The following is a 127,823-nucleotide window of genomic DNA, read 5'->3' on the forward strand; positions in this document are numbered from 1 at the left end:
GAGCCATATACAATCATTCAAACCTCTGTACTCTGCCCTCTACCAAGTGATATCCAAATCTTCTTCATGGGGACAGGGCTGGCCTGCCTGCCCTGTCCAGGCCCCATGTCTGGAGCCAGAGGCAGTCTCCAGGCTGTGGAAGGAGTCCAAAGGGTAAGTCAGCCAGTTTGTGTCAGAGAAAGCAGTATCCAAACACATGACTGCAGTATGCAAATAGCCAGGAATTTGTAGTTGTGTGAAAACACAAGAGACCTATGAGCCATCTAATAAGAAGTGGGTGTCTTAGGTCTTGGAGTACCTTCGTTAGTCTTCAGAAGATAGCAGGTTAAGGGTGCTGGGGTGTGCAAACTCTGGCTGAGCAAATGCGGATGGGCAGGCAGTGACCTCAGCGTGGAGTGAAATCAATTTTTATTGCTGCAGGGCACCATTGTCTCCTGTGCGGGAGCCCACTTGTCTCTGTGGAATGTCAACGGACAGCCACTGGCCAGCATCACCACGGCCTGGGGCCCTGAAGGAGTCATAACCTGCTGCTACATGATGGAAGGGCCAGCATGGGACACAAACCATGTCATCATCACTGGAAGTCAAGATGGCATGGTTCGGGTAGGTGTGTCTTGGGCAGAATGAAGGCAGAATGAGTACAAGAAAGTGGTCTTTGTTCTCACTTCCTCCAAGAGCCCAAATTTATAGGCTGCATTTGAGACCAAATGGTATGCCAGACTAGGTCTTCATGGCAAGGGAGGGCAAAGGCAAGGCTCTCTCCAGGCAAAACGTAGATAGATAGATAGATAGATAGATGATAGATAGATAGATAGATAGATAGAAGATAGATAGAATTATGTATATAATTGTATACACACATATACTCATGAAATGAAATAAACATTTATCAGCACAAGGTGTGAAAGCTGAATGGTCAAATGCGTAAGAACATAGCCCAGTGCTGAAAAGAAATATTTGGGCGATCCATTCACATACTTGCCCATCCATCATCCACCTATCTGTTCACCCACTAATCCATCCAACTATACCTATTCATCCATTCATCTCTATACCTATTCATCCATTCATCCATCCTTTCATCTATCCATCCAATAATACATCTACCTACCTACCCAACTATTTATCTCTCTACCATTCCTTCCTTCCTTCCCTCCCTCCTCCTTCCGTCTCTCCATCCCTCCCTTCCTCCTTTCCTTCCTTCCTCCATTCCTTTCCTCCTATACAATGATCTATCCTTCCATATACCTATCAATTTACCCATGAATCCATCTATACATCCAAATATTTTTTATCTGTCCATCACCCTCACTCTGGCTCTGTACCAAACTCATCATACAAGCCACAGGGAACACAGAAATTAATAATAGGCCATTATCCTCCAGCTGATCATATCCTAGAAGAGAATACAAACGGAAAATACATGTATGCAATGCATGCTATGACCATGATAATCAAAGAGTGCCATGGACCCTCTGAGGAAAGCCATGGAGAGGGAAAGCATCAATAAACCAGGAAGAGAACGAAACAGAAACATTGAAGTGTGAGGATTAGCCTGGGAAGAACAAGGCAAGCTTTCTGAGACTGACAGGAGGGATGAAGGAATGAGTAAAGATAAGGAATAATTCAGAGGCTCACTTAAGAAACTGTCAACTGAATTCCACAGTTTAAAGGAAATGTTGACTGAAGGCCATAATGTATTCAAGAAAATGTCCATTGATTGCTTCAAATGTTTATGAAAGCTGGCTGAGTGCCATCATGGCTAAAACTTGGCCTTGCTTTGCATGGGTGTCCATGCCCCAAGGCTCAGAATAATCATGGAGATAATACTTGCTGAATAAATATGTGGTGAGGGTCCAAAGGGAGTATGGATTTATTTCTAACAGAGAGACATGAGAGGAGATGGCAGTATAGCTGAGTCCCAAGAATGAAGAAAAGTTACAGCATATGGAGAGGCCAAGCAGGCTGAGGGGTCACTGTGTGTGGGTGGGAGAGACAAGGCTGAGGAGGGTCCCTTGAGAAGCCCCATTTGTGGGCTAGGAGGGGTACATCGTCTCTGCAGAGAGCAGGGCATCCTGGGCTAGCCAGAACATGAGTAGGTCAGGGAGGCCTGGGCTTGGTGGGGTGACTCACACTGTGGGTCAGTCAGAGGAGCTCAGGCTGGCCAAGCAGCAGGTGCATTTTTTTTTTTGTGGGCCCCCACGTCATGAGTGAGAGACTTTCATGCACGCAGCACTCATTCATCCAACATAGCAATTGAGCTCCTGGAATGGCCCAGGGCTGGGTTAGGCCTGGTGTGGAGTTCAAAAAATCATTAAGAGTAGGCTGATCCTTGCCCTTTGTCAACATAACATCTGGATTCAGCAAGTGAGAAGCCATATGCAGTCAGCATGAGGACATTAATAGAAGGGCGTGCGACCAAGAGCCAGACACAGAGAATGGGAAGGCCTAGCTGCTAAGTGGTGAGGGAGGCCTCCAGGGATGGCGGCAGCAGGGTGAAAGGGCATTAGCTAAGTAAAATGACAATAAACTAGCTGCTGGGTCTCATCCCTGCAGATGAGAGGTTGAGGACGGAGGCACTATGGTCACAGGAGGGCAGAGTAAACCCACCTAAGCTTCAACGGTGCTCTACTGAAGCCTAAGTAATTTTTTGTCCCCAAGAATACATTAGTGTTGGAAGTGAAAGGGGACCATATTCCCATGCCTTCCCTCAGGGTCCGTTGGATGTGAGGGAATGGGATGGGCCCGAGGCCACAGACAGGATCATTTCCCCAGCCATTGGCCCTTTCTCTTTTCTGGACAGATTTGGAAGACTGAGGACATGAAGACATCTGTTCCCGGGCTGGTAGCACCAGAGGACCCCTCAGCTCAACCTCTGAGCCCAAGAGGTACCTGCCCTGCTAAGGGTGTGGGGCCTTCGCCTTGCAGTCTTCACTCCCCCCTCCCCTCCCATAGCTCCATTCAGTCCTACGGAGTCCAGGGAAGCCATGGAATCTCTCTGGATGTTGTCAAGTTGGGGGGACAGAGCACAGTTTACTGCAAGCTGCCGGCAGAACGTGAAGCAGCGTGGAGTAGTCCCGTTGCATCCTGGCCCCGTCATGCAGGGACCAGCAAGCTCTGGGATGCTCCCTGGACATGTGAACAGTCGTGGCGGTTTTCAGGGGCTTCTGAGCCTCAGAACCTTACAGAGCTTAGTTTGATGTTCTCCATCTGCCTGATGACTCCTCAATGCCAAACTTCCCAGCCCAGGGCCTGGGTCCAAATGCCTATTTGCCTGGACAGCCAGGCTGCAGAAAGAGAAAAGGAGGGGCCAGGAGGGGCCTTGCCATATGCCTGGAGAGAGGAAGTGGTTCCATAGCGCCCCGGCCTGCCCTGGTGATCCTGGCTCCGTCCACCCAACTCCCCATGGCAAGTTCCTCAGAGTGGGTCTGGAGGTCCTCTACATCCACAATTCCCAGGAGCCTTATTAAAAATGTAGATCTGGGTCCTGTTTTTACCTTAAGCCCCGGCAAAAGATTGGGGGTTGCTAGATTTCCATGTCTAACAGGTCCCCAGGTGAGTGTGGTGTGTACCAAGGTAAAAGAACGACTGTTCTGGAACCCTCTTTGGTTTGTGGCAGATGGGACTGACGTAAGAAAATCTGTTCTCTATTCTGCCATCATGGCCTCTGGTACCATCACCACCATGGCCACCACTGCTCAGCTTGCAGGGAGACGGCTGACCCTGAGCAGTCTCCATCGTGCATACTTGCCGTGTATTCTCTAATTTGTCACGACAACCCCGTGAGATAGATTTTACTATGCTACCCATATGAAGGATTAGGAAATTGAAGCACAGAGGCCTAGGAGCTTTCCCAGAGTTACGCAGAAGCGTAGGATTACCATCATTCTCACTTCTGTCCCCAGAGCGGACAAGAGCAACCTCAGACCAACTTCAGACTGCCAGGCGAATCTCAACCGCAGATACTGCCATGCATCATCAACAATAACACCACCCCTGATCACAGGCACAAAGATCACCAGCAAAGCCATCACCTCCTTCTCTTCCACCACAGCTGTCCCAATAGCCCCCAACCATCACCTCCTCCAGCGCAGCCGGCCTTCTTTCTCAGCTCCGTCTTCATCAAAGATTTTGGCCCAGAACCGAGACATTTTTCTTGGTGTCGCCCATGATGAAAGGAAACATGTTACCATGAAGTGTGACTTCTCCTGTCATCATGAGTTCTGGTTTACTCGTATCCCAAGACCCATGATCATTCACGGGACAGAATTTATTAGAGTGCTAAGGGCTGCCTTCTGAAAAGAGTAGCCATCTTCAGTTAGTTCCTTTCTAGAATATACTCCACACCTTCCTGATTCATTTAATCATCCATTTATTGTTCTTTCGTCACACAAACATGCACAGACATCTGATCAGCCCTTACTGGGTCCCAGGCTCTACACTGAGAATCCCTTCCTTCAAAATAACACCATCTGGGCACCCTTGTCAATAATGTGGGCAGACCCAAAGCAGTGACCTCAGAAGGATCTACAACCACATTCACTTCATTGTGCCTAGTACCTTGAGGGTCCTTTGGGACTCCAAGGAATCACCCCATCTCAGGGTAAAAAGAAAGATGTGTGGGGTTTGAACATTCTAAAAAAACTCACAACACTTCTTTGAAGAACAGGGGCCAGACTTTCTCCCCTATTTCTCCCACCCAGTTGGAAGAGAGCTAGCATACAATCCTATTCCCCAGCCTGATTATGAACAATTCTGTGGTACACCTGCACGAAAGCATGCCAGTTCAGTCCTTGGCTCCACTGCCCATTTCTGAAGCTATGGAGGTCCCATGAGGCAAAGGTTGATAAATGGATGTCTGAACAAGAATGCTGGATGGATGGAAAGACCGATGAATGAAGAGCACCTCAAAGACCTTCCACTGGTTCTGGAAGTACCAATGCATTCATGGGTTTCTGTTCAGGGTCAACAGTTGTGCTGAGATTGTACTCATTGGGAATGGGGTCCAAAGAAATGGGAAGTGACATGAAAAGCAAGAGGCAGGGCTCTAGACCTAGTTCTATGCCCAACAATTACTCTGTCCCTCGGTTCCCCTGCCCCTGACATGTCAGGATGTGCAGGAAGTACCTAACATGAAAAATAACAGACATAGACAAGAATCTGCTCAACAAAATGCAGGATGTTCTTATCATTTTTATAGGCTGGTAAGAGCCTTCTTCCTTCATATACCGGCCGATGACATTACAGAGCTCACAAGACTGTTTCAGGCTGGCAGCAGCCCCATCACGCCTGGGTCCACATCCTTCCCCTGCTTTTTGTCCCGACCGTCTGAGGTCACCACCACCAAATAGAAAACAAGTGCCAGGGTTGTGATTACAGTTTAAGGGAGGATTCAGGTGAAATGGCATGAGCACATGGATGTATTCGTGAAAATCAGGCTGGACCACAGTGTAGAAATAGAAAATCCATTTGCAGGCTTACAAACCTCAGCCTGTGGAGGTCTCGTTGTTCTCCGAATATTGCTCAAACCCGTTTTGCTGGAAGGTGACAGAATCAGGCATGGCACGTGGATGTTTGTACCTGTGTCCTGTTGGTGTGCATGTTGCTATATCCCTCAGATGTCATAAGGGGCAAGAAAAGAAAGCTTTGGAGATATTGAGGATGCCTCGTTTGTGTACAGACATAATCTAATTTCGGCCCGGAATTCATTTATTTGTCATTTGAAACAAGGACCAACCCAGTCAGAGCACAACGTATTTTAGGAATCACCTCGTAGACTTGGACTCGACCTGGAACACACAAAGGGCTCCGGGAAGGCTTGTAGTGTGGCCTTTTGTACACACACAAAATGTGCACGCATTTCCCGGTGCACAGGCCTCTCCGTGCACGTAGGAGGCCACCCTGGGACAGCTGGGACAGCTGTGTCGTTCCTGCCCTGACTCTGAGTGACTTCGTAGGGATGTACCCAGCTGATGTCTCTCCCTCTCGCCCTCCATGTTGAAGGAATTACTGTCTGCCCCCAAATGCAGTCATTAAAATGAGTGAAGTAACAATCATTGAGTTATATTTTTTGAAAAAACGTTCTCAGCATTTAATTATTGGTTGTGGCGTGAGAGAATTTAGATAAGTTGATAATGCCGACTTTATGTAATTTATTTTTACTAGGCAATTACGGGCTGCGTTACATCCTGGCAGCAAGGTATTGTGGGGCATCTTATTAAGCATAAAGCCAGTAAACACTGATGAACAATTTTGCTGAACTAGGCATGCAATTTAGAAAGCAATAATACACAAATCCAATTTGGTACACAATGGATACCGCAGCCCGTCAGCACATGTAACTATCACAGCCTGCAAATTAAATTGGGACGGCCCTTTTTGCAACGGCACAGGCCAAGATTAAATATATTTTCCCCTCAATTTAACAAGTTGCTGACCACAAATATAAATATGTGTGTATGTGTTTGTGGCTCTGCCCGTGGACATCCACGTGCATGCATGGGTTTCCTAATCGTTCTCTCGCACGATCCCCACAGGTCACAGGTGGGAGAAGAATCTTGCCCTCTGTCGAGAGCTGGATGTCAGCCTTGCTTTGACAGGGAAACCCAGCAAGACCAGCCCTGCGGTGACAGCCCTAGCCGTGTCCAGGTAACCAAGGCCTGGCTCCTTCGGGCCTCCAGCAGCTCAGGGCTCAGGTGGCCTGGCCCTGGAAAGTCGCCTCACTAATGTAGGCACCAGGGAGGGCCCACCTTGCACAAGAGGCAAATGAGGAGCCCACGTAGGGCCCTAGGAAATGTTTTTTAACACACCCATGTTCGTGCTCTCTCTCTCTTTCAAATACCCGTGGATTCATAAAGAAATGTAAAAGGATATAGCTTTGTAACTTCATGCTGGGGAGGCACTGTTTTCCTGAGGCCCGCTACCGATGCTAACATTTGGTGTGATGAGTATCGTACATTAAAAAAAAAAAAAAGCGCCTTTTGAGAGCTCTAAGCCAGTGTAGAATAGCCAAGTGTCAGCCACTACACTTGATAGACATTATTTGATTCTTCATAATTACCCAATGGAGGTAAGTGGTCCTTTCTGTCATCAACCCATTGCGCACACTGGGAAGTGGAGTCTCCGGAGGCCGCGGGCCTTGGAGAGGCCCTTCCCTTCCTCCCCCACTGCCCTGCAGTTGCTGGCTCAGAGTCTGTGGTGGTGGGAACCACACAGTGTTCCAGAAGCCAGGCTGAAATGAAGTGGGCCAGTGTAGGACATGGGAAAAGGGGGCCGGAGAGTCCGGAGCCCGAACTCTGCTGGAAAACTTGCCATTCGTTTGTAAGGGGGCCAGACTGTCTCTTCACAGGACAAAAGGCACACTTGGAGATGCTGGAGAGAAAAGTCAGGGCCTCACCCTGCTGCCAGGAGCCTGGGCATCTTGGGGAGTCCCCCCATACTCATGAGGGGTGCCACAACCCTCAGAGCTCAGAAGTTCCCCCTCTTCGGGGTCAAAGCATTCTCCAATTCTCCCAGCCCCCGCCCCTGCCTCAGGTGGAGGTCACGTGCAGGCCCCACGGGGTCCTGGACCGAACCCGCCATGTCACAACGTCCTGAGTGCCAGCTGGGATGAGTGGGACCCACAGGCTTGGCTCTAACACTCCTGTCTGTTCCTTCTCTTCCCAAGAAACCAGACCAAACTCCTGGTCGGCGATGAGAAGGGGAGAATATTCTGCTGGTCTGCAGAAGGGTAGGAAGAAAGACAGTGGAGGTCAGGTGGAGTGAGCGGCAGGTGCCCTGAGTGGCGGCAGCAGCACCAGCAAAGGGAGGCTGTCGCGGTGCCTGGGGCACAGAAGACTCTCCCCTGAGGAAGGGGCTGCTGGCCATCAGAGCTGCACACCCCGAGCCACTCCATGGCCCATGCGACTTTGGCCTTGGGTTGCCCAAGGACACACTCCATAAAAAGGAGAAGAGCACCTGGGAGCCTGGGAGCAGCGATCTGGAAACTGTGACTCACTCACAAGCTGCCCACGAACTCACAAGACTCACCTTTTCAAAGGGCTTATTACACTGAAAAAAAATTGGGTCACTTGCTGGAAGCTAATGGGAAATATTGGATTGTCTTTATTTTATTAAAACGACTGTTTTCAAAATGCAAGAGGGCTCGTGAGTGTAAGATCACCACCCTTTTCCACTCAGGTGTTCGCATCCCATACCTAGAAAGGCAGGAAGGTCTCAGGGAAGCACAGCCCACCCTCAGAGTGTTTCTCAGGCCCTCCTGCCTCCCTCTCTGGAATCTGGCTTTCCTGCAGGCTTGCCCGCCAGACAAGGTTCGTGGGGAGCGAGGGGCTATGCTCAGGAGGCCCGGCTAACGTGGCTGACAGGACGTGAACGTGAGTCCTCTGGCAAGCATAGGGAAGTCAGCCTGGGGGTGAGGGAGAGGCACGCTGCCGAGGTGTGCCTACCCTATCTCTGTGCCCCAGAGAAGACTTGGGCTTGGCAGGCTTTTCCCAGGGCCTGACCTTTCATGAGGGTCAAGGATCCCCGTCCACATGTTGATGTGGAGCTGGAGCTCCTCCTGGGAAAATTCGGGCTGCTACGTGACTTGTGCTCTCCATCCGAGAAGATGGCAGGTAGGGAGTCAGCTGAGCCCCTCTGAGGAATTCCAGTGCCTTCCAAGGCACCAGTCACTCTCAGTCCTGTTGTTGGGCACTGAAGGAATCACCCGATTCCAATGCCTTCTCTCCACCCCCAGACTTTCAGAGCTCCTTGAAAGGCAATTCACCTGCCTCTTCAGTGAAATCAAGTCCGGGCGGGTGCACGGGTTGCAAATCTCCTTAGCAACTCCCCTCCCTGAGATTTTTCCCTCCAGGGAACACAATCCTTTCCATATTTCTGCAAGCCCTGCAGAGGCCCTGATGAGTGTCCCCATTCAGCGTAGCTCAGGGCTGGGAATGGCAAGAAAATGGACTTGATGTCTTATGGCCTGGGTCGCCTGGCCTCCAGGGGCAGTGAGTCAATTTAAAGATAAATCTTCAGAACGGACAGGTGGTACGCAGCTATGTCAAAGACAGTGAGTGAGGGATGGTTAGCAAACAGTGAGCTATCTGTAAACTTTGAGGTCTTTGCAAAGGGCAAGACAGAGGACGAGGTGCTTCTCAGGTCCACTGCCCCCCTCCCTGGGTGAGAAGGGCCTGTGTCTGACCCCAGGGCCAAGGATCGCACCGCCTCCAGCACTGTCTGCATGCCTCGTAGCAGACGCCCCATTTGCAATCCCTTGTCAGTCTGGGGCTGCACGGAAGGGCCATAAATTGAAGATTGGAGAGCGCCCCTCCCCAGGAAAGCCAAGAAACAAGTCATAAATATCAAGGCTGGGTGTGCTGTCATGTTTCAAACACCATCCACAGCATTTACCTAAGGCTGAAAGGTCTGCTGGCCCAAAGGCTGTCTTGGGCGCATTCACTTGACAAATATTTCCTGGACGCTGCCTTTTGCTTGCCCACATCACTAGGAAAAGGGAGGGGTGGGGGTCAGGTCTTGTTGGAGTCTTGGGGATAAGATATCTGTGCAAACAAATGTGACTAGGGGTGGAAGGGCTAAAAGAGAGACATCCCATGCCTTAGGGAGGACCTAAGCGATATTGTGCCTGTAGTAGTCTGCTCAGGCTTCCAGAACAAAGTACCATAGGCTGGGGAGCTTAAACACAAAGATTTTTTGGTTCTGGAGCCTGGAAGTTCAAGATCAAGGTCAGCAAGGTTGGTTTCTCCTGAGGCCTCTCTCCGTGGCTTGTAGATGGCTCTGTCTCTCCCTGTGTCCTCACATGGATCTGTGTGTGTGTGTGTGTGTGCGCGCATGTGTGCGTGCACACTAATCTCTTCTCATAAAGATACCAGCCATGTTGGATTAGGGTCCATCCTAATGACCACATTTTACCTTACTTACCTCTCTAAAGATGTTATCTCCCCAAATTGTCACATTCGGAAGTACTGGGGAACAGGACTTCAGCATAGGGATTTTGGTGAGACACAGGTCAGCCCATAACACCGGCTGAAGTAGATGGCCCTGGAGCAAAACTTGGAAGGGCAGATAGGACTTAGCCTTGTCCAGCTGGAGAGCAGGATGTTGTAGGAAGAGGAGGCAGCCTTGGCGAAGGCACAGGGCATGCCAGGCTGGAGTTAGAAAGAAGGAGCAGGAAAAGATAGAGGTCTCAAGACAGGTAGTGAGGGGCTTCCTTAGCCTCTGGGGACAGAGACCCCCGCGTTCGGCTCACTTTCACTGGCTCAGCTGGAGACAGTAGCCGTGCCCAGCTCTTGCAAAGTTAAGCTCCTCCTCATGACAATTGTTTAATAACTGTCAGACCAGCCCCCACCCCCAGCCCCATCACTGCGATAACCCACACTCCCATCCTGGGACGGTCTCAGCTCCGTTCACCATTCCAAATAAATGCTACTTTCCCACCCATTCATCACAGTAATTCTTGCCCTGACCTTTTTCGGCTCTCCCTCTCTGCTGAGAGGCCAGGGAAGAGAACCCAGTGCAATGGACATGCCTCCAATTGCAGACAGGAAAGCAGGTTTTCCATTTCAGTCTTCAAAAGTGCAAGATCAGGGTGTGCATTTGAATCAACTCTCCGGGAGATAGCTTTACCCACTGTGGGTGCCAGCAAGGCTCGAGCCGTGCCCACGTCTCTATCTGGACGGGCCTGGGCCCACCTGGGACAGCCTTACATTAAAAAGCATTCATTGTTTATCAGAAGTTTAAATTTAACTGGATGTCTCGTATGTGTATTTGTTAAGTCCCAGTCCCCTGCTTCCTGGACGTTCTAGAGACAAGGAAGGATGGTAGCCTGCCCAAGGACCCGATGCCCCCATAAGTACTCAGTGCATGATGGGTGAATTGCTTCTGTGAATTGCTGGAAACTGATGGGGGGACTTCAAGGGGTTCTTTGTGCCACTGACCAAGTTTCCAGGACCCCGTGGGTCTCACTGGCCCTCGTTCTTCATGGGCACAGTCTCCTGCCTGACACCGACCCTTTGTTTTTGTTCCTTTATGCTCTGCGCTCCAAGGAGAGAAGCCCAGTCCCCGGAAGCCACTCAGGACAGCAACTGCTTCCCCCAGGCTCAGCCAGCAGCCAGGAGCCGAGTCCTGAGAACCCAGTCACGGGGCCTGCAGAGAACTCAGAGATTGGATTTGACCACATTAGCATGCAGCCGAGCAGGGCACATTTGGGGAGGAATAGACTCTTCATATGAAAATCCTGATGAAATTTGTTTAGCATAAAATCAAATCTCTCTAAGCCAAAATCAGTTTTGCTTTAGTAAGTTCTGGGTACGTATCACATGTGCAGATCCAGGGTATGTGTGTGCGTGCGTGTGTATGTGTAATTGCTTACACGAGTGTGTCGTTTCCATTTCACTCTTAAGGGCTGCTGCCCATAGCACCTTCATAGTCTTCTTAGTAAACAGGAGGATTTCCCAAACTGTCTCTTTCCCCCAAATCCCCAAAGGCGAGAACACTGTGTTGCCCCAGGCTGAGATCTCTGTCTCCCGACTGGTCGATACAGACACCCCTTGTCTAAGACCCACTATTGCCAGTTGTCAAAAATGATTATCTTAAATGCACCACCCTGCAAGGACTCCAGGTCACCTGTGCCCCAGTCCTGTGCAGGACACACTGGGCAGCCCTCTGTCTTCACTCAGGAAGTAGGCACTGACGAGTTCTCACTGACATCAGAGTGATGGCTGACGTTAACTATCCACCCAGGCAATTGTTCACTCGTTCATTCATTCATTCATTCATTCACTAGCATTGCCCAAGGGACCACTGAGTGTCTGTTCCAAGCCAGGCTGGGACCTGATGGAGAGAGGCTGAGTCTGGACACGGATGCCTGAAACCGAACCCCTAAGAGCCCGGAGACGTCAGTGGTCACACAGCCCCTCTAATTCTGCTATTTTACAGGTAGGGAAACCGGGACCCAAGAAAAGGAAAGGACTTAACTAAGGTCTTGTAGCAGGTCAGTGACAGAACCTGGTCAGGGCTCCAGACACGAGTACCCCCTCTGATGTACCACACGGCCTTGTGTTCCTTCAAGGGCTGGGTGCACATGGGCAAATAGAAGCCTAAACAGCCTGCCTCCAGGCCCTGGAACCTTGGCGCCCTACCTTCTCTCCAGTGCCTGGGTTTCCAAGAATAGCTGCCCTACCCCACCTCGTGACAAAACACAGGATGAAGAGTGTGAGTAAATGCTTTGGGAAGAATAAAAAAAAAAAAAAAATGGTTTGGACATTTTGTATCAGAAGAGACCAGCTTGAATACCCCCTGCAATGAGGAACTCACTGCCTCAAACAGCAGCTCTCTGGGACCTCGAAGTTCATCCTTCCCACTCGGAGCACAAGTCACCGGAGGCCCCTGCACTGGGTAGCCCGCCCCTGGGAGCAGAGGCTGTGAGATGGCACTTTCTGACCCCACGCCACTCTCGGGCTCGGTGTCCCTCCGCCCCAGTTGTCCTTCCTTTCTGTTGTTCTGTAAGATCGGACTGACAATTACAGATTAAATGAGGTACTGATTAAGACTGAGATTAAATGAGGTAATGTGTGCAAAGCTCTTACCGCAGAGCGGGAGCTTAGGAAATGCTTATTATTGTGGTTAGGATTGTTAATGTGGTTTCTCACACCGGGCCTGATAGGAGGAAAATGGCTTTCCTTTTCTTCTCTCTCCTCTCTGGGGCATTATCCCTTCATTCCTACGCTTCCAGAATTTTTCTCATTCCTGTTCGTGATTTCTCTACACCACCTGTATCAACTACAATTACTTTCATGCTGTCTTTAACTGCACTCGTTTTGTGAACTTGAACCTTATTTAAGCATTAATGTCTGTGAAATCACAGGTGTGATGTACAGTCTCTATTTTTTTCTAATTACATAACAAATAAACGCAAAAAAAGAACTCTTGTCCATGTACCTCCTACAACCACCTCCCGGTCCTGGGTCTCTTAGATACAACGTCGAAAGTATAATCCATCAAAGAAAAAGTAGGTAGACCAGACTTTGTCCAATTCAAGATCTTCTGTTCTTTGAAGGATACTGTTAAACAAAATAAAAGACAAGCCACAGATTGAGAGAAAATACTGGCAAGCCACACATCTGACCCAGGACTTGTATCCAGAGTACATTTTAAAACTCCCAGAATTAGGGGCGCCTGGGTGGCTCAGTCGCTTGGGCAGCCGACTTCGGCTCAGGTCATGACCTCGCGGTCCGTGAGTTTGAGCCCCGCATCGGGCTCTGTGCTGACAGCTCAGAGCCTGGAGCCTGTTTCAGATTCTGTGTCTCCCTCTCTCTGACTCTCCCCCGTTCATGCTCTGTCTCTCTCTGTCTCAAAAATAAATAACCGTTAAAAAAAATTAAAAAAAAAATAAAAATAAAACTCCCAGAATTCAATAAAAAGGAAATAAACAACCCAGTAAAAAAAAAAAAAATGCAAAAGATTTGAACAGACACTTCAAAGAAGACACCTGGCAAGCAAGTATGCCCATGAAAAGATGTCAATGTCATTGTCATTAGGCATATGCAAATTACAACCAGATGCCAGACCACAACGTTGTAAACATGGCTAAGGCTAAAAAGACTGACCAAACCAAGTATTGGGAAGGATGCCACTCCCACATGGCGGGGGCGGGGATATAAAATGGCACAACCACTTTGGACAACAGTTAGGCAGTTTCTAGAAACATAAACCCTTTCTTCCCTTACGGCATGAAAGCAGCTAGAGACAATTCATAAACCCATAAAAGAATGAGTGTACCTGTTCTTACACGATTTTATTTATGGATGCTAAAATTTGAAGTGTATGTAATTTTCACACCATGAAGTATTATGACTATGTTGACTTTTTTTTCAAACATCGAAAAATGTAAAGCGGCACCTGGGTGGCTCAGCTGGCTGAGCGTCCCGACTTCCTGATTTCAACTTGGGTCGTGATCTCGTGGTTCATGAGATCAAGCCCTAAGCCAGGCTCTGTGCTGACAGCGCGGAGCCTGTTTGGGATTCCCTCTCTCTCTCTCTCTCTCTCTCTCCCCGTCTCTGCCCCTCCCCTGCTCATGCTGTCTCCCTCTCTAAAAATAAACTTAAAAAAAAAGTAAAAATCACTCTTGGCCTGCAGGCTATATTCAAACAGGGCTGCAGTTTGCCCATCTTGCTCTTGGGCTAAGTACCCACGGCCGTTTCCATGATGAACGTGAAGAGGCTTTAGGGAGAAGGCTGCAAAGACCGAAGGCAGCAAAACCAGCCCCAGGTTGGGACACCTTCTCCCCATTGCTGTGTGAAACACAGTGTGATTGGCGTCAGGGAGCCTGAGGGGCACGAGCTACCCAGGTGGCCTGTGGAGCACAGGTGAGAGAAGGGGAGGAAGGTGGGGAGCCCTCCAGGGGCTGGAGGTGATACCCACAGGGCAGCTGGAGCTGGGGAAGCCGGGGAGTCAGCTCCTGAAGGCACCTGACACCCCCCAGGTGACTTCTTGAAATAACTGAGCCGTCTTCCATTCCCCTTGGATGACTGGCATTGTGCGGCAGAGAGCTCGGCCCATGGAGGAGGGACATTCCCACTCCTCACCTGAACCACATGCTGGACAAGCCGGGGGGCTGAGGGGTCCCAGGGCGAAGAGTGAGCACACCCCTCCTCGCCGGTGTTAGCGGCTTGGGCTCTTCAGAAGCCCGCAGTGACCAGGGGATGGGCCGGTTGTGCTCCTGGCCTCTCATGGCTCAGAGTAGTGAATTGTAATTACCCCCAGCCACCTTGGGGAGGGTGCGCCCGTCTTCACAGTCTCCCTATTAGTGATCTCTGGGGCCTTGGGACCCTGGCAGGGGCACAAGCCAGTGGTTTGAGGAAGCAAGTAGAGCCTGCAGGTGTCTCCTGTTTGGGCGGTTCAGAGCTAATCATTGTTTTGAGTCTGAAAGCCTTGGGGAAGTTTGGGGAGCGCATCCAGTTTGTAGCGCCCCCAGCTGCTTCCTACTGCTTTGGTTTTGCAAAGCCGTATCAGGCATTCGCATTAGCGGACTGGCCCCAGGACCCAGTTCAATTTGCAGCCACTGGACTAGCAACTTGGGGTAGACTCAGAGCCGGGGAAATGCACTGACGCCCCCGTGTCACTGCACCCAGGGGCAAAAGAACACACCGCCTAGTGGCCCATGAACCCAGACCCCTCAGAGTCAGTAAGTGGCTTGCAAGAATTTCTCAGCAATGCGCTGGGGTGATGCCTCCTCGGGGCACCTCCTCATTTATTCATAATTACTTATCCAGCACCGACTCTTCTCAGCCCCATGATGCAATGGCGAACCAGACAGATAAGGTCCCTGCCCCGGGGAGTTTAGAGTCCAGTCGTGGAGACAGACGAGGACAAAGAAAAGATCACAGCTAGTGGGGAGCTGGGACATCAGGGAACGCTCAAGGTAGAGCAGCCAAGACCCACCCTTCAGAGAGTTGGTTGCTGAAGAGCAAAAGGCCCCGGACACATGTTGTCTCATGTTATCTCGTGTCTCACAGTGAAGGAAACTGAGGCTCGGAGAGACTGAGTGCCCAGCCCCAACGCCCGACCCTGCATTGCAACGAAGAGACACAGGAGGTCCTTGTCAGACAGCACTGAGCCTCTCTGGGCCTCCTCCAGTGTCCTTTCCTTGGCTCTAAGACGTGGCCCGACTTGTCCCTCCCCTGATGTTCCTTCCAGGGCACATCGTGGCTCGCTCTCTCTCACCTGTGCTCCACAGGCCACCTGGGCAGCACGTGGCTGGGAGGGGTGGGCGCTTCCGTGCTGTCTGCCTCCATCTGGATCGCACCATCACCAATAGAGGAGCCGGTGACTGCGTCCTCTCGGAGCACTAGTGCCTAGCCCAGGGCTTGCTGCAGGGGATGGGGACACACTGCTGCGAAAGGGACCCAGGGCAGGCACCTTGAGGCTGGCTCAGGAGTGTCCTGGCTCTGGGTGAGGCGGCACCCTCTGGGTGGTAGAGGGAAGCATATGAATTTGGGCGTCCTCTTCCTGTAATGACCCCAGGGAAGGCTCTTTTTCCCACCTGGGTCGCAGGAGAAGAGGTTTCCGGGGAGGACAGAGCCTGAACCGAAGCACCAGCTAGCCCACACCTGGACATTCCCGTGGCCCGCCATCCCCCTGATGCTTCCATCCCAGCCCATCACTCTGGACTGAAATTTCACCTTTCTTGGCCAACCCACTAAGCACCTGTGAGGTCCTGGGGATCAGCGATGCACGTCCTGTGTGTTTACATCTGTCTGTACTGCCTAGAGGGGCTGGTCCCACGTGGGTACTCTGGGAAGGCATGATGAATGAGCGAATAGATGAATGAGTGAATGATGAGCCGAAAGGAGCCCTCGAAAGTTCTACATATATGTTTTCCCGGTGTCTTGCCAGGCCCTAATAAACCATCACCGCAGAGAGCGGCCCTGGGGCTGCGGGGCAGTGGCTGAGCTCCGGCAGGAGGACCACCTGCCTGCTTGTGCCACGGCCACCTCGGCCTGGGGACCGGCAGACACTTGGCTGGGGACTAAAACACTGAGGACTGGAGCTGGAAAACAGAGGCAAAAAGGGGCGTGAGCGACAAAGAGAAAGAGCCGGCAATACCATGGGAACAGGGTCTCCCCTTGGAACAGGGCCTAGGCAGGGGGCAGGACGCCTGGTAATCGGCTAACCACAGCCGGACCTTCCCAAGATGGGCAGCCTCAGTGCGGCTGCCACAGGTGGGAACAACCCACCCTGGCTAAGATGTGGCTTTGAAGTTGGAACGACTGTGGCTAATATCCCAGCTCCGTCCACGCTCAGCTGAAGAACTCGAGGAACCTTATACAACCTCTCCGAGCCTCGTTTCCAAAATCTGTGAAATGTCAAGGATCATACCCAGTCCTGTTGGAGGATTAACATGCCTACTGGGCAGTTCATGCATTCCCGTAACCGGGGTCCTGTCGCCGCTGCTACGTGGCGAAGCTGGCCTTTCGGAGCCTGCCTGTCAACCAGCCCAGGGCCGTGGGCTGCCCATCCCCTCCGTGGACCTTCTGTTCTCCTGGCCTGCCACCCGCTCACGCATTCATCGAACACTGAACCCTCGCCACCAAGTGATCACTGTGTGTCCAGTGCCAGTCGAGGCCCTGGTGATGCAGCAATGACTGATAAACAAAACCCAAGCCCGCAAGGCCCTTGCACTCTACTCCGGGAGATAAACAACAGATGCATAAGGAAAACACCTAGTAAGTAAGGTGCTCCTCCAAGGAGAGAGAAAGAAACAGGTGGGAAAGGAGCAGGGAAGAGGGAGGAGAAACGTGACAGGGCACCCAGGGACCGCTGCCCCAGCAAGGTGACATCTGAGAGCTGACGCAAGCAAGGGAGTGAGCCAAGTAGGGGTCGGGGCAGAACATTCCAGCACAGGGATGAACAAGTGCAAGTATCTGCTTCTCTGAGAAACAACAGGGAAGAGACTTTGATTTGGGGCAGAGTGATGGAGAGAAGCAGGGACAGGGGCAGAGTGGAAGTGAGGAGAGGGTCACAGACAGCCCGTCACCCAGGAAGGTCAGGGGTCTTTGGGCTACAGACCTGGAGAAGGAAGGGTGGCTTCCAAAAAGTGGCAGCGAAGGTATCAGTCTGGCCAAGTCTGGCCAGGTGAACCTGGCCTCATCGTAGGAAGGCCCCTCCCGGCTTTGCTTGAAGAGGGAGAGCGCTCACCCCCAGCAGCTCTGATTGGCCGTGACTTCCCGGTCCCGTGGCCCTGGCATCTCACATCCACGGGAGCTGTCTCCGGAGACCGGGCACAATGCCGTGGGCCTTAACCAAACCGGGAAGCCCACATCAACCTCCTGTCCCCGCTTGGCTGAGGCCAGGCTACTAGTCCCCGGCCCCCAGCAGGGACCCGCTCAACGTCTGCTCCCAGAACAGCGCATCCTGTGCCGGGGAGGAATCCGACTACCAGACTCCAGGCAGAGCCCAGGGCCATGCGTGGGGATCGCTGTGAAAAATAACACAGATGGTGAGCATCGCCATTTCCTGTACAACACATAATTAGGTTAGATAAGAAACTAGCTGTGTCTAAGTGCTATAAATGTCTATATTAAGCTATTTTGAAAGTGCCGAGCACTTTGACATTTCAGAGTTCAGAGTAATTGAGGTATTGAAATAAAATTGCTTCTGTTATTTAAAAGGTCATTATCGTCTTCAGCTAGATATATGAGGACTATTTTCCACTCTAGTGAGCCGTTCTCCCTGGCACAATTAGCGTCGCTTGAGCAGAGGCCTGCTGGGGGACTCCCAGCCGCAGCCCCCGCCAGAGCCCGCGGCAGCCGTTAGGACACACGGAGCAGGAGGAAAGCAGAGGAAAGCCTCCATCACCGTGGACGCCACCTACCGTGCGCCGGGGGTGGGGTGGGGGGGCTGCACGCCTCCTTCTTGCTGGGCGGTTTTGTCCCATCCTTACACGATCTCGAAGGACTTGGTTGCTGTCAGAGCGCTGCGGACGAGATGCTGAGGCCATCTGCGGTAACAGACCAGGGTGCAGCTGGGGGCCCGAAGGGCGGTGAGCACGGGCCACTCTTTCCTGAGCACTCGGCGTGCTTGTGGGAGTCCGCCAGCCCTTTACTGTCCTGGCTTCTTTGAGCCTTGGAACTCTCCCTGGAGGAGACGTCTCCATTTCAAAGATGAGAAAACTGATCCCCAGAGAGGTTGAGAACCTGGAAACAGCAAGAAGGTGGCCGGAAATGCTGTAAGACTCAAGAACGTGAAGATTGTCACTTAGGGCCTCACTCCACTGCCTGTCGCGCAGACAGCTCAGGCCTCTCTCCACCCCTCCCCCCGAAACCTCCAGCGGTGGGCCTGGTTCCTTGAGGGCTCCTCTTGAAGAGCAGGAACAAGAGTGGCCTCAGCTGGACTACTCAGCAGGACAAGCTCAGACCAGCAGTTTCTGGGAGGGAGGCTCTACTGACTCAGGGTGCTGGCTTACAGGAGAGCTAGGTACCAGCCCGCAGGAGGCCTGATGGGTACTGGTCACCCTCACAAGGCCTCATCAGTCACATGGTGCTCCTGAGAGGACCCAAATCCGGTACAGATCTCAAACTACCCTCTGCAAGCATGACTACCCGAACGTTCCACCATAAAAACCAAACATCGCAGCTTCTCTCCAATTCTCATTTGAGCCACTCACCACCCCCACCCCTGATTGTTAAGTGCAATAAGTGGCATGTTCTTAACTACAGATTAGATACCTAATTTAGTGCTAAATTATATTCTCGGTTATCGTTGATTTAATATATCACAATTTCTAAATGTCCCTCAAAGGGACTCTTGACTTCCAAAGCCCTCTTCATCTCAACCAGTGTGCAACCCACTGCTGCAGGGAGGGTATAAGTGATATAAAGTCAGCCCGGGGCATGTCTGTTGGGTGGTCCGTGAGTGTGGGGCACTGGGCTGGGCGATGGCAAAAAGCTTCAGAAAATGCATGCTCTCTGAAAGCGGGGACTCAAACAGATATTCATACACCCACATTCACAGCAACGCCCATCACAGTGGCCAAAGAGTGGAAACAACTCAAGGGCCATGGACGGACGAGCGGATAGGCAAAACCAGGTATAAACATGCAACGCAACATCGTACAGCCTTATAAAGGCAGGAGGTTCTGACACGTGCCACCATATGGATGCCCTTTGAGGACATTCTGATAAGTGAAGTAAGCCAGTCACAAGAAAGACGAATACTGAAGGATTCCGCTTATGTGAGGTACCTAGAATGGTCGAATAGAGACAGTAGAATGGTGATGGCCAGGGACTCAGGAGAGAGGGGGTACTGGGGAGTTATTGTTCAATGGGAGTAGCTTCACTTTGGGAAGGTGAAAAAGTTCTGGAGGTGGATGGTGGAGTTCCCCAGCAATGCAAGTGCACTAATGCCATTGGACTGTGTACTTGAAAACAGTTAAGATGGGGGCGCCTGGGTGGCTCAGTCAGTTGAGCGTCCGACTTCAGCTCAGGTCACGATCTCAAGGTTCGTGAGTTCAAGCCCCGCGTCAGGCTCTGGGCTGATGGTTCAGAGCCTGGAGCCTGCTTCCGATTCTGTGTCTCCCTCTCTGTCTGCCCCTCCCCCATTCGTGCTCTGTCTCTCTCTGTCTCAAAAATAAATAAACATTTAAAAAAATTTAAAAAAAAAAACAGTTAAGATGTAAGGGCGCCTGGGTGGCTCAATCAGTTAAGCATCTGACTTTGGCTCAGGTCATGATCTCATGGTCTGTGAGTTCAAGCCCCGCGTCGGGCTCTGTGTTGACAGCTGAGAGCCTGAAGCCTGCTTCGGATTCTATGTCTCCCTCTCTCTCTGCCCCTCCTCTGCTCGTGCTCTGTCTCTGTCTCTCTCTCTCTCTCAAAAAAAATAACCGTTTAAAAAATGTAAAAAAAAAAAAAAACTAAAACAAAAACAGTTAAGATGTGTCTTTTGGGGAGGATGGGTTCAATGGGTGACGGGCATTAAGGAGGCCCTTGTTGGGATGAGCACTAGGCGTCACATGTAACGGATGAATCACTGGATTCTACTCCTGAAGCCAAGACTACAGTGTATGTTAATTAACATGAATTTAAATAAAAACGACAACAACAAAAAGGGTTAAGATGGTCGATTTAATGTTATGTACATTTTACTACAATAAAACGAATAAAAGTAAAAAGTAAAGAAACGCATCCTGATGGGGCCATTGATAGGATGATGACACACTGTGGCCTTCAGGAAAGCTCAAGTGACAGGAGGCGGAGTCATCCATTGTACGTTGGTCTTCCTTGGGCGCATCGGTGGGTAAAAGTTCTATTTGTCTCTGCTGCACGATGTCAGTGTGTGAGCTGTAAGGTCACACTGAGTTTCTCAGAGGAGAAGCGAGCCCCCTGCACTGCGCAAGCAGCAGGGTGGACGGTGGCGAGTGTCGCTGGGGTATGAGTGTGAGCCCAGCCAAAGCACAGGGGGGTAGCGGCTGAGCCCCCTGCTTTTGTTAAGGAGTGGGGAAGGGCTCGAGTGGCTGGAAATGAGATCAACCCTGGCCCTTCCTCAGAGAGAGTACTAGAAGAATAGGTGTTGAATGGCGGGGGGAAACTCATCACATCCAGAACACTCTTTGTAAAGTGTAAGCAACTTACAAAGCAAAGCTTCTCTCATTACTTTGTTTCAGAGTCGGAATGCCACCTGGGGAAATAAAATACTGCCCAAGCCTCTACAAGTTAGCCTATAACGTCTGGATACCGAAGCCAGTTATCCTCCTAGGGAGTCAAGGACTTTCCCCCAGACCCAAGCCCTCAGCTCCGGTCTGACTGGGGTGGCTCCAGATGGTTCTCAGGCTGTGGGGCCAGCCCCGAGCCAACCTCCTGGTCCGTCACGGTCCAGTGCTTCCCTGGGCAAAGGCACCACCTCCTTCTTGTCCCACAGAAGAGAAACCGCTGTCCCCTCCCGCGGTGGTAGACATGCCAGGATTCCCGTCAAGCCCCCCACCTCCCCAGGCCCGACCACCGCCAGAATGTTGTCAGCCACCGTGGCCTCGTTACCCCCCAGACAAGCATGTTATTTCAGGCTGGTCTTTGATGGAAACTGGCAGAGGGGGCTGCCAGCAGGATAAATATAGCAGTGTCTTTTTGCTGAGTTGTGGAAACTCTGGATAATGTGGTTTGGGGCACAGGATTTGGATGCCTTAGGGAGGAATGAGATCTGTAGGAAAAAAGAATTCCCTCCGTGCGGGGTTGTGGTTTTTAGTTTTCAAAACACCTTCACTGTCCTTTTCCACCCTTTGTCCCCTTTCTAGGTATTGAGAAGCAGGTGGGTACTCGGCTCTGTGACAGTGTCCCTTAGGGACAGTGTGGTGACAAAGCGGACAGGGGCCTGCCCTCAGTGGGACTCACTGTGCCCTGGGGAGAAAAAGCCATCATTTCATTGCTCTGGTCCTCGACAGAGAGCAGTCGGAGGAAGAAGATGTGCTAGGGAAGCATAGCTAGGAGCAGGAGGCGAGTGCCGGTGCCCCGTGGAAGGTCCTGGGAGCAAGGAAGGAGGTGATTCTGCACCCAGGTCTGGCGCCCCGCATGTTCTTGTGGGTCAAAGAAATACCAGCAGATGTTTTCCTCTGCAGTCAAGTGAGAACCGGCTGATGGAACAGCCAGCCCTGGGGGCTAGAACTCTCTGCACTCGTTCCCCTCCGGGGCCTGTGGGGCGGCTCTTCCCTGGGCTGCAGCCCAGCTGGGAGCCCGCACCCCCTCCCAGAGGCTGACTTGTTCCTTACTGGAAGGTAACTCTTTTTTTTCTTAATGTTTATTTATCTTTGAGAGAGACAGAGTACGAGTGGGGGAGAGGCAGAGAGCGAGAGGGAGACACAGAATCTGAACTAGGTTCCAGGCTCTGAGCTGTCAGCACAGAGCTGATACAGGGCTCAAACCCACGAACCATGAGATGATGAACTGAGCTGAAGTTGGATGCTTAAGTGAGTGAGCCACTCAGGCGCCCCTGGAAGGTAACTCTTTATTTTTTTTAAACATTTAAAAAAAATTTTTTTTTTAATTTATTTTTGAGAGAGAGACACAGAGCATGGGAGAGGCAGGGAGAGAGGGAGACACACATTCTGAAGCAGGCTCCAGGCTCTGAGCTGCCAGCACAGAGCCCGACATGAGGCTTGAACCCTTGACCCGCGAAATCATGACCTCAGCCGAAGCTGGACACTGAACCGACTGAGCCACCCAGGCACCCCTGGAAGGTAACTCTTTAAACGTTATTGGCCCTGGCTCTCCTGAGTGGCTCAGTGGGTTAAGTGTCTGGCTTAGGCTCGTGTCATGATCTCACAGTTCGTGAGTTGGGTTCATGAATTTGAGCCCCGCATCAGCTCTCTGCTGTCAGTGCAGAACCCCCTTCGCGTCCTCTATCCGCCCTCTCTGTCTGCCCCGCCCCCTCTTGCTCTCACTCTCTCTCAAAACTAAATAAACATTAAATAAATAAATGTTATTGGCCCCCTTTTTTCACGTGAGGACTCTGAAGGCTGGAGAGCTCAAATAGCTTCTCAAAGACACGTGGCAATGCAAAGGCAGACCCAGGATTTGGATCAGATCTTCTAACTAAATCCTGTGCTCATGCTACTGAGTGAGAAAAGCCAGGACACCAGCAAAAGTAAACGAAGTGTGTGTGAAGAGAATGCCAGACACAGAACTCTTGTTTGTAGGCTCTGGTCTGGGATCTGGCCCCTGGGCCAGAGAGAATGGCTGCATGTATGCGCTTGGTTCGTAGCCTGCTTATGGTGCATCCCAAATAACCACTTTCCTTGCAAGGGGAACAAAGGGCATAAGGAGAGCGGGAAAGGGAGTGAACACGATAAGAAGAGCCAGAGCAGGATTTGGTCAAGGCTGGAGTAGGAAGAGCACACCTGGGAATGTAGGGGAGAGGCAGAAGGATCAGCCAGTGAAGACAGGTGGGGGCAAAGGAGGTCTGCAAGTTCTCAGTGGTGACCACCAGGAGGCGCTGCCGACCCAGAGCAGTTGAGCTGCTGTCCAGTGTGGGTCAAAGAGGACAGGGAAGTGGGAGGAGCAGCCCTGCCAGGGGAGCTGGGGGAGGCCAAGGAAACTGTGCCCCCACGGTGTCCCTGTCCGTGAACTCCGGAAGTCACAAACCCTGAATGCATCCCTCATGATTGCCTTCCTCCCACTCATGACCAAGCTGGCCATAAACAGGAGTTTGTGAAATTAGCAAAGGTCTCCTCTTTACTCATGTATCTGGAATAAGCAGGTGGACAGTTACGTGCATAAATTCCAGATCTGTCGAAATAAGAGAACAAACCAAAGCCAAAAGTAACCAGGCCACCAAGCTCCCTCCCTTGGAGATGGGAGTGGGCAGAATTCCAGACTTCAAGGGATTTTAAGGTCTTTCCTCTGCAGTATTCTCTTTTCGCTTTTTCTGCCATCCCTCGGGCATACTAAATTATCTTTCTATGGCAGCTTCCCTCCTAATTTCTTCATGGCCTCAGTTTCCTCATGATTACATAAGCTGATCCCCACTGCTGTTTGTGAGGAAAAGCGGAGTGCCCGCATCCCTCTCAGCTCGCCCACTGTGGGCAATCCCGTGTGAAAGGCCCGTGGTCCATCTCACTTCCTGGAAGCCCTGGGTCCTTTCTACTGTAGTCCGCCAGGTGAGGCCCACGAGGAGCCCGATGCCCCCTGCTCTCTGGGCATGCACCTCCCCATCAGAAGCTCCCCACGCAGGGGGATATCTACAACCAAGGGAGCCTCCTGCGCCCTGCCTCCTGGCAGACACATGCCCCTCCACTAGGGCTCTGTTCAGATGGACCCTTTCCTCCTTCCGGTTTCCAGGGGCACTTTGGGATTATTTCCTTCTTGGTTCCTGTGCCAGACCACAATAGAAAGAGCACCAAATTAACACAGAGCAACCTTGACTTTCTTTTTTAAATGTTTATTTTGAGAGTGAGAGAGAGAGAGAGAGCAAGACAGCACAAGTGGGGGAGGAGCAGACAGAGAGAGGCAGAGAGAGCTGCATACTCTCAGTGTGGAGCCTGATGCGGGGCCTGAACTCATGAACCATGAAATCGGGACCCAAGCCAAAATCAAGAGTCGGATGCTTAACTGACGGAGCCACCCAGGCACCCCAAGCAACCTTGACTTTTAATCCAGCTCTGCAACTTACGATGCAGCCTTGGGCAAGCTGCTTAGATGCTCTGAACCTCATTTCTCCCAGCCATAATATGGTTGTAAGGCCACCTCCTTTCAGGACTGCTGTGAAGCCCATAGCACCAGAAAACCATGCCCAGTGCACAGGAAGTACCTTGCCAACAGTAACCACCACAAGCATAACTTGCCCATTGGCTGTGCTTCTTCGTACATGCCCCTGCACTGAATACTTGCCACTCAGTACACATCTGTGGAACTGAGCGTTGACCTCTGGAATTTCCCTGGGGGTGCTAAGTTTGCCATATTTGATGATTCCACCCCACTGCAACACTGACCTTGCTCATTTCGGCTGGAAGCCATTGGCTATCACCTTCCAGTGGGTGCTGCCCATCTGGGCCTCCTTGACAAGGCTGAGACGTTACTGACCTCTGGGGGCGGGGCAGGGCAGGAATGCACACAGGGTGGGGCAAGAGGAGTTATGGAAAGAAGAGGAGCCCTGTATTTTGATCCTGACGGAGCCACCACTGTGCTATCAAAGCCAGCAGCTGTGTCTGTGACTCTCAGGGAGCACGGTGACCCAGCCTGGGCTTCCTGGTCTTGGGGATCTTGCCTTAGATGCTGTGGAAGCTGAGGCTGCGCGGCTGCCCCTGGGGCTTTGGTCAGTGCCCGGAGGCATGGTCTCCGCTCCCCACGCTCTGAGACCCTCCCCCAGCCAGAGGGGTGCAGGCCCTCCCCCAGCCAGAGCTGCCCCCTCTTGCAACCCTGACACCCCACTTAGGCTGAGCAGATGGTGCAAAGGCAGGGGGCAGGCAGCAGTAAGAAACCAGCAAGGTAGGCGGGGCTGGGTCCCAAGGAGCCTCGACTATTCTAGGAGGCGGAGCTTCATCCTGAGTGTGGTTGGGAGCAGGATTCTAGGCAGGGGGTGACTCAGCCAGTCCACCCTCTAGAAGCATCCCTCAGGCAGCATTTTGGAGAATGGGTTAGAGGGCAGGAAGGTCAGGTGTGAATGTGGTGGCCCAGGAGGGAGATGTCCGGAGCTGATGGAAGGCAGGAGCCCCATGGATGGGGAGGAGGGGTAGGAGCTGGCAACGTGAGGAGATACTATGATGCCGGCTCTGTCCTCTTGAGCAAGCTAGCTGAGGTCTCTGAACCTCTGCTTCCTCGTCTGCAGATTGGGGTGGAATAGTATTGGTTTAATGAGATAATACAGAAAACGTGCCCAGTATGGTGCCTGGCCCTGGTCAGTAAAAGTCGGCAACAATCCTGCTGCTGTTGCTGCTGCTAATGGCCTCCATCTCCAATGACAGCACGTTTCCAGTCTTAGTTATAAGGTGAACGTTCTTAAGCAGCACGGCTAGGTGTTGAGGGGGGTGGGATGCTCGTGGTGTGGTCAGCAGTGGACATTGGCTTCCAAGAGACATGGGTGCTGCCCTGCGGGGGAAAGGACCAGTGGGTAGGCATGGGGCTTAGGAGAAGGGTCCAACTGGAGCTCTGGAGGCCGCAGGCTGCAGCTGGAGAGTGGTCAGAGACATCGGTGTGGATGCAAAGAAAAAAGCTAAGGACCGAACCTTGTAAGGAGCCATCATGGAAGGGCTGAGTGGAGGAAAGGCCACTATGTAGATTATGCAAGACCCAAAGAGGTGCAGCTGGACGAGCGGTGTCATAGACATCAGGGAAGCAGTTTCAAAAAGCGCAAGGACACCTGTGGCAAATGGTGCAGAGAAAAATAAGATATTCTCTGCAATAGAACACATGCTCAGCAATGATCCCAGAAGGCCTTGAGCAGAGCCGAGTCCGGGGGAGGGGGAGGGAGGCCATGCAGTGAGTGGCGACTCCGGGAGGTGGAGGAAGAAGCAAGAAAAGAGGGCTTGAGGGGTGGCCGGCACAGGTTGAGAAATGCGTGTCACTTCAGAAACTGAAAGAGAAGCTAAAAAGTCCAAACAGAGAGGGAAGGCCTAGTGAAGGGGCTCCCGGAGAACCAGAAAGTGGAATCCAGAAGAGGTGGAAGAAGGAGCAGGAAAAACACAGTTTAAAGAATGCCGACTGACTGGGAGCAGTGCAGTCACAGGGCACTCAGACCTGGGGTCCCTGAGAAGCTGGGGACTGGCGGTGGGAATGGCAGGCTGCCTGGGGCCAGAGCTCGGTGGTGGAGTTGGGGGGTTTGGGCTGGGGTTTTGCCGGGGGTGGTCACCAGGCTTGGAGACAAAAGCTTGGTTCCAACCTGGCTTGGCCACGAAATATCAGGTCCCTTCCCAGTCCTTACTTCCCAGTCCTACCCCCCAGCTGTAAAGTGACAGATATCATCATGGCACTCCTAGGGGACCTTGCTGCTAGGACCCTGGCATAGAGTCTCTAAAGGTCCCAACTTGGGGTGCCCGGGTGGCTCAGTTGGTTAAGCCTCTGACTCTTGATTTTGGCCCAGGTCACGATCCCAGGGTCATGGGATTGAGCCCCACATCAGGCTCCCTGCTCAGCGTGGAGCCTGCTTGAGATTCTCTCACTCTGCCCTCTCTCTCCTCTGCTCACTCTCTCTCCTAAAAAAAAAAAAAAAATCCTATCTTACATGGAGCATGGGCTCCTTCAGAAAAACTGAAGAGGGCATCAGGCCCTCACACAAGCAACATAAGACTTCAGCGTAAAAATTCCTGGCTGTTCCTCGATTTCCTACGATCCCCCCACAGACCTAGGAGTCTGAGGTCCTAACCGTACTCGTAAATAGGGAGCAATCCCATCCAACTGCCAGCTAGGAGGCTGTGATAAAGGAAAACCGAGTGCTGGAACTGTCGGCAGCAGCGCGGCCCCCACCCAGACCAGCTCCTAATGAGTTTTTCTCTGTTTGCTGATGGAGAACACTTGTAATAAAGTTTAATGTGGAAGAACAAGGTGCGTTTAACCAAAGCTGTAAACATCTCTAATCCTCTTTAAAACTACAGGGTCCAGTACATTAACGCTCGACAATCAGACGCTAAATTGGCATGAAGCTAATCGAGCTGGGTTTATTAGAAAGTAGACACCAAGCCGTCTTCTATCAGTGACAACAGAAGGAGCGGAAAACCGCAGTGGCCACCCCCACACCCCACGCTATGCATTAAGAGTCTTCCCCAAATCGCTACCCCACGGAAAGACGCTGATGGTTTGGGGGAAAATACGCTCAGCGAGCACATGTGGCTCCAGACCAAAGCCGGGTAGCCTTGCGCACTTGGGGAATTGTTTTCCTGAGCAAAACAAACCATTTTTAAAAATGTGAAGGGTACGAATAATTCGGAACGAACGAAGGCTCAACCTCTATTCTGTCTGACCTCTGCAGAATGCACACTGCTGAGCCCTTCCTCCTTCGAGAAACTCCCAGACATGGCTTTGTCCAGCCTCTGCCATTCCTCTAGTTGGTTGCTCTTCCCTGGCCTCCTTCAGGCTCCTCACCTGCTTCTGGAGCTGCCAGCAGAGAGCTCCCCACCGCTTGGGCCTCAGGCCAGGCGTCTTCCCTCTGCATGGGGCCACCTCTCCCTGGGGATTTTGCCCACTCTCAGGGCCTCAGCTGTGACCTATACTCTGAGGATAGCCCCCAACCCTCCAGGGGTTCCAGATCCACATTCCCCGACAGTTTTGCTGAGTTCCTTCCTGCCATGATTCCGTGCCATGCCTGGCCTAGGTCAAAATTCACCACCAAATCTGAGAGTGTCTACTGAGCAATGGATTCTTGCTTGTTTTGACTTCATGTAAGTATACAATCAATTGTCCCTTATGAAAACTGCTTATATAGGGGCGCCTGGGTGGCTCAGTCAGTTAAGCCTCTGACTTCGGCTCAGGTCATGATCTCATGGTTCACGAGTTCGAGCTCCGCATTGGGCTCCCTGCTGTCAGCTCAGAGCCTAGAGCCTGCCTTGGATTCTGTGTCTCCCTCTCTCTCTGCCCCTCCCCCGCTCACGCTCAGTCTCTCTCTTTCTCTCTCAAAACTAAACAAAAACATTAAATTTTTTTTTAAAAACTGCATATATATAGTTGTTTCAATAGATGCCTGATAGTAAAAACAAGATGAAAAACTTTTCCTAATTTCTATTGGGATGAAATAGATGAGATACTTAGGAAAACTTTTCCTAATTTCTATTGGGATGATTCCCCTTACTCATTTTTAGAAATAAATGTTAAGGCATGGTTAGTGGTTTATTTGATAGGGAATAATTCACCCATTTTTTTTAAGGTTTACTATGACAATAACATCAAGATTTATCACTGCAAATAAGCACCAGGGACAGATCACCCATTGCTTCTAGTTGTGAGCAGAACTTGGATGTTTGGCTTCTGGACATAATGGTGGGATGAGCTCTGCTTGGATGTTGACAGTAGCTTCCAGGATTCCTTTGGGAAGGGTTTCAGTAGGAGGTGATGGTCTTTTATACTCGAGGTCCAGCTGGTCCCCCAGCCATACAGTGTCGTGTGGGTTTGTGCAGCTATGAGCAGAATTCTGGAGCCAAAGTCTGAATTGAATCTAGAGCAACGACTTGTTACCCTAACTTGCAGCTGCCAGCTCTTCTTAGCAGAATGTATTTCTTTCCACACGTCATGGCCCTCAGCTTTCACTAAATGTAAGGAGATGGGCTTGATGGGATTGAGTTCAGTTCACTTCTACAGTAGCCTAGGGGCCCCCTACCCTCTTGCCTCTCCCCACAATCTCCTCTTCACACACTTCACACTCCAACCCCCTCTGGCATCCTCGGGCCCCACTAGCCCATATGGTTCCTTGTGCAAATGAAGCAATCACCCTCCTTCCTCAAAACACCATAGAACCATGTTCTGTTGGAACATTGCCATGATAAAATAGGATACGCTGCCTATGATAATTATGATATGAACTGTATGCCAACCATATAGTCTCCTCTCCTAAAGGATCCCCTGGAAAGTTCCAGACAATTCTTTCAAGTGGTATTTCTTCCCCCAAAACTGCGTGGTTTATTCACTATCTTTGAAATCTGGCAGGCGGGAAGGGAATGAGATGCAGGTGTAGACCAGAGAGATCGACTTCCCCTTTGTAAAGTCAGGCTATTTCTGCTTCTAGAAAATCTACCTGCTCCCAATTTGGACCCTTTCCAATAAACCACAAGAGGTACTCATAAGCTATCATGGGTCTTTGGGAGTGTTACCGTAGAGCTAAGTTCACGGACACATTTATTTTTTGAAGCTATTGTAACGAGAGCCTTACACTGTAAAGAAACTTTCATTTCGAAAATACATACTGACTGTCACATGAATGTTAACATAGTGTTGTGTGAAGCAATTTTATAGTATCCAGAATCTTGTGGTATTCATCATCCCATTATAAGAATTCTATGAGAGGTTAAGTCATCTTACTATAAACGTGAGTCTGAGATAATTAGGGAGCAAGAAACTTGACCAAGTTCGCACAGCTATACAGAAGGGCACAACTCACACTCAAGGTTGTGTTTAAAATATATAATTTACCATATATACATGATCCGTTACAAAGCCAAACAATGTCTGCAGTGCGCAGTGAATAACCGCCCAGAGCACACCCACCCAAGAAGTGTGACAGGATGGCTCTCTTCTAGAACGTTTCCATCTCCAGTGAGTTTCTGGGTGTTGTACCAGTCCTGCAGAGAAACTTCCACACAGATGTGTCCCCTGCCTGACCCCAACCCAAACATATTAGAAATCACCCATGAAGTTGAGTTGGACAAGGCACGTTCCAAGAGTAGGGTCTTTAAAACACATTTTCCCAACTCGGCTTGCATTTCTTACTCTCCTCCACTAGGGGAACCAGGCACAAAACTTTGCCCACATACGAGTGGACGTTCAGTTAGAGCTGGTAACCTCGACACAGTTCCGAGGGGCCCGCTTCCTCCAGTGTGTCAATGGATGGCTAAGTCCCTCTCTTGCTCCTTTGGAGAAGAGTAGGACTTCTGGGAGGATGTAAGTTTCTATACCAATATAGGTGCACCCTGATGAGGGTTATGGAAGCCCTTTAAAATAGGGTGTGCTACTTGCCCTGTGGCCTTGGGCGATCACAGCTGGGAGATGGGCACTGGGCACTGTGTGGGCTGACTGTTAGCCCCACAATCTGCCTCTCCGCCCTTAAGTCACCAGGGTCAGTGCATCTGTTTAAAACAAGAGATGCTACCTTGAGTGTTTGCAATAAGCAGTCTGCTCTGCTCTAGGTGCCTTAGGAACGTTCTGTGACCTTCTAGAACATATCTGCCATCTCACACACTTTGGCCTATAATGGTATTTCTTCTAGCTATATGCTATGAGCTTGATATCACAAATACAGGAAGAACAGATTAAAATAGATTTTTAAAAGATTAAAACCCAAAGAAAGAAGAAGAAAACACGAAGGGGTTTGGCTCAGCAGAACAATCTCCTTGGGTACTCTCAGAATCAGAGTCCACACTTCTCAGGGCTCAGACTCAGAAAATCTTGTCCTGGGAGGTTTGTCCAAGGTCTGTGGCCCCTAATCTTTTGTGGAGAGGAGCCTCGTACCTCGTGTCTCACACCTCTCCTCGAAGGCACCTGGAGCGCTGTTGGGAAGGGTCTCTCTGCCACGCAGAAGGCACGAGTGAAGATACAAAAATAAGGACTTTGTTTCCAAAGTGTCATAAATAACCGGGATGGCAGGTATTAAATAGGACCACGGAAGAGGGCACAGCATTACAACTTGTTCTCTTCAAAGAGGATCTGGGCGTAGACGGTGCTGGTGGGGAGGCCTTTGGCGGCCCGGTGGGGTTTGACCAGCTCCAGCTCGGCGTAGGTCAGGTTCTCCTCAGCAATCTTTGGCTGGAAGACAAAACACAAAACAATTCCAGCTGACCACAGGCGTTCCGCATCATATATTCATTCATCAGGGGTGCATTTTCATCGCATTCTGGGGACCCAAAGGGAAACAAATGGACAAAAATTTTCCAAGGACATAGAAAGATTAAATAACATAACAATATAGATCTCATTGCCTTATAAAGAACACTATGCCCTATAAAGAGCCACTACGATTATTCTTTTAATATATTTTTTAAGTTTATTTATTTATTTTGAGAGAAGAGAGAGAGAGAGAGAGCATGAGAGGGGCAGAGAGAGAGGGACCGAGAGACGGTCCTAAGTAGGCATCACTCTGGCAGCTTAGAGCCCAACACAGGCCTCCAACTCATGAACTGTGAGATCACGAGCTGGGCTGAAACCAAGAGTTTCATTCTCCACTGACGGAGCCACCAGGCGCCCCTCACTATGATTTATTCTTGAGTCAACATAGAACACTAACAAAAAGCGATTAAACATTAGGTCACAAAGTAAACTTTAATTCTGAGAAGTAAAAATAATGTAGCTAACAGTTTCTGATCAAAAGGAAAAAAATAAAGATAGCGACAGAAACCCAAAATTCTAGAAATTAATAACAAAATTAGAATGGGCATTTTTCTCGAATGGCTCAACCTGTATAAAACTAAAGTTTCGGAATATCTTGATAACAATGAAAAAAGAAAATATTACTTACCAGAGCCCAAAGAATGAAGTACTCACAGATAAATCATAGTCTTAAATGTTTATGTTAATACTACGAATTAAATGGGTGGAGCATCCAATTGAAGAAGTTAGAAAAGAACAAAATAAATGGAAAAAAAAAAAAAAAAAAAAGAAAGACCAATACAATTAGAACCAGACTCTATGAATCAGAAAGCAGAAAAACAGGGGCACCTGGGTGGTTCAGTCAGTTAAGTTCTGACTCTTGATTTCAGCTCAGGTCATGATCCCAGGTTTGTGGGATTGAGCCCCACACTGGGCTCTGTGCTGGGTGTGGAGCCTGCTTAAGATCGTCTCTCTCCATCTCCCTCTGCCCCTCCTCCCCTCAAAGAAAGAAAAGAAAGCAAGCAGAAAAACAGCAGAATTATAAAAATACCCAAAAGCCTGTGCTTGGAAAACACCAATAAAATAAATAAACTGAAAAATAAATTAATAAAGATAAAAAGGTAAAAAGCACAAGTGAATAAAATAGGAAATGAGGAAGGGGATACAATGTAAATAAATTTTTGAATTAAAAAAAAAAACTACTTTGCTCAACTCATTGCCCAAAATTATGAAATGCAGGATAAAGTAGGTAATGTTTCAACAAATATAAATTATAAACTCCAGAAAATATGAATGTACTAATTATCATCAAAAAAAAAAAAACAAGAAAAGAAAGGAAAGAAAAGAAATAAGGAGGGAGGAAAAAAGGAAGGAAGAAAGGAAATATTGTCAAAGAGCTCTTTCTCAAAAACACCAGGCCCAGGCATTTTTATAGGAGACTTTCTAAAACAAATTCTTTTAAGGAAAAGATAATTCCAATGTAATTAAATTTATCCAGAGCATTAAAAGAGGAAGAAAATTTTCATGTATTTTATTAAAAAAAAATTTTTTTTTTTACATTAGAGAGAAAGAGATCAGGGGAGAGGGGCAAAAGGAGAGAGAAAGAGAGAGAGAGAGAGAATCTCAAGAAGTCTCCATTCTCAGTGTGGAGCCTGACCTGGGGCTTGATCCCACAACCCTGGGATCATGACCTGAGATGAAATCAAGAATTGGACGCTCAACTGGCTGAGTCACCCAGATGCCCCTTCATGTATTTGAAAAGAACCTCATTTATTAATGTAAATTTTAAATCAGATTGACTCAGAATGAAGAAGCAGATTAAAAGGTACATAACCATGTTCCAGGAATGCAAAGATGGTTCAATATTAGAAAAATCTACCAGTATAATCCACTATAGCAACAGATGCAAAAAACCAATATGACTATCTCTATAGATGATGAAAAAGCATTTAATAAAATTAAAAAGATTTTTTTTCTGAAAAACAACTTTTGAATAAAGGAGTCACCCATATATATTTTCTTGCCATGATTAAGGAACATTATTAAAATAAAGAATAATTGGTGGCTTATTATGGAGTGATGTCAGGATCACAGCACCATGAGCCATTCCTTTTTCTTTTCCTTTCCCCATCAATTTACAACTGATTGGACATCCACAACTGAAAAGAAAAGTGCCTCTGCACAGCATACCAAAAGATACCCGAGAGATCTGTCCATCTGGGCACTCAAAGGTGGGTGGACTGGACTGCAGAGAGGGTGGGGGGACAGCAGTGGCATTGGCGGTGATGACAGAGAAGGTGTGGGATGGTCCAGCAACCAGCCAGCACCACCTTACTGATACAGGAGCTAGAGGGTGAAGGCAGTGATGGGGTGGGGAGGGGGGTCTGCCTGGCCATGCGCATTATAGCTGGAGGAAGCAGTTGCTCTCTCTGACTGATGAGAGACCACAGTGACTGGGGGAGGGAAAGGAACGAAAGGAAAGTGTCTCCTGCTGTCTGTCCCGGAAGGCAAGAAGCCCATCCTTGCGTCAGGATCCCCCTACGTAGCAGTGGGTACACCCAAAGCCCAAAGCACTAAGTACACACCTTCCCTCCTCACTCCTGCTCTGCTCACCGCCCCCCCCCCACCAGCACCTTTGTTTTTTCTAAATGCATAGTGCTCCCAACCTTAGCAGCCAGTCAGCTTCCTTAACAGAAGGCAAAAACTTGTGCTATAGCGCCACCTTCTGGAAAACAAAAGGAAGGCTCCTAACTACCAACCTGTTGAACTGTTAGAATCAATGTTAACAAAACCTCACTTATATGAAAAAGGGTGTTCGCTACTTCAAATGCAGTGGCAGAGCCACTTCTCATCAACCGCCATGAAAAATCATAGTAATAGGTGAAAATCACAGTAATATTTAAAAAATCACAGTAACATGGTATCAGAAAAATAAAATGACAATTTTCCAGCAACCAAACCCAAAGACATGGAATACTGTAATCTAAATGGTAATTCAAAATACTTGTAAAGAAGTTCAAAAGCCAAAAGAAAACTCAGAAGGACAGTACAGTGATTTCAGCAATCAAACTAATAAACAGAAGGCGTGCTTTATCAAAGAGGCTGAAATTCCAAAGCAGAACCAAACAGAAATTCTGGAGCTGAAGGACTGAATAAATGAGAGGAAGGATGCATTAGAACATACTGGAAATAGAGCAGATCAAAAGGAAGAGAGAATTAGTAAGCTCAAGGACAGAAATATAGAAATGATTCAGGTGGAAGAGGAGAGAGAGCTGAAATTTTTAAATAGTGAAGGAATTCTATGTGAATGATCTGACTCCATTAGAAAAGCCAAAATAAAGGGCGCTTGGGTGGCTCACTCAGTTAAGCATCTGACTTCGGTTTGGGTCATGATCTCACGGTTTGTGAGTTCAAGCCCTGCATCGAGCTCTCTGCTATCAGCACAGAGCCCACTTCAGATCTTCTGTTCCCCTCTCTCTGTGCACCTCCCCCACTTGCTCTCGCTCTCTCTCAAAAATAAGCATTTTAAAAAATTAAAAAAAAAAAAAAGAAAAGCCAACATTATGGGTATCCCAGAAGGAGGAGGGAAGAGAAGGGAAGAGAGCCTATTTAAAGAAATAATAGCTGAGAGTTTTCCAGTCCTGGAGAAGGAACTCGGTATACAAGTCCACAAAGCTAATAGGACACCTTACTATCTCAATGCAAAAAGACCCTCTCCAAGTCACATTGGAGTAAAATTGTCAAAAGTCAACAATAAAGAATTTTAAAGGCAGCCAAGGGGGAAAAAATGATAGTAACCTAAAAAAGTACTCCTGTTAGGCTATCAGCAGATTTCTCAGCAGAAACTCTGCATCCCAGGAGAGAGAGGAATGACATATCATATGGGAAGATAAAAACTGTCAGCTAAGAATATCTGGCAAAGTTATCCTTCAAATATGAAGGAGAAATAAAGGCTTTCCCAGATAAACAAAAGCTGAGAGGGTTCACCACCAGTAGACCTGCCTTACAAGAAATGTTGAAAGGTGATCCTCAAGCTGAAATGAAAAAAATGAAAGTACACAAAACTCTGATTAAGGGGATAAACAGAATTAGAATATGGTAACTCTTCTTTAAAATAGTATAGGGGCGCCTGGGTGGCGCAGTAGGTTAAGCGTCCGACTTCAGCCAGGTCACGATCTCGCGGTCCGGGAGTTCGAGCCCCGCGTCGGGCTCTGGGCTGATGGCTCAGAGCCTGGAGCCTGTTTCCGATTCTGTGTCTCCCTCTCTCTCTGCCCCTCCCCCGTTCATGCTCTGTCTCTCTCTGTCCCAAAAATAAATAAACGTTGAAAAAAAAAATTAAAAAAAAATAGTATACTAAACTCTTAACTATAGCATAAAGTTTAAAGGAAAAGAGCATTAAAAATAATGGGAACAACTTGATAACAAAATCACAGTATAAAGAGAGATAATTTGTGACATCAAAAATATAGAAGAGGCAGAGGAAAAGGATGGAACTTTCATAGGCAAATGAAGATAAACTGCTACCAGCAGAAAAAGAACTATTTTATCTATGAAATGTTTTATGTAAACTACAAAGCATGTTTGGTAACTACAAAGCAAATATCTAGAAGATAGACACAAAACATCAAAAAAAGGGGAGGGGGGAGGCTGTGCCAATGTCCGTGCAAAACTACCTACTTACAAAGGTAGACAGAATCAGAAGGAAACAGAAACACGGGAAAGACAAAATAATCAGAAGGCAAAAGATAAAATATACGTATCAATAATCACCATAAATGTAAATGGATTAAACTCACCAATCAAAAGGCACAAAGTGGCTGGACAGATAAAAAAAATAAGACCCAACTATATGCTGCCTACAGGAGACTCATTTCAGCTCTAAAGGCACATATAGGCTCAAAGTGAAAGAATGGAAGATATTCCAAGCCGGCTGAAATAAAAAATTAAGTATAGCCATACTTATATCAGACAAAATAGACTTAAAGCTAAAAAGGGTATTCAGAGACAAAGGTCATTACATGATGATAAAGGGGTCAATCCATCAAGCAGATATAATGATTACAAATAAATACGTTCCCCAAATCTAAGCAATGAAATTAAGTATATATTAATTATATTAAGTAATCAATGTTACTTAAGCTTGTAAGTATATTATATATTGATTAATTAATAAAAGTAATTGAGTAATTAATAAAAGATCTTAAAGGAGAAATAGACAACAATACAATAATTGTAGGGGACTTCAATACCCCACTATCAGCAATGGATAGATCATTCAGATAGAAAAATCAACAAGGAAGAATTTAAATTGAAACACACTTTAGAATAAATGGACTTAACAGACATATACAGAACATTTCACCCAACAGCAGCAGAATACACAATTTCTCAAGTGCACATGGAACATTCTCTGGGATAGATCATATGTCAGGCCGCAAAACTAATCTTAGCAGATTTAAGAAGACTGAAATCATAACAGCTATCTTCTCTGACCACATGGTATGAAACTAGAAATCAACAAAAGGAAAGTGAGAAAATCTAAAAATATGTGGAAACTAAACAGCACACTTATAAACAACCATTGGATCAAAGAAAAAATCAAAAGGGAAATAAAAATTATCTCATGAAAATGAAAACATAACATATCAAACATTGTGGGATGTATCAAAATCAGTTCTGAGAGGAAAGTTTATAACAATAATAATATATTAAGAAATTAGAAAGATTTCAAACAACCTAATTTTACACCACAAGGAACTAAAAAAAGAAAACAAATGGAGCCCAAAGTTAACAGAAAGAAGGAAAAAGTAAGGATCAGAGTGCAAATAAATGAAATAGAAACCAGAAAAAATAATAGAAAGGATCAGTGAAACTAAGAGCTAGTTCTTTGAAAAGATAAAATTGACAAAGCTTTAGCTAGATTAATTAAAAAAATAGAGAAGTCTCAAAAAAATCAGAAATGAAGAAGACATTAGAATAGATACTACAAAAATACACAGAATTATAAGAGACTAGGATGAACAATTATATGCCAACAAATTACATAACTGAGAAGAAATGTGTACATTCTAGAAACACACAACCTAAGAAGACTGAATCAGGGGGAAATACAAAAGCTAAACAGATAGTAATCAGTAATTACTAATCAGTAATAATAATAATGAAAAAAAGCTCCCAACACAAAAAAACTTCAAGGCTAGCGCTACTGGAAAATTCTACCAAACATGTAAAGAATAATTAATACCAATCCTCTTCAAACTCTTCCAAAGTATCAGGCAGGAGGGAATACTTACAAACTCATTCTATGCAGTCATCATCACTTTGATAACAGAAACCATACAGGGCCACCACAAGAAAAGAAAACTCTAAACCAATATCCCTGATGACTACAGATGTAAAAATTCTCAAGACAATGTTAGAAAATCAAATTCAAGAACATATTAAAAGGATTATACACCATGACCAAGTGGGATTTATCCCTGGTACGCAAAGATGGTTCAACATACACAAATCAATAGATGTAATTCATCACATCAATAAAATGAAAGATAAAAATCACATGATCATCTCAATGATCAAAATACAATATCCTTTCATGATAAAAGCCATTAACAGACTAGATACAGAAGAAACATATTCAACATAATAAAGGCCATATATGACAAACCCACAGCTAACATTATACTTAATGAAGAGAAACTGAAAGCACTTTTCCTAAGATCAGGAACAAGTCAAGATGCCCACTCTCACCACTCATATTCAATATAATACTGGAAGTCCTAGCTAAAGCAATTAAGAGAGACAAAGCAATAAAAGGCATTCAAATGAGAAAGAAAGAAGTAAAACTGTCATTATTTACTGATGATATGATTCCTATATAGAGCAAATCCCAAAGAACTAGTAAAAAAAAAAAACTATTTCAGTAAAATGGCAAGATACAAAACCAGCATATAGAAATCAACTTTATTCCTTTACACTAATGATGAAGCATCCAAAAAAGAAATAAAGAAAATGAACCCATTCATGATAACATCAAAAAAAAAATACTTAGGAATAAATTTAACCAAGGAAGTGAAAGATCTATACAACAAAGACTACAATACTTTGCTGAAAGAAATGGAAGAAGACACAAGCAAACAGAAAGATATCCCATGTTCGTGGATTGGAAGAATATTGTTAAGATGGCCATACTATCTCAAGCCATCTACAGATTCTACTTAATCCCGATCAAAATACCAAAGGCGTTCTTCACAGAAATAAAAGAAACAATCCTAAAATTTGTGTGGAACCACAAACAAACAAACAAACAAACAAAAACAAACAAACAAACAAAAAAACAACAAATAGCTAAAGCAGTCCTGAGAAAAAGAACAAAGCCAGTGGTTTTGTGCTTCCAGATTTCAAACTATACTACAAAGCCATAGTAATAAAAAACAGTATGATACTGGTACAGATATAGATAGATACATCAGCCAATTGAAAAACTCCAGCATATATGGTCAATTTATTTTTGACAAGGAAGCCAATAACACATAACAGTGAAAGGATAGTCTCTTTAACAAATGGTGCTGAGAAAACTGTAGAAACACATGCAGAATAATGAAACTGGACCACTATCACATATCACTCACAAAAATTAACTAGAAATGAATCAAAGACTTAAACATAAAGGTCTGATACCATGAAAGTTCTAGAAGAAAATGTTTGGAAGAAGCTCATTGATACTGATCTTGGCAATCATTTTTTGGAAATATCTCCAAAAGCACAAACAACAAAGGAAAAAAATTAACAAATGGGACTACATCAAACTCAAAAGCCCCCACAGAGCAAAAGAAACAATTAACAAAATGAAAAGAACCTACAGAATGAGAGAACTTTTTGCAAACTATATAATGGATAAGGGGTTGAAATATCCAAGTAATATCCAAAGTGTACAAAGAATTCCATCAACTCAATAACAAGACAAAACAAAATCCAATTTAAAAATTGGAAAAAGAAGTAATTAGACATTTCTCCAAAGAAGACATCAAAAAGGTCAACAGACACATGAAAAGATGCTCAACATCACTCATCATCAGGGAAATGCAAATGAGATATCACCTCATATTTGTTAAAATGGCTATCATCAAGAAGACAAAGACCACGGGAGCTGGTGAGGATGTGTTAAAAAGGGAACCCTTAAACACCGTTGAGCAGAATGTAAATTGATCAAACCACTATGGAAAACAATGTGGAGGTTTCTCAAAAAATTAAAAATAGATCTACCATGTAATCCAGCAATTCCACTTCTGGGTATATATCCAAAGGAAACAAAAACAGGATTTCAATGAGATATATGCAATCCAATTTTTTTTTTCAAGATTTATTTATTTTGAGAGAGAGAGAGAGCATGAGCGCACTTAAGAGCCAGGGAGGGGCGGAGAGAAAGGGAGAGGCAGAAACCCAAGCAGGCTCCACACTGTCAGCGTGGAGCCTGACTTTGAGCTAGAACTCACGAACTGTGAGATCATGAGATCATGTGAGACCTGAAGTGAAATCAAGAGTCAGATGTGTAACCGAATGAGCCACCCAGAAGCCCCTTATACAATCTCATTTTATTGCAGCATGATTCACAAAACCAAGCTATGGAAACCACCCAAATGCCCATCAATGAATAAATGGATAAAGATGTGTTACATATATACAATGGGATATTATTCAGCCATGAGAAAGGAAGACATTGTCCCATTTGTGACAACATGGATGGACCTTGAGCACATTATGCTAATTAGATAAGTCATAGAAAGACAAGACTGTGTGATATTACTTATACATGTGGAATCTAAAAAAATTAAACCTGTAAAAAACAGAGAGCAAGATGGTAGTTACCAGAGGACTGAGAGGAGTCAGACAAGAGTGATGGTACTTAAGGGTAAAAACTTGTAACAAGTAGTAAATAAGGTACTGAGATCTAATGCACAGGATAATACATGTAGACAATAATATTGTACTATAGTTATGTAGTGTGATAAATATCACTGCTTGTACTATAGTTATGTAGTGTGATAAATATCACTGCTTGGCAATCATAATATATATATTATACATTATATATACATATATATAACAACATATAAATGTATCAAAGTAGCCTTGTACATGTGTATGTGTAACTTACACAATGTTATACATCAAATTTATTCAATAACAAATATTCACTTATTTATTATATATATTATTAAATAAATATTCACTTATTTATTATAAAAAGAATAATCGGTAATCCAACTTGAGTGATACTAAAATCTAAGGCTGTAATAATACAATACTGGGGTGTTGGCACAGGAATACACCTATCTATCAGTGCAACTCATGAGAAAGTCCAGAAATTACCCTGGAATAATAAAATAAAATACTATTTTTCAATACATAGTGTTAGGTCACTTGGGTAGTCCCTTGAAAAATAAATAAATCAAATCCCTACATCATTCTTTATACCAAATTCCAGATAAATTACACATTTTTAATGTGGAAAAGAAACTCATAAAAGTGCTAGAAGAAAATGTGGGGAAATTAAAAAAAAATCTTTTTAATAACCTCTCTGTATGGAAGGTATTTTATAGAAAAATCCAGGAGCAATGCAAAAAGATATGTATATCTTCATGCCATATATGGCATAGTATTCTCTAAATAAAGTCAAAGGACAACTGACAAAGTGGAGAAAATATTTGCAACTCATACCAAAGGGCTTTACAATTCAACAAAGATAACGGCCAATAACCCATTAGAAAATTAAACAAAGAACAACAGACTGGACGAGAGTGTTCACGGGGGAGGAAATACATAGGCTCTTACATGTACAAATGAGACTGAACCTGTAGCAATAAGAGAATCTCAATTGAAAATCAGACATCAGGGAATGCCTGGGCGGCTCAGTCAGTTAAGAGTCAGTGACACTTGATTTCGGCTCCAGTCATGATATCAGAGTTCATGAGATCGAGCCCATGCACTGTCAGTGCAGAGCCTGCTTGCGATTCTCTCTCTCCTCTGCCCACTCATTCTCATTCTCTCTCTCTCAAAATAAATAAATAAACTTAAAAAAATAAAATCAGACATCAGGTTTTGTCTTTCGAATTAACAAACCTTAAAGAAAGGTTGTCAAAAGGAACAGAAGAAACAGGTCCTCTTGTATATTGTTTGTTGGTACAAGCAAAATCTGGAAACACTTCAATGGACATCAGTGGGAGACTGGGATATTCATACAATGGAGTATATGGAGTATATTCCTTAAAAAGAATGATGGAACCATACATGTCTGTGTTACCATCATTTGTGTAAATATGTGTGTATATATATTATACTCTTAGAAAACCCTTGGAACCTGCTTGAAAAATCAAGCACCTGATATCTATGGTTCCCTCTGGTAAAGTAAACTGGATGGCTGAAGGGAAGATACACCTTTGTGGATACCTTTTAAATTTTCTAGTAGGCACACGTATGTAAACAACACATTAATTAACTTTAATTAATAATCAGAAAAATAAAAGTCAGTCACTAATTTCTAGCCATGAAACACACGTGACTTTCATTTAAGCAGCCTGCTTTTGGTTTTTGTTTTTCGGCTTTGGTTGTGCTATGGTTTTGTTTTGATTTTTTATTTTTTGTGCTTACACCTTGGATTATCTCGCCAAAATTCAGGACAAATAAACCATTCGCATTCAATTTAAGTTTCTTAAAAAGAATGCCTAAAGCAAAAAGCCTCTTTTCTTTCGAAATGAAGCGTCATCATAGAGACAGGGAGCAAGAGTATCTAAACTACAGCCAGTACCTACTCATCAGGGGCAACTAACCAGCAACCTTCACAAACTGGTTATTTTTCCATTTCAAAGTTAAGGACATTTATAGGGATGAGAGCCTCCTGCCTGTCTTTTGACATCAAAAGTCTTCACATTGCTTCTTAGTTGTCCATATATTACAAGCCAACAAAAATCCCGTTTACATCTTGCCTTACAGCTTAATTACATTTCACATTATAACGATTCCATTTAGAAATGCCATGTGTCCTCAAATAAGCACGCAAAACCCAACTCATGTAAATTTTAGAACCAGGATTTATGAAATCATATTGTCCAGGTGTTTTATTACATTACCTTGAAATTGCATTGTTTTCTAGTGTAGATTATCTGTTTATTCTTAAGTTATTCCATTACGTTTGGATATGAAAAATAACACTAGCTTTCTCAATACAGGTCACCAGGCTGGCTGGGCTGATGTGTTGTTTTCATACATTTTTATGATGTTCCTATAGTAAACATAATTCAATAAAGCCAAAGCACACTAAATAAATAATTGCATCTAGAAAAGCAATAAAAACAAATAAAATTAGTACTTTCATAAGTGGAAAGGTACTTCAATTACTGCTACAAGCAACAACCCACCATAAAATGTGTAGAATCATTTCCCTTATGCATATTTCTGGGATATAATAATTTGATTGAAGATACGAGGCAGCACACAGGAGCCTCCGAATTGTGAAGTGTATACAGTTTCCAACAGAAGATGCATAATATCGGTCCTTGGCACCTTTAAAGAACCTATTGTTTTTCTGGCACGCACAGTTGGCTGTCACCATCAACCATGTGCTTAATTACATTTCCCAGCTTGTTTAACTGGAAATAAATTCCTAATGGCCAATGAAAGGGAGTAAATGTAGACTCCTCACCAGTTCTTATCAAGCTACCTTTTTTTTTTTTTTTTTTTTGCACTGATGCTTTAGTGGAAGGTTTAGGTGCATTGAGAAGTAGCTTAGAGAAAATTATTGGAATAATCAGTTACTGGTGAAACTGTAGAACTGGTGGTAAAACCAGGGGCCAGGAGCAGAATGTAAAGGCTAAAGCAGATGATGCAATGGGGCAGAGCCAAGGGTAGGACCCCACAGCAGGGCCCCACATGTATTTCCGGTGATGTCTGTGATCTTAACAATCGAATGTGGCCTGGGTATAAGCTGAAGATTCACTCCCAACAGTTGGAAAACTGGAGCACATCAAGTGAGTCTCTGAAGATGAATCGAGAAGCACCTCTGTTCCCTGTGAGCTGCTGGCCCTCAACATGACCCTCTTCAAGACCCCATTCCTGCTCTTGGGGGTGAAGGGAGTACAGAAGGGCATGGGCACTCTAGTACAAGCTTCAACGATCTTGAACTAGTGGTTCACAAACACTCTCGCAAATGCTTTAGGCTGTACTCAGACACAAAGGAAACTCCTGGAAGCAGGATTTCCAGGCCTCAGACACCGAGGTCTGATGTCGCCGTGTTCGCTGAAAAGCAGGAGCAGGAGGAAACAGGGGGGGTGGGAAGCAGACCAACTGCTGGGAAGTTCTGACAGCGTCCCTTAGAAAAGGCCCTACAGGGGCACCTGGGTGGCTCAGTCAGTTGGGCGTCCGACTTTGGCTCAGGTCATGATCTCATGGTTCACGAGTCTGAGGCCCTTATAGGACTCTGTGCTGACAGCTCAGAGCCTGGAACCTGCTTCAGATTCTGTGTCTCCCTCTCTCTCTCTGCCCCTCCCCAGCTTGCACTCTGTCTGTCCCTCTCTCTCAAAAATAAATGAAAACATTAAAAATATTTTTTTAAGTAAAAAAAGAAGAAGAAAAGGCCCTAGAACTTTCCAAACATGTGAGAAGCAAATGCATCTGTTTGGTTGTATCTTCTTTTCCCTCTCAGCCTGCAGAGACCCCTGGTCAGTTTCTCTATTTCTCCAATGAGGGCCTGGTATTTATGTTCAATGCTTGGGATCTTGTCTGTTCTAAACCTCTTTGTTTTACAGACCTGTAATCTCACTTTTGATACATTTCTTCCCAGCCAGGAAGAATCCATTCCTTAGTCTGGAAGGGGATTTGGTGAGCAAAAGGGGATGGAGTTTCAGATACAGACACGTGTTGATGCATTAAAGAAAGGCTAGAATGGAATTTTTAAAGATTCTTCTAACTTTCAGTGGGTGGAAATACTCCTGGAGAGGAGGCAAGGAGAGTGGCCCTGCGGCCATCATCTCATGGCTGAATGCAGACCATGGGTACAGGGGTAATTTGGACCTTAGTTTAAACGTCAGCTGTGTGACCTTCCCGCTGTCCTTAAGGACCTCCCAGATCCTAGAGTTGAACTCAAGTGCGCCCTGACAGCCACTGAGCCAGATTAAATTCCCACATAGTAAAACCTCAGAAGAATTCAGAAAGCATTATCACACAGACCAGTTTTCTCGTGCAGTGACAGAACCTTCTGGACTCCAACTGTAACAAAATCAGTTTGCAGTGAAATGCCATGTCTTCCACGGCCCATCTTTTCTGTTCTGCCAGTGGTGAGGCACTCAACAGCAGACGAGAACCCCCAGGTGGAGACCTCTCACTTCTAACTTAAGCTCTTCTTTTTTAGAGTATCGGCTATGGAAAGTGGGCCTATGGGGAAGGACTTACTTGATACGGCTAACACTAGAAAAGTCAACCCCCAAGAATTCAGAAGTTGTGCACCTCTTGGGGACACACCACGCTTTAAGCTCTTAATTTGGAAGTTTCTGAGTATTTCATTTGGTAGGTGTGTTTCCAGGATTCAAGCTAAAAGTTAACATTCCTACCAGGAGAGGGGAGAGAGAGAGAGAGAGAGAGAGGGGCAGAGAAGAAAAAGGAGAGAGAGACAGAGATTGATTTAACATTCTACGCCAACTCCTGCAAAACACCATTTTTTCATAGAGATCACGGTTGGAAGTGCACGTTGAATTAAATTGCAGGAATAAAAGAAAAATACAATTGTAGCCGCTGCAAGTTCTCCAGTGTCAGAAGTTCAATTGGGTAATACCGTTATCTGAGCAAAAGATCAATAACTAGGACATGGGGATGTTTATGCTAACGTCACCTTAGAGTTAAAAAATGTGATTGCATTTCTACGGGCTGCACTATCAGGAATCTATTTACCCAAGAGAGAATTACATATTATCGAGGGCAGACTTCCTCTCCCCCCTTCAAGATAAGTGCTCATTTTTTATTCAACAGAGGAGTACCTAGTAAAACAAATTCTCCCCTCCCCACGCCCATGCACATAGGACTATGGCCACCAAGGAGGTGGAGGCTGTGTGATCAGCAAAGCTCTGTTTGATGGAGGGCCCTCGATGGGCACCCATAGGTGCAAACTCAGGAAAGAAAACTATGGCGTCACCTTTACTGTTCCTGTTGGAATCGACATGGCTTGGAAATGAAATTGACTTAATTTTGAGTTCCACAGGTCTACCGACTGGCCCACCCTGCTTTAGATGGGCTGTGCGTGAGGTGGCAACAGACTCTTGGTTAGAGATATCCATTGGACAGGTAGAAATAGGAAGCTAAGCAGTGATAGGCTAGAGCTAGAGAAGGAGATGCATGCCAGGGCTAGTCACGATCTCCTTAGAGCTGAGACAGTTGGTCCACTGGGACCTCTGGCTTCAACAGCATAGCTGATACCAGAATCCCCACCCAGAGGTGAGGGCTGGAATTCAGTTGCACTCCCCAAAGCCAGGATGCAGCTATGACTGCGGACATAGGCTCCTCTTGGCAATCTGAGCCAGGGGCTAGACACCGGGACCTTGGTCACCACACAGGAGGACACAGGCATGCTATGAGGCACCACATGCCCACTTCTTCTGTTGCTTCAGACATCTATAAGCCTTGGGATTATATCTGCCCAAATTCCTACCCGCTTCCTGGCTTTCACGTGATTATTCAGTTAACTGATGGCCAACGAGCCAGTGTTCTCTACAGCTTTGGAAGGTTTGGAAAGGATCTGGAACTCAGGAGAGAAGTTTTGGATGGAGATTAAGATTTCAAAGTTGTATCCAGGTTTTTGGCACCGTGGGTTGGATGAGGTCACTTGGAACTCTTGAGCAGAGCAAATTTGCATCACGCTCTCGACTCTGGAGAATTCAAAAGATGTTTAGCAAAGCACATTCCCAGAATGAATTTGACATGATGGAAAGTCACATGCCCCTGGCTAATTGCTCTGAGGACACACAGAGGTGACCAGCCATAGGACCTGCTAAAGCCAGGCACAGAAAAGCCAGAGGCTTTATAAGTCATCAGACAGATGGAGGTCTCTAGATTTCACCAATGTATGTTTGGAAGCTAAAATGTGATTATAGATAAATCTCTTGGGGAGGGTCCTGACACATGAAACTTTTCATAGTGGCACAGTGATGGCAGTGAGAGCCCCATGATCTAATATAGTCACTCATGTTCTCTTCCCCATGGACCAGAGATCTATGTTTTCCCAGCTTCCTTCCAAAAGTACTTTTCCTGGCAATATTATTCAAAAGAATACTTATGTTTAGAAAAAGAGAGGGCTTGGTAATCTCCTTCCATAGGAGTATGCTCTGAGAATCTTCCATTTTGAACACTCAATCTTCTAATCAGCTGCAATCTTTTTTTTTTTTTTTAATGTTTATTTCTCATTTTGAGAGAGAGAGCGTGAGCGGGGAATGGACAGAGAGAGAGGGAGACACAGAATCCAAAGCCAGCTCCAGGCTCTGAGCTGTCAGCACAGAGCTCAATGTGGGGCTCGAACTCACGTACCACAAGATCACGACCTGAGCTGAAGTCAGATGCTTAACCGACTGAGCCAGTCAGGTGCCCCTCAACTGCGATCTTTAACACTCTGACTCATCAGACTGTTCAAGGGTCTGTCTGGTGGTACTTAAGAGCATGGATTCTCAGAGACAGGAAGACTGCCATTTACTAACTGTGTGACCTCAGACAAGTTTCTTACCTTCTTTGTGCCTCCATTTCCTTATCTGTAAAGTGAGACTCATAATGGTATCTATCCTACAGGGCTATTGTGAGGATTAAATGCATTAATACATGTAATGTACTTAGAAAATTACCTTGTAGGTAAACAGTAAATGCTACACAGGTGTTCAATTATTATTACTATGATTTTTATTATAGAGTACAGACAAGTGTTGTTTTGACAACTTGTCCCTTTGAAATACTTAGAGGCAGAGAGAAGAAGACGCTCAGAGGTCATTTGGAAAACATCACACACCAGATTCTGATGGATGCCACTGGGCCTCAGGCCAGTGTCAAATAAATCTAGTGATACATGTTTTTCATAGTGGTAAAGTTAACCTTTCCTTTTTTTTTTAACTTTTTAAAATAAAGTTCATTTATTTTGAGAGAGGCAGAGAGCATGAGCAGGAGAGGGGTGGGGAGAGAGGGAGAGAGGCCTTTGCTCCAAGGGGGCTCCCTCCCCATCAAACAGTCTCTCCCTGGCTCCTATCTGCTCTATTGCTCTGCAGAGCACGTATCACCTCTTGGCCTTATAAAGCACGTTCATTTGGTTATCTTCTGCCTTCGCCCACTAGAATGAACCATAGCACCTAATACTTAGTGTACCAACAGTTCTAGGCAGAAAGTACTCTTGTCATCAGCCTCATTTTACACATGTAGAAACAAAGGCACAGAAACGGCAAGCTTGAGGTCAACAGCTAGTCAGTGGTGGGGCTGGTGCCAGAGCCAGCCTCTAGCCACACCGCTCAGCTCTGCAAAGGCAGTGGCTTTGTCAGACATTTGCTGCTGCATCCAGTAGTGTGCTGTGAAATTGCGAGCCACTGGCTGTCCAAGAAAAGCGTTCTGGTTTATAGCCTTTGCTGATTTACAACGTGTAAATTTCACGATGCCAAAGACATTTGTTCTCTCTCGTGGGTATGAGTGGGCTGGAGCATGTCACTGGCTGTGGCTTCTAGGGAGACACCTGACTCAGGTGCTATCTGGCACACAGGAGATACTCAATGCACATTTTTAAATGAATGACTGAATGAGTTTAAGACACAGTGAAAGAAAACCAGTCTGACGCTGCACTGAAAATCTTCCTTTGAATATCCTTGGCCCCAGAAATGCAGGGAGGGGACGCTCTTGGGAAATCATGAGCTGAATCATGGGACTTTCTTCTCTTTCAGCCTATCCTGGGTTCTATGTGGACACTCTACCAAGAAGTAGGATACCTGGGTCCTATTGCTTGGAATCATATAAATCTGCATATGGCTTTAAACTTCATAGGTTAAAATATAAGCATATGATAATATCAGATAGATTGATAGATAGATAGAAAGAAAGAAAGAAAGAAAGAAAGAAAGAAAGATGATAGATAATAAACTATGATACTGTGACACTTTGAGTTATTAAAAGAATGGGATGGATCTCTATGTACTGATGTAGAAATATAAGCCTGATATATTGTTAATGAGAAAACAATTCAATGTGTGAACATTTTGTTTAAGATCATTCTCATTTTGGGGCGCCTGGGTGGCTCAGTCGGTTGAGCGTCCGACTTCGGCTCAGGTCATGATCTCACAGCTTGTGAGTTCAAGCCCCGTGTCAGGCTCTGTGCGGACAGCTCGGAGTCTGGAGCCTGCTTCTGATTCTGTGTCTCCCATTCTCTCTGCCCCTAACCCACTTGCCTTCTGTCTCTGTCTCTCTCAAAAACAAATAAACATTAAAAAATTTAAAAAAAAAGGTCATTCTCATTTTTAGAGAACTTGGCAGACAGAAGTGTATTTGTCATAATCCATAGCTGTGACCTACACTGACTGTGGGCTGACTGTGGATACACTTCAGGAATATATAGAGAGATGTAGATGTAAGTTTGCATATACACAGAAAACTGTTTAAAGAATAGAAGCTAGGGGCACGTCAGTGGCTCAGTCGGTTAAGTGTTGAACTTCGGCTAGGCCATGGTCTCATAGCTGATGGGTTTGAGCCCTGCATCGGGCTCTGTGCTGTCAGTGCAAAGCCTGCTTTGGATCCTCTGTCTCCCTCTCTCTCTCTGCCCCTTCCCCCCTCAAAAATAAATAAGCATTAAAAAAAAAAAAAAAAAGATGTATTGGGGCACCTGGGTGGCTTGGTTGGTTAAGCGTCAGACTTCGGCTCAGGTCATGACCTGGCTGTTCCCAAGTTCAAGCCCCGTGTGTTCGAGCTATGTGCTGACAGGTCAGAGCCTGGAGCCTGCTTCAGATTCTGTGTCTCCCTCTCTTTCTCTGCCCCTCCCCCAGTCACGCTCTGTCTCTCTCTCTCTCGCTCTAAAAAATAAACAAACATTTAAAAAATAAAAAAAATTTTTTTTAAAAGTCTAAAAAAGATGTATTAAGAAAAGAAAAAAATAGAAGTTAAATTCCCAACAGCGGTAACTGCAGAGAAAGAAGAGCTTATGGAAGGAATTTCACTTTCTATTTTAACAAATGGATATTCTGAACCGCCAGCTCCACTCCTGCACCCCACTTGGAATCACCATCTGCAACTTTCATCATATAAAAACCCATCCAGCAAGGTCGAGACAGAAAACACTCCCAGGCCTGGTGAACTAGGACTATACGGAGAGCTTTCGATGACAGACAGCAGAGCCCAGAGCCTGGTGGGGAAGAACAGGGACCCAAGGCCAAGTGCCGGATCAGACCCCACTCTGCTGCTCCCTGGTGGGGGAAGCCTGTGCGGGTACTTACCTCCCTGAAGCTCCTGCCTCATCTGGGAGGCGGAGACAACAGCCGTGCTTAGGCCAGGGTTGTCCCAGTGTTTCTTAGTGACAAGCACTGGGACGCTGCCTGCACGGGGGAGGGCCAGGGAAGTGAGTAGCTGGGTCCTCACCCTCAAGATCCCCTTCTTCACCATCACCGTCACCATCTGCATCACATCACTACCACCACTGTCATCACCATCATCACCACTAACATTACGTCACGGACACAGCACGCAGGGCACAAGCCGGGCACGAAGGCCAAACATTGGACCAGCAGCAGGCATATGCCAGCTCATCGGCTGCACTCGTACGTGATGTGGACAATGGGCACACGTGACTGAATTCGTACTCGGCAGGCTTCACCTTTCCAGGCGTGCTCTCATCATAAATTCACGAGGCTGTCGTCTTACTGCCTTTTGGACATCACCTGTGCCTGTTGGAATTTATACATTCAGCTTTTGGAAGCTATAATAATAAATTAGCATTAAATCTGGCTGCGGGCATAAAAGCCCTTAAACGTGCCACTGGTTTGCCGTGAGCTCAGAATTTCACATCGAGATTTTTCTTCGGGATATTGTGAATACCTAGCTTGATGTCACAGATACGGTGATGATTTTTCTATTTTTTCTTTTCTTTCTTTTTTTTTTTTTTTTTTTTTTTTACCATTTCTAGTATTCTCTATTTGAGACTGAAAAAGTCTTTTAATAACAATTCCGAAATGTTCCATGCTCAAAACTGAGGTTTTAAATGAAATAGGCTTTTTTTATATATAAAAAAAATCAAATGTGAGCACAAATGGTATTGTTGTATGAGATTATAAAAATAAAATAGAGTGGAAAAGTTAAAAAAAAAAATTTCCCAGCAGTGCAATGATCCCCGTAACAAAGGGCCCAACAAAGGCAGCGAATCAGCTGAGCTGAGCTGGAAAACCAGCCGCCACTCTGTAGAGACATTCCCTGCAGACACACAGGGAGGGTCCTCCAGGACCCCCAGGAGCAGGGTTGGGTCACTCAGGGGGCTGGACCTGCAGGACCTCCAGGCCCGTCTCCAGCCTAGGCCACCCTCTGGATCAGCTTACCTCTCTGCCACCTGTTCACCCCCATCAGGAGATTCCAGGGCTCGTGCTCCTGTCCCCACAGCACCTTGCACACTGCCTGCTGGCATCCAATAAGTGCTCAAGGAATGAGTAAGTGGAAGACCACAAAATGATCTGAATGAACCAAGGATGGGGTAAAAAGGGGAAACACACCCCTGATCAATTCCCAAATCACCTTCCTCTTCAAAGCACAAAGTCACGTTATCCTTCTAGAATGGGATGAAGTGGACTCCTTCTGCAGCCCTTCTGAAGTGGGATTCCCACTGTCTCCCTAAAGGGGGTTCCTAATGAGTGTTGAAGGTGCTACTAGTCTTTTTTTTTTTTTTTATTTTTTTTTTCAACGTTTATTTATTTTTGGGACAGAGAGAGACAGAGCACGAACAGGGGAGGGGCAGAGAGAGAGGGAGACACAGAATCGGAAACAGGCTCCAGGCTCTGAGCCATCAGCCCAGAGCCTGACGCGGGGCTCGAACTCACGGACCGCGAGATCGTGACCTGGCTGAAGTCGGACGCTTAACCGACTGCGCCACCCAGGCGCCCCAGTGCTACCAGTCTTAAAAGGCTCCTGGGAGGGGCGCCTGGGTGGCTCAGTCGGTTAAGCATCTGACTTCGGCTCAGGTTATGATCTCACAGTTGGTGAGTTCGAGCCCTGTGTCGGGCTCTGTACTGACAGCTCAGAGAACCTTGGACTCTGTGTCTCCCTCTCTTTCTCTGTCCCTTCCCCATTCGTGTTCTGTCTCTCTCCCTCTCAAAAATAAATAATAAAAAAAATTTTTTAAATTAAAAAAAAAAAAAAAAAGACTCCTGGGGAGGAAGTGCTCCACTTGGCCCATCGTGAATAAAATCAGAGCCTCAATCAGTCTCCATTGGCCTCTGACACAGCTGAGAAGCATCCAGCCTGGTACCCGTCTGTGGACAGCACCAGGCAGCAAAGGGCCTCGGCACTGACCTGGTGGTGTGCCGGGAGATGACAGGTCTGTGACAGAGACCAGAGGCCCTAACACAAGACTAATACAATTCCACCTCCACTTGGGGGAAAGCAGGGGAGGGGATCTCCCTTCCCTGATGGTGGCATCCCACTGATGAAAGGCCCAGTCGCTTGCTCTCTCCGGACTGGAGGAAGTCCATGAAACCAAACGACTTCTGTTTTCCCTAGTCTCATCCCTTCTGAAGCTCGGCATCGATTCTTGCCTGCAGTCAACATACATAACTCCCCGTGACAATAATGGGATGTGCATGTGTACCGAGGGGAGCATAGAATTTTTATCTCTGTAAAAATGGTACTGGTGTGGTACAAGCAAAGTTTTTGTTTTTTTCCCAAGGCTTTTACTTGGGGCAATATATTGTACATGTGGTGGCGGGGTTTTTTTCTTCTTTTTAATTTTAAATTGAGATTATGAACATATTTTATGCAGGTTAATATATCCTTTTCATGTAAAATTTAACTGAAACCGGTTCTAGCACATTAACGACAACAAGAGAAATTCTCTGGCTTATTATAAACATCCTTCAAGAAACCTGAAATGCATGTCCTCTGGAAATAATTTTGCTGGGATTTGGGTTATTATTAAAATCCTCTCAGAATTCTATCACTGGTGTCTAATGTGCCTCAAAGCCCTTTTCTGCTGCTTATCAGAGAGAAACTCTGGTCTTGGCAGGATATTCTTGATAGTGAAATGAGGCCAGGAAAAGGGGCTCCTTTCCTGAGGCCAGGAAGACAATGGACAAGGCAAGGCATGTGGGTTCTGGGCTGACCACTCAATGGAAGGTCGGTTCCTAAGACAGGTTCCCTCTCAGCCATGATGGAATGAACCACGTTGTTCCTATTCATTCTGAGTGCTCTGATCTTTCAGCTTCCATGAGAAGAAGCAGGTTTACGGTAGTAGACTTTAAAAACATTTTTTAATGTTTATTTATTTTTGAGAGAGGAACAGAGTACAAGCAAGGTGGGGGTAGTGGTGCAGAGAGAGAGGGAGACACACAATCTGAAGCAGGCTCCAGGCTCTGAGCTGTCAGCACAGAGCCCAAGGCAGGGCTCGAACTCACGAACCATGAGATCACGACCTGAGCCAAAGTCAGATGCTCAACCGTCTGAGCCACCCAGACGCCCCTTTGGTTTACTTTGGACTTTAAACTAGAGGGAATCACAGGTGAGCCTATCTTGGTCACACACTCTCTACATGTCAGAACTCTACCTGTGAGGGGCATTAGGATGTCACAGGACAGAGCAAACCCCAGCTGACACAGGGATAAACCATCCAGGAAAGGTCCTCAGTAATGAAGGAAAGTCACCCTACCTTTTAGAAGCTGATTCTCATGTTTAATTTTCTCTTTGTTGATAAATAGGAAAATCCACCATTCTCCCACGTGGGGTCTGAATTCTTTACTAAAATGTAAAAACAGTCTCCTCCAGATGTGAAGGACTCTATCCTGTTGGCAATGACCCAACCGGAGATGTCTACTGAGTTTAATACGTCATTCAGAGCCACACTCAGACTTACAGGTTCATCAGATTCATCTGGAATCTTGTTGAACTGCCGATTCTAATTCACCAGGGTCAAGGTGGGGTCTATTTGCCAACAAGCTCCTAGGTGATGCCCAGGCTGCTGGTCCATGGACTGCACTTTGAGCAGTGCAGACTCAGTCCAATCACACATCTTTGTCCTCAATCATTCATTCACTCCACATACACTCTGTAAGTTCCAGCTCTTTTACTGAGGACACAGCAATGAGGAGGACAAGTCCTTGATGACTTTAAAACTAGTGCTAACGAACATTTAACACCTCTGTGCAGGACACAATCAGCAGAGGGAAAAGGCAACCTACAGGATGGGTGAAAATATTTTCAAATTATTTATCTCATAAGAGGGTAATATCCAGAATATATAAAGAGCTCCTACAACTCAACAACAAAACAACCTGATTTTAAAAAATGGGGAAAGGACTTGAATAGACACTTCTCCAAAGAAGATATACAAATGGCCAATAAGAACCTAAAAAGATGTCCAACATCACTGATTGTTAGGGAAGTGCAAATTAAAACCACCATGAGATACCATCTCACACCCATTAAGATGGTTACTAATGGGGCGCCTGGGTGGCTCAGTCGGTTGAGCATCCAACTTCAGCTCAGGTCATGATCTCGCAGCTTCTGAGTTCGAGCCCCGCGTCGGGCTCTGTGCTGACAGCTCAGGGCCTGGAGCCTGTTTCAGATTCTGTGTCTCCCTCTCTCTCTGTCCCAACCCACTCGCATTCTGTCTCTGTCTCTCTCAAAAATAAATAAACATTAAAAAAAAATTAAAAAAAAAAAGATGGTTACTAACAACAAAACAAAACAAAACAAAACAAAACAACCCAGGAAATAACAGTGTTGGCAAAGATGTAGAGAAACTGAACCCTTGTATCCTTGTGCACTGTTGGTGGGAATGTAAAATGGTACAGCTGCTATGGAAAACCTATGGCAATTCCTCAAAACATTAAAAATAGAATTACCATGTGACTCAGCAATTCCTGTTCTAGATATATATCCAAAAGAACTAAAACCAGGAGCTCAAAAAGATATTTGTATGTTCATATGTTCACAGCAGCATCATTCACAACAGGTAACATGTGGAAGCCACTCAAGTGTCCATGGACAGATGAATGAATAAGCAAAATGTGGTATATACATCCAAGGAAATATTATTCAGCTTTAAAAAAAAAAAAGAGGGGCGCCTGGGTGGCTCAGTTGGTTGAGCGTCCAACTTCGGCTCAGGTCGTGATCTCATGGTTCATGGGTTTGAGCCCCACATCGGGCTCTGTGCTGACAGCTCAGAGCCTGGAGTCTGCTTTGGATTCTGTGTCCCCTTCTCTCTCTGCCCCTCCCCCACTCATCCTCTGTCTCTCTCTGTCTCAGAAATAAACATTAAAAAAATAAAAAAAAAAATTCTGACACACGTTGCAACATGGACAATCCCTGACAATGTTATGCTACGTGAAACAAGCCAGTCACAAAGAGATAAATGCCTCTTGCATGAGGTCCCTCATGTAATCAAACGTATAAAGACAAAATAGAAGGGGGGATTTCATGGACGAGGGGAGGGAGGAGTGTGGTTTAAAGAATATAAGAGTTTTGCAAGATGAAAAGAGTTGTGGAGACTGCACAGCGATGAGAATGTACTTAACATTACGGAACTATCCGCTGAAAAAATGGTTAAGATGGTACATTTTATGTTACGTGCACTTTGGCACAACGAAAACAAAAAAGCCCCCACCGTCTGCACTATCTAAGGTGTCTACAATGTATAGCCTTTGTAGTATAAGAAATGTAGAGGCCGCTTTGTAAAATGGGAACCACATGGTCCTAGCGGACGGAAAAGTTAAATCAGGCAGGTAAGTATAACTTCACTGTGGTGTGGGAAGTGCTAAAATACAGGTAAGGTGTTGTGGAAGCCCCAAAGGCAGGCCTGAAAATCAGATGGATGGGGAGGTGGTGGGCCTGCAAGCCAGCTGTGGCAGTGAGTGGGAGGAAAGGAACGAGCCCAGGCCTCCTGGAAAGTAACAGACGGGCTTCAGGCACCAGTACGTAGGGGTGAGGGAGAAGGCACCTACATTCTGGATGGGACAGCCATTCCCTGAGGCAGGGCTATCCCAGGTAGAGCAGGACTGGGGGGACGTGATGAGTCTCCTGTGTGCTGTGATGAACGGGCGGTGCATGTGGAGCCGCCAGGGGGAATGTACGTACCATAAACAGTCAGAACCAATCTGGAACTGACTCGAAGATGCAAGCGAGGGAACGGACGGGCTGCGCAGGTGCCTGCTGCCCCTGTGACAGTGTTGACTCTCCCAGGCAATCTGTTCAAGAAGAAGAGCATCCCAGAGACAGCCAGCATCCTGGACCGGTGGAGGAGGGGAAGCAGCCTACCCGTGTGGGGAAGGGCAAGAGCCAGGAAGGAGAGCGGTCAGCTGCGGGTGGTGGCAGATGACCCTTGTTTACCTCCAGGAACAAGGACATGGATGCCTTGAGGGGTCAGAAATAACAATTTCACTGAAAAGGGCCACGGGAGTTGGCGATGGGGAGGTCACTGACTCGCAGAGGCATAGCTGATGCCCGGAGAACTGGATTTGTGGGTAAGCAGGGCTCAAGCGGCAGGAGGAATCCAAAAGAAGGTTGTGGGGGAGCCACATCTCAGAGGTGAGTGGCGGCTCTGCGGGAGGATGAGGTGGGGCAGCGGGTGCAGGGCAGAGCCCCCCTGCCAGCGGGAGACAGCCCAGCCCAGCCTGTACTCATGTCGCTCACAGGAAGCCGTGCTTCATCCTGGAAGCAAGGGGGAGCCAGGAGAGTATTTTAAGCAGGGAAATGACATGGTTGGAGTTGTGTTTGGGAATAATCTCTAGGCAGCAACGTGGAGGATGGATCCGAGCGGGACAGACAGGATATAGGAGACCCACTGGGAAATCTGTGGTAATTAAGCCCATGATGTTCCTGATTTTTCTGCGTCTTAGGTCTTTTGCTCACAAGAGATCATTTTCTCCTTAGAGAAGAGAGGTGGCCTGAGCCTTCTGGCTACTGTGTACTACATACAAGTGCCTTAATTACAGAGGCTCAAGGGTGAGGAGGGTGTTGACTCAGAGGCAGGAGTGTATAAAAGTTCATTGAGCCCAGGGGTGCCTGGGTGGCTCAGTCGGTTAAGTGTCCACCTCTTGGTTTTGGCTCAGGTCACGATCTCATGGTTCCTGGGTTCGAGCCCCGCATTGGGCTCTGCGCTGACAGTGCGGAGCCTGCGTGGGATTCTCTCTCCCTCTCTCTGCCCCTCCCCAACTTGCGCTCAAAATGAATAAATAAACCTTTAAAAAACAAAAACAAAAAAGGTCTTTGAGTCCAAAGAACTGTATTCTCTTTCTCTTCTCATTAGTTTTGGGGTCCTGACTACCCTCCTCTCAAATTCGTTATTTCCTGTTGCCCTTCTTTAAGCACTGAGGTCTTACCTCCACATCACAGAAACTATTTCCTCTTCCTCCACTTGGCCTCCAAATCAATAACTGACCTGATGCAATAAAAATCAATCAAACGCACTGCTGCCTTTCTCTGTTTCTTCAGAAACAAGGAAGCAATGACAGCTTTTCCTGGAAGTATCTGCATTAGCCCCACAAGTCCTGGGGGCCCTGCTGCGGGGAAACTACACATTTTACATTTTGTGCAAGTACTCCCTTGCCCCCCAAGAGAAGAAAAAACACTGATGTAGAAACAATGACTCACTGTCAGTGTTTAAGGTTATTAGACAAAACGATCACATTGTCTGTCAGAGAAACGCTTCGTGATGGTGTGTGGCCTCATTAGGTGCTTAGATAACTCTGAAAGCAGGCTATGTCGTGCTTGTGTTGTTAAAAAAGAGGAGGGTCGGTTTGCACAGCTTGATTACGAAATGTCTAACATGCTTGGCTCCTCTCTTTTTTCTTCCTGAATCCTATCATTTTTTAAACCTCCCAACCACTCCCCATCTCTGGAATACGTACTTCCCGCAAAATGCCATGTCGCCTTGGAAACATACAAAAAGGTTCCCGCTTTTATGCTTTGAGGGTGAAAACACAAGGAAACATGTCTGTTATTTTTGCCTGCCAGAGTCTAGAGGGCCTACCGGGAGCTGGTAGTTAAGATTTATAATTAAGATGAGTGATATGGGGGGGGGGGGGCGCCTGGGTGGCTTAGTCAGTTAAGTGTCCGACTTCGGCTCAGGTTATGATCTCGAGGTTCATGAGTTTGAGACTCGCATCGGGCTCTGTGCTGTCAGTGCAGAGCCCGCTTCAGATCCTCTGTCCCCTTTTCTCTCTGCCCCTCCCCCACTTGTTTTCCCTCTCTCTCTCTCTCTCTCAAAAATAAATAAACTTAATTAAAAAAAAAAAAGATGAGTAAGATGGAATCTATGCCCCCAGCAGAGGAACTGGCACATAGTAGGTACTCAATAAATATTCCCTCTTGTCAATGCAGTGCCGGAGGCAGCAGGAAGCTTGACTTCTTGGGGTGAGCACGTGCTACCATCACTCTGGAGAGAGGGCTGCGTGTGCTCTGTGGCCTATAACCACCCGAGGAAGCACCGTTTCGTGGTGACGGTAGCAAAACGGAACAGTGACAGAATTGAAGACCTAAACTAGTGCCAGGCCTGAAAGAAAAGATGTCTCCAAGCTATTTTCTAAACTACCCACCAAGGCCCACGTGAATCAACAGGTATCTATTGACTTTAGTTTTAGCTACCATCAGGACTTATTGATCGGAGAGCTAAATATCGACCCATTGAGACCAAGGTCAATGCTGCCCTCCTGGGAAACTACATCTTAATATGAACTAAAACCTGCAGACGCTAGGCCTGATATTTTTGACTCTATACTGCTGGTCAGACAGAGTCTCATTCAAAGTCAGCTCTTTTCTTTATTGTATATTGTCATAGGTAGGAACTGGTTTCCAAACTGGCTTCTTTCTGGAAAATGTGGCATAGAAAATTTTAAATCTTTTCATCTTGTAAGCGATTAACAGACAATTTGGTACTTAAGAAATGTTATTGGAGACACTTCCATAAAATAAGGAGTCCCTGTGATGCATATAATTAGATGCATATAAATCATATAACTGCCCCAATTAACTTTCTGTGAAGATTAAGAATGTCCAATGTTGAATCTGCATCGGGAGCACACCAGCTCGAACAAACACACACACAAAACTCAACAACAAAAACTTGTGACTAAGACCAGAGTTATTTTTGAAAGTACTGTTCACTCCACTCTGTTTATAAGTGGCCCCCAAGGGCTTACTGTAGCATTTTGTACCCCATAAGTGCACAGCTGATTTTTGTTCAATGGACAAATGAGAGGTGCCCCCGCCCACTAGGCTGTGGACTAGAGATAGTTGTCCAACTAGATAAGACCAACAACACTGCAAAGGGGCCGTCCTCTAGGGCAGTGGGGTTGTCTTCACAGGAGAAGGATCAATACTCTTGTGAGTTGTGGGAGCTCACTTTTCTTGCACAGAGTGGTTGTCCTCACATGCAAAACTGGGGATCGGGAGTGGGGAACTTATTAGGAGAGTTAACTATGGCAATATGCAAAAAGCACTTCTTTGGGGGGCACCTGGGTGGCTCGGTCGGTTGAGCGTCCGACTTTGGCTCAGGTCATGATCTCATGGTTCATGAGTTTGAGCCCCCCATCGGGCTCTGTGCTGACAGCTCAGATCCTCTGTCGCCCTCTCTTTCTGCCCCTCCTCTGCTTACTCTCTCTCTCTATCAATAAAAGAAAAGGCACTGTTTTGGCTGTCTCTCTAGGATATATCCACAGAGTGTCAGTAAATAGCTGTTTCTGTTATTACCAGGGGTAAGATTCTGGATTAGAACCAATAGCTCCTGAACAACTCAGAGAGAAAGTAAGGTGGAAAATTTACAACGCATATCCTTTCTTGAGGTTGTTGATAAATATCAGAACATAGAGAAAAGATCTGGAAAAGATACACAGGTACACACATGTGCAGTGTTATGCACAGCTGAGGAGTGAGGGAAGTTGATAGGTTTAGCTTTTATGCTCAACTGAGTTTCCAAAAGCCCACCGAATGACTAGAGATCTATTTAAATCAGCAAGCACTCTGCTGCTACATTTGAGGACAAGACAGGAGTAGGCAATAGAGGAGAGCCGGTGAGGAATTTTTGATGATATGAACCAGATGGAATCACACTGAATGAAAAGCCCATCAGGGCCCACAGTTCACTGCAGGCAAAAGAAGTCTTTCTCTGGAAAACAGTGAACCAGCCTCTCCAGTAGAACAGCATGAAACTTGGGCACAAAGCAGCAAGGGCAGGGGCAAGGTTGGGCCAGAAGAATATGTCAGAAGCCACCAGACCCAGGCTCCACTCTGAGGCAAGAATCCAAATGAGCTGGCTAAAACTTCATGTTTTGCATTCAGAAGGACCAGACTCAAGTCTGCGTGACCCTGGGTTCCATCTTGCGCCTTACTGACTTTGCATCTCACTGTGCCCATCTGTAAAAGCAGAATGACAGAACCAACTCTACTGAGCTGGTGTGCAGAGTCATTAACAAATCTCTATCATGCTAGACACTGCTCTGGGTATGGAGGATACAGCAGTGACCACAACAGACAAGCTCCCTGCCTTCATGGGCCGTACATTCTGGTAGAAGGGAGAGGCAACTAATAGATAAATATAAAACATGTCAGGCTGCCTCTCATAGGTGAGCAGTGTTTTATATAGGATTTCAAGAAGATTCTTCCATCAACGTGACATCTGGATAGAGAGCTGAGGGGGTGAATAGATAGGCCACAACTATATCCTGGGGAGAACGTTCCAGGCAGAGTGAACAACTGGTGCAAAGTTCCTTCCAGAACATTCTTGGTATGTTTAAGGACTAGCAAGGAGGCCGGTGTGGCCAGAAAGGAACAAGGAAGGGGGTCAGTGGCAAAAATGTTGTTAAAGAGGTAATGGGGGCCAGATCATATTCAGCTAAGTTTTCCAATATGGTAGCCACTAGTGAAATGTGGCTTTCAAGCACTTAGAATGTAGTTCTGAAATGAGATGTGTAGTAGGTATAAAATATACACAGTATTTTGAAGACTTTATAGAATAAAAAGCATGTAAAATATTTCATTAATAATTTTAGTATATATTACATGTTTAAATGATACTATATTTGCTATATTGGGTCAAATAAACCATATTATTAAAATTGGTTCCACTTGTTTCTTTTTACTTCTTTACTGTGGCTACTAAAAAAATTAAATTACATATATGGCTTGCATGGTATAGGGCATTATAGGCCACAGTAAGGAATCTGGCATTTATATTGAGCAATATGAGAAGTAAATAGAAGTGCCCATAAAGTGCTTAGCATATTTCCTAGAACAGAGTGGAAAATTTTATGAAACTAGAATTCCAGTCACAGAAAAATTGCTCAAATGTAAAGGCAAATAAAGATATTTGAGGGAAAGGCATTAGATTCAATAAAGAATAATAACAAAACTAGTACGTTTGGTTCAAATAATTGTTTAGAATACAGTGATGAATGGTGAAGAAGATGTGATAGATATAGATATAGATACAGATATAGATATAGATAGATACAGATATACAGTGGAATATTATTCGGGGATAAAAAAGAATGAAATCTTTCCATTTGCAACAACATGGATGGAACTAGAGTATATTATGCTAAGCAAAATAAATGAGTCAGAGAAAGACACATATCATATGATTTCACTCATACGTAGAATTTAAGAAACAAAACAGATGAACACGGGAAGGGAAGGAAAAATAAGATAAAAACAGAGAGGGGATCAAACCATAAGAGACTCTTAAATACAGCGAACAAACTGACAGTTGCTGGAGGAGAGGGGAGTGGGGAGAAAGGCTAAATGGGTGATGGGCATTAAGGAGGGCATTTGTTGGGATGAGCACTGGGTGTTATATGTGAATGAGGAATCACTGGGTTCTATTCCTGAAACCAATACTACACGTTATGCTAACTAACTTGAATTAAAATTTTTTTTAGTGTTTATTTACTTTTGAGAGAGAGAGAGACGGAATGCAAGTGGGAGAGGGACAGAGAGAGAAGGAGACACAGAATCTGAAGCAAGCTCCAGGCTCTGAGCTGTCAGCACAGAGCCCAAAGTGGGGCTCGAACTCATGAACCACGAGATCATGACCTGAGCCAAAGTCAGATGCTTAACCGGGACTGAGCCATCCAGGTGCCCCAACCCACTTTGAATTTAAATAAATAATTTTTTTAAAAAAGAACGTAGTGATGAAGTTTAATGAAACTGACAATTAATGATTATTGAAATATGAAACATAAAGTAAAATAAAAAAGGATCTGACAAACAGATAAAACTGCATACGTTCCTAAATTCCCAGTGGGTCAGAGAAAAACAGGCAAAATAAAAAGAAACAAGTATTTCATTTTAGCCATCCTCATAGATGTGAACTTTCTGCTTTTTAATTTCCATTGACATGATGCTAATGAGGTTAGATACTTTTCATGAACTGACTATTTGTGTACCTCCTTTTGTGACATGCATGTTTCAGACTTGGTATTTTTTTTTTTTTGTAGTCTTGTCCTTTTATTTCCTATTGATTGGGGGGCGCCTGGGTGGCGCAGTCGGTTAAGCGTCCGACTTCAGCCAGGTCACGATCTCGCGGTCCGTGAGTTCGAGCCCCGCGTCAGGCTCTGGGCTGATGGCTCAGAGCCTGGAGCCTGTTTCCGATTCTGTGTCTCCCTCTCTCTCTGCCCCTCTCCCGTTCATGCTCTGTCTCTCTCTGTCCCCCAAATAATAAATAAACGTTGAAAAAAAATTATTTCCTATTGATTGGTAGGTGTTCAGACATTCTAAAAAAGAACCTTTGTTGGATGTATGCATGACAGGTTAGACATGGATTAGACAAGTGCATGATCCTTGTCTAATTAGGGGTTATGGATCATTTTTCATATGGATATCCAACAGACCCATCACCCTATATTGAAAAGTAATCCCTCCACTGCCCTGCAATGCCACTTTTGTCATAAATCAAGTGACAATACATCCCTAGATCTGTTGGGGGCTCTTTATTCTGTTCCTTTGATCAACTTATCTATCTTTGTGCTAATACCATAGTTTATTAATTATTGTGGCTTTAAGATAAATCTTGAAAATTGGTATAGAAATTCTCCACTTTTTTCTTTTCCTTCAAGATTATCTTGGCCACATGTTAGAATAGGGTTGCTAATTTCTCTCCCTCTCTGTCTTTCCCTGTCTGTCTCTGTATCTCTCTCTGTCTCTCTTTCTCTCTCATACAAATATACAACTGCTAAAAATACTGGAGACAAAGTAAATAACAATATAACTAGAAACTTAAAGTTGTTCATGTCCGTGCACACATATTGATATAAATTAGTGAGTTAAATAAATAAGAGAAGGTGTCCAGCTCTTCTTTACAGAAGAATTTCAAGTAGTAAATGTACAGGGATTAAGGAAAATAGAAAATCACCATGAGTACACCATACTAATAACTGCTACAAGCAAAATCCATTGATGAATGGTAACATTGTGGCTAAAAGTTCAAGGAGAAACGGGATATTTGCTTAGACTTGACGTTATCGCCCCTGAAATATTTATTAATGGTTGTGGTGGTTAACAGCACAAATTATTTGATACTCCTCTCTCAGGACAGTGAGCTTCTCTCCTTCCCTTGGATGTGACCCGGACTGAGTGACTGGCTTCTAACAAATAAAGTATGGAAAGCGAAAAACAGTAACTTTGGACGGAGAAGCCTGGCAACCACCCTAACCAAGCGATCACAATTAATGTCACTTTCATAAGACATATCGACATCATGCATCCCTGAACAGATGCACTGAGAAGGAAATATCACCTCTGCATTCTACTCCATAATCCAGAACCTCATCTCATCTCTACTCCTCAGAAAACCTCAGGGAAAGCCAAGTCAGGGGGACATTGTAAAAAAAATAACCAGTTACGACTCTTCAAAAGTGTCAAGGCCATGAAAGTAAAAGAATGACCAGGGAATGTCACAGATTGGAAGAAACTCAGGACGCATGACGACAAAATGCAATGTGATATCTTGGACTGGGTCCTGGAACAGAAAAAGAACATGAATGGAAAAACTGCTGAAATCTGGTCAGAGTCTGGGGTGTGGTTAATGGCAATGTGCTGACGATAATCTTACTTTTGACAAATACACCATGGCTACGTGAGATGCTAACATTAGGAGAAGCTAGGAAAGGGCAGATGGGAACTCTCCGTTTTTTTTTTTTCCAACCTTCTGTGATCCTAAAGTTATTTGAAAATAAAAAGCTATGACGTATTTTCTGGAAGGTTCTTCAGCAGTCTCTCCAGAGTGGTTATCAGGTTAATGTATACAAGCAGGCCCATATTCCATTTTACACCTTCCTGAGTATGGCCTTTTTTTTTCTTCCTTTCTTTTTGAAAAATAGCATTTATAATGAAACATATGTTCTATTTTGATTTTTAGAAAGCCACTCTGGGAACAAGATGTGGGGAAAAGATGTCTCAAAAGCTGACCCAAGCAGAGAGAATGTCGTTGCTTGGGGATCAAAGCACCGAGAACTATCAGCGTGATTGGAGTCAGTAAAGCTACTGCTTGGGCTCTGCAGCGTGTTGAACGCTTGAGGGGACAACACCAAACAGAATAGGTTACTCACCAGCGTGACTTTCCTCTGCGGTTTCAGCAGCTTCGGTTTATGGAACGTGGCAGCTATGGGGGCTGTGGAAGCATATGAAGAGTTTAGCTTCCAATTCTCCCCAGACTTCTAATGTCCACATATCATGAGCAACACAGACATACTCTGTGGAGACTCATGGACCCCTTCCTGCCCCTATGGAAGAACTCCCGTTTCTGACCTAGATACCACCGGGTGCCCCTCGATGGAGAGCAATTCTCCCCTAGTCTTTAGCCATGTCATCCTTTCCCATCTTCAAGGTCAACGAAACAGCTCTGCATAAAACCCTGCCAGCTACAAAGAGGTCAGGTGTGCAGGTGAGAACCAGGTGTGTTTGGTAAAGGCCGAGCCTGGGAACTTCCCTGGGGCTTCGTTCTAACTACACACTAACAGTGAAAGCAGTGACCTTGACCCGCACAGCAGCCCTGACAGGTCATCAGGGAGGGTCTTACTACCCCCACTTAACAGAGGAGAAAACCAAGGCTCTTCCCCACCATGTCATGTAATGAGTATTTCAATGATTTGGAACTTAAACTTGACCTTCAAAGTCAGACAGACCTCACCTCCAAGCCAGACTCCATCACTTAGCTCTCTGAGTCTCACTTTTATCTTTGGTAAGGTAGGGTACTATCTACTCTGATTGAATGAGATGTTACGGCAGGGTTCTCTGCCCCCTTCCCTCCCCGGATCTGCACTTGTCATGCCTTCCAGAACGCCCAGGCCTTCCAGCCTTTCTGTCCACCCAACGTGTGTTCAGCCTGAGCACCAGTGGCATTCACCACACGACCCCAAGGGTCTCTAGGTGACAGCCTGTGAAGCCCCACCTGAGGGATAAAATATATCTTGTCTTGTTATTTAAATTGTTTATCTGGGAGGTCCTAGTACTTCCAACTATATTTCAAATTATTTGAGGCATGAACATCTCCCAAATTGGCCATGGTAATTTTAGGAACTATCTGTAGATGGTCTTAGTTCTCCTAAGATATGAGCAGTTCTCTCCTCCAGAAACACCCATCTTTCTCACCCACGTTGCTCTACATTATAACTGGAATCAAAGACCAACCCTCATTTCATCCCCAGGGCCAATCCAAAATAAACTACATACCTGGTTTACATCTTTAGAAAAATCAGAGGCTTCTCTCCCTTGAATGAACCAAGATGTTGACACCCCTTGTCCCACCTCACTATGTGCAGAGCATGTTAATAGTTGAAATAATAGTTGAAATATATTTCAGTGTGGATGGAATATACTGTGGAATCAGTCTCTGCATGTTGGCTCCCCCACCTCCCCACTAAAGCATGCTGAGCCAGTGCACCACCCCCAGCCCCACCTAGTAATGGGGCTCAGTTATGATCAGAATCTAGGTGGGGTTCTCCAAGCTATATAATCACTGGATGTCATGTCTTCCATCTGTCTACTCCCCCTGTCCTGGTCCCACTTCTAACCCCAGACCCACTCTGGATCAGTCGAGCTGGCTCCGCGTGGGTAACTGTAAGCTAGCTTCCTACCTTTGGCAGGGACTGCAGGAGGAACGTCAGCCTTCTCCTTCCGCCTCTTGCCTTTCTTGGGTTGCAGCGGGGCCAAGCTGGTCACACTGGTAACGGTCTCCCCTGAACTATAGAAGAGAAGAGTCTTGGTGAAGGCAAAATCGTATTTGTTCCAGGGAAAGGGAAAGGAAGTAATAGTTTCTGTATGCTTCCCGAGTACCTATCTAAGGTCAGGTTATCTTACAGCTGGATTGGGATCACTCTATGTTTATCTCCAGGGATGTCTGGAGGTCTGGGACTGACCTACGGCTAAGATAAGGATGTTGAGATGAGCTAGTTAGTGGTTTATAATGTGCTTTTTAAAGTTCACAGATCCCTGGAGAGATCCAGAACCAGCTTGTCTACACAGTTACAGATGTATGGATTGACAGTTTATACTGATTTCATGAATTATGGAGTTTGGCTTGGCCACATCACTAGTAGGGTATTAAGATACCTTTTTTTTTTTTTAATTTTTTTTTTCAACGTTTTTATTTATTTTTGGGACAGAGAGAGACAGAGCATGAACAGGGGAGGGGCAGAGAGAGAGGGAGACACAGAATCGGAAACAGGCTCCAGGCTCCGAGCCATCAGCCCAGAGCCTGACACGGGGCTCGAACTCACGGACCGCGAGATCGTGACCTGGCTGAAGTCGGACGCTTAACCGACTGCGCCACCCAGGCGCCCCAAGATACCTTTTGAAACTTCTGCTTGAGCTTCCATAAAACCGAGATTCTTGGCACATATTTTTGTGGTTCCCAATCCAAAAACAGAGCCCCTCCTGTGCAAGGGAGAACGGAACTTGGGAGCTGCACCTGGAAGTCTCCAGGGTCCCCCATGATGGTTCGTGCTTTTTTCTGGAAGTCTCCAGGGTCCCACATGATTGTTCATGCTTTCTTCTGGAAGTCTCCAGGGTCACCTATGATTGTCACACTTTCTTCTGGAAGTCTCCAGGGTCCCCCATGATTGCCACGCTTTCTTCTGGAAGTCTCCAGGGTCCCCCATGATGGTTCATGCTTTCTTCTGGAAGTTTCCAGGGTCCCCCATGATTGTTCAGGCTTTCTTCTCCTGCTGTACCTTTACTGTTAGTAGCGGGTAAGTGGCTTCACCCTGAGGAGGGCTGTGGGTGTTTTCAGTTATCTGGCCCTGTGTATAATATCAGATTCTATATCTATAATATCACATTCCTGTCATGTGTTACCCATGACAGCCCAGAATGACGACACTGATAAATAAGCCTTATGTTACAGGTAAGACATAAAGGACCTAAGTGACAAAAGATACAAACACAGACTGGCTTACTGTGAAATCTTGATCCTACATGTGGGATGAAGTGTATACACTTTATTGAATGGCTATCACTCTTATTTCAAGTGCGTCATATTGGCTCCAGCAACCCATAGGGAAGCCCCTTTTAGAATCTCTTATCCTGAGGCACATCTCTTATCCAGGCAGCTGCAGTTAACCAAGACAGACTATCTCCCTAATACATAAAGACTTTTTAGAAAGCCTTAAGCCTATGACCAACTGCCTAATAATCAAAATGAAGGAAGGCAGTAAACAGTTATCATGCAAGAGGAAAGGCTCTTACCTATGAAAACATGCTAAAGCTCCCTCACAAAAGAAATCCAAATTAAAACATACTGCACTTCCTTTCTCCACATATCAGAATGGCAATAATCACATTGGAGGCAAAGTGCTATTTTGCCAAGAATGCAGACAATTGGGCACTCAGATGTATGGCTGGTATGAGTGTAAACCCTTCCCAAAGGAGAATACTTGGCGATAAGAATAACTTGGCAATCAGAATAATTTGGCAATCAGAATTACAGAGGCTTCTACTCTGACCCAGCGATTTCACTTCCGGGAATTTATTCTGTGGATATCCTTGCATGCGTATCAAATGTATGTGTAAGATTTGTCCTTACGGTGCTGTTGTTAATAGCGATAAGAACCCAACTGTCCATCAGCAGGGGACTGGTTAAGGAAATGACAGTGAATCTACCAATCCACAAAGGGGGGGGGGGGTTCTCTGTAGCTGCAAAGAGGAGTAAGAAGCTATTTATGTGTGATGAGAAAAGATACATCGTTAAGTGGTAAAGCTGGGCGTTGGCCAATGTGTAACACGTGCCCCTTTTGTATAAAAGCAGGGAAAAGTAAAAATAAAAATATATATATATATTAGCATTTGCATACATGTGCACAAAGAAACTCTGGAGGTATTCACAAGAATTTTAAAATAGTGGTTCCTTACAATGGGGCTGCTGAGGAACTAGGCAGACAGGAAGCCGGGCAGGAAGAATTATCACTACACATTTTTTAGTCAATTATTTAAATTTTCAATTTTAATTATTAAACCATGTGACTGTATAATCACTGGAAAGCAATCAGTTAAACATGAAGAAATCTCTCTATATATTTAATAAAAGAAGGTAGGCTCTTCTAACATTGTCCTAGGGTTTTAAAAATGAACAGAGATTGGGGCTACCTGGGTGGCTCAGTCGGTTAAGCCTAGGTCAAGATCTCACCATTCCTGAGTTCGAGCCCCGCATCGGGCTGTGTGCTGACAGCTCAGAGCCTGGAGCCTGCTTCGGATTCTGTGTCTCCCTCTCTCTCTGCCCCTTCCCCACTCATGCTTTGTCTCTATCTCTCAAAAATAAATAAACATTTAAAAAAAATTTTTAAATGAACAAAGATTGACCCACACATTGTGGGAAAAATTCCAAGAATATAGATCACACTGAGTTTCCCCAAAGATGGCTTATTTTTACTGGGAACGGAAACTCTAACCAGCCATGAGTTTAGAGTGCAGGGTCAACTGTGTAAACTCACAGATATCCCAAAGGAATGTGCGTTTACAAAACGCTGACCACTAAGAGGAAACAAGGGATCAAAAACTCTCAGAATTGCTTAAATACACAAGCACATGTACAGCTTCATCTCATAGCTTTAAACCCTTGAAACGTTTATTTTTTCTTCTTTCCATTATAAATTAATGCATGTTCATGTTTTCAAATGGTAATTACAGGCATGGAGGAAAAAAATGAAAATAAATAAGTCTATCCTAACCAAAACACAACCTTCTTAAATATTTCCAGTCTTTTTCCTGTTCCTTGTTTAATTTTTTAAATTAAGACAAGAAAACAAGAGAAGTTTTAGGTTCACAGCAAAACTGAGCAAAGGGTAAGAGATTTTTCATATGTCCCCCACCCCGCCCCCCGCACAGGCACAGCCTCCCCCATTATCAACACCCCTCACCATGGTGGGACATTTGCTATAAGTGATGAACTTACATCAATATATCATTAGCATCCAAAGTCCATAATTTCTATTAGGGCTCATTTTGGTGAGTTCCATGGGTTTGGACAATGTATCCGCCACTGCGGTATCATAAAGAATAGTGGTACTGCCACAAATCCCTCCGCGTTCCACCTAGTCATTCCTCCTACTCCCCGCCCCCTACCCAACCCTTGGCAACCGCTGATCTATTTACTGTCTCCATAGTTTTGTCTCCTCCAGAATGTCATATAGGTGGAATCATACATTATGTAGCCTTTTCAGATTGGCTTCTTTCACATAGTAATATGCACTTAAGTTTCCTCCATGTTTTTTCCTGGCTTGCTAGCTCATTCCTCTTTAGCGCTGAATGATATTCCATTGTCTAGACATACCACGTCTTCCAAATCCAATCCCCTACCATAGGGTATGTTGGTGGCTTCCCAGTTTGGGCTATTATGAATAAAGCTTCCATAAACATCCGTGTCCAGGTTTTTGTGTGAACACAAGTTTCAACTCTTCCTTGGTTTTTACACACTGTGTGTTACTGTCACACTGTTTCATAATTTTGCACCCTTCTTCTTACCTAATTTGTATTCTCCACATTGTGACATCTTGACACTGTTCCGGTGAGAAGACAGGCCATGGTACCCAACCGTTCCCTGGCATCTCAGTAATACCTGACACATGAGTAATGTTGTTATAAATGTATTTGTGCATAATGGTTTTCTACTCTTAGACTTTTGTGTTAGGTTAGATTCTTAGAGCTGGAATTACTAGTTCGTGGAGGAGGACCATTTTAAAGGGTATTTAATTTGCACTGTCAGAATGATTTCCAACAAGTTAGCCCTACTTCAGAGCCACTCGGTCAACGGATGAGGAGATTTCTGTCTTCATCCTCTTTAACACCTGGTTTATCGGCTTAAAAAAACTACTCAACGGATAACAACGGGACCTCCCTTTTCCTTGCATTTCTCTGACTGTTCGTGAGGATGAACATTTCCAGCGTTTGTCTCCTCGCGTTTCCTCTTTTACGAATGATGTGTGGACATCTGTAATTACTTATTAGGGTCTCGAGTTTTCTTAAAGATTGGCACACACCTTTCACATCAGCCGGACGTATTTAGTGCAAACATTCCTCCCAATTCCCTTTGAATTTTGGCTTCCTATTAACGCACAGTGATCTGTTTCTTTTTGTTAAATTATTCAATATTTTTTTTTCTTGCCTACCGCCTCTGAGCTTGGATCGTCCTTGCCAGTTGTACCTCAAACCCTGCAGAATCAAATATTTCCTCCTTCCTCTTCTTTTTTCTTGGACTTAGTTCTTGAGCTCTTTAATATAAAGTGAAAGTTCGGGGACATCATTTATATAAATGTATGCCATCAGACCCAGGGCTTTCAGTAAGCTAAAAAAGATCTGCTTTGTCATCACCATTTTCCTTCAAAACAGCAAAACTGCAGTGAACTAAATTTAGCCCTAATTCATACTTCAACGATGGGAATTCATATACAATGAGTCACCCCAGTGATGTGACAGATGATTTCTCTCGCAAAATATTATTTCTCCCAATGAGCCAGCAAGACTGGTCGAAATTTTCGACAAAGAAAAGTCCACTTTATGATTCACTTACAGGAAAGTTATTCTATACCTTAGGTTGGAACAGGACTGTGTTTTGTCCCAGACACATGGGAGTGAGCATTGCTGGAGCCAGTCAAACCAAAACAGATAGAAAACGGGCCAGAAACTCCATCTAAATGAGAGAGGTGTGCGATTGGAAAGCAGTGCTTTCTTTCTGGTTCCCACAAGGGCTGTGTGGCTGGCACACGTGGGAGGTATTGTAACAGGTGCATACATCTGGCCCAGACACCTCTCATAGGCGTCTCCCTCCCACGAAAGCTGGGCACCTCTGCTCTGTGGCACATGGTGGCCGGATCCGGTGAATGGGCACTGGACAAGGGGCAGAAGGCCTGCGCTACAGCAGGTTCCACTCTGACGAGAGAGGTGACCCTGGATAAGTCACTCACTTCCTGGGCCTCCATCCCCCAATCTGTAAAATGGGGAGAAGTACACTTGCAATCTAACTCACAGGGTTATTATTAGGGTCAGATTGGCTGGCACGGCCTAAAGTAGACAGGACATGAAGCAGCTCAGGGGCACTGACCCAAATCTCTGGTGCATGAGTGCAGTGGGCGATGCTTCACAGTATTACCCAGGGAGGATCATGTCGCCGCCTGGGTATCTCCTGGCACCATGTCTCGGCCCTGAGGTCTACCAGTTTCAACCTACACGTTGATCAAAAAACTTTCTGCCCAAGATAGTACAGCATGCTCTCCTGTTGCCACAGGTACAGCTGTGTTATCTAAGAACCAGCACAGCACACAGCAGGTGGGTAAGGAGGAGGGAGAAGCTGTATCCCCAAGCAGCCCCAGGACACCGGATGGAGCAGGCAACCTGGGTTTTGCTAGGTATCGATCAAATTGTGAGCAACTACACTTCGCTGAACTTCAGTTAATAAGAGCTACGTGTGTCTCTATCCTAGGCAAAGCACTGGGAAAAGTGCACAATATCCATAATCTCCGACCCTCCCAGATGGGAAAATGAAGCCTCGGAGAGGTCCAGGCGGGAGACGTGGGGTCTGATCCAGGGCGGCCTGCCTCCTTGGCCCTGAAGCAAGGATTCTGGGCCCAGCCCAGACAACAGAGAAGAAGAAAACTAGGACAGGAAGAGGGTAAATCAAGCCAGATCCACGATGGCTGCTCTGGGCTTAAACCAGCTCCCTAAAGAGAAGGTACTGAAAGGCGATATCAGCATTCCATTGCATTTAAGTCTGTACTAAATCTGGGACTGTTACAGCAGCTAAAGCCCTGCCTGGGTGGGAGGAAGAGGGCCCAACTAGAGCGCTGGGGACTTGGAGGCAAGAGCTGTGGCTGGTGCCCAAGACAAGGGCCGTCTTGGCCTAGGATTGGACAGAGGAGGAGGGGAGCACAATTCCTATACCTGGAATTCTCTGGAATAAGTGATGTCACCTGTCAAAATGGAGGGGGTAGGCTGGCCATGTGGAAATCCGGTGTCTCTACTCTATAGCTAAGAGTGTTCGGGAGTAGAAAAAAAATAATACAATAGCACAAACTGAGCTGATCCCACCAAAGAACAAAATTATAACTAAGACCCAGCCACATCTTGCTTCCAGAACTAAATGTGAGATCAAAGCACCCCTCATATTGAACCACAGTGCCTGTGGCATACGAGTGCTCACCCACACATCAGTGACTGTCCTAACACCCACCTGTCTCTGGGATAATACTAGAGGTACAGCTAACCATTCACGCTGAGGGACTTTCGTACATCCAACCCTCGCGCGCCCAGAGGCCAAGTGTTTCCTTCGGTCCCGGGAAATCTTTGTGCCTCAAAATAGGAACTATGAATCAAAATGCTTCCTTAAGGTCTGTTTAATCTTGTTTCCTATTGAATGAGCAGGCACCCTCATCCCTGGGCACACAGCTGTCTGTCATGTGCTGCAAGGGGATTTGCTGCTCTCTGAACTCTCATGCCAAGTGTTGTCTGTCAGTCAAAAGAACTCAGCTCAGAAAGCCCTCCGTGAGTGGGGCTGAGGAAGGTGTTCGGGCTCTGGTCCTACCCACACCTGCCCCAGGCCTGCTTCCTGGAGCCATTCTCCCCACCCCACCTCACCCCACCCCACCCCACCCCACCCCTCAAGCCCTTCTTCTCCACGCTGTCTTTGAAAGTCATTGCTTTAGCTGCCTGTTTTATCTGCAGAAATGTCCATGTGCTTCCTTTCCTCCTGCCCACATAGCTCTGTTTTGACAATGCCGATGCCTGATACGGGTCCCCAGAGGATCACGAGTTCCTTGCCAAGCAGCTCTGTGCTCCTTTTTCCAAGATTTCATGCAGCCCACTCGTCACCCCCTAACCCTCTACCCCGCAGCTTCAAGTGTAGAATCTTGAAGGAGGAACGCTGATCTCAACAACTATGGCGGCCACTCACTGTCATTATCAGTTACAGTCAATTATATCTCAATAAGTTGGGGGAGGGGGGAGGAGCACAATTACAGCCCCCCTCCTCAGGTTGGCTACCACTGAGAAAGGCCAATGACTCGTGCAAATAGGGCAAATTTCCCAACCTCTCTCTCTAGGCTTTGGAGCGTGCTTTGTGGGTTTCCCATGCCACTGGACTACTCAAGGTTAATGGCTACCACATGCCGGGAGCTGCTCAAAGCTGCAGAACTCCACTCTCAAGATGGACAAAGGGTACCACCCGCTCACGGTGACTCCCTTGAAATGACTCTTTTTTTATATGACATGCCAAGAACATAAAACCATATGTAGTACACAATGAGCGTTTAATGGGTTTCACCTACTGCATTATCTTACCAGTATTATTACCATCATTATTATGGAATCTCTCTCAGAGTCCTTGAATAGGGAGCCAGACATAACAGAGTTCTCTATAACCTGAGCGAGAACCGGTGCACCTAGAAAAGAGCGGCAGACCCTTGGCGGTCACTGTGTATTCTTCTCTGCTGCTTCTACCCTCTGGGGTTTTTGCATGCACGTTCTAAGCAGCATCAGAATAAAGCTGCTCCCTTGTGAGGGAGCTGCCAAAGCGCCTCCCTGTCCACAGCCTCTATGGCCTTTTATCATAAATGGCTTACACAACCTGAGAGGTTCTGCTGGGGCCCCGTTGTTAAAGCTCTCCGTTGCAGTTCCTGCCAGCTTTGTGAAGCCTGCACAGAAGCTTTGCCGGGCCACTGGTTTTGTTTGTGAATTTAAGATCTATGACTACGAACTGGTAAGATCACGCCTCATTAATATTTAGTGGTTCCATGCAGTGTTCTCGTCTTGGGTCATAAGAAAAATGGCAGAGAGGTCACTGGGGTTACATGCCCTGCATCTATCGCCCGCACCACTGAGGGTATGTGTTTGTGTGGGATTGGCCCCACCCATCCTCTGGCCACCGTGCTTGGTTCAGGCCGGTCCCCTACCATCAGGGTGCGGTTGTATTTGCTGGTCAGGAAGTGAGACAATTCCTTCATTAGGCCAGGTGGGAAAGCACTTGCTCCCACTTTTCTCTTCCCAAGGGGAGCCAGCCTGGCCTGGGGATACGCCAATCCTTGAGGCAGCACTGCCCGGAGACAGGCTGGGAATAGACACCATCACCCCAACAACACTGTGTCTCCCAGACCGAGCTTCCCTGGGGCCCAACCACTGCAGCACCCCTAGTCAGATGAGCCAGCCAAGTCCCTTCCTAGGTAATGCCATCTGTGCTAGCTTCCTGTCACCTGGAATCAGAAGGTTCGTAAATAGTACAGAGGGCTAGCTATTTATCTAACAGTTGGCAGTTTTATTCCTGTTCTTAGTCTGGGGAGACTAATTTGTGCCTTGCAGGGTTTTATGAAGATTAGAAATAAATCCCATAAAGTGCTCACAAATGGAGGGACACGGGCACACCGTGAGTAATTATGAGGAATTAGCCCACAGCCACTGCTATTTCACTGAATCCTCACGACCCTGAGCAATAAGGACAAAAGCAAATTTGCACCCATTTTGTGGAGGATGAAAAATTCTCGAGTGGCCCAAGGTCAAGCTGCTGGGTGGCACGGCTTCAGCTAACACCAAATCCAGGTGGGATTTTTTTTTTTATGTTTATTCATTTTTGAAAGAGTGAGCGTGAGATGGGGAGGGGCACATAAAGAGGGGGACAGAGGATCCAAAGCAGGCTCTGAGCTGACAGCAGTGAGCCCGATGCAGGGCTCGAACTCACGAACCGTGAGATCATGACCTGAGCCAAAGTCGGTCGCTCAATCGACGGAGCCACCCAGGCACCCCTGGGCGGAATGTTTTTTACATGATGCCAGGAATAACCACCAGGCTCCATCTCACAGGTCGGTCCTCCTCATGCCTTCCTCTGCCTGGGGACTAGGGAGGGACACCGAGCCTGAGAGCCGGGGTGGGGTGAGGATAAGAGGCACAGCAAGGATGTCAGGGATGCAGGACGGGGGCCAGGAGCCACACGGCCGCATCTGCTATTCCGGCCCTCGCCACCTTGCTTGCTCAGGTGAACGTGGTCAGAGGGGAGGCATTCGGCACACGTGTGGGCTAAAACCCAAGCAAAGAACAATAATGGCTGGTGCATCTGCAAATCGATGCCTATAACCAGAGCACATTGGCTTCTCAAAGTCAGGGGGACGCAGGGCAGCCACCGCCCTCCCCGGCATCTGTGGCTACACCCTTCCCACACTGCTTCCATTGCCCTAACTCTCTCTAGCGTCTCCTCCCCGTTCACCTGTGTGCATGCCAACCCTGAAGTGCTCACAACCATGTCCGAGCTTCCCGGTGTGTCTGGGACAGTGCATTAGTCCTGGAGACAGGTGGCCCCGGGCTGGCATCCTCGCGTCTCCACCTCTGCCTGGCAGATACCTCACCACGAGCCACACTCTTCATATCAGTTTTCATCTGGAGAATGGGACCATCACACCACCCACTCTTGGAGTTGTGGTGAGGAATGAAGAAGATGCTATGTGTCGATGCTTAGCCCTGTGCCCATCCCCTGGCATCTGGCCCTGCCACCCCCTCCAGCCTCTCCTCCCTGCTGCTCTGCCCTGCACCTGCAAGGCTCCTCACCCTCATGGACCAAGTGACCTCATCCTCCCAGCCTGTCACCCACTGTACTTCTCCCTCCCCACTTCCGTGTGCTGCCTCCCCCCAACCCCCCGCCCAACCCTTTTCTGGAACACTCTTCCTCCTCCTTCAATACTTGGCCTGAATTTCACCTCCAGGAAGCTTTCCCTACCAACCACAGAGCCCTGGGACAGGGTTAGGAGCGCCTCATCTGGGTGCCCGTGACAGCTTGGTGGGCACCACCTGCGTGCTGCCACAGTTTTATTTCTCTAGGTCTCCCATTTGATGCAGCACTCAAGGGCATGGGCTGTGCGCTATTTTATCCTTGCCCTACGGGCCTTACAAGAAATCCCTTACAAAAGGATCACCCAAGTGTGACTGAATAATAACAAAAACCAGTTGCATAGAGCTCACCATTTACCAGGACCGTCAGAAGCACTTCACACAGACTAACTCATCGAATCCCGCCAACAACACTATGTGCCAGCTTTGCCCCGCCCCCTTTCATCAGAGAGGTGGCAAAGCTGGCCAAAGGCACACAGCAATCAGCGGCAGAGCCCGGATTTGAACCGAGGCAGCCTGGCCCCAGAATCTTTCAGCATCACAGAAGATTACCTTTCACAGAAAAAACAAATTCCATAATCCTACCACTATTCAGTATTATGAAAATGAAGCGAGTAGTTACACATCTAAGTTCAGAGCCGGTATCTTTAGATTCCCTTTGAAATCACCTCTGCCTTCACACTAAGGTTCTGAACCAGTCAATTATTAATTAAATCCCATACTTCGACTGTCAGGGTATGTTTTAAAAAAAAAAAAAAAATCTCTGATGGTTCAGAAAAAACTGAAAAGTGCTTTAAACAAAGCTCACAAACCACAGTAATGCTATGCCTGTAACTTATCCAGCATATAAATAGTCTGTGCCCCTGTTCATCCATGAGAGAGCACACACACCAGAGAACATGAAGAAAGCCTGGATATCTTCTGTCGGAACTGCTGTTGGCACAGGGAACATAATGTGCACTTCAATTTCTCCCATCTGCAAATACTTTGTTATCTCAAACCCCTAAGAAGAGGTCAAACAACAGATCAGGAAATCTACTGTCTGGGAACTGCCTTTTTGGTGCCCACGGCCATCCTCTTGGCAACTTTTCTTAAACTTGACCTACAGGAAAGAAGGCATCTGAATCCGTGGACAAGGTGTCATGGTGTGGGGCTCTATGCAGTTGGTGGCATTTCATTTCAAATCTGCCTTTCCGGGACCTTTGGGGGCAGTATCATGCTCACTCCTCGAGCTGCTTTTAGGGAGCTGAAAAATCTTGCAGAACCCTGAGATGCTCTGGCCCAGCTTTCTGTTCCAGGAGAGCACTTAGCCATGGGAAGGAAAGTTTCCCAACCCCCAAATCAGGGCCACCCCCTCCCAGGGGATAGCAACTTCCGACTTTGGGGATGACACATATATATTCAAAACGAGACTCGCTTTCCTTCAGTATGAACTTCTCGCAATAAGTCATGGAATCCCTTAGAGCCTCCAGGTCTGTCCCAGTCACTTGGTAGGCCCTCCTCTTGGTGACCGCAGCCACAGTGCCAGCATGTGGCCTCTTCCTGAGGGTCCCTCCCCTGCCTAAGGGTTTCCGTTCCTGGCATCCTGCCCTGGTCCTGTGCTCTCTGCCCATTCTCCCTTAGGAGGAAGTGGTCAGAGGACAGAGAAGGACATTTATCCCAATAATAGCTTGAGACTCCAGGGGCCCAGCTGCCCACTGCCATTGCACGGATAGAGCTGGGGTCGGGAGGCCCCAACACGACCAGGACGGAAGGAGCCTCTGTGTGGGCTGCAGAGGCAGAGCACAATTCAGGCCAGAACCAGTTGAAAGGCAAGGGACTGACCAGTTCACTAGCAAGGAATCTGGGCTGCACTGAGTCAAATCAGCCTGAGGTCCTAATCGGGAAGATGAATACAAGTCGGCGGGGCACCCCTACATGGTCCTGGGGTGCAGCGGAGTGAAGACAGGCTTTCCAGAGGTAGATCTGTGGCTGGCCCGACAGGAGACATGCCCATGGAGAGAGCTTAACTCAGGCACTCACAGATTCACAGACAGCACCAGCTGGTAGAGGGGTGGCATCTGAATGGGACTTTGTGGTCATCACTGACCTCTGGTAGGTATCCCATGGCCGGGGGTGACCAAACTCTAAGGCCCACAAGACTAGGGTGACACCCGTACTATATGTCTATATGTCTAGCCTTGGTACCAGCTCAGAGTAGGAGCATGTCTTACCCCTATTACCAAAGGGAGAGGAAGGGAGGGGCCCAAATGGCACTCCTTGTTAGCGAGGCAAGGGACACAGTAGATCACAGCAGGCAAATCCTGAGAAGCACCGGCAGGCTGGCTCCTCACAGCCTCTGGGCTCCCCAGCCATAACCTCCCCCCATATCTGAAATGCCAGTCCTTAGGGCTCTGTGGGGGGGGGGGTCACATACTTTTAAGAAGAAACAAATACCTTTATCGAGGCATAATTTACTCCCCATGAAAGTCATTGATCTCAAGTGTATGACTCAACCATCACTACACTACAGTCTTGGAACATTTCTATTACCCCCCAAATTTCCCTCTTGCTCATTTATAGTTAATTCCTATGCCCACTCTCAGCCCTAAGCAACTATTTTCAGTTCCTATAAATTTATCCTTTTCTGGACATTTCAGATAAATGGTATCATACAATACATATTTTTTGCATCTGGTTTAGTTCACTTAGCATAATGTTTCTGAAGTTCATCCATGTGTAGAATGTATCAGCAGTTTGTCCCTTTTTATTACCGCATTGTATTTCATCAAACGGATTACTAAATGTTGTTTATCCATTCATCAATTGATGGCTACATTCAGATTGTTTCCATCTCCTGGTTATTATGAACAAAGCTGCTGTGAACAACTGCATGGATGTCTTTGTGTGGACATATGCTTTCATTTCTCTTGGGCAGATACCTACGAGTAAAATCTCTGGGTAATCATATGGTAGGTTTATGTTGAATGTTTTAAGAAACTACCAAATTGATTTCCAAAGCAGCTACACCATTTTACATTCCCACCTGCAATGAACAGAGTTCCAGTTTCTCCACATCCTCACCAACACTTGACATCATTGTCTTTTTACAGCCATTGTAGTTGTATTTGTACCACTTAATGACCAACGAAACGGAATATATTTTTGTGAATTTGTTAGCCATTTATATATCTTCTTCAGGAAAATATCTATTCAAATCTCTTTTCTTTGGTCCATTTTTGTGTTATTTGTCATCTTATTATTGAGTTGTAAGAGTTCCTTATATATTTTATCCCAGCATTATTTGTTGAAAAGACTGCTTTCTCAAACTTTTTGAAATAATTTGTGAAGGATTAGTATTATTTTTTCTTTCAATTCTCGATATATTTCACCAGTAAAGCAACATGGGCCTGGGCTTTTCTTGTTGGAAAGATTTTAGCTAACAATTCAATTTCTTGATTTATTATAGGTTTATTCAGATTATAGCTGTCTTTTTAAATCAATTTAGATAATTTGTGTCTTTCTAAGAGTTTTTCTATTTCATCTATGTTGTCTTATTTTTTAGAATAAAAGTGTTCATAATATTTTCTTATAATGCTGTTAACTTTTGAGTCTGTAGCGATTCCCTTTTTTCTTCCTGATTTGGTAATTGGCTTTTTCTTTTTTATTTTCATGTACAGTCTAACTTGAGATTTGTCAATTCTATTGATCTTTTCAAAGAACCAACTTTTGGTTTTATTGATTTTTTTCTGTGTGTGTGTGTGTGTTTTCCCTGTCATCAATTTCTGCTCTAATCTTTATTATATCCTTTCTTCTGCTTACAATGGATTTCACTTGCTCTTCTTTTTCTAGTTACTTATGGTGAAAGCTTAGGATATTGATCTGAGATCTTTCTTCTTGTCTAATACAGGCATTTAAAGCCATAATTCTTTCTCTAAGCACTGCTTTAGCAGCGTATCTCATAAGTTTTCATGTGTTTTGTTTTCATTTCTTTTCAATTCAAAATATTTTCTAATTTCTCTTATAATTTCTTCTTCATATTATTTAGAAGTGTGTTGTTTTAAATTTCAGAACATTTGGGATTCTCCCAGATTTCTTTCTGTAATTAATTTATATTTAATTCTTTTGCTTAGAGAACAAACTTTGTATGATTTCTTACATACATAAACTTTTTAAGTTTATACAAATCTGTTTTCTGGCCCCGCATCTGGTCTATCCTGGAGGATGCTCCCAGTGCACTTGAAAGGTGTGGTAGGTGGTCATTGGGTAGAGTATTCCTACTCTATGTGTCAGGTCAAATTGCTTGATCTTCTGTGCCCTTGAATTTCTGTCTAGGTATTCTATCAATTATTGAGAGTGGATCTTGAAATATCCAGCTCTTATTCTAGAATCATCAATTTCATCTTTCTATTTTCTATTTTTCTTCATGTGTGTTGAGGCTCCGTTGTTAGGCCCATATACATTTATATGTGTTGTATCTTCCTGGTGTATTGTTCTTTCATAATTGGAAATTTCCTTCTTGGTCTCCAGTAATATTTCTTGCCTTAAATTATGTCTCATCTGCTATTAATTTAGCTACCATCCCTCTTATTGTTACTATTTGCATGGTATTTTTCTCTTTTTTTGGGTGTTCTCCATTCTCCACTACACATGCACGTTACCTCAGCCAGAAACACACTTGCCCCAAATGTGACCAAAAGTTCAGGCTAGTCAAGTCATTGGACCTCCCTGCTTGATACGCCTAAGAAGGTCACCTCCACCGACAATGCTGCTGAACGTGAGCATTGCACACTGCTCCAAGTCACATGATCCCCCTTCTACCACAACAGAGCTGCTGGTGGTCCTTATGCCTTCCATGGATTCAGATGAAAAATTCACTGTCATTCAAATTTGTGTTTGCACAAATGTAGGTCATGCATGATTTCTCTCTGATTTTTTTTAGGATTTTTTTCTTTGTCTTTGGCTCTCATAATTTTTTTCTTACCACCTTTGAGTCCTCCTTTGGTTGTCTCTGATATTATTTTCAGGGTTTATGGTTGTGCTTCGCAGGGAAGAGCAGGGAGAAGTTGACCTATGCCATTGTGTCTAGACCAGAAGTGTCAAGTTTCTAAACAGTATGAGTTTGCAATATCTACTATAACCGTTATGTTTCCTGTGAGGTGTGTTCCATGAGCTAGAAAGCTAGCATCTTACCACATATATTACTAATGGCCACATTCTGCAGAGTGGGGCATAGGACAAGCAGACACTGGTGAAAGGGAATTAGGAGTATTTGTGGTCAGAAGGCATCAAAGTGGTTCAGTCCAAGCTGCTAGCCTCTTCCTAAACAGGGGACACGGTTCTCCAAAAGCAGGCTTCAAGCCTCCTCCAGCATGTATGTTGAAGCAGCATGAGCCATATTTTCTTTGGACCCTCTGGGGGTGATAACCAGAGCATGGAATCTAGACACGTGCAAGGGCATGAAGGACACACATTTTGAGGCCAACGTGCAGACCAACATGCAGACCCCCTAGGTAAAGATACATATTTAACCAATTTCTTGGTAATATCGATAGAAAGTAAACTATCAGAGTTTCGTTTGAAGAAAGAAAGAAAATATTCCTACCTGTTCTGAGGACATTTCACCAAATAATGTCTCACTGTTAAAAAAAAAAAATAGAAGATGATAAATAAATGTTACTTTAGATATAGAAGCTCCAGGAATCACCAGGAAATGCAGGTGCCCAAATGTTGCCCAGATGTTGATACAAGTCACCTCTTGGGGCTTTCATACTTCTCTGTGGATGAGTACAGCAGAACTATAGTAGGGACACTGCAGTGACTTGATAGTGTTATACTCCTGGATTGAGCCAGGCATGAAGCCATATACCCCAGACCTCCTAGTTTGTTAACCCAAAACATTCTTTTTTTTTTTTTGTTTTTTTTTTTTTTTTTTTTTTTTTGCCAAGCTAGGTTGAGGTGGATTCTAACCTGAAAGGTCCTAGAGTAACAGAGTCACTGAACTTCAAAGTTTTACCTCAGTCATGAGAAAGCCTTTTGGGGAAACCTATTTCCACTTAGGTGCTCTTCTCTGTAAAATGGGTTTTCATTCTCTGATCAGTGCTCTTCCAGGACTAAGTGGGGGTCCTTGGAAAAACAGTCTTAGAGCAAGACATCCTCCACAGTAGGTCTCATTGAGAAAAAAAACCCAGATTTTAGCTGCAGAGGAAATATAAGAATACTCAGGAAGTTATCCAAATAAGTGTCCAATCTATGCTCACAACTGAGTTCATCTCAAGCAGAAGTAAAGCCATAGGCCCTGGAGCTGGGTGTAGATCATTACACCAATGGCCCCATGAATCATACCTCCCTGTATCTAACTATAATCCTGTGAAAGTCCCTCCCACACTGACCCAGGGCTTGGCCACCAGATGTGCTTTGGCCAATGAAACAATAACCAATATGTCACAAACAAAGGCATAAAAGGCCCTTTTGCCCTGATATTTGCTCACTTTCTCTCTCTTGTCATAGGGGACTCTTCTGCGACCACGTAAAGAAGCCTGGCTGGCCTACTAGAAGATGAGACCGCATGGAACAGACACAAGTCCCCCCAGCTGATGCCCCAAAGCAGCCAGGTCCCAGCTCATCCACCAGAAGACCGCAGCTTCAGGAGCAACTCCAACCAAGACCAGAAGAACTGCTCAGCTAAGCCCAGCCCAAAGTGCTGACCTATGGAATTGTGAGCAAATAAAATCATTGATGTTTTAAGCTATGACACTTTGGCGTGATCTGTCCTGCAGGTGACCAGGGCAGGTTCCAGACCAGCATGACAGAATCTCAATGTTAGAGAGGGCTCTTTAGGTTCACCTGTTCCAACCCCTTATTAGTACGTACATTCCTTCTGCATTCTGTTTACTGAGCACCTGCTCTGTGCGGGATAACTTCCAGATGCAGCAATAATAAAACCACAGTTAGTAGTTACCGAACAATTCATATATTCTTGGAATTACCCTAGATGTATTAAATAGATCAGTGATCATTAGTCTGGGATCTGCACACCATTGGGCACTCTTAGGAAAGGCAGTTTTGAGGAAAGCAGTTTCTAGATCCTCACCTACCATGGTATTCTTTCCTCAGAATTCATTCTCCTGAAACGTGCCTGAGTTCTGGCTGTATTCCTTTCCCTCCCTCCTCATCACATCATCCTTTCTCTGCACAGAATTGAACGCACGCCTCTCACCCATCCTGACTTGTACTATGGAGACTTGTCCTAAGGGTAAATAGTAGGCACCAAACAAGAAATGATTTGAAACCTTGGTGCCGGTGTTGAGAAAGCGAATGACCAATGGCTGGGCATCTAAACCTTTCACCAGCAGAGAAGTTTCCAATACTTTGCTTTCAGCAAGGATTAAATAATAACCTAATCCAGTTGTCAGCTGGGAGAGTATTAAAAATCATTTTCAATGACTGATCACTATATGACTTCGGACATGTAACTCCGTAGTACACAAAGTACTGAATAGTATAAGAAAACTTCATCCATTCCTGCCTCTTTTTATGCGGAATGAAGTATTTCAGGGTTAGCATCTATGTAAAAAGTAGGAATAGATTTGGTGCTGAATTCTATTACTAAGCAAATTCATACAAGGGTATATGAAGTAAACTACAAATCTACTTCAATAAAAATACATTTCCAATGAAATGTTCTCCGTATGGTTATTATCAAAATTGATAATATCATCATGGAGTTTTGATTCTTTATACCCGTTTTCTAGATCTCATTAATTATGTAACTCAACACAAAAACAATTAAAACCTGGAAACTTATGGAATAAGGAAATTTTAAAATCCTTAATTAAAATCTTTATACACATTATTTTTATGGAGAAGTATGAACAAAAACAACTGTAATAAAGTGGGATAAAATCTTGTGGTGGAAGTGGCTTGACGATAAAAGTTCAAGGAGAAAAAGGAACAATCTACAATTTCCAACAGTTTCTTTTTTTTAAGTGTATTTATTTGTTTGGAAAAAGACAGAAGCATGAGTGGGGTAGGGGTAGAGACAGAGGGAGAGAGAGAGAGAATCTCAAGCAGGCTCTGTGTGGCTAGTTCAGAGCCTGATGCAGGGCTATCTAGCAAGATATCTCGCTATCCATCTGGCAAGCTCTAGGAAGCCCTGTTCCAGGGCTAGAGTTCCAGCATATCAACAAAGAGCAGAGATATCACAAAGAGCAGAGACCAAGATATCACAAAGAGCAGAGACAACAGGGTTAAGCCCCTCTCTTTCCATATGGGTCTAGTGAGCCTTCAAAACTGTCCTTTTAAGGGGCACTTGGGTGGCTCGGTCCATGAAGCATCTGACTTTGGCTCAGGTCACGATCTCACGGTTCGTGAGTTCAAGCCCTGCATTAGGATCTCTGCTGTCACTGCAGAGCTTGCTTCGGATCCTCTGTCCTCCTTTCTCTCTGCTCCTCCCCTGCTCATGTTCTCTCTTTCTCTCCCCAAAATAAAATGAACATTTTTTAAAAACTGCCCTTTTGAAAGCTCAGACGGATAAGGTTGGGGGATTGTTGGGGCCATCTCAAAGCAGTGAGTCTGGATTAATTCCTGAACAAGTAAAGGCCACTCGAAACCAGTGTGTTTGGGGAACCATTAGAATAACTCAGGGCTTGGTCCTGAGCCATCAAGATTGGTGCTTTCCAGGGTGAATCAAAGCTGCAGAGGCCCTGGGATGAAGTTCCAGGTACCCTGGCACTAACAAAGAGCCAGGATGAAGATTCACAGCTTGGGAGGAAGTGGAAGGCAAGTAACACATGGGTGCAGTTAAGTCCAGCTCACGTGAATAACGAGCACCTCAGGAAAATGAGGCAGTGCAAGGCAGGGGGTGAGGGCAGGGCAGCAGGAAGGCTGAGAGAGAAGGACACTGGCCCTCTGGCCTCCCGGCTTCCGGGATGGGCTCTGTTTATTTCAGGGCCCCTCCAGGGGATTTCGTCAGGAGTGGGGACAGCTACTCTGATATCCTCTTTTCAGACAGATCTTGCCAAGGGAGCGGGAGAGCAGGTGCTGGGCTCACCTCTGCTTTGCACATGTATGTGGGCAGCCCATGAACCTGGACACTGTGTGGTTCTCACACAGGCAAGAGAGCTTAGCCTCCCTCCATGTGGCCAGGGTGCAGAAGGCCCAACACACACATGGTTGCATAGAAAACGCAGACCATGTCCATATGACAAGGGGGTCTGAGCCTGATTCTATATTTGTGGGTTCAGCAAGCATATCTCATCTATGAATTTCATTTCCAGAGAGTAATGAGATCCTTTTGGAATACTTGTGACAGAAGGGAGGGACAGAGTAGGACAGAGTTCAGAAGAACCGGCTCTAAGGCCTTGCTACTCAAAGTGTGGCCTCACACCTGCAGTGGTGACACCATCTGGGATCGCATTAGAGGTACTGAATCAGAATCTTCATTTGAGCAGGTTTCCCAGGGAACCATCTGCTCCTTAAGGTCTGGGCAGTGCTGCTCTAAGGCTCCGGGGTCCAGCTGAGGGGTAACATTGAGCCCACCACAGTCCTCTGTCCTTGGCTCTACAGTGTGGTGGGGAGGTGCCTGGCTCCTAGGCCACGTGGGGCAGGACCTGCCTGCCAGGGCTACAGAAGGCCAGCTCCCTAGGAGCTGCGGGAGCTATGACTGCTGTTCAGGAAGGACCTTAGCAACAACCACCATGGAAGGCTGAAGGGAAATTCCTTGGCAAGGCTGGCCCCCAGATGGCGAAGGTTTTCTTGAAGACAAATGTGGAAGGCTCGGGATCAGGCTGGACGTGGCCTCTGCCACGCCCTTGTTTCAGGACTTTTCAGGCTCCTCAGCTGTGTTCTCTCTCAAACGGTTGCAGTAGGGACTGTCGTTCCTGACAGATGGTGAGGATGACACAAGAACGTAGAAGAGCGAGTGAGCAACAACAGTCTGGCCTGCCGCAGGCGCCCAGGCGAAGCTCTTGGCAGCTCGGTAAGGCTCTCGGACACTGCGTGCAGGTGCACACGAGGCTGTCTGTGCCCGCTCTGGGAGGGACGAGGGCAGTTGGGATCTGGGTCTCTGGCGGTTCTGAGTGAAGCCCGGAGGGTGTGTCTCAGTCTGCCTTGTTGGCCCTGAAGGGGAAGGATGTCTCCTGAACCAACTCCCTTGCTTTGTTTCCCCGATTCTGCCTAAGGCCTAACAGAACCTGCAGCTCAAGGCACACTTCTCTAGCATGCTCCTGAACATGGGCAGAGGTGTCTTTGGAGCAAAACGGGCTTGGAGACTGCCCAGGCGGCTTCCGAACTCCAACAGGTGGGAGCAAAGCAGCTGGGACACAGACACATTTGTTCCCCATTTGTTGAGCAGCTGTCGCATGCCAAATTCCAAGAAGGGAGGAGGCGAATGGCCCGTGACTCCCGTCGTCTGCAAGGGCGGGGAGCACATCTGTACGTGTGCAACACGTGCCGCAAGCCCGTAAACGTGGGCAAGGTCTCGGAGCCTCGGAGCCGGGGAAAGCCCCGGCTCTGTTGACAAGGCAGGCAGATAGCGAGGATGAAGGCAGCTCTCGGGCTCCACAGAGACCGTGCGGAGCACAGTGGGAGCGGCACGAGCTGTGAAAGAGAAAGGTGTGGCCACGGGCCTTGCTCTGTCTCCGGAGCCCAGTGTGCCAAGTGTCTCTGTGCACCTCTCAGGATCTCTGTTGGCCTGGAGGCTGACCTCCGGGCCCTGCCCTCTGGCTTTGGGTCCGTGAGACCAAAGCAAAGCAGCAGGGGAGGAGGGAGGGAGAACGAAGGGCTGAGGAATGCATAGTCCTGGCTCCCTCCCTGCAGCCTCCTGGTTTGGCACCGCCTGGGTCCCTCTTACGCGGCTCCTGTTGGTGACCCTTCTCCCACAGCTACAGCTCTTGAAAGTTCTGGAACCGTCCTCCCCTTGTCTCCTAACTCTGTGCTGCAAACAGCGTCCTGCAGGCTGGTCCCTGAGTGCGCCCCCTCCCTCCCTGGTCCCCTTAGCCCTGCCTGCACTTCGGCCTCGGTGGAGAGGCCTTCTGGAAGCAGGGCTCGGTTTCCCTGTTTGAGTGTCCCCTGAGACCGTGGCCACCAAATCTGACACTTCCCAGCTTTGTAACCTTGCGCTCACGCGTAACCATAACCACAAGTTATCATACACACAGGACACTTAACGAGAGTCAGAATGTGTTAAAGTTTTTGTTGTCGTTGAACTTAATCCTCATAATAATCCTAAGAGCCTGGCACCCTACTACATTCCCATTACTTAGATGGGAAAGGTGAGGCAGAGTGGGTAAGTCATCAGCTGGTAAGTGAAGAGTTGCCATCTGAACCAGAGGCAGCCTAATTCCAGAGCCCAGCTATCACCCACATCATCTCTGGGAGCTACAGCGTCGGCACCCGTTTCGGGAATCCGCAAGGGGGTGCAGCCCGGAGGGTGTTTCAGAGGAAATGTACAGGATCTGGTGGAAATGTGACTTTGAGGCTTGGTGAGAGGTGGGGACTGAAGAGGGAAAGCAGGCAGCCTTCATAGAAAGAGAAGAATCAGCGTTCCCAGAACTGGAATCATTAAGACAGAAAACGCAGAGCAAGAAGGGGCTGAGGACACATTCCGGGCATCAGGGATGCCAACAGGAAAGGAGATGGAAGGAAGTGAACACTCAGGCCGGGCGGAGCCTTCCTAACCCCACCTGCCTGCCAGGCACAGCGCCAGTACTGTGAATAATAACACTCACAACAGTGTGCTAACTGAGGAAGGCAGTGTCTACCCCATTTCATTTCGCAGATGAGGAAACTGAAGCTCAGGGCAGTTCAGGAATACATCTAAAACCGGTCTGTGGCAGAGTCGGGATCAAACCCAGGTTCATCTGACTCCATAGCCCCTTCTAGGAGAATGAGAGGAGTAAGGGCCACCCCCACCCCCAGAAACCACGGGAGGAAGGGACCTGAGAAAAAGAGGAATTTAAATGTGGTCACAGTTGATTTTAGCGGAGTCTCAGGGAGACACAGCTCCTCACTCGCTGTACTCACCAGTCACAGGTAAATAATCCCTGACTCACGATGCATTTTTCAAACAAGGTTATACTTTGCCCAGCGTCTTCCGCCTGTCTGTGGTTTGATAGTGCTCCCATTCCAGACATGACCTTATCTATCCACTTACCTCTGGATTTCCTCTTGCTAAACACAGACTGCCAGATGATGGTCAGGGTGAAGAGTAGGACGCTGAGAATCCCCACACAGCACACAAGCACGGCGTATATGTAGATATCTGAGGGCAAGGACACAGCGGAGCATTGTCAGGACGAGCCAGGTCAGAGGAGATGCACCAAGTAAGATAAACTTCGTACGTTACCAAAACTCAACTCAAAATGAACCACAAGCCTAAACAGAAAATATGAACTAGAAAACTTTGGGGAAGAACACAGAGGAGAAAAATCTTTGGGATCTAGGACTAAGCAGAGAATTTTTAGACTTGACATGGAGAACATTATCTATATAAGGAAAATGTGATAAATTTGATTTCATCAAAATTAAAAACTTTTGCCCTGTAAACACCCATATGAGGAGGATGAAAGGACAAAACTTCAGACTGGGAGGAAATATTTGCAAACTGTACAACCAACAAAGGATTAGTATGTAGACGATAAAGCACTCTCAGAACTCAACAACAAAAAATAAACAAACAATCCTACTAGAAAACGAGCAGAAATGTACAGAGACATTTCACCAAAGAGAATATATGGTGGTAAATAACTTCATGAGAAGATGTTCAACTTCCTTAGCCATTAGACAAATGCAAATTTAAATCACAGTGAACTATCTCGCACACCTATCAGAACGACTAAAATAAAAAGTAGTGACAATACCAAATGCTAGCAAGGACATGAATAAACTGGGTCACTCAACAATATTGCTGGCGGGAATGTAAAGTGGTACAGCCACCCTGGAAAATAGTTTGGCAGTTTCTTAAAAGATACATCTACAAATGCCCTTCACCTCAGCAATTGCACTCTGAGAAAATGAAAACTTAAGTTCACACAAGAACCTGGACATGTATGTTTATAGCAGCTTTATTTACAATAGCCCAAAACTGAAAACTGCCCAGATGTCCCCCAATGGGTGAATGGTTCAACAAACTGGAGTCTATCCACCACCCCCCCTCCCCCCCCAGCTACTACTCAGTGATAAAGTAACAAACTATTGACACATCTAGCAATCTGGAACCTCCAAAGAATTATGCTGAGTGAGGGGAAGAAATCCCAAAAGGTTATATACTGTGTGATTGTATTTGTATAATATTCTTTATTTTTTTAATTTTTTTTAACATTTATTTATTTTTGAGACAGAGAGAGACAGAGCATGAATGGGGGAGGGTCAGAGAGAGGGAGACACAGAATCTGAAACAGGCTCCAGGCTCTGAGCGGTCAGCACAGAGCCCGACACGGGGCTCAAACTCACGGACCGCGAGATCATGACCTGAGGTGAAGTCGGCCGCTTAACCGACTGAGCCACCCAGGCGCCCCTATATAATATTCTTGAAATGACAAAATTATAGAAATGGAGAACAGATTAGTGATTGCCAGAGGTCAAGGAGGGAGTAGTTGATGGGAAGCTATCAGCTGATGGGAGTTGATGGGTTTGGCTATAAGAAACCCTTGTGGAGATGGGGATTTCTGTATCTTGGCTGTATCAATGTCAATATCCTGGTTGCCATATTGTACTGTAGTTTTGCAAGATGTTATAATCGGGAGAAATTGGGTTAAGGGTACAAACTGATACAAGGGATCTCTATCACTTCTTAGAAATACATATTAACCTACAATTACCTCAAGATAATTTTTTTGAAGTTAAACCATGATCATATATGTCTCAGTCAATCTGCTATAACAAAACACAATAGACTGGGTGGCTTAGAAACAAACATTTACTTCTCACAAGAGCAAGGCGCTGGTAGAATTGGTGTCTGGTAAGAACTCTCTTCCTAGTTTGGAGATGTTTTCTCTTAACAGCCTCACATGACAGAGAACAAAGAGAGAGCAAGCAGGCTCTTACGGGGGTCTCTTCTTATAAGGAAACTAATCCCATTGGTGAGGGCTCCACTCTCATGATATAATCACTTCCCACAGGCCCCACCTCCTAACACCATCATATTAGGAGCTAGGATTTCAACATATGAATTTGGGGGAACACCAATATTGAGCCCATAACAACGTTCATCCGTTTCTTAAACTCCAGTAATCAACTTTAACACCAATCTGATTGAGAAAATGCCAACTGCTCAGAAAGTGAAAGGTGGGGGAGAGCACCTGGGAGGTTCAGTCAGTTAAGGGTCCAACTCTTGATCTGGGCTCAGGTCATGATCTCGGGTTCAAGCCCCACTTTGGGCTCTGTGCTGAGAGTGCAGAGCCTGCTTGGGATTCTCTTATTCCCCCTCTCTCTCAGCCTCTCCCCAACTTGTACTGTCTCTGTCTCTCTCTCTCAAAATAAATAAATCAGCTAAAAATTTTTTTAAAAAAGAAAGTAAAAGAGAATCTGAAAGCATTCCTTTAACCTTCTATGTAGCAAAAAGCTACAGATGTTTGAACTTAGCAACAATATTTCTCTGCTGACAAATTTCTTTAGCCAACAGACATTTACAACGTAGCTACCAGCCACGTTCAGCACTCTCCTAAGTGTAAGAAATAGAACAATGGAGATTTAAAAGCCTCATCAAGAAATCAGAGAGCTGCATGGTATTTGCACCAATAGGAGAGTGCGCCTAGTACTCGAAACACACAGAAAGAACTCAGCCAACCTGAGGAGGTCACAAGGAGCTTCAAAGAGGGCTGGAGCTCTGTGCTGAGTCCTATCTAAAATAACACAGAAGGGGTGCCTGGGTGGCCCAGTCGATTAAGTGTCTAACTCAGTTTCAGCTCAGGTCATGATCTCACAGTTCATGAGATCGAGCCCTGTGTCAGGCTCTACGTTAACAGTGCAGAGCCTGCTTGGGATTCTCTCTCTCCCTGCTTCTCTGCCCTTCCCCAACTTGTGCGTGCTCTCTCTCTCTCTCTCTCTCTCTCTCTCTCTCTCAAAATAAATAAATAAACATTAAAAGGTAAATAAATGAAATAGCATAGAAAATGCAATACGTAGAAAGAATAAAAATACAGGGAGAGAGTGACAAAACTTTATCATATCAATGTAAGTGGCTTAACAGTACCTTATCATTGGCTACTCAAAATGTTTCTTTTTCCTTTCACAAGTGACTGTGATGGGGATTCACAAACCAAAACCCTGATGTACCTCTCATATTAGGTTTTTAAGATTAAGTTCCTAGAAGTGGAATTTCTGGGTCAACAGGAAAGTACCTCTGTAAAGCCCCTGGCACCTAGAGAAGCAGTTAGGTAAGTGCCCAAAAGGCAGGCAAGCTGGGGGAGGTGGGGGGCTGGCCTCCACAGTGAGCTGGAGAGACGAGGAGGGAGAATGGGATGGAATCAGACATCTCAGGTTCCTTTCAGCTCTGTCCTTCCTGCCCCCCTTTCCTCCCCCCCCCCCCCCCCCCCCCCACCGCCCCGGGGAGTCCAGTCAGCACTTTTGCCCAAGCTAGCTTGAGTATGCTTCTGTTCATGGCAACTTAGAAGCCTGGACTAAAAGTACAATAGGTAGAAAACATAGTAGGGCTAGGCTGCAAGGTGAAAGGAACACCTGTCCTAATATTTAAGGGAGCAGGAAGGTGGGTAGGGTCAAGGAAGAGTCTCCTGCAGAGGGAGACAGGAGCCAACCACAGAAGCAGAGGAAGACGGAAGTGAGAGTTCTAGAAGCCAAGAGAGGAGATGTAAGAAAGATTCTTTAATAGCATCAAGTGCTGCTGGAAAACATCCATTGGGTTTTCCTACTAGGAAGCTACTGGAAAAGTCTTGGGGGGGAAGCCAATTCAGTAGGATGGTGGAGGCCGAGCCAGATTACGGGGGTCGATGAGTTCAGTGGTATGTGAGGAATCTGGGACAGAAGCAGAGGAAACCCTCTCCCACAACTAGAATCAAAACTGCCTTTGAAGTTTTGAGAGACACCTGTGTCTCAGATGCATGGGCTTTGCAGGTTCAAATGGTAGAGAACTCGGTTGAGTGGTTGGAGGTAGGGGCTTGGGTCTCCGTTTAAGCAATGGAGCTCTGAGAGCTGGAGCAGAGGTCACAGACCAGGATTCATGACAGGCCACAGGATGGGCCAGAACACAGAGAACATATGGCCAGTCCTGGATTTGCATGCAGTTGAGCAAGCTGCTCGGGGATTCTGCCGCATAGCCATTTCTGGCACAAGAGGGTAGCAAATGATGTGGCCCCGTTGCCAGGCACGCAGACACGGGGCAGGTGGACACAGCATCTGCCTCGAGGGGATTTCCAAAGGCACAGGACCCTGGACCACAGAGGCAAGGGCAGTTTAGCTTCAGTCTCGTTCTTGGTTGGAGAGACAAGCTGTCACACTGAAGTGTCTGCACCACTGGAGCAGAGCAACGCCCTCCACGAACTCCCTCTTCATCTCAACCCTTTCCCTGGTTTCGAAACTGCAGGAATCAAGCAGGGACAAGGTCGTGGTGAGAATCTCCCCAAGCACCCCCAGAAGCATACCGTAGACATCTGTGGCCCGTTCTGCCCCAGCAGGAGGCGAGGGGCTCCAAGAGGTCCAAGCTCTGGTTTCAGATCACAGCCTCTACCACGTGGCACAAAGGGGGTTCTCCACAGGCAGCCGTAGCTGCAGAATCATCAAACATCTGGCCAGTCTGGAAGGCTCGGCTACACCGCCACGCACACAGGCCCCCTGGGCTGCGGACCCTGGCCGGCATGCCTCAGCTGCCTGTGTGGGGGTCCCCACGGGCCTAGGATCAATCGTGCCTGCTCTTTGTTATGTTCTTGGAGCTACAGGAACCTTAAAAAGTGTCACCTTGAAGGAGAAGAAAAGCTCAAAAAGAACACCTGAGTTTCCCTGGATCGGGCAGCCACCGGTACCCCAAGGGTCCAATTTTTTCCTCTGTTCCAAGTATTCCTTTTGCTGCATAAAGACAATCACCCTGTTTTATCTACTCAAAACACTGAAACCATCTCCCGATGATTTTCTCTGCAAAGGTAAAAGCCTGAGCCATTTCAGCCAGGGTCACAAAACACCTCCATCCAACACCACCTTTCCTCCTGGATGAGCCAGAGCAAAGCTATGCCCTGCCGAACTGAGAGCAGCAACAATGTTTTCAGCCAGCCATCCTTGGGCTGGTATGCCCGCCCAACGTTGCTGTATCTTCTGACTTTCCCTTAACTTTTATGTAAACACTTCTCTAATTATAAATGTAGGCGCAAAGGTTTTAAAAAACTCAGACCGGGCCAAACAATGCTTGTCTGGAGGCTGAATCCAAGCGCTCAGATCCACATTCAACAAAACATCTGCACTTAACCAAATCTGGGATTAGCTTTTAAAACGCCACACATTACCTGCACGCTCAAAATAATTCTCAAAACCTTGTTATGTTCCTCAAATCCGTTTGCAGTTTTGTCTTTTGCCGCTGGCCTTCCAAAGGCACCGATGTCATTTTTAGACGCCACTGCAAGCCACCATGCAGAAAATGTCTCCCTACCATCCCCAGCCCAGGCCTCCCCGAAGCAGATGGCAGGGCTGGCAGGCTGGAGTGACACTCACGCGGCGGGGAGGCCGAGACGGGGTGCACAGTGTACTTGTGCCAGCTCCCGCCCTCCCGGAAAACCAAGCCACCGCAGGGCAGGCCAGGCAGAGAGGCCCCAGTGAAAGGCAGGCGGCACCTGTTGCCAGGCAACCCTGAGGCCGGCTGGGGTATGTGGGGGGGGGGGGGCTGTGAAGCCCGGTGACCCCAGCATTCCTCAGCACAGCGAAGGGACCACCTCTCGCCAGACCGCTGACTCTAGAAAGTCGATGTCAGTCCTCCACTCTCCCAGGGAAAATGCAGATGCCAAGATCTCAGGTCTAGGCAGCAAACTGTATGCTTCTGCTATTTTTTTTTTTTTTAATTCAGTTTGTAGTATCATCTTGCTTGGCAAGAAATACCTGAGCAACAGCCCTGAGGGATTTTAACTCACTCCAGAATCTCACCAAGAGGCCTGACGATACTGGTTTTGTGCTGTGGGCGCACGGCCAGCTGAGCCGAGCCCCGGGAGGATGGAGGTCCCCCCCTCACTCTCTGCAGCAGCCCTTCCATCCAGGAACAAAAGGGCAAAGGCCTGGGCTCAGGCGCCAGGGAGTTTCATCTGTACCCCTGACCTCGCCAATGCTGTGGCTGGGTTAAAAAAGCAAAATGCAAGGCCGCTGCTGCCGAAATCACAGGGAAAGAACACTGGAAACAGCTGCTCTGAGGCATTTTACATAGTGAGGATTCCAATTATGCTTTTCTGAAGGGACCTCATTCTCTGTGTTGACAAGTAAGCCCACGTGGGGCTCCGGCTTTTGTGTAGAGTTAGGTCGAGAGTGACCCTGATTTCCATAGCTACATGTGAATTATAAAATACTATTAATCATACAAAGCGTTTTAGACACACTGATTATGCTGCAAGGCATGGTGGGACCAAATGCTGCAACCTTTCCCAACATACCAAGTTTTGATTTTTGTGCCATGTTGTCTAAATATGGTCCTCAGACCACTTGTACTGGGGAAACACCCTGGGCCCCAATAAAGTACAAATGTTTTCCTCACTTCCTAAATGCAATAATCGGATTCTCGGTGGGGAGCCCAGAACCAGGGTTACTAACAACCCCCCAGGAGATCTTAATGGATCTGATGATAAACAGGGCTCCCGCTGTTACAGCTGCCAGTGACCTACCTTAGGGATGCCCTGGATGTCTCTATACTTCTCCCCATCGTAGGGCCTAGGGCCCGGGTCATGGGGCAGCTCAGAGGAACATGGGGTAAATCAGTTGTTTACTACTTTGCTCTGTGTGGATTAAAGTTGCTTTCATCTCTTTGCTAACAAACAGGCATTCCCTGAATGAAAGGCTGAGGGAGAGAGGTGGGGATTATTTTGCTAGGAGAGGGTCATTAAATAAAAAGACAGCTACAAAGCCTGCCTAAGAAAAGGCAGGGAATGCAAAGAATCGCTGTTGGAGATCACACGATCTGAGAAAGAAAATGTTTGAAACCTAATGGCCTACCTGGGTGACACCTTCTAGTTTGCAAATAATGATCACAATCACGATTATATTTTTCCTAAGAGAGCAAGTGCCTCCATCCACTGCTTTTAACTGGCTATTGAAAGAGGTGGGTTTAGATCCAAGTGCCTGCCCCCCTCATTGGGCAAGATCTCCTTCCATCACATCTGTTAGTTAACTAAAGGTGATGGGAGGCCCCCAAGGCGCACACATGTCCCTAGACCTGTTTGGCAAGGTGATTTATCATCAGTAAATGTCATGCCTTCACAAAATGTCACCTTTCACAATTTCCTGATCACCTTTTGACATTAATCAGTTTTTCACTGACCAAAGGCTCTGTCTAAGAACTCACAAAGTACATTCTTTCATTGCTTTTGGCCATAATCCTCATCTACTTTGTGATAATAATTTCTGTGAACCTTCCTTACTCCAAGTAAGGCGAGGTGTCTCAACCTCAGCATTCTTGACATTTGGGGTCAGATAATTCCTTGCTGTGGGAGCTGACTGGTGCATTGCTACAATGTTTAGCAGCCTCCCTGGCCTCTTCCCAACAGATGCCAGTAACATCAAAATGCTAGTTGTGGCAACCAAAAATGTATCCAGACATTGGCAAATAGGCCCTGGAGGGGCAAAATCACCTCCTGCTGAGAATCACCACTCCGAGGTTCAAACCTGAGCGCATCAGAATCACCCAGAGGTCTTATGAAAACCCCGATTGCTGGGCACCACCCCTAGTGTTTCCGACCCTGTAAGTGAGGGTAAAGCCCAACAGTGTGCATTTGTATCAGGCTCCCAGGGAATGCTGATGCTGAGCTGCTGGTCTGGGACCAGCCAGGGCTGTATGCTGGGATCACCTGGAGAGCTTTAACCAAGTCCCAGCTCAATCAGAATCTCTAGAGATGTGGTTCAGGCATCAGTGCTTTTAAAGGTTCCCAGGGGGCTCTGATGTAGGCTGAAAATCATTTGCTTAAGGTTTTCAGACTGTTTCCAGAATCCCCAACTCTGTATGAAACCTGAGATAAACTCTGTCACAGTAGGTGCACATTTCATTTTTTTTTTTAACGTTTATTTATTTTTGAGACAGAGCATGAACAGGGGAGGGGCAGAGAGAGAGGGAGACACAGAATCTGAAACAGGCTCCAGGCTCTGAGCTGTCAGCACAGAGCCCGATGCGGGGCTCGAACCCACGGACCGTGAGATCATGACCTGAGCCGAAGTCAGACGCTTAACTGACCAAGCCACCCAGGCGCCCCTGCACATTTCATTTTTTACATTGCAGTAGGAATTCTGGAGCCAAAACAAAACAAACAAGCCCAAATTATACAGACTGGGCCTTTCACCTCTGCTCTTTCAAAACCCACGGGCTGATACCACCGGGCATTCCCACTCCACTCTTTAGTAAATTTAGGATAAGAAAACAACTTGACATCACAGCACAACTAAGACTTCCGGCTCCTTTTGTTAGCTAAAGTGCAATAAGAAGTTACTCAAGTAAGAGGGAGGAAAGGTATCAGCCGCAGGGAGGAGGCGAAGAGACCAAAGCAGGGAAGGAATGAGGTTTGTTTCACAGAACTAACAGGTCCAGCCAAGGAGATGCCCAGCTAGGTGTTTCCACCTGAGAGCCCCTTTCTAGATGTGTCTCTCCTGACACACCTAATGTGAGCCAATCTGAGCCAGACTGGAGCTGAGGACCTGCACAGAAGCCCCAGTGGCTGACCTGAAGTCACCTTTAGCTCTTTATACTAACATCTCCTCCTATGGGGGGAGTTTTCTGCCATGTTTTGAACATACAATGTATGCTCTAGCAGGTTGACACGGTAGGCCTGCACAATTGAACCAAAAGCGCCTATACAAACTCCCCGTCCCCGCCCCCTAAGGCACTGAATAAAAGCTTCCTGTACTAACCCCACAGGGAGACAGTGCTTTGAGAGCTAGCTCCCTGTCTCCTTACTTGCCACAAGTAATAAAAAGTCCTTTGCTTTCAGTATTTCCTTGGGTTGTGTTCAATTTGGTGTACCCCAAGTGGTGACCCCGCCCCCCCAAGTTTGGTTACACTTTCCTCCCATTCTACTCCTTTCCTATTATCTAAAAGCGAGGTGCAGGGGCGCCTGGGTGGCGCAGTCGGTTAAGCGTCCGACTTCAGCCAGGTCACGATCTCGCGGTCCGTGAGTTCGAGCCCCGCGTCAGGCTCTGGGCTGATGGCTCAGAGCCTGGACCTGTTTCCGATTCTGTGTCTCCCTCTCTCTCTGCCCCTCCCCCGTTCATGCTCTGTCTCTCTCTGTCGCAAAAATAAATAAACGTTGAAAAAAAATAAAATAAAATAAAAGCGAGGTGCATCTTATAATAAAGAAATATGCCAGGTCTACCTTCAAAAAATGCCCAGGTCTCTTTCTTTTTCTCAAAGGATGAATCTTCAGACGCTTTGAGGGAAATCACTGTAAGGCAAAAAAGAAATGGGATAGCATGAAGTGCAGTACGCCATGGCTCCAGCCCACACGGTAACCCAAAATGATGCCATACGGTATGTAGGGCACTCACCTTTACGAAGTAATTTTTCCATTTGCAAAACCACATGTGATTATCACAACTCACACATTAAAAAGAGGTGCAATGAGGGGCGCCTGGGTGGCGCAGTCGGTTAAGCGTCCGACTTCAGCCAGGTCACGATCTCGCGGTCCGTGAGTTCGAGCCCCGCGTCGGGCTCTGGGCTGATGGCTCGGAGCCTGGAGCCTGTTTCCGACTCTGTGTCTCCCTCTCTCTCTGCCCCTCCCCCGTTCATGCTCTGTCTCTCTCTGTCCCAAAAATAAATAAAAAACGTTGAAAAAAAAAGAAAAAAAAAAGAAAAAAAAAGAGGCGCAATGACTCAACAACAATGGACGCACCAGTGGGAGGGAATCAGATTGCCCTTGTCTAAAAGCCAATAAATGGCAAACCTGGGACTGGGTATGGCAGAAGTCCACTTGCCCCACATACTAGCAAAATGAAGTTTCCCGGTAGGAATTCCAAGAACCGAAATCATTTTAGTGGACACCTTTCTGTTTTTTTTTTTTTTTATTTTTTAAATGCTTATTTTTGAGAGAGACAGAGAGAGAGAGAATGAGTGGGGAAAGGGCAGAGAGAGAGGCAGACACAGAATCCGAAGCAGGCATCAGGCTCTGAGGTGTCAGCACAGAGCCGAATGTGGGACTCGAACCCACAAACACTGAGATCATGACCTGAGCTGAAGCTGGATGCTTAGCTGATGGAGCCACCCAGGAACCCCTAGCGGACAACTTTCTAAAGTATAGTGCACTTGTTGGGATGAGCATGGGGTGTTGTATGCAAGCCAATTTGACAATAAATTATATTCTAAAAAATTATTTAAAAAAAAAAAAGTATAGTGCACTTGCCTGGGTACCACTAGATAGAGGAGCCTGAAGTCATCTGATGACTCAGGGTCTGTGCTCTGAGCACCATTCCATGCGAGACAGTCACACACACACTTTGTCTGTCTCCACTTTTCAGGGATTCTGTTTCCTCCGTAGAGTTGTGGAATGGTGTTCAGTGACTGACTGACATCTCATTTACTGAATGCCTACCATGTGCCAAGCATCTTGCTGCTCTTGTGACTACATGTTATCATATTTAACTTAATTCCCCCCAGAGGGCCTGGAAGATAAATATCATTTCAAAATGATTTTGTACAGTTTTAGTCAGTGGGTGATCACTGAACTTACCGCGCCTGCTTTCAGCAATCAGGGAAACAGAATTGAGCGACCAGCGTAAATCCGTGAGCATTACACTAAAGAGGTGGGAGCTATGGAAAGGTTCCATGCATAACAGTAATATAATTATAGGATAAAATAATAAAAATTAACCTGACAAAAAAGCCCAAAACATCAAGGAATGAGATTATTGTCTGATAGAACTTTCTGGAACGATGGAGATGTTTTATGCCCATTCTGTACATGTAGTAGCCACTGGCCACCTGTGGATACTGCGAATGTGACATGTGGCTAGTCCACATGAGCCTGAGGAATTAAGTTTTTAATTTAAATTTAAATTTGAGTTTAAAAAAATGTTTTTTAAGTTTATTTATTTTGAGAGAAAGAACGAGAACGTGCACCGAGCGGGGGAGGGGCAGAGGGTGAGGGAGAAAGAGAATCCCAAGCAGGTTCCAAAAAGCACTGTCAGCACAGAGCCTGACTTGGAGCTCCATTCTCACGAACTGTGAGATCATGACCTGAGCGAGATGAAGATTGGATGCTTAGCCAACTGAGCCACCCAGGTGCCCTTTAAATTTAAATTTAAATAGCCACCTGTGGTCAGTGGCTATCACACATCTGGGACCTGAATAGAAAGATAAAGGAGGTTGGATTGGAGATTGAATTAGTATGAGAGGCAAGGCTTATGGCAGAGATCCTCTGAAACTTTACCTCTATTTACTACCCCCCCCAAAAAAAACCTTTTGTATTATGTTGTCATGAATTACAATCTGAATTTTTCATCTTTTTACTTCCCTAGGCCTTGTACTGGGTATTTCCTATTGACCCATTTTGAAAATCACCGACCCCCTTCATCGGTGTCTAACCTGCTATTAAGCCCATATATTAATTCTTTTTGTTTTTTTTTGAGACAGAGAGAGAGAGAGAAAGAGAGCACACTTGTGAGCAAGTGCAAATGGGGAAGGGGTGGAGGGAGAGGGAGAAAGAGAATCTTAAGCAGACTCCATGCCCAGCACCGAGCTCTATCTCACGACCATGAGATCATGACCTGAGCCAAAGTCAAGAGTCAAATACTTAACCAACTGAGCCACTCAGACACCCCTATTAATTATTTTTTACATTTAATTAATTTAATTCATTTTTATACATCCCAGCTCTCAGATGAATTTCTCCAGCTTGTCACCTAATTTCTCAACCATATCAATCATATTATGTCAATGCACGTGCCTGATAACTTTTATATCTGCATCACCCATAGACTTGTTTCCATTATCTGTTTTTGCTTTTGATCCTGTCTGCTTGCTTCCTAAGCATCCTGATGGATACTTTCTACATAGCTTCTCTTAACTAGTGCTGCTTAAGTATGGTTGAATTCCTTCAAGAGTTAAGTGTCTCCAACAATTGGGGTCACTAACTTCTCTAAGCTCTATTTATCTAGGTAGTCCTTCAGAGAACAATTAGGATAGCTGAAAGATACATGTGCACATATAATTATGTAATCCAAATGTATTGATTAAATATAAACATGTAATTAGGATAGCTGAAATGCAAATTATTTTTCAGCTTTCTAATTTTTCTCAGAAGGCAGGCTTTAGTCTGCTATAAGCTGGGTCTGTCACAACTCAAGAACTCTCCCTTTAGAACCTAAACTCCTTAAAACCAGAAACTGGATCTTCTACCTCTATATCCCCATCATTGGCAGACTGCCTGGCAGCTGGTAAGTGCCTAGCAAATAGATGGAAAATCCATTTCTTTCTGACTGCCTCGCAAAGTAAGCAGTCTGGCCCTCCAGCAATGAACTCTTAGTGTATACCTGGTCTTGCCCATGGTATTAGAGAAGTCCCATGATTTGTCCATCATCATTCCTGCTTAATTTCCCCACTCACAGCTGACTTCCAGAGCAATCAGTCAGATTCTTCCTCCAAGAATTTAAGCTAAGAAATATAATATATATGGTTGTTGAGAGCGTTGGGGCTGAAAGAGCCTGTGGACTTTTGGGTAGCGGCCATGTTGGAAACACAGGCAACTGGAATGGAGCAGAGGGCAAAACCCACAAGAGGAAACTGGAGGTCAGAGGGCTCATAGGGCTGAGGACATGGTCTTGCTGGGGCACTAGGTCCCAAGAGGGCTTATGGAATATGGTTGCTATCCTTGCATTTTATGAGCTCCATAGCCCTAAACTATCCCTACCTTCCTTCTGAATTAGCTTGAATGGGCTTTCATAGCTTCAACTAATTGAGCCCAGGCTAGAATAAGCATAAAGAGATCCAACGGAGACAATACAGAAAGGAAAAACAGATTATCTCCAAGCAGCTGAGTTTTTAGGGAGATCGAAGATGCCCCTCATCATCCAGAGCCTTACCACTCCAAATATGATCAACAGACCAGCAGTACAGTGTCACCTGGGGGCTTGGAAGAAGGGCAGAATCACAGGGTCCGCAATCCAGACCTACTGGATCAGAATCTGCTTTTAAACCAGATACCCTGGGTCAGTCATATGCACTGTTTGAGATGCACTGATACACCCCAGGTTGAAAAAAATTAGTTGCCATTTTCTGGTTGTGTAACCTTGGGCGAGTTGCTTGGTTGCCCAGTGCCTTCGTTTCACAAATAGGGATGGTAAGTGCCCACTCTTAAGGGAGGCGTGAGAGTTTAATGGGTTAATATACGTGAAGTGTGCCTGAGACCTAGTGAGCCATATTTATCCACAATGATTTTTGCTCCATAAGAAAAGGGATTTTGTCTATTTTATTATTTTATTCACTGTTCCAATTCCTGCACCTAAGTCCAGCATGGTCCTTTGCTGTCAGCCCTTTGTTTCAGTGTGTGCATCTTCAATCATCCAAATGGTCCACAAGAAAGGGTTCCTTGTCCTTGTTGTTAAATGTCTACAGCTCAAAAGGGCTGCCACTAGCAAAAGCCGGTGTCTTCAGATCAGTTGATTCACTTTTCATTTTTTTCTTTTCAGAAATTGTAGTCACTAACTTGATGTGGTCACTAACAATCGCTTTGCCTCATTTGGGATAAAAGATAACAAGGTCTCCCTAACCAATTTACAGAGACATGCATTGAAAGAGCCAACAAACAGATGCTGAGCTATCAGGGCTCTAAGCAAAGAATTAATAGATGTTCCTCACGTTCCCCCAGTGCAACTGTTTTATGGGAAGGTGCGGCAACTTTGTTTGCATATGATGATCAGCAACTCTGGTCATAACTTTATCTGTTCCTACGAGAAAGAAAACTCTAGGGGTGCCCGGGTGGCTCAGTCTTGATTTCGGCTCAGGTCAGGATCTTATGGTTGGGCTCTGCATTGGGCATGGGATTCTCTGCGTGGGATTCTCCCTCCCTCTCCCTCTGCACTCCCACCTCAAAAATAATTGAATAAAGAAATAAGTAGAAGAACTAAACTTACACATTAAAAAAAAAAAAGAAGAAAAATCTTCACATGGCCTCTTCTGGAGCTTACAGAAATCCCTCAAAGGTTAGGAATTCACATGCACTCAGTCAGCCTTTTAACCAATGGGCTGTCTTGTAGGGTCATGATGGGGTGGGGGTGGGGGGTGCTTATGCTCTGTGCTGGGATTCCAAGGTTGGGATAGCACGTCTGTCGCTTCCCTAAAGGGACCCTGTTCCTGCAGTAACCCTGCCTGACCCTCCCTCCACTCCCACATCCACTCACTTCCTACTCTCTAGGCAAGGGGGTTTGACAGGAGCCCCCGATCCTGGGGAGCTTGTGACACACTGCCCCTCTCTGGGTGAGAGGAATATGGTCAAAGTCCCACTCAAGGTAGCCTCTGTTTTGCCACATGCTCTGAGACTGGGCTCTTAGCAAACAGCTAATGAAGGGGTGGGCAGCGTGCATCCCCTTGGGAAGTTCTCATTACCCCAGCTGCTGGGAGTGCAGCGTACCCTGCTTCCTGGGGAGCCCGCCTGTGGCCACTCATGTGCATTCTCCTCTTTCATCCTACCTGCGCGGGCCACCTCCACCCATGAGGTGTGGGTCCCAGGGCCCCCATGCTGGGCCGGGGAGATGGTGCCGAGGAAGGTAGCGCAATGGACCAAAAAAAGCGAAAGGAAGTCCAATTAGGCCTCAGCACCAAACCGCTTTTCTCAGTACACCTTTATCTGGAATAAAGTGGGCATTTCGATTTCTGTCCCACTCCCAGGCCCGTTTACAGTCGGTTTGGGCTCCCAGTGGAGAAAAGGAGTAAAGAGGGCTCAAAGCCAAGTCATCAACTGACCTACTGACGGCTTTGTAATTTCCTTGGGACCCTGGTGCCCAGTGGGAAGAGCCTGTTTGACTTTCTGGTGAGGGGCTGGCCCAGATGACAGAGCCGCAGGCTGTCTGAGGGCCTCTGCCCAAGACAGCAGAATCAGATGAAATCTAAAAAGGGGCAAGTTGTGAGACTCACTGGATCTTGGCCCCTCTGGGAAGAAATGGCTGAAAGTGGCTATAGGATCAAACGGTCTAGAAGAATGTGGTGCAGAGGCACCAAGACAAACTGATCCTATCAGCTTTGTGTCTGGAAAAAGCAGGCTGGGAAGAAAGAATCTCAGTCAAGCCCCCTGTGATGAGACCCGTGGGGAAACCGTCACTCAAAGAGGTGTGAAAACTGAGAGCCTTGATTCCTAACTTGGACAGAATGTCCTGCCAACTCCCCTGGGAAAGGCATGTTTCACAGGTTGTAGCAGACTGTGTCCCCTGAGTTTATGCCAAGACCCTGTGACAATGGCCTTCAGGCTGAGGCGCCTCCCACCTCCCTCTCTGGTCTCCCGTTCGCCGATAATACTGGCATCCTTATCTGGACCTGCATTAAGGCCTGACCCCATCATCTGTAGAACAGGTGGCTGAGAATTTTTAGGGGCCTTGGAAAGGCTCTCTTTGTTCCCAAACTCTTTCTCATCTGCTCATTTGTGTCCCCAGCTCCTCTAACAAAGGATCCTACAATTGAAGGAGCTTAAATTGCAATCATGGGTTACATCCAAAGGAAGGTGCACAGCACATTTCTGATACAGAAAGCCCTCCAGAATGCAGTACTGATGGAGAGGAGCGTAGAGAGGGTCCTGGCACAGCCAGAGGACTGAGGAGGCTTCAGGGAGCATACAGCAAGGACACGGAAAGACCAGCCTGAGCTCAAGAGACACACTGTCGCCTTTCTACTTTCACTGCAAGACAGGCTGGGCCTCCTCCCAGTATTCTCCTCCCAGGTTACACCAATTTTAATCACAGAGGGTGTTACCTTCATTGAGTGCCCAAAGACCAAGATTTCTAAGACTTTTAGTGTGCAGTAGAATTAACTGGGGCTCTTGCTAAAATGAACATTCCCAGGCATCACCCCTGGGCTTCCGACTGGAGAAATCTAGGGAGGGCTTGGGAATGTGCACGATGAGGGAGTGCATCGTTCAGAAAATCCTGAGTCTGGAGGTCCCGGGACTCCACTTAGAGAAGCCTGCCTGCCTCACCCACTGGTAGTAGAGAGGCGGGCACAGAGTTCAAGGAGATGTGGGAGAGGGGAGTCAACTGATGCAGAGACGGACCCTGGGCCTCAATCTCTCCTCTAGTCCAGGGCAGGGTCCAGAGCTTGAAAACTGAGACAATGCCTCTGTGTTTAATCCAGGGAAAACAAAATAACTGCAAAAACTAAGGAGTAAGCCCATCACATGAGTGTTGTTTACAAAAACTCCAAAAGGCCCCCCTTTTTTTTTTAATTTTTTTTAAATATGAAATTTATTGTCAAATTGGTTTCTATACAACACCCCATGCTCATCCCAACAGGTGCCCTCCTCATAGCAGGTCTCAGAGCAAAAGAACACAGTTTTCAAGAAAGTTACTTTCTAAAGGGCAGACCATCTATAATGATTGATGTAGGTCTCCCCACGTGGCTGACTCAAACTTGGAAAGTGGGGAGAATCTGAGTCAGAGAGACCTTCTTCCAATGATTACGCAGTGTTTCATGCCCTCCCTCCCTGCAGAATGTGTTCTCATTCATCTTGGTCATTATCTGCCACCCCTAGCTGACCGGAAGGTATATGGTGGCTGGGACTACATCTGTCTTCCTCACTTCCTAGAATCCTTCTTGGCCAGTTATACGTCACGGTCACTTTGAACGAACAAATGAATGCAATAAACATCACACCGTGGTGGGTCAAGGCCTCCTCTAAAAGGAACTTGGTGCTGGGACCATGACATGGCCACATTCTGGAAGGCTGGGAAGAGAGGCCAGGGAGACACCTGCTCTACCCTGCCACCTCCCTTCATATGAAAGCAACAGGCCCCCAAGCCTGACTTCCCTGCGAAGTTCTGGCCTCGAAGTTATGTACTTTGAGCCTGCCGTGATTCATTCTATGGCCTCTGAGTTCTTAGTTTGGTATAGAATGAAGGCAGGAAGTCCCAAGACCTTAAGCAGAAGACGATTCTTCAGTCCACTGGAGTTGAGAGGGGCAGCCATTTAAAGTTTTGGTCCCTGGCATGTAGACCTCACTGATTTGCACTCAGGGAGGTGGGGGACAGGGAGGGAGTGGGAATCCAGACAGCAGATGCCTCCCTGCCTCAGTTTGCTTAGGCAGCCTCCTGCACAGATCAACAGGAGGGAAAAGGAGACCAGAAGAGGTTGGTGATATGAAGTACTCACAAGAGAAGATCCTCAAAGAAAATAAAGATGAGTCAACACTTTTGCTGTAAATTCAACAATGAATATACTCAGTTCACTACCCCTTCTTATTCAATGATGAGATGGTTTCCCAAGGAAAACCCTGTTAAGATGTAGCTGTGTGGCCACTATTTATAACTGGATCAGCGTTCTCAGGGAAGGCAACTGTAACCCCAGGGAGACACAGAGACTCTCTCTGTCTCTGCTCTCCGGAGTTGGCCGATTGCTTCACTTCCCCCTTGTGTCTCTAGGCCAAAGGCAGTCTCTCTTGGGGCTCAGACAAAGCCATATATGTGAATAAGACCTCTGAGTGACCTACAGGGAGCAGCTAATGAGAAACGGAAAAGCTCCGGTTTTGTCTTTTTCGAGCCACTCCTCTTTTGCATCCACTGTAGGACAAATTCCTAAAAACAAAGCAAACAAAGCAAAAGAGGACACAAACAAACAAACAAAAAAAAAAACATACTAAATAGACTTCCTATTAAACAGAGCAGTTGGAAAAGAAGGTTGCCTTCTGAAATGGAATCAGCTACAGAAGACAAAGACCGTGTGTATATCCCCAAACAATGGTTAGGAAATACTGACGCTTAGGGCCTGGTAACTGCCCCCTCCAGTTACAACTCCGGGTCAGGTCTATATATTTTCTTACTACCACCTTCCACTCCCTGTTGCCATTAATTAAAATGGCAGTTTACCCAAGAGCTTGGGTCACTCATTCATTCTTTCTTAAAAAAAAAAAAAAAAAATCAGCACCGAGCCTTTCTGTGTACCATGTACAGTGTCAGGTGTGAGGGTGCATTTAAGAAGAACCTGGCAGGGTCCCTGGAGTCAAGGTCCCTGGCCAGGTCTACCGTGCCAAACTTGGCTCTTAACCACTGCCCACCTCCGGCCCTCACCAGCCACAAACGTGCATCCAATTTCATCAAGTTGTCTGCAAATTCCTTTTCTCCCTTATCTAGCTTTGCTTAGCCTGTTTCGTCTCTTGACATGGATGGCCCATAGTGACCATAGCCCTCCTCGCCCTGTGGCCCAGTGGAATCCCGCATCCTCTAGGTGACCTTCTCATTTCCTCCAAGAATGTATCCTGAGCTCTCTCCCTTACTCCCAAGCCAGCGTCACCCTCGTGTATGGCCCACTGACATTCCCTTTTTATTAGCTCTGTCCATAATATCGATCAGATCTGTGCACATGTCGACCTGTTTCCTTCTCTGGATTGTGAGGCTGGGGCCCTGAGAGGGTGGGGATCACTCCACCCATCCCTTTCTTTAAGGAAAGCACAGCGATAACAGGCTCATAAGCAGGGGCTTGATAGAGGTTTGTTTAAGTCTTCACTGTCTTCAACTCTTCCAAGACTATGGCAGTCGGGAGTGAGGGCAGGCACACTGAAGAAGTGTTTCAAGTGTAGTTTAAATTACACTCCCGTTGTCAATTTGTTCCCTTTGAGTATCTGGACCTGTTGACACTTTCAACATCATGATGTGTGCTTGCCTAATTAAGCAGTAGCACTAAATGTTTAGTAAATCTCATTCCTAATTATCTGTTCTCTGTCTCTGGAGAAAAAGGAATTATTTAATTTCTTCCACTGAAACTTGAAATATTGATTCCCTGTGGTTGTACTTTCAGATCCAATTATTAAATTCCCTCTAACATTTGGGGGTTAAATAGTCAGATAAGAAATTATAATTTCATCTTTGCCCCCAAATACTTTTAGGGTAACAAGAGTTTTCCATTTGCTTTGTTCACTCCCCACATTTAAAGCTTATTTATATCATCTTAAGTCAAATAGCAATTTGGCTTATTAAAATATGTTATTTGGGGGTCAGACTGAAATACTGATTAAATTGCAGGAGACAGCCTTTGCAAATTGCTTCTATTATTAGCATTTTCACTGTCAATGAAGACGCCTCCATCTGAAAGTATGCAGATTCATTTTGGCTCAGAAGACCAGTCTTCTGAGTCTGTGGGTGGCAGAGCTGGGCTGAAAAGCCATCGAGGATAACTTTTTATGAGGTCTGGGGAATCAAAGCTGCTGTCCCTTAAGAGAAGAAGCCTAAAATGAATGGCCACCTCACTGTCGCAAGCCTTGGAGATTCATGCCCACCGGTGTGAAGGGCCTTTGCAGGCTGATCCCGCAAACCGGCCGGTCTCAAAGCTCGGTCACCGTGAAGGACATACGGCACCCAGGTCTGCACTAGGGACTGCCCTTGACAGGAAGCCCCACAGACAGACCTTGGGCTTCATCTTGGAAATTCCCCTGTAGGCATCTGAAGAAATTCCCCTGTAGGCATCTGTAGGCATAGGAGCTAGTCCAGCCTCTCATCCCTGCTCAGGGCCATTCTCATGTCAAGAACTCTATCGTGTCTACACATCCTGGGAGGGACCATACCAAATCAGCATGCAGGGAGGGCAAGTTGGGGGGCCACGGGGACATCAAACTGGATGGAAAAGGCACAATGGCAGGGAGACCCTCAAAGTTTGGGAAGCAGAGGCAGCCTTGGGAAGCAGGGAGGTCAAAGGATTACTAAATAGAGCAGGGATGAAACACAAGTGCCTAGATGCAGGGACACAGGATAGAGGGGGTAAAGGGCATGTGGAGGGGCTATAGGGACCCTAACATCCCAGTAATGGGAAGACAGTGGACTTCGTTTATGAACTGTATGCCTGATGCACACAGCGAGTGACCAGTCAACACTGAGCATGGAGAACAAACACAGGGTCGGGTACTTCTGTGCATCGACAGGGACAGAATAAAGTGAACTTCTTCAGAAAATATCATTATTTGAAAAAAACAAAACAAAACAAAAAAAAAAACAATATCACAACTAGCCACATGTTACTCTGCATTGATTTTTGTCCCCTAAAATATCAAATCTTCACCTCATTTCAAAAGTGATTTTGGAATTTCCACTAAAAAGAATAGCTTGTCTCAGTCTCTAGGGATGTATTATGCTCTCCGTTTTTAGGACAGAAATATTTATATTAAACTGATGGGCCCGACTCCGTAAAAAGCAAAATTATCAGTTATTTCTTTTGACCTAAGGGCATTGAGAATCAAGAATGCTGGAAAATCTCTGCACTGGTGTATCTAGTCAGAAAACTCTGAACACCTCAATAAATCACCCCCTTCGAGAAACACCTCACTGGGCCTCTTCATCTGCCTCCTGGGAAGTACCCCCAAACCTCTGATCATACTCCTTTATTTCCATCCTGATTGCCTTCTTCTGTCGACTGCACCCTTCCTATATCTCCACATGACTCCTGGGTACAGGGCCCTCGGGACTCCACCCCCTGCTGTCCCTGGGGTCGGGCAGGACCTAACGCTGCTATTGACCTCGTCGTATCCCACCTACTCATGAAGAATGAGAGAGAAGATACTACCTAGAGATGACTGTCATTGGAGTGGAAGATACAAGGCTCGCTGGGCCGCTGGGGATCAAGGTGAATGCACTGGTCCCCACCTAGGACCCTGTGCTCCTCTGGATTTCCCACAGACTGACCTTCTGGCCTCCTGACAAAGAGCTGCTGTGCCTTCATCCTGTGATGCTGCCCTTCTACTAAGAACATTTTGCCTTTCCCAGGTGGCCAACGGGCTGGCCTGGAGGAGCCCGGACCAACAACACCAAGCCAAGCTAGCTCCTTCCCTTGCCCCAAATGTTGGTGTTTTCTGGAGCTCTACCCCCACCCCTGCCTTTTGAGATGCTCATCTACCCCCACGGTTACAGCTTCCTGACTCAGATGCCACTTGCCCAATCAGATAGGAGCTTTGGCTCCACATGCCTGTGTCCCTAGCGGGCATCGGTGCAGGGTGGCCTCCAGACATCTGGCTCTCCATCCTGAACGTCCCCCGTGGACTAGCTGCGGGCACCACCCTGCTCATACTACTGAGTTAGACCTCTGGGGGCCAGCCACAAGCGCTCTCTTGCCCATACCCAGTTGATTACTAGAGACTTCTCTTCTGACCTCTTCATGACCTTCCATTCCTACCGCCGAATGTAGTAGGGACCCATGCCCTGAGCAGCCAACACAGGGATCTGTCAGAAGACTTAAATGCTTTGTGGGTTTTCCAAGGCCTAAAGCAGAGGACACCCCCTCCCCCGCCCCCAAAACCGCCTGATGATAAAATCACCTAGGCTTCCTGTTAAATCTTCAAATTCCAACCCAGGCCTATAGACTGGAATCTCCTGGGCAGGTGCTTGGGAATCTTCATGTTAACAATGGCCCCGGTGATTCTAATCATTAGGCAAGGTTGAGAAGAATAGCCTACAAAATCAAGTGCAAATTCTCTAATATTCAGTACAAACCCCTCCACCATCAGCACTGCCTGCCTCCCCTAGTTATTCCAAGGTTATCACCCCTACTCCGTCTCAGACTCCAGCTGTCCTGACCCACTGTAACAGGGTGCCCACACACTGAGATGCCACTTCCTCCCACTTCCTGCCCTGTGGAAATGGCGCTGCCTTCTCCCTCATCCTTAGAGGCTCTCCTATGTGTTGAAATTGTGCACACCTTGATCCTTGCACATACACTGTTACATATCTGCCCCCCTTACAGACAGATCCGCCCATGTTTCCCCAAGTTTCCAGCACAGTAGGATCCTGGCACAGAGCAAGTGCTCAGTAAAATGCCCACCGAGTGAAGGGATAAATGAGTTCACCCAACACCACTGAGCACCGTAGTCAATGTGTTATTTTCCGACGCAATTTGTTCGCTAAGCCCAGCAAAGCTTCCTCAGCTAAACTGATCACATCTCTGGAGGCTGCCACTCATTTCCTTATCAGCTTTGCCTCTCTTCTCTAGTTTGAGTCGATCTTTCTGGAAATGAGGTTCCCAAAATGGACTGCTGTAGTCCCCATTAGTCTCACCAGGGCAGTACACACTACACAGCCGCCTTCCTCCCCAGGGATACCAGGCCAATTTGTACGTGGATGGAAATAACACCGGCTGTTCGCGCTGCCATATCACATTGCAGACACACGCCTGATTCACTGCCACCATCACCAAGGTCCCTTCACGACAGCCTCTTAGCCTCCCGTTGACTCTCCAACTGCGCCTGTGATACGTCTTCCCCAAGTGTGTTGCTCTGCCATTTTCCAAGTTGAATCTTATTCTGTTATTCCCTGCCTGTATTTCTTACCTCTCTAGATTCATTTTTATTACGTTTCTACTCCTCGCTGACATTAGAAAACATTTCCCAATTTTGTGTTTTCTGTAAAATTCATTGGGGTGATGTGTGCTCCTTTTTCAATGTCATTGATTAAACAGTTAAATGAAATCAAACCTAACATTGACCCTCCTGGTTTCCACTGGAAACTTCTCCAGAGGGTTCAAGGACATGTGTCACTTAGGACTTTTTGATCCGTTTTCTTTGCAGGAAGGGCTTCTTGCTCAGTAAGATGCTCATGTAGCCCAAGCAACTGAGTAATCTGCACAACATTCTCTACCTTTCTTTCTCCCTCTGTGTCATAAAAATAACATCGATCATCTGGTATGACAATTTCTCTAAGATAAGCTGAGCGCAATTCACAGGGCGTCATCTACAGGGTCACATGTTTTCAATTTTCATTATAGTTTTCAATTTCATATAGTGCTGTGCTTCAATTTTCATTATTTGTCATATCGTGTTGTACCACACAGCACCAACAGCCCCGTAGTCAAGAGCCCCCTTCCACAATCTCACATGTATGCGATTTGCAGATAACCCTTAATTTATTACGTCCCCTGTCTTCAAAATCCCCATTTTCCATCATGTTTTAATAATATGCATAGTTAAAACATAAAATGGCAAGTTATGCTTTGCCTCAAATTAATACAACTTACATTTCTTAGCCAGCTTACAGAGAAGTCTCCAGGAAAAAAAATAAAGCCATGAAAAATTCATATGTTAGTGCAGATTTTTTTCCAATAACTTGCTACTTACTTTTTTCACCACGTTTACCTGCTCAAGGACTTACCCCAAATTTGGGGAAACAAAATATAGAGAACAAAGTAAAGCCAATAACACCGCAGATATTGGGGTGGGTTGGTTATTTGGTTCGGGCTTGCGATTTTTTTTTTAATTTTGTATGACATTTATAAAGCATTTTATGGGCATATAGATAATGAGCTGGACTTTATAAGGAGCCACCATCCCAGGGATGCAGCACGGATGTGTCGGCTTACACACAGTTCCCTGAACCCCCTGTAACTCCATTCCTTCTTCTCCCCTTCAAAAGATCAAATCAAAGCATAAGGGATATGGACTGACAGATGATAATACTTGATTCCACTATCATAGATGTAAACAATTTAAAGATGCTAGACTTTGGGGCGCCTGGGTGGCTCAGTCAGTTAAGCGTCTGACTTCGGCTCAGGTCATGATCTCACGGTTCGTGAGTTCAAGCCCCGCTTTCGGCTCTGTGCTGACAGCTCAGGGCCTGGAGCCTGCTTCTGATTCTGTGCCTCCCTCTCTATCTGCCCTCTTCCCCTCGCACTCTGTCTGTCTGTCTCTTTCTCACTCCCTCAAGAATAAATAAATATATATTTTTTAATTTTAAAAAGATGCTAGACTTTAATCGGCATTCATGAAAAGTCAGTTGTGGCACCACAGTAAAATCCATGAGCTACATTTATTCAACAGCTTGGCAAATGAGTTTCCCAGTAATAACCTCTTCAACCCGAAGACCTGCTGATCACATTTCTGTCCCTCTCCTCTTCAGAGAGAACATCTGACCTTTCTTAAGTGGTGACCATTCACGGGTAAGAAAGAACTCCAGCTAAGGAAAAGTGAGATGTCCTGGAGTGTAGGCAAGGTACCCGATGTTAGAGGCGTGCCCAGTGCCTTTGAGACAAGGATTCTGAGGCCCCTGCCACAGGTTGGGATAAAGTTGTCCTAGGCCCTAATCTCCTTACAATTTCAGTGTTTCAAAATGAAAGCTCTTTGAGTATCTGCCTGCCTGCCCATTGGTAGTTTTCCTTGCGGAGCAACCTGTTTTACAGAACACGAACTTGCAGAAAACCTTACCCCGCTCTGATCACCCATTTCTCTAGCCCACCTTGCAGGCGCTACACTGAATCAGGAAGCCAGAAGCCACGAACTTGAAACAAGCTACGAGTTGCAACTCCTGCAAAGACCAGACCAGACTAGTCAGAGCCACAGTGGACCACAGCCCTGACCTTTCACCTTTTCCTATCTTTATAATGCTAAAAATCACCCAGGGATGGAGGCGGAACAGGCAAATAACACTTACTTTGTGTGAAGGAGCATGTTCTGTTAACTGTGCCTGCGTATTTCCCCACCTTTATATGTTTAGACATCGCTCCTTTCCTGCCTCAGCCCCTCCAAACACTTTCCGCAGCCACTGTTCAGGGAGCAGCCCGGTATCCTTCTCACTAAGGCTGTCTCCCTCATGCCCGGACATGAGCTTGCAGTAATGCTATCCATGCCATCCTTGGCCTCATGTCTGTTTCTACCTGGGAGTCAGAGAACCCTGAAGTCAGTAACACCTTGATTTAAAAAAAAAAAAAAAAGTAGGAAAGTAGGTTTTAAAACTTTAGGCTATCTCTGACATGTTTCTAGATGGTTTTATTATTATTATTATCATCATCATCATTTTTAACACTTTGTTTTTGGGGGGGGGCAGTTTTAGGTTCAGAGCAAAATTGAGGAGAGGGTACAGAGATTTTCCAGACCCCCCCAGCCCTTACACATGCATAGCCTCCCCCACTGTCAACGCGCCCCCACCCACCAGAGGGGTACGTTTGTTACAATACATGAGCCTACAATTACACATCAAAACCACCCAGTCTATTGTTTACCTTAGGGTTCACTCTTGGTATGGTACATTCTATGGGTTTGGATAAATTAATAATGACACGTATCCTCCATTATAGTACCATACAGAATGTTTTCATTGCTATAAAAATCCTCTGTGCTATACTTATTCATCCCTCCCTCCCAATCCCCGGCAACCATTAATCTTTTCACTATCTCCAAACTTTTGCCTTCTCCTGGAATGTCATATGGTTAGAATCATAGAGTATGTAGCTTTTCATTCACTGTGTAACATGCATTTAAGGTTCCTCCAGGTCTTCATGGCTTGATAGCTCATTTCTTGAGATTGGGTTTTTAAAAGCGTTCTAAGAAACTTAAAAAGGAAAAGGTAAATTACTAAGACACATTGTCAGGCCAAACCCAATTGCTTTTCTGATAGGCTTACTAGTAGGGATCACAAAAAAGTCATGGATACCTCAAAGCTGGTTTTTCAGTAGACCAACTGACAATCACTAGCAGGGGCCATGTGGGCTAGATGGGAAAACATGGTCAAGGTAAAAGCCAAAATGGTCAAAGTAAAACTCCCAGAACTGTCAACAAAAAGAGTACAGGTAGATGACTCACTACGGGCCAACGCAAAACCAAATGAGATATCAACTTGCAGACGTCCTTGAGAAGTAACTGAAAAAGTCTATATCTGAAAAAATAAGATAACTTATTATGTTGCCAAATACAAGTCAACAACCTTTCTATAAATCAGCAATAACCAATTTAAAAGAGGTGTGTGTGTGTGCACGTAGGGAGAAGGGGTAGATCCCACTTAGAAGCATGCAATACCTAGAAATAAACATAATAAAAAATGTTCAAGACTCATATTAAGACATCTTTACCGAATGATTAAAAATATCAGCCGGCATGCATGAAGGAACACAGCAGGTCCCTGGATAGGAACATTTAAAATCATAAAGACGTATAAGATGTATATACCCACACCAAAGTAATTTATAAAGTCAATTAAACCCCAATAAAATCAAACCCCAACATAATTTCTACAAAACTAAGGAAGAGCAGCTGAAGAAAAAATGAAATGAGACTAGGCAAGACATTTATTTTAAAACTAATGAGACTTGCCCTATTCTCTAATAATTAAAATTGTGCTGTATTGGTGAGGTATGGAGTTTACATTTAAATGTAGGAATTTAACTCATGAAAATGCAACATTTCAAAACGGGGAAATTTTATCTGTTCAGTAGATGACGTAGGGACAACAGGACAGCCATTTTGAAACAAAAAAGAAGCTAACTATTCCACACCATATATAAAAATGGATTCCAAAGAGAGAGAGTAAAATTTTCTTTTAATCCTTTAAAAACATTAAAGGAAAACAGAAAATACCTTTATAAGCTTGAGGTGGGAAAAAGCTTCCTAGATAATATATGAAGCCAAGGTACTATGTGTAATTTATTGAATAAATTACATCTCAATAAAAAATACAACTGAAAGAGTTAAGCATCTGACTTCGGCCCAGGTCACGATCTCATGGTTTGTGAGTTTGAGCCCCGTGTCAGGCTTTGTGCTGACAAGTCAGGCTTTGTGCTGGAGCCTGCTTCAGATTCTGTGTCTCCCTTTCTCTCTGCCCCTCCCCTGCTCGTGCTCTGTCTCTCTCTCTCTCTTTCTCAAAAAAAATTTAAACATTAAAAAAAATATATGACTGAAAAAAGGAATACCATAAAGGGAAAAAATGGCAAATCTAACAACATAAATATCTGAAAATGTAAAATATCTATATGGTAAAGAAAAAAAAAACAAACATAAACACAGTGTAAGGTCAAATAACAAACTGGAAGAAAATTTTGCACCGTTATAGCAGCTAAAAGAATTAATGATCAGAAAAATATATATATATGTGTGTGTATATATACATATATATATATATACACACACATATATATGAAAAAAAACGGCAACCAATTAAAAAACAGGCAAAGGTTATGGACAGGCAATTGACAGAAGAAATTTTTTTAAACAGTCAATAAACATATGACAAGATTTCAACCTCACTACCTCACTAATAATTGAATACAATAATTGAAATTAAATTGTATTGAATATAATAATCAAAATTAAAACAACAAGGAAATATTATTTTTCCCATCATAGTGATAAATAATGAAAAAGATTAATAATATCCATTGTTAATGAGGCTTCAGGGAAATAGACTCTATCATGCGATGATAGAGCATAAATTTCCAAAATCTTTTTGGAGAGCATACGGGCATTGTCTATTAAAAATTTAAATATGCATAGCCTTAGGCCCAGCAATTCTCTTTCCAGGAATGTAACCAAACAGAAACACTTGAAAACGTGCAGAAGGGTGTTCACCGAAGCACTTGCTGTGTTAATGAAAAATTGGAAGCTTCCTAAGACCTCAGCACTAGGGGGAAGATGGTGTGCAGTTTGGCATTGTCTGGCTATGTGATATCGATCACAAAAAAGTGTAAGTAATATCATCAACAATGCTTGTACAGCATGAAGTGTAGTGTTGTTAGAATACATACGTGTTGGTGGGCACTGAGTGCCCACAGAAGACGGACTTGAAAGATGTAAAGCACGGACTGACAATGATTACTTCTGGGGACGGCAGTGAAACTGGGGATATTAAGATGTGAGACAGATCTCTGTGGGCTAGCATACACAAAGAAGTCCTTTGTGATGGAAGAGGAAGGATGGACAAGGGCCTCGAATATGACATATGATTGGAATGGGCCAAGGGAAAGAGAAGCGACTTCTCCAGAGAAGGTGCCATCATCAAGTCACGCCTACCTCAAAGTCATCCATGGCAAGAAGTGCTATCAAAAAGCATTTCATTGATTCATCAAGTACTTATTAGGCATCAGCTGTATACCAGGCACTCATAATCATCATCATCACCGTCATCATCTCTGAAAAGTCTATATTACATAGACCAATCCGCGGGGAAAAGGCATTTTCAATGCTGGTGGGTATATGAATTCATTAACTACTCTAGAGGTCAAGTCACCTCCTTAAATTGTATCAATCTAAATGGTACCAATAGTTAAACTGAGTATTCCTTTGGACCCAGCAATCTTATTTCCAAGTCTCTATTCAAAAGGCAGGGACATTTGTGGAGATTTACCGACCGTAATTTTGAACAACTTAACTGTCCAATAACAGTAACTGAAAAGATAAACTGTAGTACATCTGCACCATGGAATACTATCCTGCCATTAAAATTATGTGATGGGAGCATAACTAACAACACAGGAAAATGTGCACACTAAGCCAGTCAGAAAATAGTACTTATGGTATGAGTGGAATTAGGTTTTTAATTTTTATTTGCATAAAAATGAGTATACGGATTTACACTGAAATGTTAAGTTACGCCTGGGTGGAGATATTACAAGTCGTTTTTATCTTCTTTAAACCCTGAAACCTATTTCTTCACGTTCTTCATATTTAGTAGTTCTCTAATTGAACTTTATTATTTTTGCAATAGAAAACAACCAACATGTGGAAATCAGGGTAAAACCCTGTGACACTTGCTCTGTGCCAGGAACCATCCCCTCAATATACAGTATGAATCAACCTCCTTTTTCAACAGTGAGATGAGAAGACAGTATGCACCCACCTTTCTTTCTGGGAGTTCACAGTGAAAGACAAGCAGTTTATTCTCACATCAAGAGTATGCAAGGGGTGCCTGGGTGGCTCAGTTGGTTAAGCGTCCGACTTTGGCTCAGGTTATGATCTCACAGCTCGTGAGTTCGAGCCCTGCATCGGGCTCTGTGGTGACAGTTCAGAGCCTGGAGCCTGCTTGGGATTCTGTGTCTGCCACTCTCTCTGCTCCTCCCCCACTCATGTTCTGTCTCTCTCTCTCTCTCAAAAATAAATTAAACATTAAAAAAAAAGAGTATGCAAGAAGGAGAGTGCGATAGTCCATGGTCAAGGAAGGGCAGTGAGGAGGGGTAGTGTTGAAAACATTCCCAAGAAAATTTCCCCTCTCCTGGGAATGGCTTGAGAAGCCCATAGGAAGGAGGAGAGCAAAGTGAGTATATTAGAAAAGAAAGAATATGGGGCCCAGTAGAGGAAAGGCACTTACTCCAAAACACTTCTGAGAATTCCTATTCAGTATTATAACACAAAAATATGTGCCCATTGTGTTTGTTTTGTTCTGGTTTTCCATACAACAATTATTAATGTGAGGTGAAGATTTAGGAAAACAAGGCCCCTGGAAATGAGCGAGGGAAAGGGCCTGGGGAAAGGCGCCCCAGGAGGCTGGAGCCACGGGCCTGTCCCCCGCCTTGCCCAGGAAGGACAGAGAGCCAAGCTTCCGCACACTCCCCCCAGCCTGGGGCGGACATGTTCCAACCTAAACAAGCCAGTCTGCTTTCAGGTCATGTATTTGGAACTACCTTTCCTTAACTCTCCTGATGTAGTCCCCTTGAAGCCTGTGTGGAATATTCTAGAAGGCATGGTCATCACTTCCTAAGGTTTCTAATCTTCCTGTCAGAAAACCACAGTCCTGCTCAGAGGCTGAGGCAGTGTGAGGAGCAGGAGGCTCTGAGGCAGAGCAGACACAGCAAGGGAGGCCCAGCTCTGCTGTGAGATTAGAATCACTTCCAGGTGAGCTGTCAGAGGGTGTGTGGGTTGGTGGGGGGTGGGGGGGGTGAGCATGAGACAGACAGAGAGACAGAGGAAAGAGAAGCAAGAAAAGAGTAAGGGAAGGGAAGGAGAGGGACAAGGGGAAGAACCAGAAATGGGAGGAACAGGAGATTGAAAGGGAAGGAGAGGAAGAAGAGAGAGGAGGTTCTGAGAAGAGAGCGGGGAAGGGGAGGGAGGGAGGGAAGGGAAGACAAGGGGGAGGTGGGGGAGAAGAAGAAGGGGGGGAAAGGTGTGTATTTTCAGTGAAATCTTAAGAACTACCTCAGGTTTGGGGTGCAGGTACCTAAACGAACATTCTAGAAGGAACCCAGCTTCCCTCACTGAGGGTAGATTTGCATTAAATAATGAACGAGATGATTGCACTTGAATGTAAGAAATCTTTACATCCTTTCTAATTGGCACAGAGTCGTTCCTAACAAGAGCTGTAACGTACAGTTCCAGAATACACTGTGACATAAAAATAAAAAGGATGTGCGTGAGACTTTATGTTTCGGAGCCAAGTGGATATTCAGAGTGGATTCCCTCCTCAGCTTTTGGTCATCTGATGTATTTTTCTGTTTTCTGTGCCAAAAGATATATTTATACTAATAGTCATTTGTTTTCTTGAATGAATATGCTTAGGGAGAAAACGTGCACATTTCAGATAATACATCATTCTGTGCTTAAGAACATTATAATGAGCAAACTCCAAAGGCAAATAAAGTTGTACTAAACACTATCTACATAAATTATCTACTTTAACATGTCCCTTATGCATATAGGATATTAAAAATACCCTTTCTCCTTCCATCAAAAAAAAAAAAAACCTTTTTACAACTGAGTTGTATCCCTTTTAAAAAGCTCATCAAAACGGCATCACTAATGCCTTTAACATTATATTACATGTATATAATAAAATTAGATTCTTTCCCACACTTGGGACCATCAGCTTTACTTTGTGTTCCTCTTTATCCTGTACCAGACCAAATTCAAGTTAGAAGCCATCAAAAATGCAATAGTCAGCACCCAAAAGCAAGTCTTATTAAAACTGTAGAACATTTGTGATTTAAAAACGTGATAACCCTCAAATATGGCACTTGGTAGTCGAGATGTTCCAGGACACAACCCATGCCTCCTATCTTTCTCCAGGAAGGGAGGGCCACCTCTGGTCCTTTGCGTGCTTTGGGATGAATTTCTCAGTGAGATGTTGCCTGTGGCTTAGATCACTTCCTTCGGGCAACAGATGAGAGCCACCAGCCTGCCCTGCTCTGAGGCCCCGAAACTGACATCAGGACCTCCCAATGCATGCTTCTCCCACAGATACCCAGCACCCTCTAGCCAAAGCAAGCAAGCCTGCACAGACCTGAGCTAGGGGCGTAGCATGCACATAGCCAGTCCAATCTTTCAGATGTGAGGGTTTTACTCAGGGTGAGGTTGGGCAGCATGGGGCCAGGCACCGACTCCTTTCTCTCCTTACTTCTACGTTAGCCACAGCGTCTAAGGAAAGGGCTATCCTCATCCCCACAGCCTGTTTCACACGGCCGTGGCCCACAGAGGCCACGAAGATGCATTCTAGCCCAACAGAGTCATCCGGGGGCCCCTATCTCGCTGACTGGAGCGAGGACCACAGATCTGAACCCCTTCTCTCCCCCAAAGAGTGAACATGCCCTTACCTCTCATCTCCGTCGCTGAGGAGCCATTGGACCAGGCGGTCCACTTATTTCTGTGCTTGCTGATTTCCTGGACTTTGCACACGTAATGCCCTTGATCCGCTGGCCGAAGGGTCAAAACAGAGAGTGTGTAGAGTGCCCCACGTCTCTCCTCGAGGAGGCACAGCCTCTGCCGGAAGGCACTGCGGCTATAATTCCCATAGTACTGCACCACCCGGAGCTTGGTCATCTTAACCATCAAGGCCTCCTGGGAGTTGGGGCGTGCAAAGAACCAGCGCACGGCCAGCAAGCTGTCCTTCCGTCTCTTCTGGGAGACGTGGCAGAGAAGAGTGGCATTTTCCCCCTCCAGGTAGTCAACCACAGGCCCCGGGGACACGGTGACATTGAGGGCCCCACACACCTCTGCAGAGAAAAAAAGGAAAGAAGAAAATGAACACAGGCCCCGCCTTTCCCCACAAGGACGCACAGTGCGTCTTTCCTCCAGGAACCATCTGCATGGCCAGAGGGGCAGGCCACCCTGATCCCGTCCACACTCACTCCGTGCCTTTGTGGTGGATGGAAGGACTCCTTTGGGAGCATGGCAGGGACAGGGGGTTTCTGCGGGCTCCCATGTCCTCACCCCTGAGACATCCCGTTCACAGGAGATGCTACTGACCATCTGGCCCAGACATAGTTTAAAAACATTGTGAATTAGCTGCTGACATTTAAAATCCAGGCAGCTGGGGCGCCTGGGTGGCTCAGTGGGCTAAGTATCCAACTTCGGCTCAGGTCGTGATCTCCTGGTTCGTGGCTTTGAGCCCTGCATCGGGCTCTGCACTGACAGTGTGGAGCCTGCTTGGGACTCTCTGTCTCCCTCTCTCTCTCTGCCCCTCCCACGCGCTCTTGCTCTATCTCTCAAAATAAATGAACTTTTTAAAAAAGTTAAAAAACAAAAACAAAAAAGATCTGGGTTTGGGAAATCTCTTAAAAATGTCCAGCCACATCCTATCCACCAGCCTGCCTCCCAGGGTCCACTTTGATCAGTTTCGTCCCGACCTGCCTGACCTGGCAATGCTGGGGGTCCAGGAGCTGGCCTTCCGAGCTCCTTGCCCTGTCTCAGCTTTTTCAACAGTAACCAAGGCAGAGCATCAGTACTGGTCAGGTGGGCATTAAACCAGCACCGAGGAGCTGGAACAACAGAGGCTTCTTAGGTTCTTGCTCTAAGTCTCCAGTGGCCTTAGGATCCACAGCTTCAGAGCTGCAGTGCAGGGATAAAGAATGAACGAACCCAGGAACAGGGAGAGCTGGGAGAACCGCCCCACCCCCCAACAACCCAGAAGATGCTCCGAAATTCCAGACCTGGTCTACTACTTCCTGTCCTTTGTTTTCTTAGATCCACCCCAAGGCCTGCCCCTCCCTGGCTGCCATTCTGCCCACCTTTGAGGGAGCCACCCCAACACCCACCCAGACCAGCCTGACCAGCAGAGCTCACAGAGGCCTTCCCCCAGGAGACGTGCTGCATGGGGACTACAGGGGCTCTGCAGTGTGGCCGTCCTGCCCTGGGGCTCATGGATGGACTCGTTACCTGGCAGGCAGAGCCCAGAAAGGACGTTTTACACAGGATGCCCAGAACCTCCTTCCATCCAAGCAAGACTGTCTTCACACCGCATCCCCTGTCCTCACCCTGCACTGCCAAGGGCCCAACAGCAGCAAACGCTATTCCCTGCCCGCCCCATTGCACAAGCAGGTGTCCCTGGGGGGTCATCTCCAGCCACAGCTTTCAGCCCCAAATGTCACCTCTGGTCACATGAAGGGGCTCGGGTCCTGATGTGAGGATCACCAGAAGCTTTGAACCCTGGCCAGGGCTGCAGGTATGCAAGAAGGAAGGGCGAAAAAGATGAAGAAAGGCCTGAACCCCTCCACTGCGAGGAGCAAGGGGAGGAGGCCCTGTGTCTGCTGGGGTGGGAAGTTCTCACATAGAAAATATTCTTCACTGTAAAAATCCCGGCGATAAATTAATCCTCCCATGTGGCTTCTGCTATCGAGTTCATAAACAGAATACCTTCCGAGATATGACTGGGGGGTCAATTTCCTTTCATTTTCTTTCTCCTCTCTTAGAAGCCAGGGCCCCCCAGGACACTCCAAGATCCCTAACTCAATCACATCCACATAGTCCCTTTTGCCACATAAGGTAACATTCGCAGGTTCCAGGAATTAAGACACAGACATCTCTGGGGGCCATCATTCGGTTTTAACCCCATCGTGACCACCTTCTGTTACCTTAAAAAATAGGTGGGCATAAACTCACAAGAAAAAGGTTGGTGGCAGGTTGGACTCACCTTGTGGAAAAGAATGAGGACTTCTGTGTCTACAGCAGCAAAGGACAAAGCAGGCCCCAGGGAGACACTTTGGGAATGAAGGGCATCAACAACCAAGGCAGGCGCACATTCTCTAGTCACAATCTCACTGTGACAGACATCACTCATGTAAGACAACAGAGGAGGAACTGCCCTCACCCCGTCTCCCCTGCACCTTGTCCATCTGCCCTGCACCTTGCCTGTGCAACATATTAAATTAGTCCAAGTCCTTCCTGACTGCAAAGCTCTGTCTTTAGTCCCCACAGGGGCAGGGGCTCCCTGGCGAGCAGCCACACAGCCAGGACAGCAGGCTGGCCCACTCCAACCTCTGCCCTGGGATTCGTGGCAGGCAGAGAGCGGCAGAGAGGCAGCAGCTGGCTTCCAGGATTGAAGCCCAGCTCCGCCCGCCCCCAAAGGCCCCCCACTGGAGTCAAGGAGAGCTGGGGAAGGCAGGAAATTGAAACAATATGGGTGGGATGAGAGAGCCCAGACCCCACACCCCAGTCTCCTCCTATTAACGCTGCGTGAAGGAGGGATTATTTATAGTGACTGAAACCAGGAGAATGTGCCAAATGTTCGGTCCCATGGGAGGCCAGATTCCATCCTGGAGGCAAACGAGTAACCCTTGCACTCCTGTGGCTCTGGCCAGGAGTCAGCAGCTCCCATCGAAGCCAATGGGCTGAACCATCTGCCTAAACTGGCCCCTCCTCTTCTCTTTACCACACGTTAAAGCCCAAATCCCCACTCCTCAGGACTTGACTGTGTGTGGAGATAGGACCTTCAAAGAGGTGATTAAGTTAAAACGAGCTGTTAGGGAGGACCTTAATCCAACACGCCCAGTGTCCTTATAAGAAGATGACTTTGGGCACGGATATGTGCACGCACAGAGGGCAGACCCCATGAGGAGGCAGGGAGAAGACGGCCAACTGCAAGCCAAACAGGGAGCCTCAGAAGAAACCAAACGTGCAACACCTTGATCTCAGACTTCGGGCCTCCAAGACTGTGCTGAAAGCCCCCCCAAGTCTGTGGCACTTGGTTACGACAGTCGTAGCAAATCAATACACAGGAAGGCTCACTTTGGCCCTACGTGTGCCACCAACCCAGATATTTACACCCACTTTCAACTCAAGGGTATGGGCGGCGGGTGACTGAAACTCAGGCCCAAAGGCCCCTCAGGGTCTTAAAGCGTTGCTAGAGGACACAGGCTCTCAGGGTTCCCCCGGCCTGTGATGAGCCTTCTCTGAAAGCCAGGTGTTCGCAATAACACCCTCTGCTTGGCACTGGAAATGGCTAGATTAAACCCAGCGAACACGGCTCGCGTGCAGGCAGGGGGAGAGACGGGAGAAAACGCAGGCAGAGGCCCCCAGTGCCCAGCAGACATCAGCTGCGCTGGGTATTTAGTTAAATGCCAGAAAAGAAAGCACCGTGTAACATCCACCTCACCGTGGTGGCCAGGCCCCGTATGGCTCAGCAGAGACAGCAGCAGTGGGAGTCAGGACAGGGGGAAGCAAGGGCAAGCCCAACAGATGGAGTCGGGCTGACCGGAAGGAGAGTCCAGGCCTGCCCCTTCCAGGGCTCGGGCTGGATGGCAGAGAATACACCCCCTGCAGGGCAGAGGGGCCAGCCAAGCAAGCAAAGGCCAAGCCAGCTACCGGACAGGGGAGGGTGGGTATCACCCTCCTACCCCAGGAACGCAAGGGAGCAGCCCCGGGCGAGGCAGAGTCTCTCCTCTCCTGGCCTAGGAGGGAGAATTGTCAAAAAGTCATTCCAGCCCAGAGAAGAGCTGTTTCTTTTTCTTTTTTTTATCTTAATTTTAATTAATTAATTAATTACTTAATTAATTAATATTTAAATCCAAGTTAGTTAACATACAGTGTAATAATGATTTCAGGAATAGAATTTAGTGATTCATCACTTACATACAACACCCAGTGCTCATCCCAACAAATGCCCTCCTTAATGCCCTTCACCCATTTAGCCCATCCCCCCCCCCAACACCCCGCCAGCAACCCTCAGTTTGCTCTCTGTATGTTAAAAGTCTAGAAGAGCTGAATTTCTTGCTCTGTGACCCTGCATTGCAGGGAACTAAGGGGGGAGGTAGATTGCTCAACCCTCTGCCCCGGGCACCTCTCCCCTTTCCTCCAGCTTACGTCCCAGCCTATGCTTTGTGCACTTAATCGGTCAACAAATACTTGCTGAGCAACAGCCACATGCCAGGCCATGTACAAGGAAGACAGCTTTCCTAAACTCATGGAGCTGAGAGTCCAGTGGGCAAGGTGGCCCGTCATCGGGAAAAAGACGCAGGAGTATTTAACTGCAAATAGTGTCACATGCTACAGAGAAAAGGTGCGGGGCTTTAAAAAATCAGGGCAAGATCCTAATCTAGTCTGTGGGGTCAGAGAAGAAGGAGACTCTGGGGAGGTGACTGTGAGCTAAAGGCTCAGTTGGAGTTCATGACATAAAATTCAGGAGAACAGCAAAGAGTGATCTTCCTGGAAGAGAGAAGGTTCCACCTGTGCAAAGACCCTTAGGCAGGAGGAACCTGGTGCAGCCTGGAAACAGAAAGAACAGTGTCCTCTGCTGATGTGCACCACACAGTGGCCCACAGAGCCACCCATGCCTGCTGGTGGATCTCAGGAGGGTACTTTCTACCCCAGTAAGGGTCCCCCAAGGCCAGTTCTTACAGGAGGAATATGACAACACCGGCAGAGAAGAAACTGACCCAGACACAGCAACAGGATTCTGGCCACAGGGAACCCTATTCTTTCAACAAGCACATGCCTCACTACTTGGGAGCCCTGGTGCCCCATGTGGGCTGGGCACTGGGATACTCATGGCCCAGACCTTCCCAGTGGCTTGGTGGGGCTGGGCAGAGAGCCTGGGGTTGGCCCTGAACAAAGCCAGGCTAGAAACCTGGTGCTATGAGATGTGAGACCCTCAGAGCCTGTTTCTTCATCTGAAAAATTGAAAGATGATGCCTCACGAGGTTAAGTGTGGGCTCCAATAAGAAAACACCTTTAAAATACCGGTATTAGTTTGTATGCTCTGAGAGCTGGGCAGCTGAGGGCTACAGAAAGTGACATACACGCCCATCCTCGAGCAGGGTGGGCTTCTTGAGTGTATGATCTGCATCATACAGGGCCCTACATTTGAAGGGGCACCCCACTTGGCTCAATCTCTGCTGTCACTCTCTTGACATTTTTGAATAAGGGACCCCACATCTTCATTTTGCACTTGATCCCGCAAATGATGTGGCTGATTCTGACTATAAGCACACATCAAATTCCTGTGATTAGGATTTACGGGGTCTCACCCTGTTGTTCCCGCTTGGATAATGTCATGAGAAGGACTAACACAGCTCTGAAAACAGCTTAAAAGAACATCTTTGTACCGAATGGTATATAACCTACTCACCTAGTACAAAGCCCCTGCCCCTCCCTCCAGCACTCATCATGAAGGGGAGGAGGGAAACTTCCAGCTGCAGGGGAGTGTAGGTAGGACTTCTAACAGAAACAAGGCACCCACCTTGCTTGGGACACAGAGGTGGGTATGGCCACCGGGATGTGCCAGTGGCTCTGTGTCCCATTCTCTTTCTCCGTCCTGAAGAAATTGCTCCCTCTCACTCCAAGAATTCCTCACTGCTGCCCTGAATTTTATGGCATTAACTCCAACTCAGCCTTCAGCTCACGGTCACCTCCCCCGGGTCTCTTTCTTCCCTGACCCCACTCAGCCAGAAGTTACTACGTTTATGAAGAATGCAAATAGTGGGTACCAATCAGCAACAAAAATCTCATTTTTATTAAAAAGATAGTCTTGGGGCACCTGGGTGGCTCAGTTGGTTGAGGGTCCGACTTCAGCTCAGGTCATGATCTCACAGTCCCTGAGTTCCAGCCCCGCATCGGGCTCTGTGCTGACAGCTCAGAGCCTGGAGCCTGCTTCATATTCTGTGTCTCCCTCTCTGTCTGCCCCTCTCCTGCTCATGCTCTGTCTCCCTCTGTCTCAAAAATAAATAAAATAAATAAATAAAATTTAAAAACATTAAAAAGATAGTCTGAATTTCAAATAAATCTCTGAAAGAAATATAATTGTATTACTTAAAAACCCATGGCACTAGGAGCCTGTGTTTATCAAGCACCAAGCAGAGATGTTACCAGACCTAGCCTATGGCATTCCATTAGGCCATTACCTGAAAATAGCTTTCATCCAGGACAAAAACTGACATTGACCAATGATAGAGGCTAACAACGGCTGGGTATGAACTCTATGCCTAGCACTGTTCTAAGCCCTTTAGATGTAGTTAGTCAATTGATACTCAAGCTATGTTTTTTTTTTCAATGTTTATTTATTTTTGAGAGAGAGACTGAGTACTTGCGAGCAGGGGAGAGGGGGAGAGGCAGACAGAGTGGGAGACGGACGATCCGAAGCAGACTCCATGCATGACAGCAGAGAGAGCCCGATGCGGGGCTCAAACCCACCAACTGTGAGATCATGACCTGAGCCGAAGTCGGACGCTTAACCCACTGAGCCACCCAGGCGCCCCATCCTGGAACTGTTTATCCCCAATTTACTAAGAAGAGGGCTGACACACAGAGAAGCTAAGCCCATTGCTCAAGCTCACATAAACATGGCAGAGCTGGCATCTGAGTGCAAGCCATCTGGCTTCAAAGGCAGCTCTCAACCACCACTCTGGACCACAGCTTGGCTTTTAGTAAATATTTTACCCTTTGGTTTCCTTTCCTATAAAATGAGGGTGGGACCAGGTAACCGCTAAGGTCCCACTCTGCCCCCAAATCAAGAAGCAGAAAAGTGCAGTGGTTAAGAGTCCAGACCAATGTATAAAGCGGCTCTGCCTCCCCGGGGCACTGTGGCGAGGAGTCATGGGTGAAACACTCAGTGGAGTGGGTGGCACATGGTGAGTCCTCCCTGAAGCAGGGCTGTCTGATTACCTCCGGCATGGCCTCAGGCACAGCCAGGGCAGACTCTAAAGGATCCCCAATTGCAGCTCTCAAGTCTCCTGAAAACATGAGAATGTCCTTAACCCCCCAAAAGTCTCTCCTGAGGGCACCCTCCTTGATAGCACCTGTGATTATTAAGAAGGTGGTCAGGGAGCCTGGGGCCCTTTGCATCCTGTTGGCTGCTGCCTACTCCACACAGACCACCACAACTGGCCTGGCCCAACCACCCCAGTCAAACTTGCAGTCACGGTCAGCCAAGGCAGGGACAGGTACAAGAGCATTTCCTTCCCACTGCACCGATTTCAGATTCAGCAGAAACCCCACTGCACTGGTAGCCAGGGAACAATGGGTGAATTTCTTCCCACTGTGATCCAAGTCTCTCCTCTTCAGACTCTGATCTACACTGGCTCAAATGCCAGCTCCACCACTCGGTAGCTGGGTCACCCTTGGAAAATCACTTAACTCAGAGCATCAGCTTCCTTATTCACAAAACAAAGCTTAGATGGTAGGAGTTCAGTCTAGGGCCAGGCTCCCTGGGTTCGAATCCCTGCTCCACAACTTACAAGCTTATGAACTTAAGGCAAGTCGACTGGTGGGCCTGTGCCTCAGTTTTCTCGCCTATAAAATGGGGATGATAACAGCACCTCCCCCAGAGGTCACAAACGGAGTTGATGTTTGCAAGGCACCTGGATATATAACTTTGGCTCCTGTCATGATTACTTGTTGCGATTACATGACCTACTGTGTAGCACTACACAGGAAATGTAAGAGCCATTGACATACTCATTATTAACTATTATTCTAGCCACAGGGCCTTTGCAGCCCTGAGGCAGGGGGGCAGGGCTCGGGGAATAGAGAGCCACTTTTTCAGCAACTCAGAAGTGAGGGCAGCCATCCCAAGAGAAAGCCAGCAGCACAGGTAGAGGCCCTGCTAAAGCAGGGTGCGCCGGTAGAGGGTCCCACTTCTTCCAGGCGTGGACACCCTGTCTCAGCGGGCCTGGTCTCCAGGACCGCCCACGGACAAGTCCCGGGTTGGGTTGCCGGGGCACAGCCAGCCCCTCGCACTGGGTCTGAGCAGCTCTCCGCAGAGGCAAAGGGAAGTTGCCGCCAGACTAACGTGCCCACAGTCGTTGGTCCCGAGTGTCGTGGAGAAAGAAAGAAAGAGCAACAACTAGGGACGGCGGCGCGTCCCTTC

The 127,823-nt window shown here is 46.4% G+C and overlaps 2 protein-coding genes across 7 annotated transcripts in view; one reads left to right on the top strand and one right to left on the bottom strand.

Moving 5' to 3' along the window:
* Positions 1-8,137, top strand: part of WDFY4 (WDFY family member 4) — a 295,803-nt gene extending 287,666 nt beyond the window's left edge. For 5 of the 6 annotated variants that reach the window (XM_040485696.1, XM_040485698.1, XM_040485700.1 and 2 more), the window contains 4 exons: positions 421-603; positions 2,804-2,888; positions 6,537-6,648; positions 7,667-8,137. In XM_040485696.1, coding sequence (XP_040341630.1) covers positions 421-603; positions 2,804-2,888; positions 6,537-6,648; positions 7,667-7,733 — 447 coding nt within the window. In that variant the 3' untranslated portion in view covers positions 7,734-8,137. Of the gene's footprint in view, positions 1-420; positions 604-2,803; positions 2,889-3,905; positions 5,032-6,536; positions 6,649-7,666 lie in introns of those variants that run through there. The other variant, XM_040485701.1, reaches the window with a different exon arrangement.
* Positions 8,138-30,071: 21,934 nt separating this feature from the next.
* On the bottom strand, positions 30,072-119,967 carry VSTM4 (V-set and transmembrane domain containing 4). The gene is made up of 8 exons (XM_040486034.1): positions 119,957-119,967; positions 119,341-119,828; positions 97,271-97,339; positions 87,928-88,035; positions 81,379-81,412; positions 65,798-65,904; positions 64,271-64,332; positions 30,072-31,424 (listed from the first exon to the last, which is right to left on the bottom strand). Exons 1-8 carry the CDS (start codon positions 119,965-119,967, stop codon positions 31,299-31,301), a joined length of 1,005 nt encoding a protein of 334 aa, XP_040341968.1. The 3' UTR covers positions 30,072-31,298.
* Positions 119,968-127,823: the final 7,856 nt, after the last annotated feature.

This window comes from Herpailurus yagouaroundi, unplaced genomic scaffold (genome assembly GCF_014898765.1).
Source record: "Herpailurus yagouaroundi ecotype Mexico unplaced genomic scaffold, PumYag 163, whole genome shotgun sequence".
Lineage (NCBI taxonomy): Eukaryota > Metazoa > Chordata > Mammalia > Carnivora > Felidae > Herpailurus > Herpailurus yagouaroundi.

Bases quoted from the DNA above. Each gene is read 5' to 3' on its own strand.
- VSTM4 (XM_040486034.1), bottom strand. The intron at 65,905-81,378 runs GTAGGAATATTT...TCTCTTCTATAG, and splicing joins GTGAAATGTCCTCAGAACAG to TTCAGGGGAGACCGTTACCA. The intron at 31,425-64,270 runs GTGAGTAACCTA...TTTGTCTTCCAG, and splicing joins CGCAGAGGAAAGTCACGCTG to CCAAAGATTGCTGAGGAGAA.